Source organism: Trachemys scripta, chromosome 3 (genome assembly GCF_013100865.1).
Source record: "Trachemys scripta elegans isolate TJP31775 chromosome 3, CAS_Tse_1.0, whole genome shotgun sequence".
Classification (NCBI taxonomy): domain Eukaryota; kingdom Metazoa; phylum Chordata; order Testudines; family Emydidae; genus Trachemys; species Trachemys scripta.
In genome coordinates this window covers 60,430,467-60,574,645 of record NC_048300.1, presented here as the reverse complement: position 1 = coordinate 60,574,645, position 144,179 = coordinate 60,430,467, and the positions used below count along the sequence as shown (strand labels likewise).

Below are 144,179 nucleotides of genomic sequence, written 5' to 3'. Positions count from 1 at the left end.
GCACTGGTTTTAAACAAGCAGATGCTCATTTATCATTTGTTGTGTCTGTGCACATGCTTGGGATCTTGCCTAATGCAGGTTTTCTGCAGTGGTAATCAACATATGACTGAGCGCTCAGAAATTAATTCAGTGTGTACTGCAAGCATGTTTCCCAAAACATGTGTGCTCTTAAGTTATTTACAGTGTTGAACAATTGGAACAGGATCAGCTGGTTATATAGGGAATTCCTGGAGCAGAGTGAGTCTTTGAACAATGCTTTTTATTTCAGGCCCTTCATTTTCAGTTTTTATTTTGTTTTAAAATTTCCTGGGAATTGATCAGTGTTTATTATGAAGGTTTTAAAACAGGTGAAAATCAACGCAAAAATTTAACTCTGCCATTTTTTGGGTAAATCTTGGGGTTGTAATAGGGCCAGCCACCTGCCTTGCACCCCCTCGGGGCCTATGAGCCTGCCTCAGCTTTGCTTCTTGGACTGTTCAAATAAAACTTCCCTTCAAGCTTTTGTTGGTCAAAAATACCCCAACTTGGGGATTAGGGTTATTAATATAAAATAGGGCTATGAAGCTATTAAAAAAATTAATCGTGATTAATCGTGCTGTTAAACAAGAATGAAATACCATTTATTTAAATATTTTTGGATGTTTTCTACATTTTCAAATATATTGATTTCAATTACCACGAAGAATACAAAGTGTACAGTGCTCACTTTATATTTATTTTTGATTACAAATATTTGCACTGTAAAAAACAAATAGAATTTTTCAGTTCACCTACTACAAGTACTATAGTGCAGTCTCTATCATGAAAGCTGAATTTACAAATGCAGAATAATGTACCAAAAAACTGCATTCAAAAATAAATTATGTAAAATTGTAGAGCCTACACATCCACTCAGTCCTACTTCAGCCAGTCATTCACACAAACAAGTTTGGTTATAATTTGCAGGAGATAATGCTCCCAGCTTCTTGTTTACAATGTCACCTGAAAGTGAGAACAGGCTTTTGCATGGCACTGTGGTAGTCGGCGTTGCAAGATATTTACGTGCCAGATGCGCTAAAGATTCATATGTCCCTTCATGCTTCAACCACCATTCCAGAAGGCATGCGTCCATGCTGATGATGAGTTCTGCTCGATAACGATCCAAAGCAGAGTGGACTGACCCATGGTCATTTTCATCATCTGAATCAGATGCCACAAGCAGAAGGTTGATTTTATTTATTGGTGGTTCAGGTTCTGTAGTTTCTGCATCTGAGTGTTACTCTTTTAAGACTTCTTAAAGTATGCTCTACACCTCTCAGATTTTGGACAGCACTTCAGATTCTTAAACCTTGACTCGCATGCTGTTACTGTTTTTAGAAATCTCATATTGGTATCTTCTTCCTGTTTTGTCAAATCTGCTATGAAAGTGTTCTTAAAACAAACATGTGCTGGGTCATCATCTGAGACTGCTATAACTTGAAATATATGGCAGAATGTGGGTAAAACAGAACAAAAGACACATAATTCTCTCCCAAGGAGTTCAGTCACAAATTTAATTAAGACATTTTTTTTAATGAGCGTCATCAACATGGAAGCATGTCCTCTGGAATGGTGGCTGAAGCATGAAGGGACATATGAACGTTTAGCATATCTGGCATGTAAATACCTTGCAAAACTGACTACAAAAGTGCCATGTGAATGCCTGTTCTCACTTTCAGGTGACATTGTAAATAAGAAGAAGGCAGCAGAATCTCCCGTCAATGTAAACAAATTTGTTTGTCTTAGTAATTGGCTGAACAAGAAGTAGGACTGAGTGGACTTGTAGGCTCTAAAGTTTTACATTGTTTTGTTTCTGAGTGCAGTTATGTATTTTTGTACGCAATTCTACATTTGTAAGTTACATTTTCACAATAAAGAAATTGCACTATGGTACTTATATGAGGTGAACTGAAAAATACTAATTTTTTTGTTTATCATTTTACAGTGCAAATATTTGTAATCAAAAATAATATAAAGTAAACACTGTACACTTTGTATTCTGTGTTGTAATAGAAATCAATATATTTGAAAATGTAGAAAAACATCCACAAATATTTAATAAATTTCAATTGGTATTCTATTGTTTAACAATGCGATTAATCGCGATTAATTTTTTAAATCACGATTACTTTTTTTGAGCTAATCGCTTGAATTAACTATGATTAATCGACAGCCCTAATATAAAACAAAATGCAAATGAAACTCAAAACAAAGTGCGTTCCTAAATCCACACAGCACAAGGTTTCTCTTCCTCCTTCCAGGCTTTCCTGCCTTAGGCCACTACAGTCGCGCCCAGGTCTCCCCTGCCTGCCTAGAGAGTTTTTCCCTCACTCTCTACAGCTCTGCAACAGCTTCCTGAACTCCTGGCCTAGCAACTTCCTGCTCCTTTTATACTGGAATCACCCGATTCCTCTCCGGAGGGGCTCATCATATAATCAGGGTTGGCTTAGCCCTAGGCTCTCCAGCCCATGGGGTAAGCTACCCACTTGCAGGGGTAAATATCACTCTCTTCTCCTGTTTGGGATCTGTTTGGTTTTTTTAACTTTAAAAAAAAAAAAAAACCCTCTTCTGTTCTGAAACATACTTGGATACAGTTTTTTGGTTTTGACCAATTTTAGCACGAAAAGCAGTTCATTAACTTTTACTTGCTTTGCATGTTGATACCTATCCATGCTGTCTGTCAAGCTGGTAGTGTGGTGGGTTTGGGATTGACAGCAGTACATGCACCAGCGCTCGAGTCATCCAGGTACTTCTGACCTGGCTTCCGCTCCGGAAGGGGAAATGGCAGCCTAAGAACCAACCCAGGTTACCGAGCCACCATCTCTCCTTCTGGAAGAGAGAGCCCAGTCTAGAGACTTCCAGCACTTCCAAAATGTGGATAAAAATCAGTACAAATCGAATAATGGCTTTTGTAAAGCCCAGGAATTTTTCTGTCAAATTTCAGAGTAGCAGCCGTGTTAGTCTGTATCTGCAAAAAGAAGAACAGGAGTACTTGTGGCACCTTAGAGACTAACAAATTTATTAGAGCATAAGCTTTCCTGGGCTACAACCCACTTCTTCGGATGCAAATTTGAAAACAAATGGGCGTGTTTATATTACATGTTGAGCTTTTGGTGCCTTATAAATGTATTTTTTTTTATCAGCACTGCTTCTTTTTTTCCCCCTAGACTTTCATATAAAAATGTCATTGTTTTGGCAATTATTTATAGAGCCCTGCGCAGATACAAAATGTATATCTATGAATATAAATCGGGATCCACGGAGCTGCAGGGCTCTACCAGGAACTGCAGCAGCAAAAGCAGCAGCCCGGTGGGCTGCTGCTTGCAGGAGCCAGCATCCCACACCAGCAGCTCCTTCAACGTGGCTGTACTGCTCCCAGCCCTGCCCACTGGGGCGGGCACCAGACTCACCGGCAGCTGTCCCTGGTCACGCTAGTGCAGTGGGCAGGGCTGGGGACAGTACAGACACACTGGCGGAGCTGCTGGCGCAGGACATGGGCTTCTGGGAGCAGCGGCCCACCGGGCTGCTGCAGTTCACGGTAGAGTCCTGCAGCTCTGCAGATACCGATTTAAATCCATGGATAACTGCATCCATGGAGATAAATTTTGTATCCACACCAGGCTCTGATTATTTATATTACAGTAGCACTGTAAGGGTCCGGACTCACCCCTGCAGCACCTCCTGCTGGTCATCCAGGGAATTAGCTCTCCAGCCTCTGGAGCGCCCTCTGCCGGCCGGTGATCCGACTTGTCATCCTCTGGCACCAGTGTCCCTCCCAGGACCCAGTGGCCCTATTACTGGGATGCTGCCCCCCTGGCAGTACCCCACAGATCTGGGTCTCCCCTCCCTGGGGAACCCCCACCCACTATCCCCACCTTGCCTCAGCACTAGGCCACTGCCAGTCACCAACTAGCCCCCACTCCCTAGGGCAGACTGAAGTATAATCCACTCATCACTGGCAAGGGGGGTTTGGACCTGCTGCCTTGGCCTAGCCCTAGGCTGCCCTCTGCAACCCCCAGCACCCGTTGGCCTAATACTAGGCTGCAGCCTGGGCCTATCCAGTCTGGAGCTTCCCAGCCTTTCTCCAGCCCTGCTCCACTACAGGTACCCTGTGTCTAGCTCCCTGCAGCCAGGCCCTTCTCTCCCTGAACGCAGAGAGAGACTCTTGGGCTCCTGGCTCCCAGCCTCTTTATACAGGCCATCTGGGCTCTGATTAGGGTGTGGCCCAGCTGCAGCCACTTCCCCCAATCAGCCAGGGTTTTACCTTGCCCAGCCCAAGCCCTCTGCAGGGCTTTTCCAACCCCTCAGGGCAGGAACGGGTATCACCCCGCTACAAGCACCTATGAGCCCAAATTGCAACTGGGCCCTGGTGTGGTAAGTGCTGTCTAAACACGCATTAAGGGACGTCCTGCCCCACAGAGTTTGCCATCTAAATAATACAAAATATGTTTCATCTGCCGTAATAAATGTGCTTTGTTCCTCTACTGCATATTCACAACAGGTCACCTCCTTTAGACCGTACTCAGTTCTTACTCAGGCAATGCTCCCGTTGTCGTCTTCTGTACTCTCTTACTACCACATACAGGGAGATGAGTAAGAGAAACTGCATGTTCCTGCTGTGTCCAAATGTTCCTAACGCGTGTGTACAATTACTCCAGTTCTTGGACTCCCACATGAGAAAGGACCGTTTCGATTTCTAACTGGTTGTTTGTGAGTTAAATTAATGCAGATGTCATTACAAAAATGTGGGCCCTGACATTTAAAAGGGTCATCCAGGTCATGCCCATGCTCGCGGAGATTTTAGTTGGTCGCAACCTCACATTAAATCAACTGGCACATGAGATTTTTGAAATGAAACCTGTAGTCATCCCACAAATCTCATTCAGGGCCACCATTAACGGACACTCACCTTGGTATCATCCAGCGTCGTTCTGCTTTGGAGTGCTGGAGCCAAGTCAGGCAGGAATAAGTGACCGTCCATGAAATAAAAATGACCTTGCATAAAGTGACTTCCCAGTTCCACCATTTTATTGAAATTTAAGCAAACCCCATCCTCCTACTCACACACTTTAAAAAAAAAAACTTTCACTTTTAAATAAGCGGAAGTACTTTCCTGCAATAGAGTACAGCCCTTGAGTAAACACAATGCTGTGGAAAAGTGACTTCCGATCTCACTGGAGACGGGCAGCGAGACACTGGTGTTTTGCCCAAGGGATGTTTGAGCCAGTGGGTGACTCAGCAGAAGCTAATTCCAGGCAGGAAGCTCTGTTGAGCAGCACAGAATCTTTACAAGCATAAAACTAAACAAGATAATTCTGTATAAGCAAAACATAGTGAAACGTAATTGTCTCCAGCCTGAGGAATCAACCCAGTCCTCAGGGACTGGGCAGGGAGCCCTGCCTTCTCGTAGGCATTGTCCCTTAACAAACATCACAATAATAATGTTCCTCTTCATTGACCTCTTATGTAAGATAACTGTCCACATTGTATAATGGACAGTGAGCTTCTCCATCTGCTGGTAGCTTCCCTATCACACTCCTTAGCTGGCCTGTTCCTTCCTTTGCACACACACAGCAACAAATGGCTCTCAGGCTCCATGAGACTACATGTATAACTAGCAAATTTAGCAGCCCCCAAAGCTGTACATGCAAGTAACAGCTGCAGCGCACCCTGACACTTGACAGTGGCTTCATAGTGCACTGTAAATCACTGTGACCGGCAGCCTTAGCACCTAGTAAAGCTGAATATGAAACTGAAGCATCTCGTAACTGTAGCAGCCCATCAAGCTGTATCCCTGTACTGTGTCATAGAATCGTACGACTGGAAGGGACCTCGAGAGGTCATCTAGTCCAATCCCCTGCACTCAAGGCAGGATTAAATATTATCTAGACCATCCCTGACAGGTGTTTGTCTAACTTGCTCTTAAAAATCTTCAATGATGGAGATTCCACAACCTCCCTAGGCAATTTATTCCTGTGCTTAACCACCCTGACAGTTAGGAAGTTTTTCCTAATGTCCAACCTAAACCTCCCTTTCTGCAATTTAAGCCCATTGCTTCTTGTCCTATCCTCAGAGGTTAAGGAGAACAATTTTTCTCCCTCCTCCTCGTAACAACCTTTTATGAACTTGAAAACTGTTATCATGTCCCCCCTTAGTCTTCTCTTCTCCAGACTAAACAAATCCAATTTTTTCAATCTTCCCTTACAGGTCATGTTTTCTAAATGTTTAATCATTTTTGTTGCTTTTCTCTGGACTTTCTCCAAATTGTTCAAATCTTTCCTGCAATGTGGCACCCAAAACCGGACACAATACTCCTGTTGAGGCCTAATCAGCGTGGAGTAGAGCGGAAGAATTACTTCTCATGTCTTGCTTACAACACTCCTGCTAATCCATCCCAGAATTATGTTTGCTTTTTTTGCAACAGCGTTGACTCATATTTAGCTTGTGATCCACTATGACCCCCAGATCCCTTTCCGCAGTGCTCCTTCCTAGGCAGTCATCTCCCATTTTGTACGGTCTATGCCAGTATCTAAATCATTGATGAAGATATCAAACAGAACTGGACTATCTACTGCAGTCAGCAACAGTGGTATTCCATAAGGCTGCAGATGCAGCTGTGTATGTAGGGCCCTATATCACTAGGTGCAAAACAACTGTTGCAGCTGTGGCCCCCCCCGATGGGCTATGTGCACCGTGAGCGGCTGTAGCACCCTGCAAAGCTGAATGATCTATACATATACCAAGCACCAGCATGGGAAACAACAACTCATCTCATATGGCTGGCTGAGGCAGATGGCTCAAATCATGGCAGCTGTGCAAAGGAACCAGGGTAACTCCTGCAACACTCCACCCCTCTTCCCAGCTAATTTTCTGAGGGGCAAACCCCAATTTTTGCAAATCTAAGTGTCTGAAATATTAACATGAATTGTTAAAACATCCCCGGAGAATCCGTAAACCAACCCGTCACTTCCCCTCTTACAGTCTCAAATTTGTAATGAAAGAAGTGTCCGGAGCTCAAGTAATTTTTTTTACTTTCAGAAGACGTGGCAAACCCAGATGTGCTGGGGCTATGAACTGCCAAGCCTAGAGGTGCCAGGGCTCAGCTCTGGAAGCCCTGGCACAAATTAAGCACTGCCCTCTTAGCTTTGCAAGGGCAATGCTGCCCCCTAAACAGTATCAAAAACTTGTCTGCCACAAGCCAGCTGTTCCATATTTCTCTAACTGAATTCATCAGACTTATTGGTCGATGTCCTCGGCGCATAAATTTATAATGTGACTGAGGGATTTTTTAATCTGAGTTTTAAATTTGATTACCGCTGTAATTTTGGAATGTAATTCACTTAGGTATTGCAGCATGTCACGTCTTGTGAAATAGCTTTTGAACGTCTATCTCCTTTAAAGAAACATGTCCGTGCTTTGTTGAATTAGCTGCAAATCACTTTCAGATGCCTGCTTTTTTATTTCTGGTGATTTCATGTTGCTATCAGAGCCTGGGAAAGGTTCGATGACTAGCAAGAATGGAAAGTGAAGTGTTTTGTCAAAACCACAGGCTGTGTTTAGTGCAGACAACTAGAATGAAAACTTTCCTAATGACTTCAGCGTTGTCTGGGGACCCTCCGCCTCCAGATCATAATAGTCCTTTATCCATTAGGTCACTCTGCTTCTTGGTCAGAAACTCCTGCTTTATTCTGCACGGCACAACCACTCACAGGAGGGGAAAACCCAGTATGATTATGGTGGTGTCAGTAGCAGCTCCACCACTAAGATAAAGTATATAAGGATTTGAATTAGAGATGGGTGTTTTCAGAATTGTTTGAACCTAATACATGGTTCTAGTTGGTAGGAGGCAGCTTAACTTTGCCTGAATAAGATAATAGTAAGATAATAATAGTCCTTGGCTAAAACAGAGTGGCTTGTGGAGTAGTAATAATACATCGCACTTGCATTGAAATTCACCCCTGTTCAGAGCACCAGCACAAAGCCTGTTCATCTCTTCAGTCCTATGTTGGCCCTGTATTGAGAACTCTCAAGGCCCTCTGCGCAGGGGTAAATTTCACCCTTATGTAGCAGTCTCCAGCCGTAGATCTCAAAGCACTCTGCAAAGGAGGGCAAGTATCATTATTGTCTTTTCAGACGTGCAGAACTGGCATACAGAGAAGTGCCTTGCCAGAGGTGTCTGAGAGCCAACAGTTGAGCTTGGAATAGGAGTCAGGTCTCCTGATTTCCGTTTGTTCGCCCTACACGCTGACTGGACTACCCGGGCTTCCCTAGTTCGTTTTGGAATCTTGGCAGGCTGCACTTTTGTAATGAAGACGATCAGCATTTGTTATTTGTATTACTGTAGCGCGTAGGAGCCCTCATCATGGGCCAGGACCCCATTGTGCTAGGTGTGTTACAAACAAGAATAAAAAGATGGTCCCTGCCCCAAGGAAGTACAGACTACGTATCAGACAAGAGACAGCAGATGGATACAGACAGACTGACGAGGGAATACAAGGAAACAGTGAGACAATGCTGGTCCATAGGAGAGGCAGTGGTCTTGTCACACCGTTAGTCTCACCGTTGTTACATTTTTTGTAGGTCTTGTGGCAAAGGAGGGTTTGGAAGGAGGATAATGAGGTGTCTTGGCAGATGTTTATGGGGAACTGCTCCCAAGAGAGAGGGGCAGCAAGGGAGAAAGCTTGTGTGAAAATGTAATAAGTGGGTGATGGAGGCTGGCAGCATGGGCCAATTGGAGCTGAGAAGTGACCTCTTGATAGTTAATTAGCAATGCCAGGTAGGGTGGGGATTGGTTGTGAAGATGGAGGGGACTGCAACTTGCTCCATTTCATGCAAATGAGATGAGACCCTTGGACACTGAGATGCCTTGGTGATAGGCAGGGTATAGTGATTCCAAAGGAATAGAACAGCAATAGAATTGGGCTCCTGGTGGTGTCCATGGCTTGACCATCCCCTGCCTGAACACAATGGAAATTTTCCCGGAGACATGTTCCCCCCTCTTCTTAAGATTTTTGTGCCTCTTTGGTTGGTTGAGTTTTACACTCCACTTCCTTTCAGGATGGTTGAGTCTTGTGACTTGTGGCTAATTGAAAGCTGCTTCGCAGGCAATAATGTAGGAGGACCACAAATTGGAACAATATGTTTTGCTCCCAGCGAATGCTCCTTCCACTCCACCCCCACCTCCGGCAGCATTTGCCCTAGAGTCTGGTGCTGCACACCAATTGGCCAAAGCCCCACTCTCATCAGCCAGCTGGGCCTTTGTGATGTCACAAACATACACCAACTCCCAGCATTGCACAGCTACAGCCTCATCACTGAAAAGGAGCCAAGCTTCTTTGCCCCTTAAATGGGAAAGAAGTAAATGAAATACAGAGCAGGATGTGATGCTCCATTTTCACTATCTCATCTGTGATCAGGTGGCAAGCCCACCCTGCTCCAAATAAACTCTCCATACACTATATAAGGTCACACATATCCCCTTCCTGTGATCTGGCCTTCCTGATTACTCAGATAATACAGGGAAACCCCGGTATAACACGCCCCGCGATAATGCGAATTCGGATGTAACACGGTCATAAGGTGGCTCCGGCTGCCCCAAGCAAAAAAAAAAAAAAAAAGGAGGGGGGGGGCGGAGCACCACGGAAGTGCAAAAAAGAAAAAGAAAAAAGAAAAAAGCGGCCAGAGCGCCGCCGAAGCGCCCAGGGGCAGTGGTCAACTGGGGGCCCTCCGCGCCTCCCTGACTGTGTCCCCAGCAGTAGGTGGGGAGGGGGCAGGGGAAGCCCCCAGCGCTCCAACCCATCCCCGGCAGAAGCGCAGGAGGTGGCGGGGGAAGCCCCAGCACTGGGACCCCCCTCCACTGGGGCCCCGGGAGGCAGCCTCACAGCTTGGGGGGGTTAGGGGGGCACTCACTCCCCACTGCGGCCCCAGGCTGTGACGGGGGGACAGGGCATCTCCGGTCTTGGGGCTGCTGTGGGGGGTCGGGAGGATATAAAGTAGCAGTGGGGGTGTGTGGAATGGGGGGACCCTGAGTGGCACCCCAGGGAAGGAGCAGAAAGGGGTGGAACTGTGGGCAGGGGCTGCAGGCAGACTGGAGGGCAGGCTAGCAGGTGGAAGGGGCGGGGGGGGCACTTGCTTTGTCCCAGGGCCCCAGAAAACCTTAATCTGCCTCTGGCCCTGAAGTGTTGCACCAAATCGCCCCAAACGTTGAGAGGCTCAGGGCCAAATCGCCAGCTTGACAGCCCCTATTAGCCTCGCTGTCCAAGTAACACCTGAGGGCTCTACAAATCTAACCACGCTGCCCTTGCTGAGATGCAGGACACCCCTACCAGCATCAGTGACTCAGGCACAAACTCACCCCCCCACACACACACACAGCGCAAAACAGAAAAAAAAGTGGCCGGAGCTTCACGGAAGCACAAAAAAGAAAAAAAGACAAAAAAAGGGGCTGCAGCGCCGCTGAAGGAAAAAAAAACAAAAACAAAAAATGGAATGTGCCTTCCCCACTGCCTCTTCCCCTACCCCCACTTCTCCTTTTGGCGAGAAGAGCCGTTCTCCTCCCCACCTGCTCCTCGCTCTTCCTCTGCCCCTTGCACGTCTCCCCTGCTCTCCCCAAGTGTTTCCCTCTCGCTGCATGGCTGAGAGCCCCCGCTGCTGGAGCTGCACCCTTTCAGTTACTGTTATGGGCAGTTCGCAAAGGCAAGTCCTTTTCTGCCCAAGAGAAATTGACCGGCTTGAAACGGTAAACCTCGCTATACCGCAACCCCGCATTTAGCGCGATCAAATTTTTTGGAGCCCAATCATCGCGTTATAGCAGGGTTTCATGGTAACAGAACACACACATCAGCCTCAGCTTTCTCCCCAATGCTGCTAGTTCCTAGGCTTTCATACATGAACCTCCCATCTCTGCCCCTAGTTCTATTAACCCGAGGGTCTCATCATGACTTGCTCAGCAGCCCTGAGCAGGGATCTAACTGCTGCTAACTGGCACAAGAGCCCTGCATCCTGCCACCCTTTTACGCCGTCTCATTTAACATAAGAACAGTCATCCTGGTCAGACCAAAGGTCCATCTAGCCCAGTGTCCTGTCTTCTGACAGTGGCCAGTGCCAGGTGCCCCAGAGGGAATGAACAGAACAGGTCATCGTCAAGTGATCCATCCCCTGTTGCCCATTCCCAGCTTCTGGCAAACAGAGGCTAGGGGCACCATCCCTGCCCATCCTGGTTAATAGCAATTCATTGACATATCCTCCATGAACTTACCTAGTTCTTTTTTGAACCCTGTTATAGTCTTGGCCTTCTCAACATCCTCTGGCAAAGAGTTCCACAGGTTGACTGTGTGTTGTGTGAAAAAATACTTCTTTTGTTTGTTTTAAACCTGCTGCCTATTAATCGCATTTGGTGACCACATGTTCTTGTGTTATGAGAAGGAGTAAATAACACTTCCTTATTTACTTTCTCCATGCCAGTCATGATTTTATAGACCTCTATCATATCCCCTCTTAGTCATCTCTTTTCCAAGATGAAAAGTCCCAGTCTTATTAATCTCTCCTCATATGGCAGCTATTCCATACCTCTAATCATTTTTGTTGCCCTTTTCTGAACCTTTTCCAAGTCCAATATATCTTTTTTGAGATGGGATGACCACATCTGCTTGCAGTATTCAAGATGTGGGTGTACCATGGATTTATATAGAGGCAAGATGATATTTCCTGTCTTATTATCTGTCCCTTTCCTAATGATTCCCAACATTCTGTTTTCTTTTTTGACTGCTGCTGCACATTGAGTGGATGTTTTCAGAGAACTATCCACAATGATTCCAAGATCTTTCTTGAGTGGTAACAGCTAATTTAGACCCCATCATTGTATATGTATATTGGGATTATGTTTTCCAATGTGCATGACTTTGCATTTATCTACATTGAATTTATCCTTCCTTTCCATGGCCACTTTACTGAATGGGCCTGAGGGTTTTCTCTTCAAAAGTGTTGCAGGGCAAAGTCTGGAGTCTCCCCCTTCTCTTCTTGTGGCAGCCCCATTCCATACCGCTTTATTTCCTTATCTGTGTCATCCCCTCAAAAATCCTTAAGAAACTGAATTGGGTGCATTAAACCAAGTCTCCACTTGTGTGTCTAAAATCAGCTCAAAAGCTGCTCCGAAATCTATGGAAAACAGTGTCTGAGCCAGGAAGGGAAGCCGCTTATTCCCGTTGAAATCCCACAGCCAGTATTGCTCTTGCAGTGGGAAACTGCTGCTTCCCCAACGCTACCAGAGGGGTCTGAGCAGTGCCTAAGCTGAATTTCAGAGACTTGAACTGGGCCCTGGTTTAAGGCTCACAGATCCACTTCTTAAGGCTCAAGGAGAGTGGTTGAGAGTACTGGTACATTGGGGAAAGTGGAGGGGCAGGGGCAATGTCAGTTTCAAACTGCCCCCTCCTCCTTCCCCCAGGAACTCAGCTGGCCTTTCAGAAGTTTCTGCCCCAATATCCACTTTTGACTCATTTTCCATTTCTAAAACTATGAAGAGCCCTGTTCCTTCCAATAATAAGTGAGAATGTGTTCGTGCCTCACAACCCCCACGGCATCCACCAATCGTCTAGTGTGGCTTTTTACCATTGCATATGGAAGCCTATATGCATCCATAGACTAACTCCTAATTTTATAGTAGTAGACTGGGTTAGTGGTTGACTTTTTGTTGATTATTGGAAGGAGGTTCCACCCCCGCAGGATATTAATATCCTGAAAAAATCAACTGTGGTAAAAAATGCATCTTGTACACTTTGGCTGAGGTTTCACAAGACCGCAGTCATTTTGCTTAGCTTGGAGACAGATGATGAGCTCCCTGTTAACAAAGAGCAGCTGTCACTCATTGAAGCGCAGAAATCAGAAGTCAGGAAAAAAATTATTAGGGCATCTACTGTCTCCACCAGCCAATGTAGGATTGTCCCGAACACAAGATGGAAGCCTGAGCATTAGAGCAGAGGACTTGTAGCCAGGACACATGGCTTTTACTCCCAATTCTGCCACTGACTCACTGTGTGATTTAAAGCAAGTCATTTAATCTCTCCAGGCCTCAGTTTCTCTGTGTGTTAAATGGGAATAATAATACAATACACTGCCTCGGGATATCTTGCTTAATTTAGTGATCTTTGTACATCACTTTGAGAGCCTGAGTTGAAAGCACTAGACATGAACAAATTATTATTACATTTGCCAGTGCTTTTATTAGCCTCCTTTTAGAAGTCCTAAGGAATTAGAAATATTTATATTTAATCACACCTTTTCTTTGCTGTGCATCCCCTAGTGTAGGAGAGTCCAACCTAGTCTCGGGGGGCCCATACAATATGCTTTTAATGGTCTGGCAGTGTTTTCCTCTGATTACCCCCCACTTCGTTAGCAAGTGTCAATCATGCTGAGAAAGGGTGAATTGTGTTTGGCTGATTCACTAAAGCTACCCCACCTGGACACAAGAGAGGTGGGAGTGTGGTTGTCCGGAGAGAGGGGTTCATGGATTTGAAGGCCTGAAAGGACCACAATGCCCTCCTGCTCCATGACACAGGCCAGAGAATTTCACCAGTAATCCCTGCGTCAAGCCTTATAATTTATGATTGAACTGACTGAAGGCATTTAAATGATGGAAATTGACCAATCCCTTGGTAATCTATTCCAGTGGTCAATTACCCTCATGGTTAAAACCTTGTATCTTATTCCTACTTTGAATTTTGTTGAACTTCAGCTCCCAGGTCTTGGATCTTGTTGGGCTTTTGTCTTCTAGATTAAAGAGCCCTCTGGCATGAGATACTTCTCATGTAGATACCTATAAGCCATGATCAGGTTGTCTCCTCACCTTCTCTTTGATAGGCCAGATACATGGGATTCCTCGAAGTTCTTCTTGTGAGATGTGATTTTTTCAGACCCTGAGTCATTCTGATAGGATGTGAGCTGAACAGACCTGAGGGAGGATCTCCAGGAGTAGCTTTGTCTTGGGGAAAGTCTTTGTTATCTTAGCATTAATTTCATTGTTAATAAAGAGTTGGCTACATCGCTGCAAAATCTGTAGTTTTATCGTGTCGCAAAGATGCATGCAGCCCTTTTTTCCAAGTATTTCTTCCTGTGAAAAGATTACAACAAACATGAAAATTTGCTGCATTTACCATGCGCAAAATTGCTGTTGTTCACTGAGAGTATGTCTACACTGCAATTAGACAACCATGGCTGGCCTGTGCCAGCTGACTTCGGTTTGCAGGGCTTGGGATACAGGACAGTTTAATTGCAATGCAGACATGTGGGCTTGAGCTCTGACATACTCCCATCTCACAAGATCCTAGAGGCCGGTCTCCAGCCTGAGCCTGAATGTCTTAACCGCTATGAAACAGCCCCTTAGCCCGAGTCCTGCAAGCTTGAGTGAGCTGGAATGAGCCACTTTTTAATTGCAGTGTAGACATACTCTGAAAGGCGAGTGAACTGTAACATACTACTGCACCTACCATGGGCGAGGTAATGATCTCATAATGTAAAGTTCATTGGGATACATTATTGCTGGAGCATGCCATGTAAGGACAAGGCAGCAGCCAGTAATGGATATAGTCCCACAACAATGGCACATGGGCATATGTTGCTATCCATTAGTCTCGTCACCACTCATACCACAGAAAGGTCAATGATAGAGAGGTAAGAGCATGAAGGCTGATTTATATCCCCTTCACCATGATAACAAATGCTTTTATGTAGATTGGGCCCAGGCTGTAAACGGCTCCAGTTTTTCTAGTCTAGTGGTGTTAAGGTCATAAAATGTCTTGAGATTCATGTGAACTTCATGCCAGTTTGGCTCCAACCCAAGTGCATCCATTTAAGAATCTCCTGAGAACAGCTGGGTAAAACGATGGCAGCAGGTGGCCTTCTAAGCTGGAAATTGAAAAGATTTGATAGGAAATACACTGAGCCTGTCCCAGCTTTCGGTCCCTCTCTCTCTGGGAACAAAAACACTGAAAAGGGGAAAAAAATATTTTGACATCTCAGGTCATTGATTCTAAGTCAATTACTGACAAATTTTAACACCTAGAGTATTTTCAGCATGTATGATCTTAGAGCTGAAGGATTGAAAATCCATCTCCACTGTAAATATCTCTCTCTCTCTGGATGGAGTTACAGTGGATAGAATTTGGCCTAAACATTTACTTTCCTGAATCCACAGTTCGCTTAATAATCCATATGAAATGGTTTACAGTAGATGGTCTTAGCTCTCCTTGAGGGAAAACAGCACCTGTTGGTCAGGAAGATGGTAGTTTCTCATTTTCTCTCACTTCATCCCATATAATAAGCAGCATGGAAGGTAATCAACCAACCTGCCATCTTGACTGATTAAAGACATGGTGACGTACTTGCATTTCTATGGCGCTCTCAAACCTGTCAGTACTTCCCTGATTATCAGATCCCGCCCCCTGCTGTTTGCCAAATCAGAGGAAAGCCCTGCCCTTTGGCATACAAGGGGTGAGAAGAGGGTATAAAGGGCCTCTTCCCCTCACTGCCCACCCTGCAAGCGAACAGCTCTCTTCAGAACAGGCCCCAAGCAACATTTCATTGGACACATGTGGCCTTCAGGCCAGGCCTCTCCCTTGGACTGGGCCCCCATAAAGCATACTCATTCACCCCCCCTTTACTAGGGGCTTGTTCATGAAAGACAGACAGCTAATTCTGCTCCCCTCACAGTACATGGGCTGCAGGTTCGGAGGTATGCCATGTGTAGCACTTCCTTCCCCAGGAGTCTACCCTGCATTCTTCTGTCCAGAGCAGTGGTTTTCCACCTTTTTTCATTTGCAGACCCTGAAAAAATTTCAGATGGAGGTACGGACCTCTTTGGAACTCTTAGACATAGTCTGTGGACCCACAGGTTGAAAACCACTGGTCTAAAGCAAATGCTAACTAGGGCAGATATTACTCCTGCTCACATGTCCTCTTGGGCCACAATGAGGACTCCTGTCCTGGCCAATGGGATTCCTGTAAATGAGGCTACACCAAGCAGCATCTTTGCTCCCCTTCACTGCACTGTCCAGGATATTATGTGAAAAATTGGACAGATAGAGAGGGAATATGCTTCTCCCCAAACACTTCCGTCCACATCTGAGTTTGTATCTACAGTATCCTAAAATGCAAGCAACTCTTTAGTTCTAAGATCAATTGACAAACATTTGTCTGATTTTTTGTTCTGACCTTTAAGCTGCCTTCGTATTTCCCACAACCTGAGGCCTGGTCCCCACTAAGTCCCCACTTCAGACTAAGGTACGCAAATTCAGCTACGTTAATAACGTAGCTGAATTCGAAGTACCTTAGTCCGAACTTACCGCGGTCCAGATGCGGCAGGAAGGCTCCCCCGTCGATGCCGCGTACTCCTCTCGGTGAGCTGGAGTACCGGCGCCAACTGCGAGCACTTCCGGGATCGATCCCAGAACATCGATTGCCTGCCGCCGGACCCTCCGGTAAGTGAAGACAAGGCCTGAGGCTGGCCTGGGGCTGGTACAGAGTTCACACAAGTTAGAGCAGCTTCAGGGCTACTCTAACTTGCATCTGGCTGCCCGAAACCCCAAGGGCCTTTCTGGCAGCCCCGAATGGCCAGAGTACAGCAGTGTTCTAGCCAGGCCCCATTTGTTTGGCCACATCTTCTAAAAAGGAAGTTATAAGGGCGGTAGTGCAGAGCTATTACACTGGTTCCCTGACCCCATAGGAATTCATCACTGGTCAGTGTCACAGGCTGACTGGCCCTTCAAGGGGGAGTCAAGTTCATCCTTGCTGTGATGCAGCAGTTAGCCCTAAGCTGATCCTGATATGGATTCAATTAGGATTAGTGTTCCAGCCCTAGAAGGGTCAGGGAGAACTATCGAGAGAGGGAGGAGAATTCAGTTGGGGAGGAGAAGACCCAGGAGAGAGGAGCAAGGGGAGGGGATTCTCTATTTTCAGACCTGGTGAAGGCCTGCTGGAGAGAACCACAAGGAGCAGATTAGGTTCCTGTGGGCGGCTCTGCCATAGCGGCTGTAAGAAGCAGGGACATCCCCGGGGGAAGCTGCCAGAGTCCCTGGGAAGGGGAAACCTGCTAGGAAGAAGCAATGTAGAAGAACAATGAGAGTCTGGGAGCAGAGGGGCAATGAGTGGAGGACTTTAATGTAGCCCAAGAGGGACAGAAAGTGTTTTGCTTTGGATATTTATTTGGGTCTTCAGTTGGTCTTTTGTTACCCTGCATGGGAACTGAACTGGGAAAGCGACCGGGCCAGAGGGCTAGGCCACAGAAGATATAGCTGGAGATAGGCCATGGAAGTGGTCAGAGGGGGTGCTGGAGATGAAGATCCCTGCAATGCCATGCTCTGATGCCAGGGAGCACTCTAGCCCTGAGTGCAGCTGCTTGTAGCCAGTGATGTAAAGGTCTGTAATACAATGAAGAATTGGGCCCCAGCAGTTTGCCTGGCTTTGCTATCAGATCTTTAGAGACAAATCCTTTAAATTACATGGCACAAACTCAGGAGAATCCTGCTAAACAAAAAAATCCTTGTTGCAGTGAAATGGTCTTTGAATAGCTTCACTCCCCTAACAGGTTTGTCTCTGTTTCAGCCTGTTTTCAGAAGAACATTTAGATTTTTTTAAACACAAATCATGTCTTTGTTAAGCTGATCTGTTCTTTAATCAGGTCAAGTAGGCACTTAGACTTTACAGTGATTGGGGCCATATAAGTACCTACACAGGTAGCATTTTCTCTCCTGATGCCCTAAGAAATTTATTACTTTATGGGGAATTTTCCTTCCTCAAGGATTGATTGAAGAGGGCTTCATTGTATTTCAATATTCTCCAAAACCCCAAAGAAAAAATATTTTAAGAGGTATAGTCCTTTTTTAAAAAGAAAAGTTTGATATCAGTGTTATTGTTTAACATTTTAGTAACCTTTAATTACATGCTAACTACATATGATGATTATACCGAAATGGCCAAATCTTGCTGACGGACTCCTGCAATGCATCCTCAGAGGGTAAAATTCAACACTGTGCAATGAGCCAGGAGTGCACAAGGCCAATACATCTCTGAAGGCTCACTTAAGCCACAGGTTCTACCCACAGAAGTTGCCTGGCCTTATGGTGATGCTATATGGACATTTCAGGCACTGTGTATGTTTTCTGGGCTGAATTGTCATGGAAGATATCCCACTGTCTTTCTGCAGAAATATAACTGAACTTTCACATACTTGTATTTTCAGTTGCCGGGATGGACAAAATTAATGCAGAAGCAGATGAGGCTAATTTCTGCCTAGGCTGCCTTGGAATGGTAGCCACCCAGGGTGTCACAGACTAAACAATGCCCTTGGTGTTTTAGGTGACTATGTCGCCCCAATTGCTTATTTTTTAGGTTGTACCACATTAAGATCTGCACAAAGAATGTAGCTTTGATACAAAGGTAGTAGGTACCTTAGACAGAGTGCCACTGAACAAAGATCAATACTGATTCCACATCACTTTATGAATGGAAGAACGAGGGATGTTGTACCTGGAAAACATGTAAGAGAGAGAGGACACCAGCTAAGGGAAATGTGATAGAGCATACAACATATTCCCGGACAATAATGTGCCTTCTTACAGCCACTTCTGCAACAACTGAAAAGCAGAGACAAAACACTCAGGATAATCAGTAAAATCTGGTGCTGAGAATGTGCAGAGGAGTTTTTTTGTGGAGTCTTTTATTCACAAGTGCAGGCTTTATCAAAGGATCAGAGAAGGGGAAAGCACAATATTTTTTGCCCTGTGCCTCCCTGGGAGTAATGACTTGCTCTAGGTTTCTTTTACTGATATGCTGCCAAAAGTTCTGATGTATTGGCAACCAACTTAATTTATTCCCTTGGATGTTCTCCAGGAATAGAAACGGTTAAGGTGTCTTGAAGTTCTTGCATCCTAGCTGAGGAGGGCACAGATGAAGGGTAACAAAGTGCCTTGGGTGTTGCTTTAATTAATTAGTTCAGCCATTATCCTCACCATTTTGTCCAGCTTAGACTAAAGAAAAGGTCGGTTTTGTTTCAGCTGCTGGTTGCTGCTAATGGATACAAAGCCCCACCCTTTTATATTAATGGGTCAGTGCCCAAAACGTACCCAGTACTAGCCAGTTTCACATAGTTCAGACAGGTGCTCTTTCTAACATATGAGAAATATGATCTGACTTTTTAGAGTCAAGTTGTCCTGCCTGGAGTTTAGGAGCGGGTCTCACTTTCACAAATACTCTCAATGGCTGTGAATTTGAGTTATGCATAATACAAGAGCTGGGATTTGGGAGACTGACATTCCCCAGGGTACAATCTTGACTGATGGACAGCTGTGTCCCCTCAATTCTCCAACCTGGGTGCCGCTTACACTGTTCCGTTGTGAGAGCAACCACTCCTAGGCAGTTCATACACAGCCTCCCTCATATAAATCACTCCCAGCTATACTGTATGAATGCTGTGGCCAACACCAGCAAACTCCCAGTCCCAGATTTTCATCCAGAAATGTGCGTCTTGTACTGCCCAGCACCCTCCTGGACAATACAAGCTCATATAAAGTCCATCATTTCATTCATAGAAAATGATGCTCGCAAATCCTGTTATCTCAAAAGAAGTTTCCCAAATACTTCAATCCAAACAGACACTGATTTAGATAAAATAAGTTTATTAACTACAGAAAGGTAGTTTTTAAGTGATTACAAGTGTGACATTACACCCCATATTCTTTATGGAAATATGCTTATGATATAGATATGGCATAACGAGATATATTTTATGCAAGATGAGTCTTGTAAGGTTTCATCGGAAAGGTTATAATTTACTGAATGTGATTATCCAATTTGTATGCATGCACCATTTCTGTATAGAAAGTTAGGAATATTAACTATGTAACAATTACAACTGAGTATGTACTTGGGAAACACCCATCAGACAACAGGCCATCAGCCTTGATGGACCATTAGGAAGAAACAATAAGACTTTGAAGATACTAATCTCTCTCCTTCCTGAAAGGCATCCTGGGATGTTACTGTGACTCTACTACGTCATGTGGTCATGTCACCTGGTACTAAACACCATCTTGGACATTGCTGGTACTTTTCCACTGGAAACAAAGGCTTCCTGACTTATGTAAATTCTATTTAAGACTGCGGAATAAGGCAAACAGGACTCTTTTCCATTGCCTTCCTGCCCAGGAAGAAAGACTGCGGAAAGTACCTGCAGAGACAAAGGAACTGAACAGTGGGAAAGGCAAAGGCTGAGTCCAGACTAAGGGCATGGCTACACTTGAAGATGTAGAGCGTTGTGAGTTAAATCAGCCCACGGAGACCGCAGCAAGAAAAGTGCTGCCATGTGTTTACACTATCAGCTGCAAGCACACTGGCATTGCCACATTTGTGACACTTGCAGCGGCATTGGGAGCGGTGCATTATGGGCAGCTATCCCACAGAGCACCTCTTCCCATTCTGGCGCTGTGGCTTGTTGGAAGGGGAAGGGGGGTGCGGGACATCCTGGGTCCTGTCACAATGCCCTGCCGGTGGAGAAGCACGTGGCTATTGCAATCTGGAAGCTGGCAACTCCAGACAGCTACCGATCAGTCGCTAACCAGTTTGGAGTGGGAAAGTCGACTGTTGGAATCGTGTTAATGCAAGTTTGCAGGACCATTAATCGCATCCTGCTCAGAAGAACCGTGACTCTGGGCAACGTGCAGGACATTGTGGCTGGCTTTGCACAAATGGGTTTCCCTAACTGCAGAAGGGTGATAGATGGGACGTATATTCCAATTCTGGCACCAGACCACCTAGCCTCCGAGTACATAAATCGGAAGGAGTATTTCTCTATAGTTCTCCAGGCGCTTGTGGATCACCATGGGCGTTTCATGGATATTATCGAAAGGCTGGTCCGGAAAAGTGCAGTGGTTCCAATGCTAGTAGGCATCTGTGTTTGCTACGTATGATGCACTGATTTGCATTTCCAGTTGCTTTCCTGGGCTACGCTATCTTTTACTTAATGCAATAAAGAATGTTTGCAAAGCCAAAAAAATCATTTATTGAAAAGAAACACAACTGCTAAGGAAACACACATGGCATGATACAACTGTGCTGTGTGGTAGTATGGAAGGGGGTGGGATTGGGAATGGGACAATCACCGATTTGTGTATGTCCTGTTATCATATTCAGCCTTCCTATCTGGAGTGCCGTGCAATGAGTGCTGCACTTCAAGCTGGCTAAAATGCATGGTGATGGGGGTTGAGTGCAGTGGGCAAGGGTCGTAGTTTGCAGGGCTGGGTGGTGAAGCTACAGGTGTTGGAGGCAGCTGGTGACGATAAGAAACCGGACGTTGGGGAAAGTGGGTTGGCGGTGACATGGGGCACAAGGGAAAAAGTTTTGGGACAAGGGCTGCAGGGATGGGTGGGCATGGATCTGCTCCATCTGGAGTGCTATGAGCACCTGCATCGAGTCCGCTTGGCACTCCATAATGCTTAGGAGCCGCTCCATGCTTTGGTGCCAGCAATCTGCATTCTGCTGGCGGAGCCTCCTTTCGTTCTCCCGCCATTTCTGTACTTTTTGATTTTCAGTAAGGTCCTCCGTGGTTCTTCGTGGACGCTTCCTGATACTTTTCAGCCTTTCGGCCATTGATAACAAGGACGGCTGGAATCTCAAGGCTGCATCTGTAAAGCCAAAATGGAAACACTTAACAGAGGCAGCATTGTTCACACTAGACAGAGCAATGATTTGGCCAAACTTAAAGACAAGCACAGTGCACGCAATAGTAGAAAGTGTCCATCCCAAAGCGAGCGCACATAACCTACAAGAGCCCTGAAATCGTGAGTAAGCACAGGGGCAAGGGAGACTGATTGTTTCAGGGCCATACAGTCCTCTGGCGTTCTGTGCCTTGGGGAGAGCCAACAGCTGCAGGGGGCCCCTATACTGAACACTGTCCCCACATTTTCCACAGGATGATTTCGTCCTGGAAGATATCTCACTTTTGAGGGTGACCTGGGAAGCAAGGGAAGGTCTTCTACTACAATGCAGCTTCTGCCCTGGCCCTTATGCAGGTTGCCTGTGTGCAGCAATGGTCCCCCTGCCCCTCACGGCACAGTGGCGCGGACATGTTAGCATGACTGGGACAAGGAGCACAGTAGCTCTGCCAAGGAACCTGCGCAGGCAGGATTGCCCAGCTTCTGCATGAGACCTTCAATGAGATCACTGAGGCCTATTACCATGATGTGAGAGAGCACATCAATGCCCTATTCCTCATCTAGGCATGCATGCAGCCCTAACCCTTCTTTCTGCAACCCTCCTCGCCCCAAGAGCTCTCACCGAACAACAACCTTCCCAAAATAAAGCTGCTTATTGGGCACCTCTGCTGCTGTTTGTTCTTCCACAAGCACCGTCCACTGCGACTGGCTACCTTGCTCCTGGCTTGAAAACAGCTCCTGGCTGTATGCATCTCGGGATGCCAGGCCGTCCTCTGGCTCTGGGCCGCACTCCTCCTCAGCACCCTTGTTCCCGCTTTCCTCCTCCTGCCTTGTTGAACTCTGGGCTGCTACGGCCTCTGAAGCGTCCATGGTGCTCTTTGAGGTGGAGGTGGGGTCGCCCTCAAGTATCTCGTCCAGCTCTTTGTAGAAACGGCAGGTCGTGGGCACAGAACCGGAGCAGCAGTTTGCGTCCCACGCTTTGTGATAGGCATTCCACAGCTCCTTCACTTTAACCCTGCACTGCAGTGTGTCCCGGTCATGGCCCCTTTCCATCATGGCCCTTGCTATCTGCCCAAAGGTATCATAATTCCTACGGCTGGAGCACAGCTGGGACTGGACAGCTTCCTCTCCCAAAACACTAATGAGGTCCAGCACCTCGCCATTGCTCCATACTGGGGCTTGCCTGGCACGTGGAGGCATGGTCACCTGGAAAGATTTGCTGAGAGCACTCCACGCCTTGCTGAGCAAACAGGAAGGGGAATTTCAAAATTCCCAGAGAATTTAAAGGGCGGGTCTGACAGTTGGTCACCTGAGGGCAGGGCAGTAGAGTTCAAAGTGATGACCAGAGTGGCTAGAACAGGCATTGTGGGACACTTCATGGAGGCCGATCAGAGCACATTAATAGACCAGGGCTTCCACACTGGCACCACAGTGCTACAGCCAGGGTGCAGCAAGCTTTATGTTTCTCGTGGAGGTGGATTACCAGGGGCACTCCAGCCATGGAGTCCGGGCACTCTATGTGCCTTGCCAGTGTGGACACCTCAGGAGTTAGGGTGCCCAGGGCTGATTTAATGCACTTCAACTCGTAAGTGTAGCCAAGGCCTTAGACAGGAGTCTAGTCTGTAAAGAGAAATAACTTGAACTCTAAGCTACAGAAACTCTGCAACTTGCCTAAAACAACATTTAGGGTGAGAAATTATTTCTTGAAACCAGTCTCTTTAAGATCTTAAGCTTAGTAAGCGTGTTTTGTTTTATTTGCTTGGTAATCGGCTTTGTTCTGTTTGCTAACCCTTATAATCACTTACAATCTGACTTTTATAGTTAAGAAACTTGTTTTGGTTATTATTAAACCCAGTTTGTGCAATTTCTAACGGGGGGGAAGAAGTTGTGCATATCTTCCTCCACATTGAGGGATGGGGCAGATTCATGAGCTTACATTGTATAGATTTCTCTACAGTGCAAGACAATATTATTTTGGGTGTACTTTCCAGTACCCTTGAGTGCTGGGCAATTTCCTAGCTGAGTCTTCTCATAAGGAGTTATTTCAGACTCTGCGTGATTCTACAGCAGGTGCGTCCCTACCTGTGTATGTGTGAAGAGGCCAGAGAGCCTAATTCAGCAACACAGGGACACGGAGCCCAGGCTAGTGGAGTTGGCAGGCTCAGTGAAATCCCAATACATCAGTTGGCATCCCAGTTGCATCCAGTTTTGGAGGCCCCCACTACAGAAAGGATGTGGACAAATTGGAGAGAGTCCAGTGGAGGGCAACAAAAATGCTCAGGGGGCTGGGGCACATGACTTATAAGAAGAGGCTGAGGGAACTGGGGTTATTTAGTCTGTAGAAGAGAAGAGTGAGGGGGGATTTGATAGCAGACTTCGACTATCTGAAGGGGGGTTCCAAAGAGGATGGAGCAAGGCTATCCTCAGTGGTGGCAGACGACAGAACAAGGAGCAATGGTCTCAAGTTGCAGTGGGGGAGGTCTAGGTTGGATACTAGGAAAAACTATTTCACTAGGAGGGTGGTGAAGCACTGGAATGGGTTACCTAGGGAGGTGGTGGAATCTCCATCCTTAGTTGTTTTTAAGGTCCAGCTTGACAAAGCCCTGGCTGGGATGATTTAGTTGGGGTTGGTCCTGCTTCGAGCAGGGGGTTGGACTAGATGACCTCCTGAGGTCTCTTCCAACCCTAATCTTCTATGATTCTATAACCCATCACAAGAAGTAATGAGGCATGAGAGTCAGAATTGGTTACAAGAAAACAAAAGGTAAAATGCAGTTAATATCTAACTTAACAGGCTAAATTAATTCAAAGCAAAGGTTTCTCTCACCACATGCTTCAGCAGTCTTACTGACTGTATTCCCAGCCAGGGCCCCTTCCCAGTTCAATGTTAATTTCCTTGTCCTTCAAGAGTTGTTGATGCTATGGGCAGAGAAAAAGGGAGGAGTCTTTTGGAGCATCTGTTCCCCTTTCTTATAGTTCTCTTTTTCTTTGAAAACCATCTCCATCTGAGGTTCAGAAGAGAGAGAATGTAGAGATGTTTTTTTGCCAAAATGTAGATTTCTCACTCATACCCTTTTTCCTGCTGAAGAATGGCTGCTTAACCAGGTGATAGTCCATTTGATTTTGTTGACACCTGGTTGAGGCATCAGTTTGCCTTTTGTCTTTGAGGAACTGGTTAGTGCCTGCTTTTCTAAACTTGGAACATGTCTCAGTAATGTTATACAGTAGAATCTTATAACTTTACATACAATGTTGCCACACATATTTTACCAGAACAATAATGATCAGCAGATTATGAGTTTTCAAATGATACCTCACAAGGAACACTTTGTACAAAATCCATTATAGTTTTGGAAAAATGGTGAACACAGAGCTATAGATTGCCACAGAGACAGCCCCTGGATGCCTCCAAAACAGCTGCTTTGGGACCCATAAAATCCTAGATGGTTTAGAGCTACCTGAATTTAGAGAAGAAAGTGGTGCAGGCAGAATTCTTATTGCAAGGTGCTGTGTTGCATGATGCAATGGAGTTCTGATTTCATATGTGGTTTAGGTTATAAGTGGAATGAGTTTGGTGATCTTGGGAACCCAGCATCTGGTGGATATGTGGAAATAATACAAGATTGCCCCGTGGAGAAGAAGGATGGTCTTGTTGGTAAGGCACTAGACTGGATCTCAGGAGATGTAAGTCACCATAAGCAGGCCATTTAATCTCTGTGGCTCAGTTCTATGTCTGTAAAAGGAGGACAATAATCTTTCACTTTGTCTGCTTAGACCATAAGCCCTTCAAGGGAGGGACTCTCTTTTATTCTGGGTTTCTACAGTGCACAGCACAATGGGGCCTTGATCTCGGTTGGAGTCCCCAAGTGCCATTGTAATACAAATAATAAATAATATTAATAGGGACAATCCCCAGCTGTCCTGAGGACTTCCCATGTGACCTCCGTGTTAGAAAATAACAATATTAATGCTTTCCCTGTCAGTTGTGTGCAGGTGAACAAATGAAACTTTGCTTTAAATGTATTTGCTAGACATTCATTCATTTATAATGAGGATTATGATGTACAACATTCCGCCCCAATTAGTGGTGGCATACATCCAGGCCTAGAACCTGGGCTTGCCTGTGGAAAGTCAGCCACTCGGCAGAGGAGGTAGCATAACCATTCACAGACACACTTTGGCCTAGGAACCTATAGGCATCAAGGCAGCTCCAAAAAGAGGGCGGTGCTGGCCAGGAAGGCAATGTAGTAGGGCAGGTGGGGGAATGTGCTAGTTCATCACTTCCCCAAAGCAGCCTCTCTACCAGTGGGGCTCCTATAGAATCCTGGCTATTGCTTAAGGCTACTGAGCCACGCAGAAGTCCCCAACAGAGGGAAGGGGGGTTCATCTCTTGCTGTGATGCAAAGGATCAGGCAGGCACAGGGAGGTATGTGAATGTGGTCCAATTAGCAGAACTCATTCACTTTTAAGAATTTATTTGCAATTAACGAGGGATGGGCAGCTCCACTGGTATAGTGTGATTGCTGGTCTCTACTCAGAAGAGGCCTAGGAGTGGAATAGGAGGAAGTTTCATGGGTCAGGACAGACAGGCAATGGAAATTCTGGGTGGGGCTCAGGACTGGAGTCAGAGTGGGGAAGCCGGCAGGTCAGAACAGAGGTGCTGGACTAGCATGGCTAAGGGTCATGCCAGTGCTGGAGGGGCAAGGTCTACAGTTTGGGATTGAGGTGTATCAGCAGAGTTGTGCATTGGAAAGTTTCCAAAATCTGCATGCAGCATACCTGGTCTAATCCATTGTTTGCCCTTCACTTCCCTAAACACTGAAGCAGATATTAAGATTTAAAAGCCCATTCTTTTTCCAAATCATTACCCCTTGCTACCTCATCGCTGAGGCAATGTAACATGCCACAGAGCTGTGTATATGCTGACACATACTGGTAGAGGAAAAATAAAAGAGGATGGGTATCCTTTTCTACTGGTTACAACAAAGGACTAGTTGTCAGGTGGATCCTGGGTACTAATCATGATTTACTGACTGTGTGACCTTTGAGTAAATTACCTAATTACTCTGTCCCTGTGGTCAACTGAGCTAGTAAAGAACAGGTGTTTCAATGAAAACCAGAATATCTGAGCCAAACTTTCCTTGGGAAATAGTGGTGGAATAAACATGTTCAGCCTTTTTAAAAGGTAGTGCTAATACTGCTAAGAAAAAGTACACCAATTAGGTAAAAAGAACCTACAGTGCTTTTGGCATGTGCAGGGGAGTTAATCATAATGTTCTGGTCAAATTACAATTCATTTAATTCCATTCTGCTGACCTAAATTTCCCCCAGCTAGATACAAGTGTCTTCTTCATTTCTGGACAACATGGTTATAGAGCACTATTGTTGCATGCTGTTTAAACTGTCGCCTTGTTTCCCATCAGAGGTGGCTGCATTTCAGTAGGGGCTGATGTTGTTTCTCTGTATAACTGACATCTCACTGTCAAATTTGGAAGGCACTTTGAGATCCTTCAGGATAAAGTGCAGGCTCAAAATACAGGATGATAATATGGACCCCCTCCCTCCCAAATTCCAATTGCTGTCCCCTTTCAAGATTTTCCCCTTCATTTTCATGTTTCTCCTGCTTCCCATCTGACTGACTCTGTCTTAGAAGACAGCATATGTATTCCTCACCCCTTTCCTTAAGATATGGCAGCTTGTAAATATATACCATTCTTCTCCTTCTCAAGCATTTCTTCACTGGATATGTTCTTTTTACTGATGTGAAATGATGAGAGAGAAATTTCTTCCTCCACTTTTCAACCACTCTCTGTTACAAGATAATTCCCTAAGCTGGGAAACAAATGTTACAGCCCAGGCAAAGCTATTCATTGAGTTAAACTTAGTTCTCAGTCAAAGAAAACCATGCACATCTCTCTGTCATGGATTTAAAACAGCCTCCTTCCTTGTGCCGTTGTCGCTTATTTTACTGATTCTGTCTTTCCCTTGTTAGAAGAGAAGGGTTTTCAGGGAGATGCTTTGCAAAAGTCTAATCCACAATCAAACAACTTCTACTCTGAACAGATTTAGTGACTGGATGTCATATGGTGCTTAGGTCCATTGTTGGGGAATGTGTTTGTATATTAAAGGCCACCTCACAAAAAACCGTTGACTAGGGAATTGCATTTACAGAGAGAGAAACTGAAATAGGGTCTTAGTTCTGATCAATACCTCCTGAAACAAGATTATTAGAACCAGATTCCGATACCCTCACGTTGAGTAGCACCTTACTCTGTGAATGGCCAAAATGAAACCAATAGGACTAATGCAAACTAAGGTGCTACTCACGGTGAGTACAGAGCATCAGCACCTGGGCCTTAGCAGTTAGATTTTTGAGATTTAAATTGAAAAAAATACTGGATCAGATCCCTGGTTGGTGTAAATTAGTGCCGTTCCATTGACACCAATGGGCCAGATCCTCAGCTGGTGCAAATGGGTGTTGCTACTTTGAGGTGTAGTTCCACTGCAGTTAATGGAGCAACATCAGCTGGGGACCTGGCCCATTGTGTGCATGTTTTTGAAGGGTTGGAGGGTCAGGATTCAGGCATGGTGAAGTCCATGGAAGATGGTATTTCCTCCCCTCAGAAAGTTGACAATGAGATCAGCAAATGGACTGCTCCCCCTTTGTTCTATAGAAGAGAGATGCTCCGGCAAGGTCCACTTAGCAAACACCTTCCACCTCTGAAACAGACAGTCTGTGAGCTAGAAACTTGCCCACAGAATCAATGAGCCACTGAGGCCCCCACTAGATTGATCCTTTCCTGGGGCATACAACCAAACATTTTTTTTTTGCATCCCACGACAACAGGACAGCGGCGTCCGTTCCAAAACAATCTCAAAGCACACCCCAGATTAGACTGTTGCACTGTGCTCTACATGGGGCTGCATCTTAATTCTATCCAGAAGGATGTAGAATTCAGCAGCACATTGGTTAGAGGATCTACCTGGCTGGGAGCCCATGACACTAGTGCTATTCGCTCTGGCTGCCTGTTAGGTTCCAGATAGAATTAATAAGGTGTTGATTTTGACCTATGAATCTCTACATGCCCTGGGAACTATTTATCTGAGAGCCTGCCTTGCTCTCCATTTCATCCTGCCACAGTTGTGATGCAGAGACACCTACACTGAGCCCCACTGATAGAAGAGTGAGGGGACGGTTGGCAGGGCATTCTCTGGGACGGCCCCTCAACTTTGGAAGTTACTGCTCCCCTCCCCTTGGTCTGTCACAACCTGAGTTCATTGACCTTCATTTGTTTCCTTAGCTGTGAGGGAACAAGAAGCCTCTCGTGGGAGATTTTGATGCCAGACCATTGTTAGCTGCTGGGAATTGTTGTCTAATGGATGAAGGGATTAAGTGGAGTTGTCTATTATGTAATTCACTATATCAGACATCGTCAGGAGAGCCTAGAGCAAGAGACAGAAACTCCTTTTAGGGCAGAAATCAAAATAAATAAATGCTAAGGGCCAGATCCTCAACCAATGTAAGACAGTGTAGCAGCCTAATGGAATGGTGCCCGTTTTCCTCACCTGAGGAGCCAGCCCTTCATTCCAGACATTGCCGGTGGGGATGACCCTTTGTCCAGGATGCTCCGAGTAAAGTTTAGCAGCAAAAGTCCGTCTGACCTCCTAAAACCATAAACCACAGATGGAACAGGTTAGATTTAGGGGGTTTTCTTTATGTAACCCAACAAAAGGGGGGGAATCACACACACAGACACACACACACACACACACACACACACACACAAAACAATCCCTCTTTCTTTTGATTCAAGGGGAAGCAAGTCCCAGCATTGTAACGTCAAAGATTAAATAACGAGAAAACGCCAGGGCATGCTGCCGTGCATACATTAGACCTGTGTAAAAAATGTGAAGTGCACACCTGCAGGGATGTAAACATTGTAGGGCATGCAGGAGTCACATTGAGGATTTCATTAATTCTTCCTTGCAGCCCAGTATTCTTGCACGCATACACACAGAGGTCTGTTTAGAATCCACCAGCCAGGACTTTGCTCATCCCCACTTGCCCACTCCATGGTGCTAAGGAACCCTGAGTACTGAAAGTCCCTTGTTTTGTGCTGGCCAGCAGTAGCCCTGTGCTAGTGACATAGATGAGAGAGAGAAGGTCATCTTTTATCCTGTTGGTGAAAGAGACAAGGTTTCGAGTGCCACAGAGCTCTTCTTCAGATCTGTGGAACTCAAAAGAGTGGCTCTTTCACCAGCAGAAGTTGATCCAAGAAAGTACTTCATCTACACTGTCTCTCTCATATCCTGCGACCAACATGGCTACAGCCGCACTGCAAACAACTAGTGATATATATGAGATCTCTGAACATGGAGGTATCTGCTTACATGCACAGAGAGGATAAGGATTGCCATCTGACTATCTCCGGCCTGCTACTCGCATTGATTTAGTGCCCAGATACCATTGTGACCGGAGACTTCATAAATACCTTGCTGCACAGATCTAGTTGTACAGTGGGCAACAGTGACAGTGCCTTCCAAGCCAATGTTTTTCTGCAGAGTAGAGAGGCCAAATTACTCTCTGCAAATAATTTAGCTGATTAATTTAGCTCTTTGTTCTGCTCACAAATAACTGTTGATTTTTGCAAGAAGTATTCACGATTCTATGACCAGATAATGCTGGGTTTACAAATTTCAGTGGTATTTAAGCTATTACCTCCCTTAGGCTCTGTTGAAAATCCCTGCCTGTGTGAACACATTTCAGGCTCTGGGTTGGTTTATGACCTGTTTGCTTTGACTGTGTGTTATTGATCACTCATGGTGTGTGACAGTGACCCGAGTGGCATGATATTGTGAGATCTTTGGGCAGGGACTGTGTCTGTAGACAGCATCTGGTGCATTGTGGGAGCTACCATTACATAAATAGTCCAGTTATTCTTCCTGTCTCCTCTTCATTGCTCCTGTATAATGGAGCCAGTGCAGAATGGCTGCTGCCATCTAGCCCAAGGCAGAGGTTGTTGAGTTCAGCTTCACCCTCTGAACAACATAAACTGCTTGTAAAAATGCTGTGAGATACCTCTGGAGGGAAGGTTCTTTATGAAGATAAGGTATTCAGCCTTTTACAAAACCACCACTTGCTTATTTGCTTTGGGTTCTTGTGACATTGCACTCCATATGCTTTATGGAAATATGCTTATGAATATGACATAACTGGAATATGCTTTATGCTAAATACCTCTTGTATGGTGTCATTAGAAAGCCTGTAATCTGCTAAGTGTGTTCATCCTATTTGTTGGCATGTATTATTTCTATATCTGGAGTTAGGAGAATAAGATATAAACTTGTATCACCGATGTAAACATATTAAGTGGAGGTCATTAAGGGTGCTCCAGAAACAATCAATTGTAAAAGTCTAAAGTCCTTAGTTACTTGAAAGCCTTCCAGTGTACATGTGGGCCAGCCCATGGGGAATGGAGACTAGGGGTTTTACAGTGACATGTGACCATGTCATCTGATAATGAAATCCATCTTAAATCTGGTACTTTTCCATTTAGAAGGAGGGGTGGGGACCCAGAGAGAAAAAAGATTCCCGCCTTGTGCCAAAGCTATAAAAGGGGGTGGAGCAGGACAAAAGGCACAGCCAGTCATGAGAAAACCCCTGCTTACCGCCTGAGATGTCTGCTGGATCTAACAAAGACTGTACCAGGGGAAAGGAGGAGCCTAGTCTGTGAGAGAAGCTCATTGGAACATCTCTGAGGGTGAGATATTACCTGTATTCAGTTTCTTAATGTATTAGGTTTAGACTTGTGTGTTTTGTTTTATTTTGCTTTGTGACTTGCTTTGTTCTGGCTGTTATTACTTGAAACCATTTAAATCCTACTTTTTTATACTAAATAAAATCACTTTTGTTTATTAATAAACCCAGAGTAAGTGATTAATACCTGGTGGAGCAAACAGCTGTGCATATCTCTCTATCAGTGATATAGAGGGTGAACAATTTACAAATTTACCCTGTATAAGCGTTATTCAGAGTAAAACGCATTTATTTGGGGTTCGGATCCCACTGGGAGCTGGATGTCTGGGTGCTGGAGACAGGTAACCTGCTGAGCTGTTTTTAGGTAAAGTCTGCAGCATTGGGGGAGTGGTTCAGACCCTGGGGCTGTGTTGCAGCCAGCTAGCCTGTCTGGCTCAACAAGGCAGGGTTCTGGAGTTCCAAGCTGGCAGGGAAAACGGGCTCAGAGGTAATTTCAGCACATCAGGTGACAGTCCCAAGCGGGTCTCTGTGACCAAACCCATCGCAGTTGGGTTCTAAACACCCAAACCAAATTACTGAAGCAGGTAATCTCTCAAAGCCTGTTGCCACATGTACCATAAATGGAGACATTTTGCTGCCTGTGCTTCTCCATCAAAAAACCAGCTGAAGATTTTAGCTTCTTCCTACCACTTCAGATGTCAGGCAGAGGGAGCCCTTCTTGTCTCGCATGACTTTGTCCGGATAATGCCCTTCCCCTGGAGAAAGTCACAGGATAATTCCAAACTCTTTCCCTCCCTGATGCTTGAAGGAACTCTGGATTCAATCCCTCAATCCCCACTTGGGCAAAACACCATTTAAAATCACTGAGGGTATGTCTACACTGCAATAAAACACTCACTGCTGGCCCTTGTCAGCTGACTTGGGCTTGGGCTGTGGGGCTATAAAATTGCAGTGTAGATATTCGGGCTTGGATTGGAGCCCAAGCTCTGGGACCCGCCCCCCCCTCACAGCATTAATGATCTGGATGATGGGATGAATTGCATTCTCAGCAAGTTTGCAGATGACACTAAACTGGGAGGAGTGGTAGATACGCTGGAGGGTAAGGATAGGATACAGAGGGACCTAGACAAATTAGAGGATTGGGCCAAAAAAACCTGATGAGGTTCAACAAGGACAAGTGCAGAGTCCTGCGCTTAGGACGGAAGAATCCCATGCACTGCTACAGACTAGGGACCGAATGGCTAGGCAGCAGTTCTGCAGAAAAGGACCTGGGGTTACAGTGGACGAGAAGCTGGATATGAGGCAACAGTGTGCCCTTGTTGCCAAGAAGGCTAACGGCATTTGGGGCTCTATAAGTAGGGGCATTGCCAGCAGGTCAAGGGACGTAATCATTCCCCTCTATTCAACATTGGTGAGGCCTCATCTGGAGTACTGTGTCCAGTTTTGGGCCCCACACTACAAGGAGGATGTGGAAAAATTGGAAAGAGTCCAGCAGAAGGCAACAAAAATGATTAGGGGGCTGGAACACATGACATATGAGGAGAGGCTGAGGGAACTGGGATTTTTTAGTCTGCAGAAGAGAAGAATGAGGGGGGATTTGATAGCTGCTGTCAACTACCTGAAAGGAGGTTCCAAAGAGGATGGATCTAGACTGTTCTTAGTGGTACCAGATGCCAGAACAAGGAGAAATGGTCTCAAGTTGGGGGAGGTTTAGATTGGATATTAGGAAAAACTTTTTCACTAGGAAGGTGGTGAAGCACTGGAATGGGTTACCTAGGGAGGTGGTGGAATCTCCTTCCTTAGAGGTTTTTAAGGTCAGCTTGACAAAACCCTGGCTGGGATGATTTAGTTGGGAATTGGTCCTGCTTTGAGCAGTGGGTTGGACTAGATGACCTCCTGAAGTCCCTTCCAATCCTGATATCCTATGATTCTATGATCTCTGAACATCTACACTGCAGTTTTACAGCCCTCCAGCCCAAGTCCGCTGAGCCTAGGCCAGTCCCAGGTGTTTTATTGCATTGTAGATATACCCTGAGGAATTCTGCCTGAGTAAAGGACACCAGATCTGGCCCCTCTGTCAAGATCATTGTTCTCCAAGAAGATTGTGGGCTGGGGTTCTGAACACACTGCCACCAACACATGTACGTGTCAGGGGCTGGGACATACCCAAACAATGGAGAAACATATTCAACCTGCATCCAGCAAAGAACTTCTTATCGTAACTGTCAAGATACTGGTAGCTGGGGTATTTCCTGTATAAGGGGGGAGGGAGGTATTCTTGCTTGACTGAAGAAAAACAGAGCCAGAGAAACCAGTGCTTGGCTTAGACTCAGATGTCTCACTACCTCCATTCATGCAACAGCTGTATTTTCAAAAAACTCCTCAAATGGACCATGATGAAACTGGGGGGGGATGAAGGAGAGGGGAGTTTGATCATTGCAGTTCAGATCCCAGCAAACCAACATCAAATGTGCCATACGGTGGTGTTGGAGTCCTGTTACCCAGGCTATGTGACTGAGGAGCTCCTCGAATATTCTGGTGACATTGTCATGCTAAGTCAAATAGAAGTCAGAATCTGCCATCTGCCTGCAGTGGCGCTGGAACATTTTTTACAGTGAGGGTGCTGAAAGCCAGTGGTCCCCACCCAAAACTTTTTACCTCACTCCCCCCTTACTCCTGTCCATGCCCACCCCACCCCCCCCACAGCTGGGGTTAGGAACGGGACCCCACATGCAGGGACAGAGAAGAGCCCCGGTGCAGGGCCAGCAGCAACCGGGACCCTGTGTGTGGACTCCACGTGTGGGGCCATGAACAGAGCCCCTGGGTGCGGGGCCAGCAGCAGCTGGGACCCTGCATGCAGTGTAGTAGGCGGGAGCCCGCACAAAAACTTGAGGGTGCTGCAGCACCCCTGCCCCCATAGTTCCTACGCCTATATCTGCCTGGAAAATATTTCAAGGCCAAGAATTTGGGGGGCAGTGTGGTCTAGTGTAATGTTTGTCAATCTTTTTGATACCATGGACCGGCTTGCTGCCTTCCTAAACTGCATCAGGGAGATCTCAGGGACCAGCGTCGGTCCACAGACCAGTCGTTGAGAAACACTGGTCTAGTGGATAGGGCCCTATACTGGGAGTCAGACTTTGGTTCTATTTCTGGCTCTACCCCGACCAGCTGTGTGACCTTTGGCAAGTCACTCCAATTTATGTGTCTCAGTTTCCCCATTCACCCTTCCTCTCTCTTGTTTATTTTTTATTATAAACTCTTCAGGGCAGGGACTGTTGCTATGATGCCAGGAGGCGCCCCTCTTCCCTCTGCTCTCCCCATTTTGCTACTAGTTAGTAAGATGACTTGAGTGGAAAGTCTCTGTCTGCTGGCGATCAATACCCCTGAAAGGAGACCATACCCCTCAAAGGGAGAGGCAGCCATTTCCCAAGGTGGCAGCCATCTTAACTGGAAGAGAAGCAGCATTGCTGCCAGACACTGTTTCAGATGAGCACAAAAATCTTCTCTGGTATTTGTTCTCCCTGTGACTGTCCCAGGGCAGCTGCAGTTAGATAGCTGGCTGCGAGTGCAATCTGATCTCTTATGCCACCTTTCCTGATACCCAAGATTAGGATGCCTTGAAGCTGGAAGGAGTGTCAGCGGGGGAAGAGTGGGGCCAGGGATCTCTGCCTGCAGCTATGCTCAGCTGATGAACAAGCCTTTGAGGGCCATTGCCAGCTGGCGTACGTTAGTGTAGTCTGCCCTGGGGCTGTGCAGAGTAGCCATATTTGCTTCTCTAATGGCTCCCCCTCTGCCTCTCTACATGTAAACTCAGCCAAGCCGAGATCTAGCCCTGTGTCTTCCTACTCTCCATGGAACAGCCCAATCTCCGGGAATCATTGCAGCCCATTGCAAGAAGGAACAGGGTCAAACCAATTGAATAGTGGCTAAAGAGGAACTCAGGGAGGGAATGTTTCCATTAGAACAGTTCATCTCTCTTTTCACAGTTCATCAAAAGCAGGCCTACTTCATACACAGATAGGCCTTACTGGTGATGGATACTGTACGTGTGTGATGATTAGAACAACCCTCCACTCGTAGCAATGATCAAAGGCAAGTAAAACAATCAGCCAGACCTTCACTAAGATGTAATATTAACTCCCCAAACACCTCATTTAATTATGTAATTTGGATCAAAATCCCAAGGCCAGGTTGTTGTGTTTTAAATTATGTACTCTGAGGCCTTCCCCTAGATAGCAGAAAAAGACTTCTGGAAAGAAAAGTAGTATTAAAAGCACATTTACCAAAAATAGCCATTTAATCTTGGCTAGTAATTGTGCAAATCCTCCTGTTGCTCTTGAAAAATCGATGTCTGACTCACACCACTCAACTCTCACCACACTGCTGCTGCCTCACGTGGAGGACGCTGCAGAAAAAGTCCTGGTTTTGTGATGCCAGCTTCTCATTGATGCAATAGCTTTGATGTCACCAATTCTACCCTATGATTTCACTGCAAGGCTCAAGGACCTGCTCCAAAGCCCATTAAAGCCATGGAGTCTCTCCATTGAATTCAGTGGGTTTGGGACAGATGCCAAATAAGGAAAAGATGGGATGTGAAGGACAAAGGCAAGGGTGTGAGGGGCAAGGGACAAGACTTTAAAAAGAGAGTACTGATTTTTGGATTCCTCGATGTTTGGGCATCTAATATGAGATAACTTGAAGGCAATTGATTTTCAGAAGGGGTATGCTGAGCACTTCTTGAAAATCAGACCCTTTAAAATCTCTGTAGTTGGGGAATCAAAAAATCAAGACACCCAAAATCACTAGCCACTAATCCTGGCCTAAACTTTGATGTGCAAGAGCTTCACTTATTAGCAAAGAGGACAACAGGAGGGGAACTGAAAATGACATAAAAGGCGAATGAACTTACATTTGATATGACTTTTTTTTTTAAATTTTGTCCAAGTATGAACGTTCCCGCTCATTAAAACAAATAAACGCCAGCCATTCTCCTTAGCACTGGTATTTTACAGCAAATAGGCATCATTTCCTACAGAGCAATGGGATGGCATTCAGTACAAATTCAATCTTCCAGAACACAAGTAATCCCACTTCAGAGGAATTGTCTGAGATCCTACAGAACAGAAAACTGCTGGTGTTTTGACCATGTCTGGTCCAAACTCTGCAAAACCATTGTTTAAAGAGCTGATGCAGAGGCAATGAAAAGCATAAATTTGCTGGTCTTGGACTCATCTGTTCACATAACAGGTACAAGGCTGGTGCCTCACCAATGTCCGTGAGCCTTGGCCACCAGTAGGACTCAGAATGCCCATTCAATCCTGACCTTCTCTAATGAGACTGCTAAGAAGGCTGTTAGTACCGTGTTGCATGGTAGTTTTTGAGATATGGATGCCTACTCCCCAGAAACTGGACTGAGCCCATCGACTCATTTCACATGGGTCACCAAACATTCCTCATGCATTCGACGTCCATAGTTGTCCCACAATAACCACCTTCATCCTCTGATAAGAGTAACTAGATAACACAGGGGAAACGATAAAACAAAAAAAACCTGGAGAGTCACTCCTCTCCCCGGGCCTGATATCAACATGTTCTGGAGATGGGGCCCAGAAAGCAAAGATCAGTGCTGCTTAGACTCTTCATTGACTTTGATAATTTTGGTAAGGATTTCAGAAGCCAGCCTGACAAACATGGCATAAATTCCTAAACAAAAGGAGAGACATTTGCTTACTAACAGTCTAGGTCATGTGTGATCAAGTGACCTAGCAGCGAAACCCTCCATATCTCACTACCAATTTCCTGAGGCTACGTCTTCACTATGGGGCGGGGATCGATTTAAGATACGCAAATTCAGTTACGCGAATAGCGTAGCTGAATTCGACGTATCCGAGCCAACTTACCCCGCTGTGAGGACGGCGGCAAATCGACCTCTGTGGCTCCCCTGTCAACGGCGCTTACTCCTACCTGCGCTGGTGGAGTACAAGCATCGATTCGGGGATCGATTGTCGCGCCCTGACGAGAAGCGATAATTCAATCCCCAAGAGATCAATTTCTACCCGCCGATTCAGGCAGGTAGTGACGACGTAGCCTGAGTCATTCAACCAATAGTAATTTCCCTTTTTCCCCCTCTTCTTTTTACTTTTAGAAAGAACCCACAACATGAATCTTGCCATGGTGTATTATCCACCTATTCTGTGCGTGCAAAGCCTCCACTGAAATCATCAGACATCTGAATGAAACCTGCCCCAGTGCTGCCTGGCATGAACAGCCCACTTCAGCATTTCTCTACCCAGACATCAGACACAATAAAAAGGGCAGAGGATTTCAGGGAAAGGAGCACTAGGAATTACTAGGCCAGAGGTTCAACTAGTGTAATTGGGTAGCTCCACTGATATCAATGGAGCCATGTCCTTTTATGCTAGCTAAGGATTTGGTCTATTTTTTAAAGTGCATTTGGCAAGCAAGTTAAATCCACGACTATGCATGCTACTGACATAGGATGTTAGGAAACTGCATGTGGAGACTCTCTTTCATTCTTTCTTTATCCAAGAGGTAGATTTGACTTCAAAAAGATGAACCCCAGAGGCCTCCTTGCAAAATCTAGATGCATTTTTCATGCACCCGTGTGCAAAATAAGGAGGGGGAAGGGAGTGAGACAACAAACCAAACCTGCATTTATGTTTTACTGAGTAAAATAATTATAGTTTAGTTTTCCCGGTGCTGAGTTCCAAATTGCTTGCAGCATGTCGGTAAAAATAGCTCTGTGATCTAAATAATGGGTGGTTAAAAATAAACCACCTATGTTGTTTGCCCAGGTGACTTACCTGCTTTCAGAGGTTTATGTAATTAGGTCATTTCTAAGAATATATATTTTTAAGCCACCATACAGCAATATTTGGTTGTTTTCTAGTTACTACACTGAGAACACATCAGCTGCCTCTAGCACTTAAAGATTGGGATCTGTAGCGAGGCACAGCTGGGCCCCTCTTGCTTCTGCCCCCTCGCAAAACCAATCCGGGATGCCTCCGGTCAATGCAATCACCCATGTATTTTATTTATAGCTCTTTCACACCACCTGCTTACTATCTACATATAGGATATTACAGCCAGACTTCACCAGCAACAGACCAGAGCCACCAGTCCCTCTCAGCCTCTGGCCTTTCTCTACCCCTTCTGGCTGCCTTCCTCCCTTCCAGCCTTATAGCCCCTGGTTAATTGGGCTGGCAGCTGTTTCTAGTTGCCAAGCAGGAAGGGCTATTCAGCCAGCCCCAATCCATTCCCCTTGCTTGGGGCTGGGGTGGCAGGGGGCTGATTAAGCACTTTGTGCCCAACACCCTGTCACAGGGTCAGAGTCTGCATATCAGATCTGTGTATTCTGGGTTTTTCTAAAGTAAATATTACCATGGCATCTACCCACTCTGCATGCTTACTAACGTGAGTATTCAAACCCTGCTCACCCCGTGCCCTGGGGGTGAAATTCACCTTCATGCAGAGGGCTAGCATGAGTCCCAAGCACCATTTAAGCCCAACTACACAGGGAAGAATTTCACCCATGAGTAGTCCCCACTGAAGTCAATGAAAACCTTACTTACATAAGTAAAATAAGTAGGCTTTAGTCCTTAATCTGTTAGTTTGTAATTCTAGGTGGGAATAGGGTAAATTTCTGAGTCTAGGAACTCCCATGCTAGGATTCTATGCCCATCTATAGTTTCCTTCCACTGATCAAGCAAAACTGGATAATGATGATGAATGATGGTGACATTTGTGGACAGATATTGCCTCCTTCCTACTAATGACACCCATGGAAGCCCACTCCATGGATTGGTGCATTCTCGTGGGTATTGTGAGGCTGGATAAATAGACAGCAAATTAGGCATGGATTTGCAATGCAACATATATAACTAAATAAACGCAATGCAATTTTGGGGCTGTATATGCCAAGATAACAGGATGCAAGCATATCAACAAACATCATACCTGGAGAATCTGACCAGTTCTGCATTGGCCTCTAAGGTAGTGATGAACAAATGGATATACAGTGTCCATTAGGAAGTTTAGGCTTGCAATTAGACACAAGTTTCTAGCTACCAGAGGAGTGAAGTCCTGGAACAGCCTCCCAAGGGGAATAGTGGGAGCAAAAAACCTAACTTGTTTCAAGACTGAGCCCAGGTCTACACTAGCAGGGGGGGGTTGACCTAAGATATGCAACTTCAGCTACGCAAATAGCGTAGTGAAGTCAGCATATCTTAGGTCGACTTACCTGGCAGTGAGGACAGCGGCGAGTCAACCGCTGCCGCTCCCCCGTCGACTCCGCTTCCGCCTCTCGTGAGCTGGAGTTCCGGAGTCGACGAGGAGCGCGATCGGGGATCGATTTTATCGCGTCTACACTAGATGTGATAAATCGACCCCCGATAGATCGATCACTACCCGCCGATCCGGCAGGTAGTGAAGACCTGCCCTGAGCTTAATAAATTTATAGAAGGGATGGTATGATGAGGTTGCCTACAATGACATATGGTCCATCCACATCTACTAATATTTAATAGTATTTCCAAATATTTCCAATGGCCGGAGATGGGCCACAACCTGGGGAGGGCTCTGAGTTACTAGAGAGAATTCTTTTCCAGGTGTCCGGCTGGTGGGTCTGGCCTGCATGTTCAGGGTCTAACTCAGGGGTTCTCAAACTCTCAGGGGGTCGTGAGGTTATTACATGGGGGGTCACAAGCTGTCAGCCTCCACCCCAAACTCTGCTTTGCCTCCAGCATTTATAATGGTGTTAAATATGTTAAAAAGTGTTTTTAATTTATAAGCGGGGTCGCACTCTGAGTCTTGCTATGTGAAAGGGATCACCAGTACAAAAGTTTGAGAACCACTGCTCTAACTGATCACCATACTCGGGGTCAGGAAGGAATTTCCCACCAGGTCAGATTGCCAGAGACCATGGAGGGTTTTCGCCTTCCTCTGCAGTGTGGTGCATGGGTCATTTGCTGGTTTGATCTAGAATAAATGGTGGATTCTCAGTAATGTGAAGTTTTTAAATCAAGATTGGAGGACGTCAGTAACTCAGCCAGTGGTTAGGGGCCTGTCACAGGGATGGGTGAGCGAGGTTCTGTGGCCTGCGATGTGCAGGAGCTCAGACTGGATGATCACGATGGTCTTTTCTGGCTTAAAGTCTCTGAATCTATGGCTGACTATTATAGGTCTTTTCTCTCTTTTTCATTTAATTCAGGGGGGAGTTGGCAAGGACCAGACCCTTGTTGCCTGGTAGGGGTGAAGTCCTAAATTTTCAAAAGTGATTAGTGAATTGAGTGCCTCAGTTTTTCACTGCCCAACTTGAGACACTTTAAAAAGACCTGATTTGCGGAAAGCAGGTACTCAACACTTCCTGGAAATCAGGCCCATTTAGTGTGTCTCAAAAGCTAGGCACCCAAAATCATTGAACCTCTTTTGAAAATGTAGGCCAGAGAATGGGTGACTCTGTGTAATCTGTCTAGATTCATATAATGGGAATAATGACTCCTGTTGAACCCGATGCTCCCTGTGGAAATGGCTAAACGAGAGCTATACCAGGAAGGGACGCATTCAGCTCCTCTCCCCCTCTGGCCTAGCCTCTGGCAGGATCATTCATTTCTATTTATTCGTCGTCGTATTGTCCATCTTGTCTCATTTGCGTGATGGATGAGTATGAAAAGACCTGAACTCAATTCCAAGCCCTCAATAAAAATATGATTAACATCATTCACCTTCCACAGCACAGCTCCAGCTGCTCCTCTGTGTGAGACACTCACATGAATAATAATATTCACAGTTACACTAGCTAGATTTAATATTTATAAGGGATATTAACCCTACTGCTTCAGGGCACAAGCCACTGCCAACTGCCTGGCATTAGAAAGAAGATTCCCTTATGAGCAGGTTACTCCATAATTACCCAGTATGGAGGGTTCTTGCAACATCCTCAGAAGCATCCGGTTTACCCCCTCCCCCTCTGTTGCTTTTGCCTCTTTCCTCCCTCTTGTATTCTTTTCCAATCAACTTTCATCTCTCTGTGCTGCAGACCCTTGTCTAGACCATTCTTCCCTTTCTCAAGCTGACTTCCCTTCCCAGTGTCCTGCCTGCTGTCTCCCTCCTCCAGGTTATCCTGTTCCATCTCCTGTCACTTTTTGTCCTCCTCTGCCACCCTTTCCTATATGCAGTGTTGTTGTAGCTGTGTCAGTCCCCTGGGATATTAGAGAGACAAGGTGGGTGAGGTGATATCTTTTATTGGACCAAGTTCTGTTGGTGAGAGAGACAAGCCTGCGAGCGTACCTGGAGCTCTCCTTCAGGTCTTGTCCTTTTGCCTCTATGGGACATCTCCCACCCAGTCCCTTCTCTCTCTCCCTGCCTGTCTTCGTTCCCTGTCCCCTGGGTTCCATTTCTCCCCTAACCAAAGTGAAATCTGCTTTTCGAATGCCAGGCACTAGGGAAATGATGGAAATCATGCCCTGGTTCCGTGACAGGAATTGCACATGTAGTCAGAGCTAAACTTCATGGAGTTGTGCCCCCTGGCCAATTACATTTTGGGCACCCGCAACCCATAGCCAAACCATATGATCCTTCACTGCACGTAAAGGACTGTGGCAGGTGGCCTGAGTAGCAGATTATGCCTCAGCCTTCCCTATATACATGTAATTTGGCAGACACACTAGTACTCCTCCCTCATCATAGGTTAACTCAATGAGTAGATTGAACTCCACAGTGGCAACCTCCCCATCCTCGACTTGTCATATGCCCTCTTAAAATGCCAGCTTTCCTGGCCTTCATCCATGTGGTCAGGTCTACCCCCTCAGTAACAGCTGTTTTAAAGAATTTAGTTACCACTTTGACCCCCTGAACTAAAAAGATTAATCACCTGATAGTCCTGCCACACTACTTTTCCTTCTCTTTCTGCCCACCACCTCCAAAACACTACTAGTGCCTCTTTTCTATAGAAGTCAGTTGTGGCCACTGTCAGAGACAGACAGGATACGAAACCAGATGTTCCTCAGGGCTGATCCAGTCTGGATCCCTTAGTTATTTTAAATGTGTCAACCCTAGTTTAGACGAGACAAATCAGACTGTATTTCACTATTTGGATCTGGGTCCAGAGCTGGATTTTGAGTGCAAGGTTTTTGGATCCGCGGTTTCGGTTCAATCCATTGTAAAGCCTGGAGCCAGCTGCAAATTCAGATCCCAGTTCAGATTCTGCAACATGCCCCAGCCTCCCAAAACATTCAGGCTTGTTGGGATTGGGAGTTTTGACTGCAGCCGATTGCTACTTTTCAAGTGTGCGAAGGGTGACGAGGGTCTTCCCCCTCAGCTGCACAGTTAGTTCCGAGGTGCTCAGATACAAGGGGCATGGGTAGGAAAGGGGCGGGAGAGAGAATGACTGGAACAGGAGGAAAGGATCCATTGGCCAGTGCTCCAAGTTAACCCAGTCCTGTGATGCTAGAGTGTTCTAATGCTAGAGACGGAGGACACAACACTCCTCATTCCCTGGTGCACTGTAGGAGGCACAGAGAGATCTGGGTGATCTGCTGAGAAATACTGTAGCCAGAAGTTACACAACAGTATTTCATTTGGGCATGTATAGTCCAGAGGCCCTGAGACTAGGCCGCCTCTCAGGACGCGACGTTCCCATTTCAAGGCAGGGGACATGATAATGAATATTAAACAAAGAAAACGTGTCCATGTCCAGTGCATCAGAACACATACAATATTTCTAAAACCATAAAGCCTGTGGCTTCTGTCAAGATTGGCCTCTATCTGCTCCTATCTTGCCCGTTTTCCTTCTCCTTAATCTTTCCCTTGCCACAAGCAGGAGAATGTAACAAAGCAGACAGGGCACTTATGTCAGGGCCCATGTATTTTAACTATCTCATTTTTGCTTCTTTTTTCCCCCCACACCCGCCCATAACAATGATTAGCTATAGCCACAAAATGAAATAGCTGCTGGTCCAAGTGGCAGCCTTCTGTATATTTGCGATGTGCAATGAGGTCTTGTAGTAAGCCTGGTAGATTATATGATCATATACCACAGTGATGGGTGCTCTGTAATGACCTGTTCCAAAGCCCTTTAATGGCAATAAAATCTTTCCATTAGCTTTGAGGGGCTTTGGATCAGGCAATAAATTACAAAACTTAGCAAGGTATGTAGATTGAAACAATCAATATCTACAGTGTCTATGATAGGTAGATAAGATGGAGACCCACCATCTAAACCTGGCCACCATCTCATCTGACTGAACCAGGATTAATGGTTAGTGGCAGAAGTTAGGGGCAGGAATGACCGTGAAGCATTTTATATCACTGCCCATCTGCTTCCGCTGAGCAAAAGTTCCAGAGATCCTTCAACATGCACTTCCACTGCCCTGCAATAACTTATCATTTAGTTCTACGGGAAGATTGAGAGCACATATGTAAAGTAACACACATAAGCTAATGATGCTTTTCTGCAGCAAGCCCTCCTGATTCATTTAAACATAATCCCTGAAATCTCAGGAGGTTGTAGTTTGAAATCCTCCCTTGACTAGTTCTCTGTATCTGTAGCCAACAACCCCAGCAGCAACTACCGCCAGTGCTGGGGTTTATTTGTGTGACTCAATGTAGATGAACTTAGTATCCAAGATTACGTGTGTGATCCAAGCTCAGTTCATATCATTGGTACCCAAGGTTACCAGTTCTGACAACATCAGACTAAGGTTACCTGTGTGGCATAACCTGTTCATATTCACAACTGTGAGTGAGAACCTGACTTTCATCCATAAAAACATGTCTCCATCTGAAGAGAACACAGTGTGCAGACACTATCCAGAGAATGAATTTGTCAGACAAAGGTGTTTTAACTTCTGATGTAGCACATGTGCATAGTTTCACATTAAACAAGGATTGCCAGCAACCATCACCAATGCCTTATAAATATTCATGTGTGGTGCAGGCTGGAGCAGAGAGCACAGACTGGCCCGTGCAATTTGCAAGAGTGTTAAATGTTTTAGCATGAATAAGTAGGAAGAAACACAGGCACTCTGCATTAGAGCTGGGAGGGTGCCGTGAAAATATTTGCAATACAGCAGAACCTCAGTTTTATGAACACCAGTCTTACAAACGACCAGTTATACAAAACCATTTTTTCTAACAAATAAAAAAAAAATCACGTAACGAAAGTGATGTCAATGAAGAACAAATCAATGTCCCATCACAACCTTGTGCCTTCAGTGCAATGGAAATCGCTTTGCAGTGGTTTGAAGGACAGGAAGAAAGCTATGCCATGCGCAATACTGCAACTTATGCACTGGGACCCTACTGGAATGATGAGATGTTCAGTTTGATTAACTTTTTGATTTTATGAACTCCTCAGTCCCCAATTAGTTTGTAAAACAGAGGCTGTACTCTATTGAAAAACTTTCCCTGGCCACATTGGGATTCTTTCAAAATGTTTCACAAAAAAAAACCAGAAGAGAGCCGCACCCCACCCCACAATAGTTAATAGCCCAGTGATTAGGGCACTCACCTGGGATGTAAGAGATTCAGATTCATATCCATTCTCTGAATTGAAAAAGTCTCCTCAGCACTGCTTCCGTGCAGGTGGAGAGATACCTAAAGTATTAAAGACAAATGCTTTTCAGCACACAAACTACCATGAGTGGCATAAACCTACAGTTTCATTTGCATATAGCAGCAGAGGTGTGGTTAGTACTGTGAATAAGCCACACTATTGACAAAAAATTGTCTTGACAAATTTTCAGCCGTGGCAATCAGTTCATGTGTTGAAGGCTATTTTCACAATGCAAAAAGCTAGAAAAACTGACTTTTAGAAAAATTAAAAGTTTGAAATTTAGCATCCTTCTCAGAACTCAGGGGCGCCATGAACACCAAAGCTCAGCCTTTGTGGAAACACAACTGTGTGATTTTCCACCATTATGTATAAAAAACAAGCAACATCTGTGGGATGTATAAGAGGATCTTCTATCTTTGCAAAATTGGCTGAAATCTATAAGATTGAGCCATTGCAGAACAAACCAATCTAACATCCACCCAGCTTCTTCCATTCTCCAGGCAGATGGTATTTTCTCTGATCACCAAGAAAAAGCAACAGCCAAAATGAGGTCCCAGAGATCGACGCTCTCACTCTAGGGTCCGAAGCAGATGTGCATCATCTTTATTATAATTGTGGCCCCAATTCAGCAAAGCTCATGCTTAAGTTCCAATCCCTTCATCGGGACCTAAGCACATACTTAAGTGCTTTGTTGAAAGTCCTGAACAAGGCAGCAAGTAATTCCTTGGGGACTGTAGCAAGGGAGGAGAGTCTGTGCTGAAGTTACCTGTTGCAACTACAGTCCTGTGCCTCACTGAACCTGTTGGTAGTATGCCCAAATATGGGAGTTTGATGACTTGAGTGGTCTCTGATATTTTCTTTTATGGGTGGTGTAAGAGTGGGGTTTTTGTTTGTTTTATCCTTGCTCCTTTGAAGTTTTCCGGTCATTGCCTTGCTTGTGATTTCCTGTTTATGTAGTGATATAATCAACCTTTAATAATAAGACATCCATTGTGCTACAACTCTGAGATCCTCTCCAAATGATGCTAGACTGGTTGCAAACAAGCTCAGTCATGACCCGGTAGAAGGCAGGCTACTACTGTACATCTTTAAGAGCTTTTAGATGTTGGGAGCAGCCTGGGGACCAGAACCAGTCACAAAATGGTTTTTGTTTCAGCAAAAAATTTGACACCGTTTTCGTTTGCTTTGAAATTTGACTTCAAACGTTTTCAGGTTTTTGTTGAAAAAATGAAAATCCACAAAACGAAAAATGTTGGCTGAAAATCTATGGCGGGGGGGGGGGGTTGGAATTTTTCAGTTGTCAGTTCCTAAAAACTGACTTTTGTTTCATTTTCTGCAACTGGAAACCAAAAGACTTTTGTTCTTCAACTACCACCTCCCCCAAATAAAAAATTGCGAAAAATTTGTATTTCCTGGAGAAATTTTAGTTTGGTCTAAAAAGCCATTTTTTTTGGTCTAATAAAGGGGGTTAAATGAAAATTTTCAGCCATCTCTATACTCACAACTTCTTTGTGTGCCCTTCTGTGGGGGAGGCTATTTGTTCCTTTTGCTGGCTTTCATGGAAGCTTAATTTGGCAGATGACTTCTGTGCTTCTATGTGATTATGGATCACGTAGCAGCTCACTTTCACCTTGGAGACCTGTGATCTGGCCTATTTAAAACATGAAATGAGATATGGGGGCTCTCATCCTCGCTCATGGTGGTTGGGAGTTACCCACATTTACAAAAAACGTCTTAGTGAATGACTTATTGTGCATGTTCATGCTCTGTATACTTTTAGAACCGGCAATGCTGCCATGCTGGGTGCACTTTAATTGCGAAACCAATGGCACTGATTCATTGAGGGGGAAAGGGTAATTGATAACAAGTATGTTGCACAACACATGTGTATCTGGCTTATGTATTGATGACATAATATCAGACTGGAAAATGAATGTACATGGTGATCTGTACCTCCTACGGTACATAAAATTGGTGATAGGTTTTTTTGTACTTGTTTGTATTATTTGTATTTATGCATTTTCTGTTGACAGTTGGCAGGGGTACAGTGAGCTGAGTCTGTATGCAGTTTTGAACCAGCATGGGACTTATTTGCAAAGGAGGTTGTGAGAGATTTCAGCTTGTGATGACTCGATGCTACGGGGTCCATTAAAACATGTTTGGATGCTTCCAAATAAGGGTTGCATAGGGTCTGAGCTTTCTGAATCCGGTGGAATAGTCTTTAGCCTGAGTGGTGTGCATTTATCGGACTACAGATCACTTTTACTCTCTCATGCACTTTCCAGAAAAATTCCCAACAAGAAAAGCTATGGCACAAATAGTGAAAACTTACAGTGCGTTGACCTAAAATGGCAGCCGTGTCTATCTCATTCCACAGAACATTTGATTATACAGTGCTTGTAAAGCGCTCTGTGATCCCAGGATAACGAGTGCGGCACAAAGCAATGTCTAGTCTCGGTGGGTGAAATTCACCTTTGTGCAGATAGGCAGCACAATGCCTAGCTACCACTTAAGTTCCACTNTACACTGTCACACCACTCAAAAGCCAGGGATGCATTTCACCCTATGTTCTTTTTTTTTTTTTTTTTTTTTTGGCAATGCATTTAGAAAACTGATCCAAAGCAATGTCCCGTGACACTCTTCTGGTACTGAAACTAAGTCAACATCGGCCTCATTACCTCCATAACACTCCACCGATTATGCTACCCAGATTGCTTTGCAAGGAGATTTAAATTATAGACAAAGAACAATAGATTCACCAAATATAAAAGTTTTAAAAGGAGACCTTTGAAGACTCCATCTCTTTATCAGGGCATGGGAAAACAAAGCAGCACAGAGGTTGGAGATATAGGCCATAATATACTGGTTAAGACAGTGTAATTAAATTCAGTGCTACAGATGTCAGTGAGGGAAGCTGTAACAATAAAGTCAGGTCCAGGTGTGGATGAGCTCAAGCAATAAGAATAATAGCAATAATCTTAATTACAAAGGAAGGGGGAAATAAAACAAAGAATTACTGTACACAAGAGAGGAAGCCAGCAGGATAGTTTCTGGACAGAAACCAGTATCTTGTACTGTGTTGTGTTAGGAAATCAATAGCTCTATTAAGCCTGGTTCTTTCGCAATAATAATAAAGTGGATCCTTTTGAGTTCAAATGTCCATCATTTCAGGGTAGGTTTAAAATTCCCTTTCTAAAACTGAAATGATCCAAACGAAAATAGGCTGCTTATTCTGTGAGGCTAAATAAAAGGCATCAGTCCAAATTAATCTCTGGGATGAACCCAGTGAAACTAGTTACACTATAATACTCTTGCAACAATTCCGGGCAAGTTCCTATAATCTGTGTTGGTTGTAGTTTTCCATTCCTCAGCTTCTACCCTAACACAATAACCACAATTCTATGACCTTCTGAACTCATATTTGCTTAAGGTTACTTTAATCTCACTAAACACCACATCAAGCAATACTTAGCACCAAAGGAAGTCATTCCACCTGATGGTTTTTTTCTCTCGGTACTAACTATCCCTGGGGAAAATAGTGTGTTTATGTCATAAATCGTGGGGGCCTGCAATAAATCTCATCATTGCTGAAAGCCGGGCTGAAAGCTACTACTAATTATTACTATTACTAATATTACTATTATTATAACTTTCTATTTATTATTTTCACTCTCCCATCTTTAGCACTCTCTCTGAATCTCAGAAACACCAGGCTAAATCTTGAAGTCTTTAGTCCAAAGTCTCATTGAAGGTAATGGGAGTTGCCTCGGTAGTAGTTGAGTAAAGAAAAAGAAGGACGTTGGGACATGGCCCACCATTTCTGCCTGTTTCCATTTGGCAATCATTGGTCTTTTTCTCCCTGCATTTCCAGGGGAGTTTAAATCAATAGGGGTGTTTCAGGTTACTACCTTGTCTGTGGCCCATTGCTACTGCTGCTGCACTGATGGCATGCAGCTCTGGGAACAGGGTTTGCTATTAGCATGTCTAACATCTGTAATACATGGACTGTATATCCACAGTCCATGATAGTGAGGTAAAATGGGATCCTGAGACACTCATCCTTTTCAGATCCCATGCAGCTGATACTCACTGTCCTCTGAAGCCCCATGCCAGCATCAGGAACAGCGTCCATGGCTCCACCGTCTGGTTCCCCTTTGTGATTTGAGGAGATGTTCCCTGGTGTTCATACAGGTCTGTGGGGCTGGAGAGACTGGATGAGCCGAGTGGCTGGAAGAGAGTTCTCTTGACTAATGGAGCTGATGGCAAGGCAGCCCACAGGGTCAAAGACCCTTCCCCAACTTTCAGGGAAGAGGAGCTCGGGAAAGAGAAATCCCCCAGCTTTATGCGCTGTCCATCACAAACTTTAGTGTGGTCAGCACAGAAGGTCTTACAGCACAGTTGAGGAGAAGTCCTGCTTTCATATGCTACCCTACTCTTAAACAGATACCTTCAAGTGTTCTTCTGGCTCTTGAGAGACATCCTCCTCCGAGCTCTGCTGCACAGGGAAGTGGGCCTGCCTGTCTAATATTTGAGGGCCCTCTTATGTTATACCTGAGCCAGGAAAAGCTGTTTGCCAGGCTGACAAGCTACCCTGTCATGCTAGGACAGAAGAGAACACCCCTTGTTAATTCTGCCTCTTCCATTGCTATCACTTGCAGCAGGTTTTGTTTGCAAGGTGAAACCAAGATTAACCCATACAAGTTCTTGCTACTGTTCTGTGTTTTTTGTTTCTTTTCTTCTTGTTTGTTTGTTTGTTTGTTTGTTTGTTTCTTTGTTTGTTGGGGAAATGATTTTGCAATGTTGTGTTTGGCTGTCAGCTAATTGTTCTTCAGAAAAAACAACACTTTCTATTTTTAATTGGTTAGTCTCTAAGGTGCCACAAGTACTCCTGTTCTTTTTACTTTCTATGTAAGTGTTCTGAGAAATCCTCCCCCCAAATTATAATGTTCTAAGAAAGTCAACTGTCCCAAAGAAAACCCCTTCTCATGGAAATATCCTCAGAAACCCACTCATAGAGTTTGTCATAAGAAATTCCTCTATGGAACATCCCTCTGTTCAGCTGATCTGAGAATCCAGAACAAAAGAATTGACATAAAAGAAAAGATCAATTGTCCATCTGAGCAGATATCCTATCTATGTCCTACAGTGGAAATACGAGATGAAGTTTCTAAGTCCTTCATAATTCACCTAAATATGCAATACTATAGCACAAGGGGAAATTTCTTCCTCTCCTTCAATGTTTGAGCAGCTCATGACCAGAAGCATGGGGTAGCTAGCCCTTGTGAGTCATCCTGTGCTTTGAAGATGTAAGTGCTACATAGTATTTGTGTTAGTGTAGCTGCCGATGCTATTCTTATTCATATAGTAATAAGGGCAGAATCCATTGCTGGAGTTCTACCAAGGATTAATTTGATCCCCCACATCTAATCATTCTTTCAATCTAAACTATTTGCCTCAATAACGTTCTGCAACATTGAGCACTCTACCAGTGTATTATGAACTGCCAGAAAAAGTATTTCCTTCTAGCCTTCTAAAATCTGTTCTCTGTTAACAGTGACTCTCCCCTTCTCCTTGTTTTATGGGAAAGGGAAAATAGACAGTCCTATCTGTGCAGTCCTGTCTACTTCTGTCTCCTCTTCTCTCTTCTAAACTTAAATTGTCCTAGTCATTTTAATTGTTCCTTATATTGACCCCTTCTCCCACTCAAACCTCCAAGCATTTTCATTGCTCGTTAGTAGACATTTCCTGTGTCTGCTCACGCTGTGCCTTTTTAGAGACACTAGTGCTGAGTGCAGGGCATCCCATATGTGGGCATATGATCACTTTACTTATGCGACCCCATGAGGCCTCTCCTTAATGTACACTAACTTGCCGGCTTTCCTGTTGCCTCATTCCCACCACCACTACCTGTTTGTCTCACCCAGACGTTGTAGCTTGTCACAGTCTAGTTTGGGAACCCTTCGGGGCAGGGGATGTCTTTCTACTGTGTATCTGTACAGCACTTAGTACAATAGAGCCCTGGTCCTTGGTTGGTGCCCTTAGACACTACTGCCACACAGTATAATATCGCTATTAATCATCTTAAAAATTGAAATAGCAATAATATTGGCATCAATATAAACATGTTCATTATGCCTTAGCCACTTCTTCATACATCTTCTCTTTCTTGGCTGCTGTACATTGAGCGGACATCTCCTTCATCTGGTCAACTCTTACTTGTGGCAACTTGTATAATTCACAGTCAGTCTGTTTGGAAAGAGAGAGACTGAGGTGAACCCTCCCCGAGATACAAGGAACAAACTCTGCATTGCACATTCGTGCACCCCTTCCAAATCACATCCCAAGATGAGCCAATGGGTTCCTCAGAGATGTCTACTGGAGCCGGGCTAGAGAGCTCTCAGAGCTGCACTGCCTGGCTCAGTGCGGGAGAGGGAGCAATGCTGAGGTCGGTACAATGGGGACAAACCTGGAATTCTGCTAAGTCATGACATCTAAGGCTTCTCCCATAGATGGCTATGATGGGGCAGACAGAATCACAGGGACTGGAGCTCCGAATGGAACTATTCAAGTCAATGCAAGTGGCTAGATTGTGCCAGGAGGCACAAATTCGGGAAGGACACAGGCCACTGAATAACACCAGTCTCTCTGCTCCCGTCCTTCCAATTCCTGGGGCACCAGGCACCTGAAAAGCTGCACAGGTGTACCTGATTCAAACTTAATAAACACTTCTCTTGATGATGTCTGGGAAGGAATAAAATCCAACTCGCTCTGCAGAGCTAACTGGAGAAAAAAACAGCCACAACTTTTGGTTGGCAGATGTAACTCACACAGCCAGATCTGTGAAGTAAAAAAGGGGCCATTTTGACTTTTCAGAGTGAAATCACCCTTCAAAGAAGAGGAGGAAAGGCTGTGAAAACGATCAACTGAATTGGAGGTGACTCATTTTTAAATTAAAGTGCAGCTGATATAACTAGCTAATATTATTTCCCGCTGCTTTGACCAATGCCCCTGCTGCGGGACATCAGAGCAGGGCACATAGACTGCAAAATTCAAGATGTTCCCATGACAGGAACAGCGTGGCCATTCCAACAACAAATGTCCTGATTATATTCACAAACTGGCTAATAAAGGAACCAGCCCATAGAGGAAGCCTGGCCCTGAATGCTTGGAACCACTTTGGGGAAGGCTGGCCTGGCTCATTCTGACGGGCGTCAGTGGAATTCTGGCTTTGATTTCACATCAACGTTCTCTTGCGAAATTTCAGAAGAAGACGTTAACGTCCTTGATAGTAGTGCATATGCTTCTTCCATAGGATCTTCTGCCAGTCTTGTCTAAAGCTGGCACAGATGGGGACCAAACAGTGAGGTCCACGTGGATCCCCTGCCAGGTGAATGTTAGTGGAACCCTGATCCTATCCATCATGCCGAAGGGCTTGGAAGGAAGCTTGTTGCACTTACATGGCACAGTGGGATTATCTCCTCCTTGACCTCCCAACCCTGTAGTTAAATCTATCAGTTATTTTTATCCCCAACTGACATTGCCCAGAGGTTCTTGTCAGATGTGTTGCTGTTGATCAGGAGTCTGTAGGATGGATTCTCCATGCTCAGTCTACTTCTAAATGACTCAAACAATGAGGCTTCCAAATCAGATAATGGAGCTTTTGGTATTAGAGGCAGAGTAAGAGGGTGTCAGTGAATCCACCGCCCTGGCTGGGTTTGACGTTCAACATAAATATGGGCATCGGTGCAAAGAACAGCCAGTTCTTCAAACCTTCATATAAACAACAGCCTATTCTAGCTAATAATAAGGATACAAGCACGAGCAAATGGAACAGTCCAGGATTGAAATGGATGTTCACAAACACTACTTTTCCTGTACTCAACCCAGCTCTGGGATCTACCATTACTGCCTCCATTGCAGAGGGCAGCCAGTCAGCCCAGCTATACACAGAGGTTTGACCATGCTCAAGCTACTGGTTTGACTTTGAGAAGCTGTCCTGAAGCTCCCATTAATATAGCATTGAGACTGCATTAGTCTGTGTGATTACTGATATCAAGCTACGTCCACTGTAGAAAAAAGGTATTTTTAACACGAGTTAGAATTCTAGTGTAGACAAGGCAAGTTCTAGTTTTAATGTGTTAGGTGGTCAACATAAACCCTAAGGGTAACTTTCCTGTTATTTAGTAAGTGCTGTTTTATTCTTTATATTTAATACTGATCATTATTGATGTGTACCTGAGGGACAATCTCCTGCCCTAGATCCCATCACAGCAACAGAGATGCCTGCCCATTCCCATATCCCATTTCTGAAATACCCTCCTGCAGGACAGATGGCAGAGAACACCTGTGCCAGCATTCAGGACAATCCATAGACTATTCTGTTTTCTCTATTCTTTGTGAGTGCCACATCATGTTAGTTATTGCATCTGTGTGGAGGTGGTTCCTTTTACTCCCTCTTTTGGATTATTTGGGCATGCTGCCTTTTCTAATTGTAAATTATTGTATATTTTAGTTATGTTTTCTTATGGTACCCAGAGGACTTTGGCCATGGGATCCCTTAAAAATAACCATGATGATTCATAACACTTCCTGGTGAATTCCAATGAAGTCATTTCTTAATCTGTAACAAAAGTACAGGGATTCCTCATTTATTTAAGGTGAATTTCGTGCTAGATAGACAGCCCTGGAGACCTAAGTCCTGTTATCTGCACAACTGTGACAGCATGAGGAGCGGCAGCACTACATTGATCTGGCAAGTTGCCTCAACCTCAGCTCAACAGGGTCACTTCTAGGAACAGGGAGATAACTCAGCCTCTGTGACCCTGTTCGGTTCTCAACCTCTCCCTTGAGCTGTGCTTCATCAACAATCAGCAGCTAAGTGGGCACAGTAAGCTAAGTCCCTGGAATGGGAGACCTCCAAGGCAAACTGAGTTGCGGCAGGAGGTGGCTTCTGTGATTCAGCTAGAGACATTCTTCCCCAAGTTGATACTGAACTAACGCTGGCATGGTGTTGTTTTGCATGAACTATAAAAGTGAGGCCCAGACCATTTATGGTCATGAAAGGTCCCATGGATTATTTTGCAGGAAGACAGTGTTAGCCAAATTCTAACCTGGGTAACTAGATTCTTCTTCCCTGAATCTCCTCTGCAGTATCAGTTGGATATGGTATTGTTCCCATCTTGTCCGCTCTTCTTATATAATGTTGTTCACTGAGTACAATATTCCACTTTTCTTAAACCCCTGTTTTCCTTTTCACCTATCCAGAATTTTAAGGCACAAGTTGCACCTTATTCTTTATATCATTTGGCTAACAGATTCCCGGAGGCTGTGTGAGTATTTTTTTATTCAATATTTAATTTGCCAGCAGGTCTAAATGATGATCCTCAGGAGTGTTTGATTGATTAATTAATGTTCTAAGAAAGGTTCTCTATCAATACAGCACATCTTATCAGAGGAGCCTTGGGAGTTATTTATTCCACAAAGTGGAAACTTTCCCCTCCCCAGTTCCCCATCCTGCCAAGGTTACAGCATTTATGTCAGCTTCTACTGATTTTACGGTGAGAGTACTCACCCTTTTAGAGCCCCTGGGCTTTCTCCATGTAGAACTATGTGTGGACTATACTCTTGAGACGTGTAATAAATAGTTATTGTGTCTTACTGCACTTTATATAGACAAGACTCGTACTCTGTGTGTGTAAGTGTGCAAAGCTATCAGTTTTCTCTTTCTCTATCATAGCCATTAGGTATCAGAGCAGCCTTAAATTTATCACTGTTTTGTGTGGCAAGTTGGGGCTAAAGGGGACATTTTTATGTCAGCTCTTTGATCACATCGATCTTTGGTCCCAGAACATTTCCCCATGCAACGAAAGAAAGAAGATAAGAGGAAAGACATATTTAATGCACAGCTTGGTGCAAGGATGGATGGGACACACTTTGGGCCTCTCTGATCCAGGAGTTGCATGGCCTGGTTTGACTCCAAGTGCTGGTTAGTGCAGATCTGAGGGCTGCCCTAGTTTTCAGCCCAGCTTCCATGACCCCACAGGCCTCATGGCAGCCAGAGGTTCCAGGAGAGGGGGAAGGGAAATCCATGTTGGCAGTTTACCCTGGTGGGGGCAAGGTTGTGCAGGCAGGGGCTCTATTGCTTATTAGCAGTTGCCAAGTGGGCAAAGTTCAGGGATGAATTTATCTTAGTATGTTCAGATGGTGGAAGAAACAGTACATTGCAGGACTGGTAATTCTGTGGTATTATTTTGCCTCTTCTCTTCAGCTTAATATCTCACAAAGACTCCCCCTAATCCTAGGGTGATTACTTGGATTAGTCAAGTATCAAGGGGTAGCCGTGTTAGTCTGGATCTGTAAAAAGCAACAAGGAGTCCTGTGGCACCTTAAAGACTAACAGATGTATTGGAGCATAAGCTTTCATGGGTGAATGCCCACTTCGTCAGACGCATGCGTCCAATACATCTGCTTGTTGGATTAGTCCTGGATCAACTTTTTCAGTCGTAATATCTGGGAGACACACAAGGTTTCATTTGGGGTCCATTTCCTCTTTTATTTAGTCAGTCCATGAGGTCCATTAGTCAGATGATCACTCCGTATAGGCTCTCCTGTTGCTGTTACACTAATGATCTCCAAATGTCATTTGAATTTCAGAGTTGCCAACAGCTGTTGAAAAATTCTCGAAGCATTTTTTGAACTGCAAAAATCAATTGTGTCCGAGCTTATTGTTTCCTTTAAATCAAAAGGAAACTATGTATGACAACTTTCTTTTTCCACCCTCGTTTTGTGGATAGGGCGAGGTGGGGGGAGGGAAGGCGGGGGAATCGGCCGCCCTCATTGCTGATTAAATGGGTGGTCGGAAAAATCTTATTTTTGATGGGGTTTTGATAATGCAGAGCATTTTTTTGCCCTCACCTCATATATCACATGACAAGGAAAGTCAGTTTTCACAGATGGAAAACTAATTTCTCAGTAGCAAGTTGTTTGCACTGTGCAATAATGGTGACATTTCTTTGTGAAAAATGGCCAAATTCTGCCTGCAGCAATTCCAAGACCATGTATGATTTTGCCCGAGAGGTGAAATTTTCCCATTTTATTTTCCCATGAAACTGGTAGCAGCATTCACAGAAACTTGTAAGAATCCACAAATATTGTAGTTTTCAAAGGCAAATATCGTCAAGGCAAGAAGTAATACTACAGTGTCAAACCCTCCTCTGGGAAATGTTCCTGTGTGCTTAGATACAACTGAAATTTACATCCAGGCACTCATCCATAATCATGGCTTTCCTATCAGTCTGGCTCTACTATCTTTACTTCTCAGGTTTCACATTATTTTTGTTATAGCACCTAAAGGTCCCAGCTCCGATTGGGGCCTTATTGTGCTAGCCACGGTACAAATATGGTTAAAGTAACGTTTTATCAACTTCTGCACACTGCTCCTATTCACTTCTCCTTGGACTATGACCCCCTGTATGTTGTAGTCCATGTTTAGTTTTCATTCTGACTTTGTTCCAATTCACCAGTTTGTGAGCTGCAAAGAAACTTATATGCCAAAACTGCAGTATTGGCAACCTCAAGTGTTCAAAGATCATGAGTCAGCCCGCCCAAAAAATCATGAGATTTGGCTTAAGAATCATGAGGAGTTTTAAAAAAAATTGGGTTTTCTTTTTTATTTGCCTTCTTGTGTTTGAGCCTTTAGAGTTCACGTTCTCTGGCTTCCCTCTGCAACCATTTAGAGCTAGAACCTACATTTGTAAGTAATTGTGATTGTAATTGTAGGTAACTCTGAACTGGTCACACAAAGATCTGCATTGAACTTGTTAGTTCACACTAGAAAGTTTCAGCCTATTGACTTTCTATGAGATCTTTAAACTCCCATGGGCTTTCATTGTAACATCACAAGTGAACAGCTTCAAATTTCACTTTCAGCCAGCTCAAAAGCAAGATCTGGGCCCGGCAGTAGCAATCATGTTACCAGGAGCTGTTCCACTTCTTTGGAAGAGTTAATAAAATGATGGATCAAAGAACCAACGAATAGGCTCTCAAAGGGCTTGTGACAAAGTCCCTCACAAAAGGATTTTAAAGAAATTTTGCAACCACAGGGTGAGAAGGCATAGGCCTGTCATGTATTAAAATCAGTGTAAGAGCCAAGAAAGAAAGAAGAGGGAAAGCCAATGTCAGCACAGCAGAAACAACCCCAAGTGGTAAATCACAGAACTAGCTCAAAGAGCAAAGGCAAAAGGGCTTTTTGCAGCCAAAATTCAAAAAATCAAGAGCCTCATCAACAACTTTTGCCTTTCTCTTAGTCTCATTCTCAAGTCTCGTCAAATTCTGGTCCAGGCTGTGTCCACAACTTTGCCTTTTTAGTTCCCGGTGTCCTTATCTAATGGAGCAATTAGCTTCAGCTGAGTCCAGCCACATTTTCCTCCATTTCATGCTTTCTGCCAGTCCTTGCAATGTAGACTCTCTGCTCGGGGAGAGCTCAGTCTCAGGTGTGCATCCCTATTCCAGACAGCCGAATGGAACGGCTGACTCAGCAAATCCAGTGAGTTAGGACTGGGGCCGGCCCAGGGCGATGAGAGAAGGAGTTACATGCTCTTCTCCCTTACTAGATGCCCAGAGAGAACAGGCTGTTGTGGGAGGAGGAAGGGAAGGGACCACATTGGCTCCCCACCCCTCCTAACAGGGCCGGCTCCAGGCTTTAAAGCTAATGGCACCCCGTCAGGTATGGGGGAAGGCATTTGACAGTAAGGCCTGCCCTCCCCCAAGGTCGGTCCCCCTCCCTATGGTGCAGCTGGTGGGTACATTTTCCCATCGGGGTGAATTGAGAGCTTTGTCTGTAACCAGTTATGAACAAAACACAGTAAACAGCAACACCTTTAATATGGGTAAAAGAAAATGTGTCTTTCTGCATTTCTGGAGGGTTCCCTCCTGCAGTACTGGGGCTATTAGCTTACCAATCCTCATGCTTCAGGCAAAAACTGCTCATCTGGTGGGGTCAGGAAGAAATCCCTCCCCTTTTCGTACCTCCACCCATCCCCAGCATAGGATTGCAGAGTTGGCCAGCTGCAAAGTTTGTGTGTTGTGGGGGAAGGGGATTCGTATGCTTTGTGAAGTTTCTGACCTAGCCATCCTCAGACACAAGATGCCAGCCTATGAGTAGATGGACCACTGATTTCATCCAATCCGGCAAGTCCTATCTTCCAAATAGGGCCAGAGGTCAAAGACCCTCCAATAACTCTGTTATGAAAGACAGAAATCTGTGACCTCCCCATTCAAACAGGCTAGAGGCACGTCCGTCCTCCTGTGATATGCACATTTCAGATTGTCTGACCTTCTCCAGCCTGGTTGTTTTGGCTGTGGAGCCTTGGTTTATATTTGGTCTGGGCTGGCTTTTGTTTTACAAATCAGGTGGGAGGGTTTAACATTTTGTTTCTGGGGATCTCAGGATTCCGTCTCTCCCTTTCTCTTTCTCGATGCTTTCATTGGCTGGGTCAGGCTGATCCGTGTGGGATCCTGGCACTGCACCAGGAGGTAGCATAAGCAGTTTTTGTAAAACTGATTGTCTTGTACTATCTGTCTTCAGACTGCTTGGCAATCAGAGCTCCAGAGCAGGAAGGCATGGCTTGGGGAAACCATTTACAAAAGAGCATATCCTGCTCTGCCAAGAACTGCCGCTTTTTTACAGCAGGTGGAATGACTCCAAAGTGGGTGCCTTTGCCATTTCATAGGAGAGGCTACAGGTCCATCCCATTGAGAAAATACATTTCCCACATATGGTATATGTCCAAATATATTCTAGCCCTGACTCACTTGAGAAGGATACATACTGTCCTTACATACTTGGGACTCGCTACGGGTATTAGACTATATTGCAGCTCTCTGTAAAATAGTCCATATTACGTGACCTATACAACAGGAACCTGTTTCCAGTCGAACAAAAATATATTAAATGCTAAACCATAGCTGAACTTTGCAAGGCTGGATTCCCTCATGCTGATACAGGAAGGTGCAAATGAAATTGACAGAGGGTGTCTAGCCATCTGCAGCCATTTTCCCAAGCATCTGCACCCATTCTGCTTTGCCAGGGTATGGCCATTGTCTAGGTCTACACTTCCCACCAGCACTGCCCCCACAGCTGTTTCTACACTAGAGAATTGAGCAGTTCACGTAACTGAGCCGGTGGGACAGCACTGGGTCAAGTATCAGTGGTGTGAGATGTCCACATTAGCTGCGAACTGTTTCTTTGCTCTGTGTCCAGGCTTGCATTACTACCCGTTGCTATTGCATTGTCTCTGATTTCCTGTCACATGATTCCCAGCATAGCTCCCTGAAGCAGGGACATCCAAAGGACTTCCATGAGAAAAAGGGAATTGCGGGAGAAGAGGTTAATCTCCCATGATGCTTTGGGGAACTGTGACAATTTGGGGTTCAACCAAGACCAGGAAGGGGTTGTGTTGCCACCTGTCTTTCAGCTCTGGGTTCCTTAAAAGCTATGCTGGTGTGGCTCACAGTGCTGACACCAACAGTCAGCAGACAAGCATGCAGGTCACATCGTGGCTTCTACCGCCCAGTTACTTTTTTGCAGAGTGATCCCAACACCCTACTTGTCCCGAATTCCCCCAAAGTTGTCTGCCAATGTGACGATCTGTTGGGGTTCCCAGAATTGGGAGTTACTGCGTTGCCCCTCTGAACCTCAGCAAATGAGAGTTTTGCTGCTGCTAAGCTGTATGACAACTCCATGACACACCAGCTCGTCTGCCTTGCCAGCAAACTCTACGGGACTCTGCCAGGCCAAACCTTGCCGTGCACATAACAAACAATGAGGCCCAACTCCTGAGTTCCCCAAAGATACCTCCCTGAATCATCCAATCCTCTCCTGGAACACTCACAGAAGTTATTAAGTGCATTGCTCCTTTATAGAGCCAATACACCGCAGCTCATTAATTGAACTGGATTTTGACAAACGCTCTTATTTCAATCGAAGCACTGAATTGGTTTAGAGTAAAAGTAAGCCCAGACAAAGCTTCTCTCTCCTGCTGGGGTGTAGGTGCCAGGCTTTCATTGACCATCCTTCAAGAGGCAGGAAGGCTTTCTGCTGTTCTTCCCTTCTTGTTGACTTCCCATCTCCATACTGAGTCATATGTAAATAGGGGTTCCATTGTTTTGATTCCATAGTGCTTAATTTACACGGGAGACAGGTAAATAGCTGCCTTCCCTCCTGTCCAAGACAGAACCTGCTTCTCCCTGTGCTTGGTCACAGACTTTAAAGCATAATATCTCTAAGTATCCATAATTCCTCACATAGTGTTAATACACACATTCCATGAAGATATTAATCACCAGTGTGTCAGAGGTTTGCATAAAAGACTTTACTCGATACACTTGTATAATACAGTAACATTGTATACAGTCAGCTGATTCAATTGCTTATCATTTGAGATTCAGACCCCCTGTCTTGATAGTTCAGGGGGCCGACTTGGTATGTTGATGGCTTTTGTTCACCTTTTCTGAAAATGTGTCTTCATTGTCTCTGCCTGACAACCAGGGTGGTCAGACAAACAAATACTCATTCCTTTGTCTAGGGCAGACTGGGCTTATGCATTGCTTGCCAAGCGCAATATAAGAACATAATTCTAGCACATATTTATAACTCTTTGCATACCTCCCTTACATACATCACACCAGTATATTAATGATCAATGAGTTATTAGTTTTCCGATGATATATTACATGCCACCTTTTAGGTATTGATTATGACAACAGTGTGTTAGGTGTAGTGAGTGTGTCAGGCCTGACAAGTGTTGCGGACACAGAGTAGTGACCCACCAATGGGACTCTGTGTCACAGGAACTCACTTAAGTCCCGGGGGAAACTCCCATAAGCCTTTGGACACCAGGGTCATTTCCTACTCTTCTTCTCAAAATGGAGGCCAGAATGAATGCTCAGCTCTGTGCTCAACCAGACAGACCGCTGCTGAAGTTGTCGCAACGTAGTTGTGAGGTGTTAGTGGCAGCAGTGATGAGGTAGTGAAGCATATTAAAACTGTCCTTGCAGAGAACCCAGAGACGACAATTAGCTCTTGATCTCAGTGCTATCTCGTAGCAGATGTCCACGGTTTAATTATCCTTTGTGTCAGGTATGGATAGATACTGACATGTCTTGAGAGGTTAAAATTGGCCAATTTCCCTAGGGTTAAGCTGGCACAGGACAGAGCCTAGCAGGGCAACAGTGCATCCAAATGGCCAGGTTCTAATTCCATGTGTTTTATAAAGCACAGTGCACTCTGGGGAATGCAGCCCCAAATCATAGAAGGCATGAACTGAATGTAAGACCTTCCTCCACTCCCTCGCACAAGCAGTTGGGACGGATCTCCACCTACACTAGTGCTCAAGAACTAGCTAGGAAGGAGACAGAGCTGTAATGCTGGCGGGCACCCCATGGCCCCTGTAGGGAGCACTCTGCCAGCTAGGAAGCAGTGTATCGAGCGCCCAGCTGGCTACAGAGTATGCTGCAGCCAGTAGCATGTACTAGCCAAGGATATGCATGGATCCATTTCAGAAAGGAAGCAAACTGTCTGGCAGCTGCCCACCCTGAGCCAGGCTCTCTGGGCCATTTCATCCATGCTTACTAATGTATGGTTCTTTTGGGGAAGGACAAGATTTATCCCTAAATCTGCTATCTTAAGGTTTCATATATTGAATATCTGCTTTCAGGAAGTGGTTGCGCTACAGATAATTGCAGGGGGCCAGCAACACAGGGGGACCAGCATGGATATATCAGACCAGCTGGATCTTCAATTTTAAGGCAATAAGCAACCTGTGCCTCTGATGCTGTGACAGGCTTAGAGCACTTCCAGTTTAAAAACAAACTATCTAGACTGGGCTGTTCTTCCCTGTTGTTCTGATACCCAAACCATCTAGGCTCCAGGGCAGCCTCATGAAATGTTTCCCAGGGCATGAGGCTAATAATTTAATCAGGTGAATTTCACACAGATTCCTCTTGCAGCTCAGATTGCATTAGCACAACTGGCTTGCCAGAGTCTCTGTGGGAGGATGTGTCTCAGAAGTCAAGCGGGATTTTCCAGGATGGCCATTAAAGAAAAAAGTTTGCCTCAGTTTTGTGCTCAGTCCAACGCTCTGAAGTTTCACCAGGGGAGGAGCACTGACTTCTTCCCATTTATAAACTGTGATGTGGATTTGAAAATAAAGTGGGTTGCTTTTATTACATAAAGCCCTTTTGCACAGTGGCTGCCTTGCTAAAAAAAGCAAAGCAACATCCAAGCATCACAGTGCTTCAGCCTTAGGGACTGCAGACAGGTTTCCCTCTGGCTTTCGTGCTGATTTAACAATCAGGAAGAGCATATCTGGTTTAGCAGCCTGACTGGCTGAACCTAGCAAAGTGCTTTATAATGTATAACAGAATAGACAACAAAGAAGTAGAAGAAAATTGCATGTGTGGGTTTGGGTGACAAATGGCTCAGTTCCATAATCAGGTGGATTACAAGGTCTCGAAAGCCCGTCATTGGATTATATCTTTGTATCACACAGTCACTTACGTAGTATTCTTTCCGTATTTGCTTTGTGTCTACATGAAACTCACTGTATTAACAGCCTGCCAGTACATGATACTCACCCTGTAACTGAAATGATCATTAAAGCATGTGATTAGAGAGGAAACAATACACGTGACCTTTAGTGTACTGAAATATTACAGCACTTCAAGAAAATGTGTGTTCCAGGGCTGGAGTGAGCCTGGTTCCTTAAACAAATTAGCATCAGACAATGAATCAAATATACAGAGATACAGTCATGGGGCTCGGTGTTCTGAACAGCACCTTCTGTTCCCCTCCCCCTCCTTCATAATTACCTCAGTGATTCCATGCAGGTCATGTTGAATTATAGAAACCAGCAGCTATTATTAATGGGTCAATCGCTAGGTGGCAACCCGGGAATCACATTTAGGTTCTTGTTATTTTAAGTTTCTGGCATTTGTGTCTCATTATGGTACCCTCCCGAAAATGTCAACACCAAAATAGCACAGAAGCACAAGGTTACCTGCTTAACATAGAAGGAAACAAGGAAGATGCCCTCTCTTACTTCCTCTCTTTCTTGCCTTTCTCTTTTCCTAAAAGGTGGCACTTGTGTGGCTTTGTTAAACACACATGCTGAGATTGTCATCGTTGCCTAAGATATTTGGATGCCCGGTTCTCGCTAAGTTTAATGGTGTTCAGCTCCCTTACCCAGCTTTGAAAATCTCAGCCTAAATACACAGCAGGAGATGCATACCTCAGATGTTGTGGGTAGACCATGCAGTAGCTATGGAGATTGGTTCCTGATGAGCCAACCTAGGAAACAGTCCTCTCCTGTAGCTGACAGCCCCACAGTGCAGGAGGGTGGGGATCCATGAGGACCTGATTCTGTGGGCCGGTCTGTGCAGCCCCTGACCCTGGAGCAGTGCTGGCAGAGGTCTGGGGATGAATCTGGTCCCAGGTGATGTGAGGGGGTTTTATGCTCCTATGCCTCCGTTGTTGTGAAATCTAAGGGTAGGTCTACACTGCAACTGGGAATGAGCCTCACAGCCCATGCAGACAGACTTGTGCTCAGGCCTGGATTAACCAATGTGCACTTGATGCACTCGCACAGAGCCCCCATCTCAAGGGGACCCCTACCACCAGGGTTGGGTGGGTGGAGTTGTGACGGGCTATACCTCAGTGGTTCCATGACCAGGCGCTGGGTCTCAATGCCACTCGCTCCAATTCCTCCCAGCCTCCCGCCCACGTACTCACCATAACGGGGGCAGCGGGGGCAAAATTTGACAGTGAGGAGGGCAATTTTCATAGTGTACATGGCCCCCAAATTCTTTATTGTGGCTCTGCTCATGCTAGCAGGGCTCGAGCGAGACCATTAAAAATAATCGTAGGGACGTTATGATTCAGGTGGCAGCTCAGGCTCTCAAGCCCACCCGGCCTCCTCGGGGTGAGTTTGTATGTCTAGGCTGTCTCTTTGCCCGAGCTGCAATGTCCACACCGCTATTGTTAGCGCACTAGCCCGAGACCTGCTAGCATGAGTCTGCCTACCTGTGCTGGGAGGATGGCTCCCCGCTGAGGTATAGACATACACCCTGAAACCCTTGTCCTCTGCCATAGCATCTTGCTATGTGAGCACAAGTTAACAAATAAACTCTCCTCCTAGAACCATGCAGATACCAACCGCGACGCAGCTACACATACCAGGAAGTGGAGTGATTGTCTATATTCCAGTGGTCTCCAAACTTTTTTGATCACGCATCCCTATCAGTAAAAAAATTTTCAGCACCCCCTCCAATATATGTATATTTATTTATGTATAAATTATATGCATGTACTACTATACTAATATATTATGTACATTATAAAACATACCAAAAATAGAAATTTAAAAAGGATGAGATAAATATGAAATAAACAATATTTTTAAAATAATTTTATTGTATTTTATATAATGGTACAAAAAACCTTTTTGCTCTCACAAAAAAAAATTATTAATAATAATAATATTTTTAGTGAGAGCAATGTGATTGAATATGCTTCATTATTTCTGAAAATCTTGGTTTAACACTTTGTGATACAGCGATTCGAAGGTCTGGATTAGGGTTTGGGTGAGGGAGGGGGCTCAGGGTGGGGTGCGGGGTCTGGGAGGGAGTTAGGATGCAGGAGGGTGCTCAGGGCGGGGGTGCGGGAGGAGGCTCAGGGCTGGGGCAGGCAGGAAGCGCAGAGCACTTACCTGGGGCATCTCCTGTTTGGTGCAGGTGGTGTTCAGGTGGCTCTGCGCAGCGCGGCACCGCCCCCATGGCCACGATTCTGGGAGCTACCCTCCCACCCACCCCCCGGCAGGGCCACCTGGAATGCAAGGGCTTTAGGGGCTGCAGGGCCCTGGGCTAAGGGAGGAAAAAAACTACCAGCAGTTCTGCCGGCCACCCCGTTCTTTCACTTCTGGGTTACAAGAGGAAATATTATGACTCAGTTAAAGAAACTCTGCCCTCATGGTCTGTGTGGGAAAGAGCTATTCAAAGATGAGGGACTGATCGTGCATGAGACTGTTTGTTTATCCATGGGGAGGGACAGTGCAAGGTACTGGTGAAAGGTGAGAGGCCGAGAGCACATGGGACTGGAGCTGTCTGTTTGCTCAGAGGGCAGGGACAGTGCCTGGGGCCTGGTGAAAGGTGAGATGGAAAATAAAATCAGGGATTGTAACTCCAGACCCTTTCTCTTCCTGTACTGCAGTAAAGAGACTGTAGGAAAGTAATGAGACCAAATCTTCCTATCAGTTTGTACAGCGCCTGGTCTAATGGATCTGTGATCCGGATTGGAGCCTATAGAATGCTGGTTGCACTAGGAGAGCTCTCCTTATTTCTTATGCAGGAGACCTATGGAATTTAATAGTGATCAGATCTATAGGGTTCTGCAGAAATTACACTATAAACCCAAAGAATGGATTGAGAGCCTTTCTATAGATTTCTTTAAACAACCTATAGATTTCTATTGCAGGGATATAAAGCTCTATTAGATTACATAGGCTCATCATTAATTTTTGTATTATGGTATCACCTAGAGGCCCCTGTCAGGGATCAGGTCCCCATTGTGTCAGGCATACTGAAAGCATGTCTGCTCCAAAATGCTTACAATTTAAGTATCGAACTAGAGGCAACAGGTGGATATAATAAACAAATGGGTAAACCACAAGGAAACAATGAGATTATTAGGATTCGCTCAGTAAGCGGCAGGTACAGCACATATCCTGAGTGGTTAAAAAAAATGCAGAAAGGCTTATTCTTGTCTATGAAATTTAATAGGACCTTTCTATAAAGGGGTGAATCTGTGTGGATCTCAAAAGCACAGACCAACTGATTCACAAGCCTGCATTTGTGTCTGTAATTTTGCAGGAGAAACACAGATTGCAGAGGAGCCACTACAAAACACAATATAATATGCCTTATCCCAAAGTGCTGCCTGGAGACACAGTCTTAGGCAAAGGTCTGGGATGAGGTTGGAAAGTGAGCTGGGCGGTGACTCATTGGTTGGAAGGGAGGAGGTGAGAATTTCAGATAGAGGGAGAATAGGAGGCTGTGAACTCAAAAATGCAAGTCTCCCTTTCTGCAGCTGCAATTTATTAAATTTATTTGATAGAGCTCTCTATGGCACTCATCCCCACAGCATCCTAATACTTCATTATTGAAATGGATACCTCATGACACCTCTGTGAGATCGGGACATGTCATTATAGCCCTGTTTCACAGCCAGAGAAACTGAGCTACAGAAAGAGACAGGCTGCAGCTTAGCCAAGAGAGAGATGAGAATTAAATCCAGATCTCCTGAAACCCAGCCCAGTGTCTTAACTATAAAGGCCAACTTCCCTCTCATTGTGCCTGGAGTTGGAGGCACAAGTACCAGGACATGTGCCCTCAACTCAACAGAGGACATAACATAAGTGGGTGCAAACTGGGCCTGTAAGAAGGATACTGCCCTTGTGAAAATTTGACCCGTAGTTTGGAGATTGAATGAGGTGAATCAAATGGGTATGAGGGAAGAGGAGTCAGTGGAGAAAGTCCAAGATAATGTTTAAAAGCCATGAAGGTGCTCTTGAATTGGTTCTGAGAGAAACAGAAAGCCAGTGAACCTGACTGGGGCAGGGCATGGACACAAAGCCAATAAAAGGGATAGAGGATGAGAATATGGATAGAAAACCAGTGAAAGAGGCAGATGATGGTGGGAACGGACTTTGAGTTGCAACTTTTATGGTTGTTCTACAGAACTTAAAAGTCACTTTATAACATTACCAAATCACAACATTGTGATTGGGACCAAAATAAGGGACCCTCCGATAGTTCTATCTACCTAATCTACATCTCTCTCTCTCTGTGTGTCTCTCTTACCATTGCCTTAGTAAGCTAGCTTGCAAGACATTGGATTGTTTCTTCAACACCGGGATTGCCTTGCAAACATCAGAAGCCTGATTTTGTCCTACTGCTTGAAGAGAGAACAGTCCTGCCATAGTGTTTTTGTTCCCTCTGGCATCTGGAGGTTAGGGATGTTAGGAAGACCATAGAAAAGAAAATTATTGTACTAGTGGAGATTCCAAAGGTTGTGTTACCCCAGAGAGTTGTTCTTGGTCCTCAGCTAAAAATAGTCTGAAACCTGATTCAGATTGTGCTCAGTAATGAAAAAAATTGTACCTGCTCTGCTCCTTTCAGAGAGGACTAGACCTACTGGAACCATTTTAACACAGGCCATTACCTGATTGTTTTCCTAGTTTGGACACATCTTCAGTTGCTACAGACATTGGCCTGTAGCATCTATTTCCAGTCCTTTTCTCCCCAGACATTACTTCTTCCTCTCCCAGGGGAATCTCAGAGCTCAAACTCACACCCACAGCTGTTGAATATGCCTGCACCAAGCTGGTGGAGTTTCAGCCAGGAGAAACTTTGTGAGGCTTTCACCACAGTATACAACAGTGAGGGATGTGTTTATGAAGGTCAGAAAGAGCTGTCTCAAAGCCCAAGATATTCTTCAGAGGGATATAAGCCATCTGCTGTGTCTTAAGGAAGCAACCTCAATCCCAGATCCCAGTTTATGCCAAATTCAATAGCAACCACTAAAAAGCACTATATAACACTGGCCAGTTGTATAGCATTCATATCCCTGAAGCACAGTACATATTCCAATTAATTAATCCTCATCATAAAAGCTGGTTGGGACATTGTTTTTTTCCCACGTGAAAAATTTTGAGGAATATGACTTTTTTTTTTTGGTTGTGTGGAATTTTTTTAAATTTTCCATTTTTGTCCAGCACCCCCCATCCAAATGCCTGACAATCAAAATACTTTTATTTTCAGTTGCCAAAAAATGTGTTTCCATTTTTTAAGAGAAACTCAAAATATTTTGACAAAAAATGGCAATTTTTCACAAAAATTTCTGTGTGGTCAAAAAAAAGATATTGTCTGTCCAAAAAAACACCCATCCACATATGAACATTTTTTCAACCAGTTCTACTGACAACTCTTCTCTCAATTATCCCCGTTTGAAAGATGGGGAAACTGAGGCATGGAGCAATTAAGGGCTACATGTTCAAAAATGTCAGGGCCTGCTTTCCTGTAAATCTCTGTGGAGAGGCAATAAGATCTAGCAGTTAGAGCCAGGACACTGCAAGTTAGATGTCCCAAGTTCTAGTCCTGCCCTTGTCAGTGACTCACTGTTATGAGAGGAGGCAACTGTTACCTAATGACTCTAAAGTTAGCCCTCTAAATCCACATTTAGACATCTCCCTAAAAGTGAGTTGACTTCTACTGGTGCTGAACACCTGAAGCTCCCATTTTTATTTAGGTGTTTAAACAGGCCTAACTTGAGGTATTCACCTTTGAAAATTGTGGCCTTTAGGTTTCTAGATGTTAAAGCCAGAAGGGACCATTCTGACCAGGTAGTGTGATTTACAGGCCACAAAATTTCACCTTTCATGTTCTCTGTCCCTCAGTTGCTCCATTCACAAGACAGAAACAACATTATTTACCTACCTTACAGGGCCAAAACTTATTCCTATTTGTAAAGTACTTTGCTCTTCTGTGTCACTTTTTCAGTGACTCTCAAAGTAGTGGTGGGGTTCATCATAATAATTAATGAAAAGAAAGGGAAAAGAAGCCCCCAAAATCTGTAAGAAGGGTTAGTTCCGAGCAGGATATTATAAAGCGTTCCCTCTCAGGCATCTGCTTCTGTTCCACATTTTAACTCAGTGGTCAACAAATTATATCATGTAGGAAGCAGATATTGTACGAACAATCTATTGTGTATGTCTCCCGCGTGGGATGAAAACCACAGCATGGAAAAAGCAGCCTCAGCTCCCGAAACAGGGTAAACAGAAAGGCACAGAGAGGGAAATCCTCTCCGACTTTGTTAGAGCAATGTGATCCAGTTTGACGTTTTAATTGTGACTCTCCTCCTTATGATCTGGCACATGTTCATGGTGCCCAAGATGTTGTTTAATGAATCCAGCTGCCTCCTCTGCTCCGTTTGAAGTCCAGTGACGCCGCGTGAGAGGGGAGTGTGAGAGTCAATGTGATTTGTGTATGAGGAAACATAAATATGTCACAGGAGTTTAGTCTTATAGGGTTGCAGAGTTTATACTCTCCAAATCTGTTGTGCCCTTGTTTACACACCCGGATCCAAAGACCTGACACACCCTTTCTGCCGATTGAGACCTTCATCTTTGCAGAGTTGCTTCTAATGAGGACATTGCAAAGCATGTGGATGATGTTTGACCGCAGCTTAATGTGCACAGGCAAATGTGCTTTCAAATGTTAGAGGAGCTTTAGTCAGATCTACCCTTCCCTGCTAGCAGGCCGGAGCACACTCCAGGGTACAGTGCCACATGTACAAACACACAGGCACACGCAGTCTTACGCACAAATAGATACACACATGCAGGAAAATGGGGAGGCAAACTATACATGCCTTCACACAAACATATATGAATACAGATGCATGAATATAGAAGCAGTTATGCATACATGCTCACCAACACATGCACAACCCTTTCCCAGCTACCCATTTCTATCAACTGCAATGAAAAACAGACATAAAATGGTGGCATTTTACATGCATCTCAAAGTTTTCATTTAGGTCAGATAACATTTATGCCAGGATTTGTTAGAAATACCTGTCAGTTAACGAAAAATGGGAGGCAGTGTGGTCTAACATGTGAGAACAAGGGCCTGAGAGTCTGGCCTTCCCGGATATGACCAGTGGTAGGAGGGGAGTGTGCACTAGTGGTTAGAAGCAGGGGACTGGAAGTAAAGACACAAGTTTTATTTCCAGCTTTGAAACAGACCTTGGGTGAGTCGCTTGAACAGGTTGCACCATGTGCCCATCTGTAAAATGAGCATAACAATACTTACCCACCCCCAAAGAGTCCTGTGCAATCCTTGGAGGAAAGTTATTGCATCAGGACAAAGATTTATCCTAAACCCTCACTGGAGCTTTAGCAATATCTGACAGTGCTGGTCATACTCAACTCTGACCACGTCCATACACCTCGAGGCACTACCAATATTGATCCTTCTACAGATTTTGTGTGAAACAAAGACCTCACTCGAGAGGCTCAGAATCTGCAAGGTGACTGGGCTGGGAAGGGAATTGGCAGGACATGCTTTGAAAGTCTGGATGGTTTTTCAGGCCTGCGTTGCTGGGGTTGTCTGGCCAGAATTCAGGCCAGAGCAGAAAATTTGCACTGGCCCCGGCTCTAGTTAAGCCTTAGAGGCAAATACATTATAATTCTTAGCTGGGGCTTGATGCTATCAATCGTTACTCACATGACTAGTCCCTACTCACTCGTGCAGTGCCACTGAAGTCAATGAGAAGTAAAGATTATGTAGGTAAGGGGCTGCAGAGTGAGAGTCTCCTAATAACACACAGTTCACAGTACCATGCATTCAGATGTGAACCTTTGGATGCGATAAGACAATTATTGTATATTAGCTGTCAGCTGATTACCAAGCATATTTCTGAAGCTTTGCCTTCTCTCACACCGTGAGATGTGCTATCTCATAGCTATTGAACAGCCTTGATTATTTCAACCATCTGTGCTTATTAAGGGGAGATATCAACAGCACAAGTTGGGGCTTGGCATTCAAGTTCCACTAACTTCCAATGGGAATTGGGCATCTGCTCTTTGGGCCTTTACAGTTATCCCCCTACATATATACAATAACTGCATCCTGAGCATAGTAATTAAATGCCTAGTTGTGTTTAGAGCACCAATTTGAACCACCATCAGAAAGGGCATGTTTAATCTCTGGGATTGTGAGTGTGTGTTTGAGTACGTACACACCACTGCTCTTTCCATTAATTCTTAACATGAATTAACTGCCAAATAACACATGCCTTGTAGTACAAATACAAGTAGGGACCCTAGCAGATTACTGTAACAAAGCTCAGAGTGCCTGTGCGCACACCTACAAGTCACAATCAGCTGAGCATGACATCATAGTTGTCTCCATGTAAATCAACAGTGATGTCAAAAAAAGAAGGCTGTGGCAAAAGGTGGGGAATAAGCAGCAGGCTCTGAGGAACTGACTCTTTAGAAACATCTTGGATGGCCACGCAGGGTTTTATTCCTTCAGAGTGCACCTCGGTAGCCCAGATGATGAGACATACCAACCACATGGCCCTGCTTGCCTACATTGTTCCAAGCTCATGGTCAGAACATGACCAGGAGGATGGTCATTGCTGTGATGTCAATGCCAAGGGGAAGCCAGTGAATTTAGTGACAACAGAACGTAGAGCTGACCTATTTTTGTCTTCTGCACATGAGACTAATACTGCAGCCAGGCTGTTCCAGAGGTTTCGTCTCTCTTGCACTGAATGACCAAATCATGCGAGAGCAAACAGACTGTGAGGCCACTGGGGCATTCATTATAAAGTGACAGCTGCGTGGGGGACGTGTTGTCCCTTTCATTTTCAAAAAGGTGCATTCTGATAGGCCCAGAGAATGAACTCACTTTGTGCTTCAGCCAGTTAGAAGCCAGATAGTTTACAAATGCATCATTTGTGGCAAATGACATCACTGAATTTTTTTTGTCCTATGCCCAAGCTCACCGAGTCGTTAGATCAGAGGGACAGAATTCATGCCTGATATAGGTGGGAACAACCCCAAGGACTGTAATGAATTCACACCTGTTTATACGAGAAGAAGATGTAGCTCAAAATATCCCATGGTACCTAGATACAAGTTTTAGGTGAAATGGACTGTGTGCCTATTTGTTAAAGTTCATTAGCTGTATTGATCATGTGTGCTCCATTTGCCAAATCTTAGAGTTGTTTTAAGTGGCTGGATTATTTAGTCAGTTTCACTGTCTAGGTTATTTAGTTAATGTCAATGGCTAGATTATTTACTTTAATTGATTTCTTTGGCAGCAATATTTATCTGATTTCTGAGGCCTGATTACTCTGTATTTCGAATTGACTTGTGACCGTGTCTTGGGAATCCTAAAGCAGAAATGTGATTGTGCAGCAAACCACCTCCTTAGAATATAATTTCAGTTTTTGGATCCCACATTTAACAATTGCTTTACCTGCTAATCCCTTCCTACCATTATTACTTTCTCTGACTCTCTCCCCTTCCCTCTTGTCTGACCACCAACCCCCATCTTTTAAAAGGATCAGCGCTATATTTAGCCCTTTCAAGTCCGCGTGGTCACTCCCGTGGGCTCCTGCACTGACAGAGAGGCCTATGATTTTCCACTGCTGTTGCAGAGAGGTGCACTTTCTAAATCGGTGACACCAGATCTCAGCAAAGTGACCTAAACTAGGAGGCAGGAGCCTGTGAAATGTTCTTAATATAGTCACAGCAAATAGTTCTCATCTTGTGTTACCGAAGTCCCTCAGTCATATGACCCAGTAGTCTCGTACCTCCGTAAAGCAGCAGGCCTATCGGGTGAGGTCAGCACTGCAGCCTTGCTTCCTTGATATTGCTGGGTGACTACCTGATTTAGGTGTGGGAAGTCTCATGGCAGGAGAAGGGCAAACTCTGGCTTTAGGCATTTTCTTCTGCTTCCAAATGAGCCAAGCATATTCTCATAGGTTATAAAAGGTCGTTTTTTTCTCCCTATCCCTTGGAGGCCAAGATAGGAGTTGTATTGACGGCTGCTTGTATTCTGAACTGGATCACCCATTCCCCTTACATTAATAGAGTCTGAAGAGCCCTCTACAGGTGATAGGAGCAAAGGCTCCACACTGGTTCATTCTTCTCCTCCTGGGGGAAGGAAGGCGGCATTGCTGCCCATAGCGCATGGATTTCTCCTCTGCTTTACACCTCCTACACCGATTCATATTCTTCAGGGGCTCTCTGCTCCCTGAAGATGTGTCTGCACCATGCCATTCATGTTTCTCCAGTGACTCCAATGGGGGCAAGGCCAGAGAAAGGAGGCCGGGGGCTCCCTCGCTCCCCAGAGAGTCCTTTCCCAGCTCAGTTCTAGCTAAGCCTGGGGCATACTGTTCAAATATCAGGTGGCTGATACATGGGTCTTGCTACAATGGCCCATGTAAGCGTCTTGCTAAGGCCCAGAAAGAGTCAGTAATCAATGGACTGCAGGAGTAACAGCCATTCATATTGATGGGGCAGGAAGCACTGCCCTCATGCACAGGTGAGTCAGGAGGAGTAGCCTGCCTCAGAGGAGGCCCTTCTTGCATTGAGAAGAGCAGGTTTGGATGCTGGGCTGAGGGGACACTTTGAGGTCCAAAAGCTAAGGGGTAATGACAGAATTTTTACTGACAATGGACACTCTTCTAGACTGAACGACTGGCCTTATGGATAAGGCATGGTCATAAGAGTCCAGAGACCGGGGTTCAATTCCAGCTTTCTCTGCCCTCGACTCCCTGTGGGATTTTGGGCAAGTCACTGAACTGCTGCCTGCCTCAGTTTCCCCATCTATACAATGAAGATAAGTGTACCTCCATTCCTGTTTTGTCTATGAAGACTGTAAGCTCTTTGGGGCAGAGATTGTCTCCGGATGTATGCGTGTGTACAGTGCCTAGAATTGTAGCCGCCCCTGGGCACTTATGTAAAACAGACAATAAAAATAACAATGATGACGCGGTTTGGTTTTCTGTCAACTTCCTCCTTCCCTCTCCTCTGTGGTTTCCTGCACTCCCTCTTTCCCTTTGCTCTCCTTTCCCCTCCTCTCCCTTCTCCCCCATTTCTTTCTCACCGGTCACCTCTATGACAGCACTAACTTGTTAGTGGGGGCAGTCCCCCTTCCCCCGCAGCCTGACTGACACATGACATGCTTTCAAGGAGAACTGGGCTTCGCCTAGCCAAGGTGAAAGTTCAGCTCTCAACATGTGTGAGCTGTGCAGCATAACTGGAAGTATGTTTTTTAATTAAAACTAGATTTTCTGGGCCTCTGCTGCTGGCTGCTTTGCTGAGAGGTGACATCACTGGAGATACCAGCAGCCCCCCAGAATACAGCGCAAACTCGTTCCTATGTGGCTACAATCCTGGCTAACATCAGCACACACACTTTGTGTAGAGAGAAACAGCCTATATCGCTATTAAATAGTCAAGTCATCCTAATGTTGCTGCCAACGCAGGAGAGAGATGAGTTTATGGCCCTGAGCACTGGGCTCTATGGCATGGCACGGCTCACAAGTCGTGACACTTTTGCAAGGGACCTCTGAAAACGGCTATTTTAAATTAAACCAAATTCTGGCTCTATTTGAGTTTATCCGAATTTTCAGCCGTGTAACTGACACTGGGACCAACCGAGACTGGCTAGGTAGCTGGGAGCAGGGCCATCCGATGTTTATCTTGTTTTATTTGGTGTATGGAAACACGTTCTTATTAATGTTAACTTCATCATGCCTCCCTTGTTCCTTTCAGCTGCTGGCTTCACTCACTTATTGCATCTTGTCTTAATTACACTGTGTACTCTTCAGGGCAGGGACTGTCTTTTGCTTTGTGTTTTCCAGCAACTAACAAAATGGGGCCCCAGTCCTGACTGAGGCTTCTAGGTATTCCTGTGACACAATGAATTCATATAATAAGACAGGAAGGTGGGACCAATGGTTAGGACACCAGCCTGAGACTCAGGAGACCCAGGGTCACTCCATGTTCTACTATAGACTTCCTGTGAGATGCTAAGCAAGTCTCTTGTGCCTCGGTTTCCCATATGTAAAATCTCTTATATAATGCTTCTTATCAGTAGATCTCAAAGCACTTTACAAAGAATGTCAGTATCATTATCCCCATTTGACAGATGGGGAAACTGAGGCTCAGAGATCACCCAGTAGACCAGTAACTGGGTCCATCCTATCCCTGGCTCTGGTCTCCTGAGTGTCAGTCCAGTATTCTATCCATGAGGCCACCCTGCCTCCCCTAGTTCATCCCTTCCTCACAGAGATGTTCTGAGAATGCATGAATTAAAGGTTGTGAGAGGTGCTTAGACACCACAGTAATGATAATAGGTGCCTGAGATAGATCAGATAAAAATAGAATCAGGCCCTTTATGATTAACTCCTTGGCAATGGAAGCAATGCTGCCCACTGATCACCTGACCATTATGCACCAACACAAGTTGAAATAAAAGTCAAGACCCCAACTAGTCTTATTTGGTGCTCATATTCTAAATTCTCTCATTCAAATGAAATAATAGATTCAGACTAAGACATATGAGCAGTTTTTGTTTCCCACTGTCCCACTTAAACTAGGCTACAGTTTTGTTTTTATGATACGACTCAAAAGAGTTTTGGTCAGAATCCTGAAAGTGAAGTTATAGAAAATGTTACGGGGGCTACAGAAATCAAGCTGATGTCCTTTTATTTATTATGATGATTATGTAACATTGATTTTGCAAGGTCTCTAATCAGGATTGGAGCACCACTATGCTAGGAGCTGTACATAGTTCTTCCCCCCAAAAAGCTTGCAGTGTCACTTCTTGGAGACCTTCTGGACTCTGGCAAACGTAGATTGGGAACCATTTGTCTGATTTACTTCAGATTTGGTGGAAATCTAAGGCTCTGATCCTGCAACTCACTCCCTGGGAGTGGACCCTGGCACCTGTGCAGAGCCCCCCGGCTTCAATGGGACACCATGCAGACATGAGAGTCCATGCACATGGATTAGATCAGATTGCGGGATCATGACCTAGGCATGTATTTTACAGTTTAGCTGTAGGCTGAAAACTTTTGTTTAAAAAAAAGGCACCTTTTTACTTAACAGGGCCACTCTCAGCATGAAATTACAGAGCTAGCAACCTCTCTCTGCAGCTTATTTTCTACTGTGATGCTCAGTTTTGCCCTCTTCCCTCACCGCACCCCCCAAAACCATCGGCAAACAGAAGAATATCTCCTTCAAAATTGGTGTATGAAATCTGCAGGCAAGGGAGAAATTTCCCACCAAATCTGAAGTAAATCAGACAAGTGATTCCCAATTTATGTTTGCAAGAGTCCAGGAGGTCTTTTAGCATTTACACTATAGCAAAAGAGAAAACAGCACTGGCAAGGAAGAGAGACAAACAAGTGTAGCTTACTGGTCTCAGCTGGCTGAGAGCTAACGCCCAACACCACCGTTACATTGATAAGACTCTAACTGTACATGTTTTATAGCGTGTAATGTCTCAGTGGGTCCTGGGGAGCTGCTCAGTCAATTTGGGTTCATGGCCTGATCCAGACACAGGGCTGGGAAACAGAACCTCGGAAGGAGGAGTGGGATGCCCCCACCTTGTCCCCAGTTTCTCCTGTCTCCCCAGATCACATACACCTCCCAAGTGCCGCAGAGCGGGAGTCAGCACTGCATACGTTAGGAGGAGATGCAGCAGGCTGGAGAGAGAAGAATTCCTTCGATCCTCGTGGACCCCTGAGGTCTGCAGGAGGAGACACCCTCCAGCAAGCTTTGGGGCACTTGTTGTCCACCCTCTGCTCACCCCGTGTCTGAGGCTCTTCTGGAGCTCTGACACTACCCTGCAGTCCTGTTATGCTAGTGAGTTTCAGACTAGCCTAGTCCAGCTCCTCCAGAGGGGCTGAAGAGCATAAGTAAGGTCACCGGGGGCTGAAGACACTGCCTAGGTTTGCTGGGCGTTCACAAGATTCCTAAGGCTTTGGAGATCTAGGAAATGCCAACATGCTAGAGGAGGCACCAATGAGCCCCCTAAGGGTCAGGATGGGGGTGCAGATCGGGAGGCTGCCAAGTAGCCCCCAAAAGTTTTTGAGTGGAGACCCCTATGAGCTTCCTAAGGCTCTCGGGGAGAGGGGGGCTGACAAGCCTTCTGCGGATCACAAACGTGCTGATGCACTTACCCAGGAGAAAACCCACTGCTACCCCTCATTAGGCCTATTGGAGCAGGATCGCCCTCCAGAGAGCTACATGAATGGGAAAGGTCTGACCACCTTGTTGTGCCCCTTCCTCTTCCAATCCGTCATGCAGTAAAGGACCTTGGGAGTTAGACTTGTAGACTTTAAGGCCAGAAGAAACCACCGTGATCATCTAGCCCAATCTCCTGCATACCACAGGCCACAGAACCTCACCCACCCACTCCTGTGCAAGTGCATTCCCCTCCTGAAGTCAGTGGGAACCAGGTGGGAATGAATCACTCTTCTCTTCCTCCTGAGAATCCTATTCTTCCCAGCCCTGTGTTTAAGTCTCTTTCAAAATTAAAACAAAAACAAAACAAAAAATAAACCCAACCACCACTAGGGGAATTTCCAAACCAAAACTTAGTTAAGGTGCAGTTACAGCTGGGAGTAGATAGCAGCTAAAAACCCTTACAAAAATGGTGTGATTAGCAGGACTCACAATCACTCAAAACATCCAGACATGGAGAGGTAAAGTTAAGCGGACAAGAATCCAAACAGCTGAAAGTGTGGGAATTCAGTTATGGTAACCAAACTACCTTAACTTTGCCCTCCGAGCGGTGCCCTATGCAAATCGGACTCTCAGACTGCCTTATCCAACCGCAACAAACAATTTAATCTTATCAGCGACTAAAAAACCTAGAATTCCTCACTGTTAATTGTACAGTGTTTGTGCCAACTCTGCCCTTCTTTATGGCCATGCAAAGTCAACAGGAAAAAGAAGCTATTTCATTCCTAATGAGTCTAATGAGCCTAAAGGCTGAATTCCTCACTCAGAGATTGATCCTGTGAAGTTGCTCAGATCCTCACAGGATTAGGGACTATGAGTCCATGAGCCAGCCAATAACCCAGGTGTCATTGAATCCGGGCCTGACCTGCACACAGCTTTTGCACCAGTATAACTATGTCAGTTATGGGTGGATACAGGTACACTGGTAGAAGCCTTAGTGTAGATGCAGTTATACTAGCATAAAGGTGCCTTATGCCAAGATAATCTATTCTTCTTCCTGTTCCGGAATAGCTTTATCAGTATAAAGCACCTGTGTATTGGTATATCTATGCCTGCACTAAGGGGATTGTACCACCTTAACTATGCCGGCATCACCCTTGTGTGTAGATGAAGCAGGGAGTAGCTTGTCTACATATAAAACCAATCATGACTTTTTTAGCAGAGACATAAGAAATGGTTCGTGCGTCGACAAGACATTGAACTTAGCATCAGTGTCATGCATGTAGGACAACAGTTACAAATCCACCATGCTATGGAACAGCCCCTCCCACAAAGAAGGGAAAACGGGCATCTCTACAGGGGCAGAGGGAAGGTGTTGGGTTATCTTAATTATGGACTTCCATACTTTCAAATTGTTGACTTTAACCTTAACACAGAATTTGATGGCTTTATAATGTTCGGGTTTTTCCCTTCTAACAGCAACATTCTTCTCAGGCTGTTTACCCTTAAGGTTCTGATTTGCTCTCATCCCTACCTTCACCAAGTTTTTCAACAGCTACAACTTTGTATTTCTATGTGCCAGTCATTACTTGTGCATAGTTGTTGTATCCAGCTAGATGCTCAACCGGTGTAAATGGGCATAACGCCATTGAGTTCAATGGGCCAGATCCTCAGCTGATGTGAATGGGTGTCACTCCATTGAAGTCAATTCTGTTCTGAGAAAAACACTCTCTTAGAAATACCTCTATGCAAAGAAGTCTAATTCCATGTGGGTTCTGTGAACCACACCAAAGAGTGTAATGGGCCACGGGAAGTTAAGCACTAAACAGTAGGTAGGTACAGTACTGAAATATAAACCCTGTGGGGAGTTGCATCCTTAGGCCTTGGTGGACTATTTAATGCTGTCATTACTGATCTATGCGACCCATTCCCATCATTCCTCTCTGCCTCTTAACACCCTACATCCAGCATTCTCTTCCTTCTCCCCTGTCCCTCACATGCACACAGCTTTCTTGTCTGCTCTGTGTCTCCCATCCCTCCACCTTCTCCAGAGAACCCATCTCTCATAGCTAATAGCCTCCCTTGTCCCCATTCTCAGCCCCTCGCTCTCCTTCCTCCTTAACCTTTCAGTCTTTTCTGGGCTGTTTCCCTCAAAATACACTCATGACCTGGTCTTCCCATCCTCAGCCTGTTTCTTTCTGGATGTCTCACTGGCAATTTAACCTTAACAAGACCAAAACAAAACTCCTGATCTTGTCTCTGAATCCCTCCCCACATGCTCTGTCACTGCTGAACGTACAAGCTTTCCTGCCATTCTGGACTGTAACCTGAGGTTCATCTTTGACTGCAGCCGCTCCCTCACCCCACGCATCTTGTCCAAATCCTGCCACTGATCCTCCTCCACATTGGGACCCAGTCTTTTCCCTCTCAGTATAGTTCTTGTCTAGGTCTTCATGGCCTCTTTGATTCATGTAACCCCCTCCTCTCTGATCTCCCTTACACCTACATCACCAAGCCCCTGCCCCCCCTCAATACACATACTCGGGCCATACAACAACCACTGCTAAAATCATCTTCCTCATCCACCATTCAAAGACATCGTCCCCTTTTGGAATCCTTCCACTGCCTCCCCCACTTCCACCATCTCAAGTTTAAGCTTTTTACCCTCCCTTCGAGGCCCTCCATGGCTCTTCCCCTTCCTGCTTGTCTGATCTTGTCTCTTGTTGCATTGCTCCCGCCTCCTCCACACCATCCACTCTACCAGCTTTGTCTACCCCTTTGTAAGCTATTCACCCAACCACCTCTGTGCTTTCTTTCCCACGCCCTTTAAAGCCTTGGAAGCTCTCTCTGAACTGATCTGGAAGGCCAATACCCTCTACTCCCTCCAATCTCTACCATGATGCTAATAGGAAATCAGCCAGTTTAGTGAAGGACAGATGGTAATGCTTGGCACATACTTTACCTATTGATAATCATTAATACATAGTTGCACATACAAGCTGCATCTTTTTCTCTATTTTAGATTTTTTTTGTAGTGCCCATCACCAGGGTAGCTAAACCTTTGTGTGTGTAGGATTAGCTCTCCCACCCCACACTCTGTATATCATTCATTGTCATTGTGAGGAGGGGGGGGCGGTCTAGGCTAACCTACCCAATCAGCTTGAATCCAGCAAGCGTGGGTAACAAGAGCAGTGAAGACAGCCCAGCATAGACTTCAGAGTAGGCCTGCAAGCCAAATATCTACTCATGGGCCATGCCGGGGTTCTACAAAAGCCCTTTTTGAAGCCCACGCTGCACTGTCTTCACTGCTCTTGTTACCCACACTAGCTGGATTCATTTGGGTAAGCTAGCCCACGCACATCTTGTGCTGTGTAGAGGTAGCCTTTGATTGGGAGCTGATTGGCGCAGGGACTACCCTTTCATGTGTGTTTTATACAGCAACTGGCACTACGGTGCCCAGATCCTGATTGAGACCTCTGGGAACTATTGGAATAGAACCATTCATCATAATAATGCAGACGCTTACCTTACCACCAGCCACTCCATTCAGAACTATGGCATAGCCTGCTGCGGAAGGTATAAACGTGTGACTATTCCACCAGGCAATGGAGACCAGCCGCTCCACAACAGGATGTGTTAGACCGCCACCCTCAGCATGGGCTAACGAGGCGACGCGTCTGCAGAGAACAAGTTTTATTTATTAGCCAGATTAGGAGGCATTAATTGGTCGCTCTCCTGGTTTCTGCTCAGAAAGGTACAGTAATCCCAGGAACATTTTTGGCATTGCTGACATAGCTTTCCAGCCCTCCTGCTGAGAAACAGGGACTCTTGCATACTTCAAAAAGGCTTAAAGGCTCGAGTTGTGCCACCACAGTAGTAGTGCTGGTCTAAGACTGGGGTGGGGGGAATTTGTATTAGAAGGATTAAATAGCAGGGCTGTGTGGAATTTTAAACGGAGGTTTTTCCGGCTGACCACAGGCCCAGAGCCCGTGTGTGGTATGTTAGAGCCTCCAAAGTGCTCTTGATCCTCTGATCTTTTAGTGCGTAACATTTTTCCCCTTTGGATGTCTTTTCTTTTTCGGTTTGGCTGCTGTGCAGACACACACTAGCAAAAGGGAAACACGAATTAGCTGGAGTGCTGCTCGGCTGATGGCACTCGGGGCTGACTGAAGCTCAGGAAGGACCTCTCCCAGCTGCTTTGTTGGACACAATGAATTTCTGCAGCGCTCTTGCATCGCTGTGCTGCAGAGTAATGCGTAAGGTGACAGGAACTTTGCCTGGCTGGCCTGCACGCTGCCACAGTACACTGCAAACAGTTGGGGATGCTCCTCCATCATGTGGAGACATCGTGTAGACATGTCCAAATGAATCTCCTGCATACAAAACAGTCCCATTTTTCATATCATACAACATATATAATGGGAACCTAAATGGCACCGTTGCAGCTGCGTCGCCATAGTTAATGTCTCAGCCAAACCATGCATTTTTCAAGATGTTATTAACGACTTTATGCTGGGCATTGACATAAGGCTCTTGGCTAAACATTGGCTTAGCCAGTTTCCTGTGATACTGCCTGGTCATCCCAGTAAAAGAACACATTGCTTGCTAGTGAAGACAGTATAGGGGGGTTTTGCACAGAGATAACTCTACGGCAACTCTGCTTTCAAGCTTCCATCTTGTCATGCACGCTCTATAGAAGGAGGCACTACGCTTGGCTTGGCTTGGCTTGGAAGATGTTACAAGATTATGGAACTTTCAACGGGCCAATCTGGGACCCTCAGATTGGGATGCGGCCTGATTGGCTGGGCTGTTCAGTATCTCTGCAGGGGCAGCGAGGGAAGGGGTGGGGTGGGAGAGGAGCTACTCAAGGACCACTGCTGGTGCCTCCATGCCACAATCAGTGAGCTCCCCCTTCACAGGTGCCAGTAACCAGTGGTTCCGCATAGTCACTGATGTGCCGTCCTCCCCCAGCTCATCCCTGCGTCCCTACAAGAACAGAGCTCTATGATTTGCAGGGAATGTGGACCCTCTTGTGAGCAGAATCACAGCAGAGCCACTCAAATTCTACGCTCTGAGCCCTCCATGGCTGCGGAGACAGGGGCAGGATTTGGTGCTGAGTGATTTAAGCAGGTGCCGGTGTGCAGTGTTCCCTGGTGCAGCAATCCCTGGGTGATATCATTCTGGCTGGTGATTCTGGTTGGTCTTTACAGCTGGGAGAGGACCTTTCCTGGAGATCTTCCTTGGTCTGCTACAGCAAGGTTGTATGCCATGACCACTAAAGATCTTGGATTGGTTACTCGTGCCAAGGACTGCTGTCAACACCCTAACCCTGCTCCAGGACTCTGTGTTTCAGCTCCTCACCATCTGTGCTTTGCCAAAAACTAATGGTATAAAATACCCAGCCAATGCTCTAGCAGATCTGTCAGTGTAGCCCAGGAGGGTTCTGCCATGGGGAGCTGCCAAGGAAGAGGCAGTAGCTAGAGGCTGTAAAAAGCAGGTGTGTGCTTGTCCTACCACAGGTGATGATTATTAACAATTTATACAGCACAGGAGTTGTGCTGGATACTACACAGACATCAGGCTTCCTTCCCCAAGGAAATTGCTATCCAGATTAGACTGATAACAGCCCCTGGTGCAGGACCAAGAATGAGCGAAGGCCCAGGCTGTGCCAGGGAGGAAAGCAGTGCTGAACGGTGAAACCAAAGGAGTGAGCTGTGTAGAGGATTGGAGGGAGGCGCTGGGGAAAAGGGAGAGTCCCCAAGCATGGAAGAGTGGCATGGAACCAGACAGGGAGGAGGAAGAGAAGAAGGAGGCAGAAAAGGCAGTGTTAAGGAGTAAGGACTAGGCATCGCTGGTTGGGTTTTAAAAGTTAAGCAGTGATGGGCTGGTTAGCACTCAGAAGAGGGGCAGTGCCTATTCTGGCTGCTGACCCAGCCCTTACGTATCACTCTGGTGGCACAAAGGGCTGCCACAGGCTGGAGGAGAATTAAATGGAGGAACACAGGGCTATCATCAAGGGCTTTGGGCGGCCTCTGCTACATGTGGGGGCTAGAGTAAGATGGGGTGGGGGTGATCCTGGCTGCACAGCTGCACATAGGTGGCTGTAAGGAAGTGGGGCTGCTCTGTCTTACACATGGGGGCTGTTTTGGCCCCCTGGAGCATCCCACAATCCAAGCACTACTACAGCCACCATTGCACCTCCTCCCGCTGGGCTGCATCTCTCAGCAGAGGCACACATAGCTATAGTGCAACAGGTAGTTGTGTGCAGAGTTTAAATAGAACAGCTGCTGGCAGCAGGAGCAGCTATTCCCTTGTTTCCCATGCTGCTGGAAGGAGGAGAAATCGCCATTTGAGGGGGTGCTTAGTTGGATGCTTTCTGGAATTCTGCACTAACCACATCACACATAGCAGGGCTTTCTTCTCCTTTTATTCTAAGCCCTTCATTCCATTGGCTCACTGACCCTTCTGAAACCTCTTCCGGGTTGAAATTTCCCATGCTTGGTCTCAGGCGAGAGACGAAGGTCTGAAGACAATCTGCATCGCTGTTTATGATGACGGGCCGTTCAGATCAACAAAGGGGCGATTGTGGACCAGACGCACTGGAGCCCTCTTTACAGAGAAGCGTCACACTAAGCAGAGAGGCGATAACCTGACTACAATCTGCCCAATGGGAGACACTGAAACAATGTCATCTCCTCACTTCACTCGTTGCCCGCTCCGTATTCTCCTTTCACCTCTGCACTGCCTGCCGGGCAGTTGTCTATGCCTGGAACTCCCTCCCTGACCCAATCCACAAGGTCTCTAGCCTCTCCTTTCAATCCTTCCATAGGCCTATCAGTCTTTCCCCCCCCCCCCCCCCCACCCCCCCCAAGAAGTGTTAGCAAAATAGACAATATTATTCATTAAAAACCAAACCAAACCAAAAACCTGGGCTTAGCAAGCTAACTCGCCACACAGGCCTGCTGCTCTTTATGGCATTTCTTTCATTCGTAGGCACAATGTGATTCTGCAACCCTACCCCTACCTCTGCCCTCTCCCACAAAGTAGAACTTACTCTTGTGTCCCATCGGAGTCAAGGGGTCTCTTGCTACTCCGTATGGGTTCCAGAACTGGGCTCATTGACTGTAAAAGATACAGGCCTGCTAACCCCAGCAGGCATCGCCTGAGTCCAGGGAAATCAGCCATCTCTGTGTACTTCTATACAGACCTGCCACTCTCCCATATTCCTCATTGTTAGGGATCCGCTGTGTCTAACGTTTATCTCCTTTTAAAATCCCCGCGCCTGGAAATGCCAGGAGACACCCTCCAACAGTGCCTCTCGCCCATGCGACTAAGCCCCTGGCAATGTGACCCCTGAGTGGTACCCCATCACTGCACAGTCCCTCTGGTAGTTCAAGGTGAGTCAAGGGGGATATCTGAGCTCTCAGCCCACCTCACATGATCCCTATCTCCCCTGAACCTATTGGCAAGTGCCATGCTGGAGAGCTCAGGGAACGTGAACACCAGCCAGGTGAGTACGTCTCATCTCATTTCCATGGGGTTGGGTTTTTAACCTCTAAGGCAGCTGCATCCCTGGAGACCCCAGCTCAGCAGACACACCCCCAATGAGTGTTTCTGGGGGGCTGGGTGAGGAGATAAGCAGCCCCAAGACTCTTGAAGGTCAGGAAACAAGGCGAAGGCAACAGAGCGCAGTATTGGCCATGCTGGCTTTTCAAAGGTCACTCTATTCTTAACTTTGAAGCAAAAGGAGTCCTAACCCACCAGCTTGGCGGAGGGGGGAGGGGAGGAAACTCTGTCCTGCTCAGCCGTTGGAGGGCGCCCAGCTCGATTAAGGATAAACGTCTCCGGTGTCGATTTGGGGCAGCTTGCAAGTTTGTTTGCTGTTTATAGAAGCCCTTGTGGCCCTGTGAGACATTAGCGGAAGAGGTGAGTCGGGGCGGGTGGGGGGGGGCGAGGACGGTGAAGTCAATAGTCATTTAATACACACCACTGACATTTTTAGTCTGGCAGTGAAATGGACATTTAAATCATAACCCTCCTCCCTCCACCCCGCAAACAAAAAATAAAAAGCAGTCCCAGTTTTGGCCTGCCAAGAATTCCGAGCATGTTATGTGCTTCCCAGGCTGCGACAGAGGCTCTGTCCGCTGAGAGTCTTTCCTTGACATTGCAGATGCTGTCACTGGCTTTTCATTTTTGGAGGGGTGCTGAGGACCAGGTGTCAGAGAGGAGGAACTCGAGGGTTGGTCAGGAGGAGGTCATGTGCTCCCAGGTTGCTGTGCAACTGGCGACAGAAGGCACAGAGCTGCAGTGGGTACGTGAGGTTCTCCCCAGGCTGCAGCAGCCACCTCATGCCAGTGTTACTGAGCCCTGGTGCTCTGTGTGTGCTCAGAGATAGGGCTGCAATTACTGTCGCTTGGCAGGGAGAGCGGGACCGACAGAGACAGAGACAAGAGGGTCCTTCCCATCTCGAATGATGGCACTAAAACACTATTGAGCTCTGATCGAGGGCTGGAAGGGGCCTCAGTCTCCCATCTTTCTTCAGTCAAATGCTGTTTCCAAAAGAAATCGATGCCTGGAAACTGGGCCTGTGACCTAAAAACTCTGCCTAAACTCCTGTGGCCTGCCTGCTGTCCTTAAGGTTAGGTCACACCCCTCATTTTTGATCCCCCTCTCCTGCGGGGACAGTTTCTGTCTATTGACTCACTTTGATGCCTTTGAGAAATGTGCAAACCTCAAACCTCGTGGCAGAATCATCTCCTTCCCAGGGGAATCAGCCAAACCCGCTGCCCAACAAACACTCATCTTTCCTGCAAATTTAGATTCTTCAGACCTAGGATCAGCTTTGGTGCCCTCCTCTGCCCCCTTCTCCAGGGCGGCAACCTCCCTCCTTGTGGGAAGAGCCCAGCCCTGAACACAGCAACCCAGGCAGAGGCTCACCCTGGAGCCTCATCCAGCCCCTGTTTTCACCTCTTTGGTTTCTGGTCTCACCCTCTGCCCAGAGACCTGGATTCAAAACCCACTGAAGTCAATGGAAAGACTCCCATTGACTTAGGAAGCTTTGGATCAGGCCCATAATGGTTAGTGTCTCATTTGCCTTTATTCTTGCAACTGAATCCTGGGAAGGTGGATTCCCCGCAATAATCCCAAATCCTTCGCCTCCATGCATGTAACTAAGTCCCTTGTGTTCAACATCCTTATCCAACTAATTTCTCTGAAGCTGCTGCTGGCCAGACCCCCCAGTACTGAGATAGCTGTCCAATGGCACCATGAAGAGTGACATTTTGGAGTGTGTATTTTAGCTTGGAAGAGCATGTTTGAAATATTGTAGCAAAGAGCTTTAAAATGGAGGTTGATTCCCATTGCTGCTGCCGCAGAGCGACCTCCAAGTCGGTAGCAGACTGGTGGTACTAATGAATTTCACCCCAGTGCAGAGGGCCAGCGACAGGGCCTGTGCACCACTGATGGGTAAAAGTGGGACTGGAGCCAGTGCGCAGGGGTGAATTTCACCCTCCAACGATGGGGCTCCTTGTCCGAAAGGTACAAATGAGAGGAGCAGAGATCTAGGCTTACCCAACATTGAAATAAAGGGATTAGCCAAAAAATCCCTCCACATCACCTGCATTGGGAGCAGCAGCACAGCAGCTTGGGTGCTGGCGAACACATGGCAGCTCAAGCAAGCATTTCAGGTGAGATTCTGCTCCGACCGGGGTCTGGAAAGGGACCTCCTGCCTGCTGTGTATCAGAGCCACTCCTGAGCGTTTTCATTGCAAAGATAGGTGTTTGCTGCTCTACAGCCCGGTGGAACCTGCACAGCTAAGGGAGCGCGAGCTGGATTCTGTTCCTCCCTGTACGTCGCCAAGACAATTGTTTAGTAAGGCCAAGCTTTCCAAACCTCGGAGCCTAAAAAAAAAGTACTGAGCATCCCTCAGCTCCCATTGGAATTCATGGGGCTGCATGTGCTCAGTACCTTTTGAAAATCGGGCCAAACTTCAGGTACTTAAATATGGGTCTAGGAGCCAAACTTTAGGCAGCTAGGTTTGAGACGTTTAGGCTCAGCTGTAATCGGGTACTCCAGCTCATGCCCACTGAAGGCAATGGAGTTGCACAGATGTCACCCAGGGCACAATCAGAAACCAGTGAGGTTGCACACAGGTGTCACTGAGTGCACACTCTGAAAACAGTAGGGAGCTCCGCTATCTGGCCTGTCATCTGCTCTCCCTGGAAAACTGGTCTGCAAGCAGATCTCCACACCCTTCCTTTGTAAACATGCAAACTATGCTCTGCAATGCTCTAATGCCTCTGGTTTCTTTTCCTGCATAAGTTCCCACTATTATTTCTGAGTCATCTAATGGTTTCTTTTGCTGTAACTCCGAGGAGCTTTCTTTCTCAAAGGACCTATAGCCTCACTTGCGTCCCAATGAGCTCAGTGAGGTATTTAAGCACGTGCTTAAGTACCTTGCAACATCAGGGCCTAGCAGAACAGTAGGATGCTGGGACTTCACTTCAGTCTTTCCAGAAACAAAGGTTTAATTGAGATGATGCTGATAAGCGCACAAAGCAAGGGCTTTTCTCACAGCCACCACCTAGGAATCAAGAAGTCTTTTTGCTTTCATTCATCTATTTTATCCTTTACTCTGTGTTGGCCTTCAGATACAATCGTCCTCTATATTGTGCTCCATTGTCCAATATGTAGGCCTCTACATTCAGATAATGGCAGCTAAACAGATGGCAATATAGACAGCCAAAGAAAGAACATCAGAAAACAGAGCTGGGTTTGTGGCATTACATAGTAGTGGCAGGGAGAACTGAACATTGATCGTTTGTTATTTATTTGTATTATGGTAAAGCCTAGCATCCCCAATCAGGATCAGGGCCCCATTTTGATGAGCACTGCACAGACATGCAGACAGACGGGGTCCCTGCCCCAAAGAACTCACAATCTAATTTAAAAGAATACGCCACAAGTGAGTAAGAAACATTCGGGGTGTGGGCAGCAGGGGAATAGCGATAAATTCACCTGAGGCTGGCTCCTCAGTCACCACCCCCAGGAACCTAAATACCTTTGAGGCTCTGGGCCCTGGTTACTTACTTTGACAATGTGCACATCTTGATGGGTTTGAATTGTTTAACAGCTGTAGAATGTTTTAGAGAGAGTGCCGCATGGCTGGAGGGAAAACAGCAACCAGATATGTCCTAGAACACTCTTTTGAAAGCACGAAGACAGGACCCCCATCTTCTACAGCCACTTAGCTATTTATATAACCCCCATCGCTTGAGCAGCCCTCACAAATGTTAAATAATTTAGCTTCACAATTGCCCTCTGAAGCAGGGAGATAAAGTAACAACTCATGGCAGAGCCAGGAACTGAACTGAGCTCTTAGCAGGCCAAGCCCAGGGCTTTAATCACAAGACCTTCTGTCCCCACCATGGAAACTCAGCTGCAGATTTTACTGTCTTCTTCGCAATCTGTGGGCCCATTTCTATCCGCCAGTGTGCACCTCTGGCTCTCATTGCCTTCAGTGGTGCTCTGCCAAGGTGAGAATTTGCCCCTCAGCTTAATATTTAAGCAGGTTTCCTTTTTGCCCAGGGCCTTGACCCTTGTCATGGACACTCTGCTGCATGGGCAAGGCCCTTTGCAGCCCAGCAGAATGAACCAATGGCACCAAGACAAGGAACAGTTTGATTCAACGGAGCGTTGACTTCAAACTGAATGTGCAGTGACAGTGTATTCAGCAAGGGGGAAAATTCACCCCGTGCAGAGGCCCAGCATAAGGTCCATGCCTCACTTAAATCCTAGGGTTTACGTGGGACATACGGAGTATACAGGACTTGTACGGGACCTCAGTATTTGGGTGAATTTCACCCCAGCTGCGGATAGATTCTATCCTGGTGATTCTAGCTGGCAGAGCAGGATGTGAATTTCACAGCACTGGGAATGCAGCTTTCCCATTTAGTTTCTGCAAGAACAATCCAGAAAATCCCCAACTCTCTGCTGGTTCTTTCCCCCACTTCCCAAGCACTGATCCATCCCAAACACCTCCTTACCCTGGCAGCATCCTGGATAAGGGGGTTCTGTGGTCAGCAAGAAAGCAAATTGGCAATAGCTAGCTCCGTCCACAATTTCTTCTTTGATTCACCTTGAAATTAAGATGCTGGAAAGACCAAGAGGCAGAACATCTGGGAACCATGCATTTGGCCCCATTTTTGTTGCTGGCGGGATTCCATCGTCTCTGATTGCTCATAATGCCCGGTGGGTGGGTCACAGAGTCGGCACTGTCAAGAACTGCCTGGCTGCTGCCAGCAGCTCCATCTCACGCGCATTCCAATTTTACCTCCTTCGACTGAATTAGGCAACCCTGGTAGCTGTGCAATGAGTCACTATTGTACTGCAACTTCTCTGGCTAGGACTAAAAGATCTATTAGTTCTGGGAGACTCCTTGTACCTCTCTCACTAATGATTCACGTTGCTAGCCAATGCTAGCGCAACTCGTTGTGCACAGACAGCTGTAGCCAGTGCTGGCAGGGAGCAGGAATTGAATCCCAGCAGAGGAAACCCAGTGCTTGGAGGGAGGAGGAACTCCCAGGAGCCCAGCACAGTGTGCAAAGGAAGCAGGAACTCCCAGGAGCCCAGCACAGTGTGCAAAGGAAGCAGGAACTCCCAGGATCCAGTCCCACTGACGAGGCACTCAGAGGAACCAGGCATGCCTGGGACTAGCTAGTCACCCACTCTGTGTTTTCCTAAAAACAGAGGTATAAATCAGATGTAACATGAGAGTCTAAATTCAGCCCAGGATCTAGGCCAGCAGATCTCAGTGAGGTACATTGGTGGCCTAATGTCCACCAGCCAGGCATGCAGGTCGTGGCACAAAGTGGCCGCCCGCTCCCCTTGGCCAGCAGGACTGCAGGGGGCAAGCATAGCCCTAAAAGTGGGTGATAGTGGCTGGGGAGGAGGGAAGCCTGGGCAGTTGAGGAGGCATTAATACAGCTTATCTGCTCAGTATCCTCTGCTGGAGAGGCTGCTAGGGAACCCCTGGTGGATTTTAAAGCAGTGGAAGCTCAGAGGAAAAGAGTGGCCATCCCATCGGCCCCTGTGCAGGGTGAAGCCCTGCTCCAAATCCCTTATACCTCCCTGCACCAGAGAATCTAGCCCTAGGATTCTGACAGAATTTGCACTGGGATTCACTGTAGCAGGGTTCCCTCGGTTGGTTCTTTGCAGTGAAATGTGGCATCTGGCATACACAAGATGACAGAAGTCTCCAGCATCTCCACTCCTTGGTCCCTAATTCCTCTGGATCTCATCTATTTAATTGCCTGACAGATAAAGATATTTGTAGCTCTCCTGCACTAGGCCTCCTGCATGCAGGGATTAGACTTCTCGAGAGTGCAGGACCCTCGTTGGCTTTCAAGGCTGTATTGAAATGGATGTTGCTATTTTCTGGGTTCCTCACGTGCCAGGATGTTCCCTGTGGGGCAGCGAGACAAGTTCAGTTGTGCAGATCAATACTGCGATGGATGCATTTCCAGTCGGACGGGAGGTCAGCCGTGACTGGGGTTTGTACAAAGTCTGGAGATAGCGAGGGGATCCAAATGGTCTGTATCTGAGCAGCTTTGAAATCAGAGGTCAGCAGAATTGTCTCTATACGCTCATCACTGGCGCAAAACAAATAATAATTAATAATTAACAATGGCAGACAGCATTAGCCTGGTGTCGCGCTGGGTCCATCCTAGCTTCTCCAGATACTTTCAGACAAAGGCAGAGTATTTGGAATCCTATTGCATTGCTTCATACCCTGGGTGCAGTTGAATTGATTAGATTATCAACTCTCATGGGCCTTTCACAGCCCTTATTCTTCTCCTTAAAGTTCTCAAATCGCGGCTATGTTCCGGCCAGGAGAGGTGACTCTCTTCCACTCACGCTCTTCAGTGGCCATCCCACATTGATGGGAAGGGTATGAGGCACTGCAGGGCGATGCAACATATTCTTTTCTTTATCCAAGGGCTGAATGCACTTCCAATCCAGTGTTTCCCTCCCTCCCGCCAGGAAGAAAAGAGAAAACAAGGTGCATTGTGTATTCTTCTAATGATAAACCCTCTTGGTTCTTTTACCTACTTCCTCCTCCAGGATAACACTGCAGCACAAACTCAAGGATTCTCTTTGCTTTGGTACTGCTAGGTTAGGATACTTGTTATCTTTCATGGTCCTGCTGCATGGTGACAGGCAGTCAGGGCTCTACCAGGGCAGCGATATAGCCTTGGGAGAATTCAGTCCCACATCCATTTCCTCTGGCAGCTCTGCCCAGTTTCAGGAAAGGTTTGAGGCTGATGGAGTGATTTTTTGTCCAGATGTGCTGCTAGTGTCTCACAGGTTGGCATCACCCCCCAGAGCTGAAAGAAGGAGGTAGTGGCCTTGCCACGTCTATCGCAGTAGGGATCCTCCTTGCCTCCTCCCAAAACATCAGCGTTTGCCAGCTGAAATCTGAGAGAACGATGCCCCGCCACTTTTGGATTCTGAGAGGATTGGCCTTGCCCCAAGGCCAGGGGAAGAGGTGAGGGACCCGATGGGATTACACACTCTGATGTCTGAGTCAAGCGGCAGCTCTGTCGAACTCCTACAGTCGGCGAGAGCCAGACTCAGGGAGAGGCCAGCTCCATTTTCATTCGCTGGCCTTCTGTTCCCCCAGTCAATAATCTCATTCATTATACAACAGCAGGATTAGGCAAGTGCCTGCTGGTTGGCACACGCTGTTGGGCATTAATACGCGCTGGCATGCAAGCAAGCACGTGCCAAGGCTTCTCCGTGTGAATGAAAAGGCACCATTTTCACCACCATGTCAGCACGTGCTGCCGTTCGCTGAGGGCCAGCATTGAGCTTTGTATTCAGGAGAACATGTGGCTCGGCCGGGCCACCTTCAGCACTGCCTCATGCCTTGATGAAACCTTCTCCTGAGGGTCATCGGGGTTCAACACTCAGCGTTTCACACCGAGCCACTGAACAGAGAGTCACCACAGCATTCAGGGCCAGGCGTGACCTCTGCTGAGTCGAGACAGGTCACGCTAGAACTGGGCCGAGCACTGCTAAGGCACTGGTGAGCAGCAGTAATGAAACAGATAGAAAGGGGACTCATTCAGTCAACTCCAGTGCAGCCTCTGCTGCTGAATTCTGCTCCTCCCAGACACACCTAGCCTGGGGAATTCATCTCCCTGACAAACCCCAGCACAGACCCTGATAATGAATGGGGTTTCCCCCAGAAGGGGATAAACCCAAGGGCCAGGAGAAATATACACAAAATGATGAATGGTCTAGAGAAGGGAGATCAGGAGCTTCTCTCCCTCCCAGTCCTATAACACAAGAACAAGGGGATGTTCGGTGACGTTGAAAGGTGACAAATTCAAAAAAGAAAAAAATAACTTTCCCTTGCCCTGGAGCCTGTAGAACGCGCTGCCACAAGACATGACTGAAGCCAAGAGCGAAGCAGGATTCCAAAAAGGAGCAGGCGTTTACATGGAGATCAAGAATGTCCTCTTGTAATAGTAAATATTTAAAATATAAAAGCTGGAATATAAACCTTCTTGCTTCCAGGCATTAACCAGTTTCTGACTGCTGGGGATTAGGAGGGAACATTCCCTGGGGATAGGTTATCCCAGAACATTCCACTCCACTGGTAGGGTGACCAGATAGCAACTGTGAAAAATCAGGACAGGAGATGGGGGGTAGTAGGAGCCTATATAAGAAAAAGTTCCCAATTACAGTTCCTATAAAAACGGGACATCTGGTCACCCTACCAGGGTTTCTTGCACAGGTTGAAGGGTTCTTCCGAAGCAGCTGACTGGCAACTATAAGAGACAGGCTATCAGGCTAGTGGACCTGGACCTCTGGGCTGAGCGAATCTGGCCATTGCTAAGACCTTAAACAAATAAAGGGAGCTGATCACTCTCTTTGCTAATAGTGTGCACTCAGATAAGATGGTGATGGGGAGCAGTAGAAAACCCTAAGATAGGGCTGAGTATGCACATGCAGTTCATGATTGGAGTGAATGGCTAATAAATGCAAGGCACAAACTAGAGTCTCTGGAGGTAGGATTAATTTCATGCACTTGGCAGACACATGCAAAGTAGTTTGTGTTGTATAATACATGGGTGACTATCGAGCAACTCTCTAAACCTCCCAGCCAGAGTCCTGGCACTCATGTAGTTTAATGAGCCAGACAGTGGTCCAATTGCAACCTTCACAACTAGGGCCATGTGCACACACTGTATTGTTTCCATTCTCTGGTAGTCTGAGTGCACAAGCTTTTTCAATGTGAATCCTCATACAGGGGAACTTAAATTCAGGTTCTGCATACATGCACGCATGCAGCTTTGAATTCACTTCCCGAAAACAATTGCTTGGTGGATGAGCAGGGGCGGCTCCAGGCACCAGCGCACCAAGCATGTGCCTGGGGCGGCAAGCACGGGGGGCGGTCTGCCCATCGCTGTCAGGGCGGCAATCAGGCTGCCTTTGGCGGCATGCCTGCAGGAGGTCCGCTGGTCCCACGGTTTCGGCGGCAATTTGGCGGAAGGTACGCCGAAGGCGCGGAACCAGCAGACCTCCCGCAGGCATGCTGCCAAATCCGCATGGCCAGCGGACTGCCCGCAGGCGCGCCGCCGAAGACTGCCTGACTGCCGTGCTTGGGGCGGCAAAATACATAGAGCCGCCCCTGTGGATGAGGGATAGTGGTCACTGCAATTAAAACCCCACAGCTGGCCAGTGCAAGCTGACTCGGGCTTGCAGGGCTCAGGCTCAGGGGCTCTTTAATTGTGGCATAGATGTTCAGCCTGCAAAGTGGGAGGGTGCCAGAGCTCAGGTTGCAGCCCTGGAACAGCAGGAGGGGCTGTGGGTCAGGGCTAAGGGGCATTGATAGAGCTGTGTGGGGGAGGAGCCCAGGCACAGCAGAGAGGGCTGCTGGAGGTCAGAACTAAGGGGCATTGACAGAGCTGTGTAAGGCCCAGGGCTGGAATAGCAGGGGATTCCGGCTCAAGAGTAAGGGACATCGGCAAAGTTGCATGTGAGGAGTTCAGGAACAGAATAGCACCAGATGTTGCAAGGCGTGAATTCAGTAGGCCTGGGTCTAGGCACTGCTGTAATAAGTTTCTCACCATCTTTAGCAACTAATGAAACCAATATTTAAAAGAAAGCAAGGCACATGGGCAGACAGACCAAGATTACCAACCAGAACCAAATACGTGCAGAGAAACTGGATACCTCGGTCTTTAAGGAGACAAGATGCTAAGGTGGGCCCTCTGCACCCAATCTGCATGCAATGTGGCTATCTTCTAGCAATGCACCCATGACAGGTTTGAAATATCCCAAACAGCTCCACCCTCCATCATATCTGTTGAAGTGATGTCAAGGAAGGGGGCTAACTTGCCAGCTGATGAAGGATCCTTGAGATAGATTTAACTGCAAGACCTGGGTAGAGTGGTGTTGGTGCATTTCACCTCCACCGTGTTCAGTATCATCAAACATGCTAGGTAGATCCTGTCCTGATTCTTCTTGTAATTGGCACACAATTAACTGGCAGGAAAGAGCTGTGGTATTTCTTATCACCCACAACCAATCCAAGACAATGCGCATGACAAAGAGCAGCCTAAATCAAGTGTTGCCTTAGTGGGCCTTCAGGTGGGTGGGTCTTTCTAAACGTTAACTTTCTCACTCATCTTGGTGAATCAGTATAACTCATCATATTTACAATAGTAAGGGCACTGGGGCAGGTGGTGAGAGGAAAAGAAAGGGAAGGTGGGAGGAAGGAAAAGTCAATTCAATTTTAAAATATCACAAGACAACCTATAACAGTGGCTTTCAAACTGCAGTCTGCAGACCCCCGGGGATCCACAGATTATGTCTAAGATTTCAAAAGGGGACCGCAGGTCCATTTGAAATTTGTTAGAGGTCCACAAATGATAAAAGGTTGAAAACCAGTGGCCTATAAAAATTGTGGACCCAACAAGGCTTGTGCCAGTCAGTCATCTGCATGTATGTTTGCATCCCTTTTCCATCCTTCATATGCTTTTGTCTATTTAGACCCTGATCCTGCAATGAGCTCTGCATAGACAAACCCCTAAGCCAATGTGGACATCACTGCAGGACTGGGGCCTTAGAATGTAAGCTCTTTGGGAAAGGGGACTGTTCCCTTTGTAGGGATTTTTGACGTATCTACAGAACTTTTGGACCCTTGGGCCAAGATTCTGAGTGCCTCAGTTATGGGATCCCAGCATGTGGCCCCTTCTGGAGGCCTGATTTCTTTAGAAGGTGGGTGCTCAGCAGTTTCTGAAAATCCTGTCCCTTTAAGGTGTCCCTAGCTGAGCACCCAAAATCAACAACGTTGATATTGACCATTTTAAACTGCTGTGTTTATCAGGAGTGGCAGAGGAGGAGAATGCTGACAATTATCTTAATTACCCCCAAATAATGGGTGACCCCAAGGATTAAGAACAAAACATGGGGACTCCTGTTTCAGGCCAATGAAGAAATCAATTTGTGGTTTCAGCTCCACATCTCACACACACAAACTCCATCACAACTGCCAATTAAGTCCCACTTCACCTAAGTTCAGAGGCCCTGTACTGGCCCTCTTCACGGGGGGGAACATCAGCCCTAGTGATTCCATAGTCAATCAGCCCAAACCATAAACTGATGTGTTGCTGAGGTCAGGAGAGGTAAAGACTTAACATGAATATACAGGAAACATAAACCAAACAAACAAAAAAAATCCCCTGCAAGAAGGAACAAGCCAAACTCAACAAGTAATTCCATTGCCCATAAATAAAGAGAAGGCAATCAGAACATGCTGACGTGCGGGCAGCCAAAAACAATCTCAGGCCTCTTGTGTCTCTGGAAGAGTGAAGGCTCAGGGACTTTCCAGCACAGGCTCTCCGAGTGTCATTTGTCACACTCCCAATGGTGAGCCACCCCTGAAGGCTGCTCTGGGCTTGTATGCGGGTGTGTACGTGTGTGCAACGTGCAGGATTTTAGATAAGCAGTGTAAGAGGATTGTCATCCCAGTGCAGCTAAAGATTTAGGATTCCGCATAATGGGTTAGAGGAGCTTAAGGCAGCAATCTGACAGCTCTGCCATACAAACTCTGAACAGCAGCCGGTCTGTACCTCTCCCCTCTTTCCATCTGCCAGCCAGCTGTGGAGGAGAAGGTTGGGTCTGAGAGTGTTTAAGGAGGCAGGTGAGGAGGCGGAGAGAAAGCAGTAGTTCCGATCATGCAAAAATCCTGTTGTGGGAACTTACTTTTGTCATAATTATGTGTGTGTGGCGGGGGGGGGGGTGTCATGCAGGGCACCAAATGGGATGTTCTTCCAGGCACGCAGAATCCAAGTTCTTGGGAAAGGTTGGAGACCTGGGTTGAGTCTTATTAGAAAGGAGGAGATTTTGAGGTGAGATCATTGAGGTTTTCACCATTCTGAAAAGGGCCTATAGGGCCAAGGGAGAGAAATTTCACCCTGGCAATGGGGAAATAATCTAAACCTGAGGAAACAGAGAGTAAATGGAAGACTCTGGCAGAATTACCTGCAAAGAGGTTGCCAACTGTGGAGTAAGTTACTGGAACTAAAGTAATACAAGCATGGAGTGTAAATGAAATCAAGAGACACCTTGACTTGCTGCTAGAGAAGAAAGGCTGAAGACAGTGAAGATAAAACAGACAGGCAGGATGCTGATAAACCAGCCAAAGGTTTCTTCCTCTTCCTGACATTTAGGAACCAGGAATGTTTGGTTACTGGCAGGTAATTTGGAGGTCATCAAGAGACCCTACCCACGTCATTTAGTCTTTCTATGCCTCAGTACCCCACTCGTAAAATGAGGATATTGCTGTGACCTTTCTCCTACCCTTTGTCTATCTTGTCTGTTTAGATTATAACCTTTGAGGCCAGGGACAGTCTTTTAGTATGCCTATGTACAGTGCCTCCCATGAGGGGAATCTGATCTCAGTAGGAGCCTTTAAATAGACTGTAATCTAAATAAAATAATAATCCAAGTTAGGTATTTCGGAAAGTTGGACCATTGACTTAGAACCACATGGCATTCTGATTAAAATATGAGTACTATACTACATCAAAAAGCAGAGAGACATGTATTAAAACCTGGCTAACTGACCGCTCTCAAAAAGCAAGCATTAATGGGAAATCATCAACATGTGGGGGTGTTTCTAGAGGGGTCCCCTAGAGATGGGTTCTTGGGCTTCTTGGTATTTTTATCAATGACCTGGAAGAAAATCATGGAATTATTTGCAGGATTGGTGGGGCAGTAAATAACAATGTGAACATGCCATTGCTACAGAGGGATCAGGGTTGCTTGGTAATCTGGACACAATCAAATATGTGTTTTTATACAGACATTTATAAGGTGATATATTTGGAAGCAAAGAATGTAGGCTCTGTTTATGGGCTGGGAGACTGTATCCTGGAAAGCAATGACTCTGAAAAGGACTTACGGGTCATGGTGGATAACCAACTGAACATCAGCTTCCAAGGTTGCAAAAGGGGCTAAGATGTTCCTCAAATGCATAAACAGAGAAATATTGAGTCCAAGTTGGGAGGTGACATTTTGCTCTATGTACGGCGTTCCTCAAGCCCCCACTGGAACATTGTGTTCCAGTTCTGGTGTCCACACTTTAAAAAGAAAGTTGAAGAATTGGAAAGGGTTCAGGAAAGAGCTAGATGAATGATCTGAAACCTGGAAAGCATGCTTTAAATAAGAGATTTAAGAGCTCAATCTATGCAGTTTTTCAAAGAGAAAGTTAAGGTATCTACACAGGGGAAATCTATCTGATACTAGAAGGCTCTTTAATCTAGCAAACAAAAGGGTAACATGATCCAATGCCTGGAAGATGAAGCTAGTAAGAGTCAAATAGGAAACAAGATGAAACTTTTTAACATTGAAGGTCATTAAGCATTGGAACAGCTTACTGAGGGAAGTGGTAAATTCATCATCAGTAGGAGTCTTTAAATGCAAGACTGGATGATTTTCTAAAAGCTATGATCTAGTTAGCCACAATGTATTGAATGTGATGAGTAGCAGGGGAGAATAATTCTCTCTCTTGCAGAAGTTACCATGTGAAGGCCTATGGGCCTATGTTATGCAGGAGGTCAGACTAGAGCATCTGAGCAGTCCTCGTCTGACCTCATAGTCTTTTAAATCTATGAATTTATGAACTGCTCATCTCTGCTTACTAAAATTCACTGCCTTAAAAATCCACAGGCCTAGAAGAGGACTAACTCAGTCGGGTTGAGTTTGTGCACAATAAATATCCCAATTCGTGCTTGATCAGGGGCCAAAGCTCAGGCCCGGCACGGAACCTCCTAATGGCCAAGCTCCAGCGGAGTTGCAGATGATGAGAAATGGGCTTTTGTGGCATGGATATGCTGATGCTTCTCTACCAGGTCCAACTGACATAGTACTTGGCAACTGGGAGCACGATAAACCTAAGTATCAGAGGGGTAGCCGTGTTAGTCTGGAGCTGTAAAAGCAGCAAAGAGTCCTGTGGCACCTTATAGGCTAAAAGACGTATTGGAGCATGAGCTTTCGTGGGTGAATACCCACGAAAGCTCATGCTCCAATACGTCTGTCTACAAGGTGCCACAGGACTCTTTGCTGGATAAACCTAAGAAAGACAGAAGACCTGCTATTTGGAATCTCTGGGGAAGGTGGTGACGGGTGACCCACCCATCACCCTACGCTTTGTGGAGGCCAGCATGATATGCTGAAATGAGCTGTAAAAATAGAGATGATGACTACATTTAAGGTGGATCAAGAGGTCACCCATGGCGGAGTCTATTCCAGTTTGTAAACTCCAAGAAGGCAGGATGGGCTTGTGGTTAAGCCACTGGAAGGGGATGCAAGAGATTTGGGCTCACTTCCTGACTCTGCCATAGATTCTCTGTATAAGTTTCTGCAAGTCACTCTCTGTGCCTCAGTTCCCCATCGGTAAAAATGTGGAGAATGATGCTTCCTTTCTCCCACTCTTTGTCTGCATAGACTGTAAGCTCTTTGGGGTAGGGACTGTCCCTCAGTATGTGTTTGTACAGCGCCTAGCACAACAAGGCCCCAGTTTTGGTTGGGGCTTGTAGACACCACCATACCATTCCATAACTCATCTGCCCATTGAGTGTATCCATGTTTAGAAACCATAGTTTGACACATCAGGAGACTGGTGGCAGCTGAGAGAGTAGAGTGATGGCCTGTGAGCTATTGACATGTCCTTCTACAGTAAATCATAGACAACGGAAGTGGAAAAGGCATCCCATATTAGATACCATTTAGCGCATCCTGCAAGGAAAAGGCAGGATTGTTCCTTGTAGTTCATTTTCCAGCCCTTTGTCCCATCCCATTTTAAATGTCCCACAAAATGGAGTTTTCAACATATTTGTGGCAACTTCATTCTCTTCCTTTCTCCCCCTTCCCTCTCTCCATTTCCACAAACCTCCCCTGTTGCTAAGGGTATGTCTACACTGCACACTGGCCCCAAGCTCTGACTCAGGATTGAGCCCAAGTCGCCCTTCCATCCACACACAAGTCCGTCTGAGTTGAGTCAGCAAGAACTCAGGACCTTGGTCCTAGGATCCTGCTGTGGGGGTGGATCAGAACCCACATCCCGCTCTGACTTGGGTCCAGACCCTGTCATTCTGCAGTGTGGACACAGCTCAAGCCACAGACCAAAGTCAGAAGGTCTGTATAGTGCAGTATGGACATGTTAGCACAGTTGTGAGACGTGGGTCCAAAAATTGTAAACCCAGGTTAACTATGGATTATAAGGTGGATAGAAAGCTTGCTAGATTGTCGGGCTCAATGAGTAGTGATCAATGGCTTGATGTCTATTTGGCAGCCGGTATCAAGCGGAGTGCCCTAAGGTCGGTCCTGGGGCTGGTTTTGTTCAACATCTTCATTAATGATCTGGATGATGGGATAGATTGCACCCTCAGCAAGTTCGCAGATGACACTAAGCTGGGGGGAGAGGTAGATATGCTGGAGGGTGGGGATAGGTCCAGAGTGACCTAGACAAATTGGAGGATTGGGCCAAAAGAAATCTGATGAGGTTCAACAAGGACAAGTGCAGAGTCCTGCACTTAGGACGGAAGAATCCCTGCACCGCTACAGGCTGGGGACCGACTGGCTAAGCAGCAGTTCTGCAGAAAAGGACCTGGGGATTATAGTGGATGAGAAGCTGGATATGAATCAACAGAGTGCCCTTGTGGCCAAGAAGGCTAACGGCATATTGGGCTGCATTAGTAGGAGCATTGCCAGCAGATCGAGGGAAGTGATTATTCCCCTCTATTTGGCACTGGTGAGGCCGCATCTGGAGTACTGCATCCAGTTTTGGGCCCCCCACTACAGAAAGGATGTGGACAAATTGGAGGGAATCCATCGGAGAGCAACAAAAATGATTAGGGGGCTGGGGCACATGACTTATGAGGAGAGGCTGAGGAAACTGGCCTTGTTTAGTCTGCAGAAGAGAAGAGTGAGGGGGGATTTGATAGCAGCCTTCAACTACCTGAAGGGGGGTTCCAAAAAGGATGGAGCTCGGCTGTTCTCAGTGGTGGCAGACGACAGAACAAGGAACAATGGTTTCAAGTTGCAGTGGGGGAGGTCTAGGCTGGATATTAGGAAACACAATTTTACTAGGAGGGTGGTGAAGCACTGGAATGGGTTACCTAGGGAGGTGGTGGAATCTCCATCCATAGAGGTTTTTAAGGTCAGGCTTGACAAAGCCCTGGTTGGGATGATTTAGTTGATGTTGGTCCTGCTTTGAGCAGGGGTTGGACTAGATGACTTCCTGAGGTCTCCTCCAACCCTAACCTTCTATGATTCTTCTATGCAGTGTGCACACTCAAGCATGGGCTTGGAAACACCGCGTCTACAAGCTCAGGTCCCACTGTGCAGTGTAGACATACCCTAAATTAGTCCCTTAGTCCCTAACTGTCCCCACAATCTCTGCTTGTGCTATTCTGGCACAGCTCCATGAATTGCTGCTGTTACCTGAGTTCTCATAAATGCCCCTTTTTGTTTGGGTTTGATTTTAATATCTGCATGCTCAGCTCACGCCTGCTCCAAAGGCTACTGGAGTCACTGGGAGTCTTTCCGTTGGTTTCAGTGAGCTCTTGCATCAAGCCAGCGTTAGTTTTCAGTTGTCTGTCTTATCTCTGATGCAGGTTGCTGCTGACCTATTGCTGGTGCATGTTGAGACTAGACTGTAGGTTCATTAATTAGGGGCTATACATTCAAACACATTTTTTAAAAAACTGGCTCTAGAAGCATCAAAACAAAGTAGGAAAGGAGAGAAATTCCAGTGTCTGAAATCCTCTTTTGTCCAACGCTAATGAAAGGGCAGTTCATAGGGACTTTTATAGGCTCAGGGAGTTTGGAATGCTTCGAATGGTGTTCTATGGCTTGTAAGCACAGTGTCCTGAAATGTATACGGAGAAGAGATTCAGGAAGGGCACAGGAAGATCCTTTGGGTGAAGTGAGATTCCTTGGGAATCTCGGCCCAGAGCCACTGCTCGTTAACGAGACCTTTTAAGAAAAAGCAAAGTGAGGGGAATTTTTCTTTTAGAAAAGGCTTTACAAGCACTGAAAGATCTACCGAATGTTTAAAGCAGTTGGTGAAACCCTGTGTTTTACATACCACGAAAATGGTAAGAGGGTTCCAATTCCAGTCGTTCTATTCTGCTTAATGCAAGCAGGGAGTAAGGCACCATCTGCACCCAAAGCACGAATGGGCACCAAATACTGCAATTTTCCTCTTTGGATGTTGATGGAGTGGGACGGGGCAAGCACAGAGAGTGAACGAAAAGTTGCTGGAGAAGCTGGATGGAGGTCATGGTCAAGCTGACCTTCAGGCTGGGCCTGAGTTGGAAAGTTTTGCAGGGTGAAATTCACCCCTAGTAGAAGGCCTAGACTCTACTTACAACACATTTAAGCTCCTAGAACTAGAGGGGATTGTTGGGCTCTTTTAGTCTTTGGAGAGTGCAAGAGAGGTCAGGAGCAAGGAAGAAAAGCGCCTGAGAACAAAGTGAGAGAGAGAGAGAGAGAGAGAGATGACGCAGGAACGAGCGGAGTGAAGAACCTGAGAGAAGCCAAAGAGCACAGAGTAAAGGCCTGCAGGCAGATTGAGAGAGAGGCCTAGGAGCAGATAGAAGAGTTCCCAGTGGAGCATGAGAAAGATGCCCTGGACCACAGTGAGAGAGACAAACCCAGTGGCAAAAGGCCTAGGTGCAGATAAAGAGAGGGAGCATCATCCCTTGAGTTCTGGAGTGCCTTTGTAGAACCCAGTAAGTTGCACAAGTATCACCTTTATAAACCACTGAGCATCTGAGGGTCTTCCAAGCAGCTTAGTATGTTTAGGAAAATCACAGAGGTCCCCAAGCAACCCAGAAAGGTTTCTCTCAAAACATCCTACTCAGTTACAGAGGTCCTCAAACATCTCACTGAGTCGCAGGGTTCCCCAAACATCCTGTTGAGTTATATGAGGTGGATCCCACAAGATATCTCAATATTTCTTAGTGGGGGAGAGTCCTTCCCATATCTAAATGCCACAGCTCCGCTGGGAGAGTCAACAGCTGCTTCCAAGAGGATAGATAGACAGAGAACTAAAATCCTAGATCTGAACACCCCTACCTTTGGGATCCAGACTCTTTGTTGCACAAGATTTAGCTGAGTTTTATCAGCATATCCCAACACAGTTGCTGACTTTGACTCAGCATGGTTGGCCTCCAGACCAAGAGGGAATGTTCATCCATCTCAGAACCAGAGCTGAATAGAAAAATAGAAATAACCAAATAAAAATCTCGGGAAACAGAGATGGTGACAACAAAAAGGAGAGTAACTCGGTTATTCCTCATGTTATTACCTTTTGAAAGGAAACAGTGTAATTGAATATTTCTCTCCAACAGGGTCATTCATCTTCATTGTCCTAACTTGATATCAATAGCTGTCAGGTGGTGCAAGCGCCCGGGACATCCAAATAAGATTATATCATCATACTCTTCCAATCATCGTCAATAGCAGGCTCATGAGTGGTGGAGAGGAAATCTAGTTATCCAGGAACATGTTACATTATTAAAAGTTTGAGGAAAGTACAATGAACCTGTTTAATGGGATTAGAGTTTGAATTGTGTTCTCAAGGTTGTCATAATCCTGCTGGAGTTGCTTTGTGCTTGGGTTTAGAGAGCCCAATTTTGCTCCTGTCAAGTGCTGAGTACACCACATAGTGCAGGTGGAGAAGAACAATGAAGAGAAGAGGACTGGCCTTTGTGGGGAATTGTGACATTTGTGGGGATTATTTTTATCCAGATATAAATGACTGGGGCAAAGCCTAAAAGATGCACACACAGGAGATAAAAGGATCCAAATGGTTTCATTAGTCAAAGTGATGCAACAACCAGGCAGAGTTGTAAGAACCAGCTCTATTAGACAAGAGGCCCGCCTGGCACACCAAGGCTCTGCTATTTCTCTCTCAGCAGCCAGTCCCAGGCCTGCATTCCTGAACCTTGGGTCCCTCACCATCTAGGGCCCTCCTGAAAACTGATTTTTTTCCCTCCAGTTCCACTTATCACATACACAAATCATTGTCAAACTCAGTAAGAAAACAAGTGGCCTGAAAGTCTATTCCCAGCTGGAGGTCTCAGTCAAGTTCCTAATGGACAGGAATCTACATCACAGTAGATACCACCGGGCACCCTTTACTTGCAGAGTCAAAAGAAAGGCCAAGGACTGAAAAGGACACAGATTGAGGCATGTTAGTGGAGCAGACTCCATTGTCCATCTGCCTTCTGCGCTATCCATGTTCTGTAGATAAACAGAGGACTTCATTCTCCGGAGTTATCAACCCAGCACTTTTCTCTAGTACCAACCTTGTTTAAATACACTGGTAGAATCATAGAATCATAGAATATCAGAGTTGGAAGGGACCTCAAGAGGTCATCTAGTCCAACCCCCTGCTCAAAGCAGGACCAATTCCCAGCTAAATCATCCCAGCCAGGGCTTTGTCAAGCCGGGCCTTAAAAACCTCCAAGGAAGGAGACTCCACCACCTCCCTAGGTAACGCATTCCAGTGTTTCACCACCCTCCTAGTGAAATAGTTTTTCCTGATATCCAACCTGGACCTCCCCCACTGCAACTTGAGACCATTGCTCCTTGTTCTGTCATCTGCCACCACTGAGAACAGCCGAGCTCCATCCTCTTTGGAACCCCCCTTCAGGTAGTTGAAGGCTGCTATCAAGTCCCCCCTCATTCTTCTCTTCTGCAGACTAAACAATCCCAGTTTCCTCAGCCTCTCCTCATAAGTCATGTGCCCCAGCCCCCTAATCATTTTTGTTGCTCTCCGATGGATTCCCTCCAATTTGTCCACATCCTTTCTGTAGTGGGGGGCCCAAAACTGGATGCAGTACTCCAGATGCGGCCTCACCAGTGCCAAATAGAGGGGAATAATCACTTCCCTCGATCTGCTGGCAATGCTCCTACTAATGCAGCCCAATATGCCGTTAGCCTTCTTGGCAACAAGAGCACACTGTTGACTCATATCCAGCTTCTCGTCCACTGTGACCCCTAGGTCCTTTTCTGCAGAACTGCTACCTAGCCATTCGGTCCCTAGTCTGTAGCAGTGCATGGGATTCTTCCGTCCTAAGTGCAGGACTCTGCACTTGTCCTTGTTGAACCTCATCAGGTTTTTTTCGGCCCAATCCTCTAATTTGTCTAGGTCCCTCTGTATCCGATCCCTACCCTCTAGTGTATCTACCACGCCTCCTAGTTTAGTGTCATCTGCAAAGTTGCTGAGAGTGCAGTCCACACCATCCTCCAGATCATTAATAAAGATATTAAACAAAACCGGCCCCAGGACCAACCCTTGGGGCACTCCACTTGAAACCGGTTGCCAACTAGACATGGAGCCATTGATCACTACCCGTTGAGCCCGACGATCTAGCCAGCTTTCTATCCACCTTATAGTCCATTCATCCAGCCCATACTTCTTTAACTTGGCGGCAAGAATACTGTGGGAGACCGTATCAAAAGCTTTGCTAAAGTCAAGGAATAACACATCCACTGCTTTCCCCTCATCCACAGAGCCAGTTATCTCATCATAGAAGGCAATTAGGTTAGTCAGGCACGACTTCCCCTTCGTGAATCCATGCTGACTGTTCCTGATCACTTTCCTCTCCTCTAAATGTTTCATAATTGATTCCTTGAGGACTTGCTCCATGATTTTTCCAGGGACTGAGGTGAGGCTGACTGGCCTGTAGTTTCCTGGATCCTCCTTCTTCCCTTTTTTAAAGATGAGCACTACATTAGCCTTTTTCCAGTCATCCGGGACCTCCCCCGATCGCCATGAGTTTTCAAAAATAATGGCTAATGGCTCTGCAATCTCACCCGCCAACTCCTTTAGCACCCTCAGATGCAGCGCATCCGGCCCCATGGACTTGTGCACGTCCAGTTTTTCTAAATAGTCCCGAACCACTTCTTTCTCCACAGAGGGCTGGTCACCTTCTCCCCATGCTGTACTGCCCAGTGCAGCAATCTGGGAGCTGACCTTGTGCGTGAAGACAGAGGCAAAAAAATCATTGAGTACATTAGCTTTTTCCACATCCTCAGTCACTAGGTTGCCTCCCTCATTCAGTAAGGGGCCCACACTTTCCTTGATTTTCTTCTTCTTGCTAACATACCTGTAGAAACCCTTCTTGTTACTCTTAACATCTCTTGCTAACTTCAACTCCAAGTGTGATTTGGCCTTCCTGATTTCACTCCTGCATGCCTGAGCAATATTTTTATATTCCTCTCTGGTCATTTGTCCAATCTTCCACTTCTTGTAACCTTCTTTTTTGCGTTTAAGATCAGCAAGGATTTCACTGTTTAGCCAAGCTGGTTGCCTGCCATATTTACTATTCTTTCTACACATCGGGATGGTTTGTTCCTGCAACCGCAATAAGGATTCTTTAAAATACAGCCAGCTCTCCTGGACCCCTTTGCCCTTCATGTTATTCTCCCAGAGGATCCTGCCCATCTGTTCCCTGAGGGAGTCAAAGTCTGCTTTTCTGAAGTCCAGGGTCCGTATTCTGCTGCTCTCCTTTCTTCCTTGTGTCAGGATCCTGAACTCGACCATCTCATGGTCACTGCCTCCCAGGTTCCCATCCACTTTTGCTTCCCCTACTAATTCTTCCCTGTTTGTGAGCAGCAGGTCAAGAAAAGCTCTGCCCCTAGTTGGTTCCTCCAGCACTTGCACCAGGAAATTGTCCCCTACACTTTCCAAAAATTTCCTGGATTGTCTGTGCACCGCTGTATTGCTCTCCCAGCAGATATCAGGGTGGTATAATAGTAAGTTTCTCAGCCCAGGATTTACTAGTAGTTCAGCCTTTCTGATTGTGACTGAACTATTACTAGTGATATTTAATCAATTCTCTTATTTTAGCTCACTCTTTGAAGATACTGGCCCAGATGTTCAAAAGTTCTCAGCAGTCTAAAGCTCCTGTTAGGCACCTAAATGAATGGCCAGGTTTTCAAAATTGCTTATTCCATTTATGTCAGTGGGAGCTGCTGGAGCACTGCTGAAAATATGTCCCCCAGTGTTTTAAACCTGGGGCATTTGTATTTTGAGATGCCACCGACCTTTAAATGCTAACCCGTTACCCCTTAATACTAGCATAGTGTAGAATAGTATCCCTTAATACACAGAATCGTGCGTGGCTGTTGCACTAGAGAAGGCATTTCCAGCAACATGGAAGCCACCTCTTTTTCTCTCATCCTCTTGATGTGTCTAGAACATCCGTGACTGCCTACCTGTATTCACATCATAGGGGCACCTAAACTTTGTCAAACTGAGGACTATGATGACAACTTGCCAGGAGCCTGCATTTACACCTACTTTTCATAAAATGGAGCCGATGGTTTTAATATAACTTAGTGGTCGTTGCAGACTACAGAGCCCAGCATTCAATGATCCAAGATGTATTCCAGAGGCAGTGGCGTGTATATCTGGACCTCTTGAATCAAGATAAGGCCCTGCACGCTGGACCTTTTAGTCTCATCCCTGTATTAATGATGAGCAGCATTTGTTGAACTTTGCAGGCTGATTCAGCCCAGCAGTGTGCATTCTGCCTGTGCCCTGTTGTGTGTGGAACACCTCTGCGCAAAAAAAAAAATTCTCACCACTTGCCAAAAAGAATTATGCTTTCATACATGACTGCTCATCAAGCAAATCCTGGCTCTTCTGCAGCATTCTAGTGGAGAACACGGGCATGTCTCACTCTGTTCATTGATTAACTAAATACGTATAATGGAGTTCTTTTAACCCTCACATTTTATGACAAACATACAGAAGCACCTTGCAAAGTTTATTGTTGTAAGATATTGTTCCACTTCTACAGCTGCTCCTGAACTGAACCACGCTCCTAATGTGTCTCTTTAAACTTCTGTTGTACCTGGGATTAACTGGGGGAAAGCAGTTACACATCCTAAATCCCCAGCTGTCATAAACCCTTTTTATACATTCCCTCCCTGCATTGTTCTGCAAACCCATCATGTGCTCGGGGATAAGTCCCTTGGCACATAGGTTTCACTTTCTTTTAATACATTTTGTAATCAATTTTGTCAGCACTTTTGCTTGAGAAATGTAAATTTTAGATCTCAATACGCTGGGACCAGTCAGGACCGCAGAGTGTGGGAGACAATGGGCTGGTGAAGGAATAGGATTGAGCTATTACTGTGGGGTTGGAGTGCAGAACAGGACTTACAAAATATTGCCACTAAGAGCTGGTCCACATGCAGTCTTTGCATTGATTTAACTGTCTCCATTTATTCAATATAGTTAAATGGATGCAAAAACCTGTGTGTGGACCAACCCTAAACACAAGTATTCACGTGGACCTGATGACTTTGGGTGTTAGAAATGGGACAAGAAAGCCTCTCTCCCCTAGGCTATGGTGGGCATAAATCCAGCCCAGGTCCATGTTCCCATGTGAGAGCTGTTTGGTGGGCTGTGTGATATTAGTTGGGGGAGGTGTGTGCTCTCACTCCAGTTCTTATGTGGTGAAATGTACTCCTGCATAGAGGGCCCACAGAAGTGGGTCTCAGATGATGGATAGGGCTTGTGCTGGTCTTCTGGACAGGGATGAATTTACCCATTGTGAATAAGTATCCACAGCACAAAACACTGTGGGTGAAATCATGGCCCTGTTGAAATAAATGACAAAACTCCCATGACATCAGCAGAGCCAGGATTTCACCTGTGGTCACACTGGCTCTCATTGGCAGCCTCAGAAGACAGGATAATTAAAGACTGAACACCCCCTAAAGGCAGTCTCTCCAGGCCAGAATTGAGGTACGTTGGAAGATTGAAAAAAATAGGTTTGTTTTGTCTGGAGAAGACAAGACTGAGAGACATGATAACAGTTTTCAAGTACATAAAAGGTTGTTACAAGGAGGAGGAAGAAAAATTGTTCTTCTTAACCTCTGAGTCTGGGACAAGAAGCAGTGGGTTTAAATTGCAGCAAGGGTGGTTTAGGTTGGACATGGGAAAAACGTCCTAACTGTCAGGGTGGTTAAGCACAGGAATAAATTGCCTAGGGAGGTTGTGGAATATCCATCATTGGAGGTTTTTAGGAGCAGGTTAGTCAAACACCTGCCAGGGATGGTCTAGATCCGGGGTGACCAATCTGAGCCTGAGAAGGAACCAGAATTTACCAATGTACATTGCCAAAGAGCCACAGTAATATGTCAGCAGCCCCCCGTCAGCTTCCCCCCACCCCGCTCCCAGTGCCTCCTGCCCACCAGCAGCCCCACCGATCAGTGCCCCCCTCCCTCCCCGCACCTCCCAATCAGCTGTTTCGTGGCATGCAGGAGGCTCGGAGGGGGAAGAGGGAGGGCACGGCAGGCTCAGGGAAGGGGTGGAGTGGGGACAGGGCCTGTGGCAGAGCCAGGGGTTGAGCAGTGAGCACCCTCCAGCACACTGGAAAATTGGCGCCTGTAGCTCCGGCCCCGGTGTCAGTGCCCATACAAGGAGCTGCATATTAACTTCTGAAGAGTCGTGTGTGGCTCCGTAGCCACAGGTTGGCCACCCCTGGTCTAGATAATACTTAGTCCTGCCATGAGTGCAGGGGACTGGACTAGATGACCTCTCGAGGTCCCTTCCAGTCCTATGATTCTATATGATTCTATGATTGGTGGGGGAAGCTTGCAGTGTTGCTGCATCTATCCTATATCTAGAAGCTGTCAGTCTCTAGAGCAGTCTCAAGCCCCTTCCTCCAGAATCAAATTCACTCTAAAAGAAAAAAAGTCTAGATACCAATTACATGAAAATCTGCTGCAGGTGGCACACTACTTCAACAGAATCTTTTCACTGAAGCGGGTCCATTTGAGCAGTTCAGCAGAAGTTCCATTCAAATGAATGCCCCATCAGGAGGAACGTGACCGCCTAGGATAGGCACATTTTCCAGATACACCTGGAATGCCACAGGCAAGATGAGACGGATGAAGAGACCCAGCTGGGATAACAGACTAAAACACACACATAGGCACAGGTCCCAAAAATAAGCATCTCAGGAAAGATCTGAATTGATTGATAGACAGATTATTATTACATTCCGGAGTAATCATTTGACAACAATCACATGGCCCATTGCCAGCTGGCACCATGAAGCCATCACTGCTATTCCTTCATTGCCCAGTAAACACTGCACCCAGAATACAGCCCTTGTTGGGCTGAGATAACCTAAGAATGGAAGCACAGAAGCCAAAACCATCTCCTTGAACAATGAGAACCGAGGTAAGCAAAGCTGCACTGACAAAATACATATTTCAACAATTTCGGTCTTTGTTTTTGCTGGGGCGGAGTGGGATGGTTGTTTTCATTTGGACATATTTCTGCTATGTCAAGCAGGCCGGTGGCAGCTGTGAGGAGCTCACGTGATGGCCTCATTTTGTAGAGGAAGATAACAACTGCAAAGACAAAGGTTTGGAGATTGATGCCAACATACCAGACTGGGTAAACGTGCCCAGGGCACTCTAGACAGGGTGAGAACTTTTGCTCAGCTTTTGATAAGGGGTTGTCTCCCAAGAGCTCCTAGCAGTCTAGTGTAATTCCAGCAGGCCACTTTCTTATCAAAGGTCATGGAGAAAAATTGGGGGGGAAATACAAAACAAATGCCAATGTTGTGAAGGTTTATTTATTTTTGTTAATGTTCCTGACATTGTACCTCGTGCTGGCAGAACGGCTGAGTGGAAGCAGTTCGGTGGCAGCAATGGAAATTCCTCAGTTTATCAGCAGCATAGCTCAGGTCAGCTTGTGGAGTAGCTTTGCACTGACGTTTGAGCAAGGCACTGGCACAAAAGGATTGGGGGAGATGGGGTTCAGAAATAACCAGGGTCGTTTAGGGAGATTAGAATGTGAACCAGCTCCTTCCCACAGCATATTCGAACGAGGTTTTCACCACAGCACAGTCAATTAGGTTGATCCAAATGGGGATCGCTGGCCTTTCACCCAACACGTCCTTCTGAGATGTTGAGTTTGGCAGGGGAGAGAATGACTTTTCTTAGGCAAAATTAGCATTGACTTGAATGAACGAGTCAGGGTTGGAAGAGTTGGCCCATTGAGTCACTTCTGGTTTTAGTAGATGAGACAGTTGCTCGCTTCTTGTTCTAGCTTGCCATTGTAGGCCACGTGACTCTGTAATGTGAATTAATTCTCAGTAGTCAATAGCCATCAGCCAGAGTAGAACCGAAGTCTTGAGCTTCCTTTGCAGAACCACACCCTCCAGAAACAACTAACCATAATGTCTCACTCACACATTTTGAATGCAGGCAAGGGACTCATCACTAGAGTCTTCCTAAGCTGGCATGGCTCCCACTCAGGCCATGAGGAGCAGGATGGTTTTGTGGGTAAGGTACGGTACTAGCACTCAGGATCCAAGGCTGGTCCTAGCACAGATTTCCTGTCTGACTTTGGACAGTTCTCTTACTCGCCTTGTGCCTGAAGCCTTGTGTCCCTCTTTGGAAAATGGTGACAGTGATTCTTCCCTGTCTCGCCAGATTGTTATGAAGATCAATTCACTATTGTGTGTTAGGCTTTCAGATACATCAGAGATAGGAGCCATATAAATACAGACTCATGGAGTTTAAGGCCAGACATGACCATCAGATCATCTGACCTCCTGTGTCTCACAGGCCACCAACACCACCCAGCACCCTCACACTACACCTAACAACTGAAATGAGACCAAAGTATTACAGCCCTCAGGAGACTAGACTGTCATGTGCCACAGGCAGAGGATACGAGGGACTGAGGTGCACCAGTGCCCGAGTTCCCCTGCAATGGCAGGGAAATGATTAAGTGCAATATAGCCAGATAATCCTGCAAGTGACCCACACCCACACACTGCAGAGGAAGGTGATAAAACCCCAAGGTCACTGCCAATCTGTCCTGGGGGATAATTTCTTCCCAACCCCACATACAGCGCTCAAGTAGGCCCTGGGCATGTGAGCAAGAACCAGCCTAGACAGACAAACTGCAGGATATACTGATAAATAGGAAACCTATCCCAAAAGCTAGGATTTAGAGAGGGATCTTCAAGGGATCAGAGGCAACTCTCACAGAGCAGTCTGAGTAAGTTTCTGCCCAGGTCCTTACTTCACAGTTGGTGGTGCTGAATGGTCCATGACATGCCTCAGGACTGGGAATGACATCTCAGCATCAAAGAATGCTAGCTGGCTACTGCAACAACCTCCTGCCCTGGAGTGTTCCTTCCCACAGTAGTACCAAGTATCACTGGCTGAAAACCTCTGGAGTGTAAGTGGAGGTCAGGGCATGATCACAAGTAAAGTCCATATGCTACTGACTCCGCTCCAATGTAGGTAGGACAAACTACCCTAAGATAGCCAAAGACTAAAAAGGATAGTGTAATGGGGGCACCTGCCATGTGATATGTGCAAGATACCTACAAGCCTGAGAGGTGTATGATTTCACTCCTTTATTCTAGGGTTGAAAATACCTCCAATTTTCCTTCCTTCCATACACCCCTCCCTGGTCTCTCTCCACCCTCTCTTTTGCTCTCTCCATTATGTCAATAATGCAGAATGGCTGAAAGATTATCCAGCACTTGAGGAACATGCAAACAATGGAGATAAAAGATAAAAACCATCAATGAAGATCTGAAGTAATTTGTCCCAGCACCTTGTGGTAATGCCCAAGACAGATTTCTTCCCTATCTCCATCCCAGTCCTTAATGTCTACTTAGAAATTAGCTTCAGTGGGAGTTGTGAGAGAAGAATCTGAGCCCAGGATCATGGCATTCCTATTACTCATGGGATGGGCAAATATAGAGAAAAGGGGTGTAGAAGCCACAATAGCTATTTTTCCCCAACAACTTTCTCTGTCATGTGGTTGAGAAAACACCACTGGCCAATAAATACAACAATAGCATCTTGGTCACTAGTCTCCAGCCCATGACCATGGTTGGGGTTATCTTGGATCATGTAGAGATTCGAGCAGCTGGAAGGTAGTTAGAATTTTCCTTCTAATGATGTTTTGGCTTCATTTCCTCCACCTCCTGCTGCTACCTTTATTTAATCTGGTAAATATGAGATTTCCTGAGTTATAGCTTTTGTATTTATTCATGGATCTGATTGCATTGGTGTTGCTATTAATGCCTTCCCTGGGGAAATGCCTGCCAGGGGTGGGAAAAATCATTTCCTTGTTTGTTCAGAGCAATCACATTAAATACAAACCCAGCTGAGCTAAACGTGTGACTGTTATCAAGATTAAAGTGATGGTTAGATCCTGAGGCTGAAAGATGGCCCAACAGCTGTGGAAACTGTCCAAAGACTGCACAAACTGAAGGTCTCTTTCAGGGTTCAGAGTGCATTATATTGTGCAATGTGTTACAATCAGATACACATATGTAAAGAGACAGGGTCACAGAGAAGCTACCAGTTTGCAAATACATTACTGTGGAACCATCCATTTGGAACAGGAATGGCTGGCATGAAGAGCTGGTTACCATGTGCAAAGCTCCAGTTTCAAAATCTCAAATCAAGCACATTACGTCCACTGGCTTTTTGCTTCAACCTTAATGAAGTGAGAGAAGCGAAGTGCTGGCTTTACTTACAACCAACACCGTCTGGGTATTTCTAGTGCTTGGAGTGGGGGAAAAGAGAAGGCGTAGTTAAGGGCAGCATGCACCATGGACGATACGTCCTCAGCCATAGGGATCCGCACTTATTCCTCCCCCATTCCTCACCCCTGCTCTGGGCAAATTGGGCCACTACCACCCATTTATGTTCTGTCTCCCACCTACATTGCAGCACCTTCTTCCTTGCAGGTCCCTGCCCCTGGAAGTCCCTTCCTGTGTCAAGCCTCCATCCTCATCTCCAAATGCATTTATTCCATGAAGCCTATAAATCCAAATCCTCCCAACAAAGGCACGCTATCCCTACTCCCCTCCTGGAACTGCACCATGTTACATCTCTGCTCTGGTCACCCAGTGCACTCACTGAATATTTTTGTTGCCCCTTAGACTGGAAGGTCCTTGGGGTCTTGTCTCCTCTTTGTTCTGTAAGTGCCACGCAAACTGTCGTAGCTCTACACATAATAATCAATACCAGTAATTAATAAAGAGTCTAGACCTGCCCACTTGGAAATGTTTTATCACATGTGCTACCTGGTTAACAGAAACCAGAAATATTTGACCCATGTGTTTTTTCACCTGCTGCAGTTTGTGCTATTGGCAGTCACTCTGCCCATAGCTGAGCTAAAGAATGTGTCGTTGCTAATGGATAACTATGGGGTGTGAAGCTGCATGTGAGAACAGCATACACAACTGGGGTGAGAACAGGAGGGAAGGATGGAAAGAGACTCTATTGTCTACAGTGCTGCTGCTGAGCACAGTTTAATGTGCCCTTCGTGAGAACGTATCTTGTGCCCAGGCAGAAAATGAAGCTAGCGGAGAACACAGCTGCCCACCTGTGACACAGAGCACATAACAGCTGTGCTTCGGAATCTGCACTGGCTGCCAGGCTGAGTTCCCAGGGGTTGTTTATAACCTGTAAAGCCCTAAGTGGCTTAGGACCTGGTTAGTCCAGAAACTGCCTGTCTCCCCATACCATAGTGCCGCAGCTTCAGTCAGTGGGGTTGCTTAACCAAGAGCTTCCTTCCTCCCAGTTTAAATAGGAAGGGGCTGGCAGCAGGGCATCAGAACTGGCTTCTCCTTGGCCTGCCACGGCCTGGCACTGTTAACATTCCAGATGTGCCATACAGCCCGCCTTTATTTCAGGCATTTCGGAAGGGTTGGGCTGAGCGATATGGGGAGGCAGATGGGGCTTCCGATGTGACTATTGTGGTGGGAGTATTCATTGGTGGTTTTTAACTATTGTATTTTGAAATTTTCGAATTCTAGCCGATGGGCGGAGGGGTTCTTTAACAACCTGAAAAAAAACAATAATTCACTCTGCATGAAACAGTGTGGGAATTGCTTGTAAACACAGCACCGATGCAAACAGCACATGCACGGCTGCACTTAGAATGTCCCAGACATTCTTCCCTCTTGCCCTGCTTTGGAAAAGAACAACCCTTTACCTCCCCGCATCTCATGCTGTTATTACATTCCCAACCTGCAGTGTTGGTCCATATCTTAGTGGATCCAGTGGTAATATACGGGCTAGCAGGGCCTGCAGGTCTCCAGTCAGAACTCCACTCAGATGTCTGTCTTTGGTTTAACTCAGCATTGTTTCATAATGCAAGACCTCTTTGGTGGTGTCACAAAAATCCCACCTCCACAGTAACAACCTGGAACTACAGCTGAAGGCTAGGGTAAGCTTGGTCTTTTCCTGGTATCTTGATAGTTTTGATGCAATGCAGCTAGGGCATTCTGTCAGGCCGTAACAGGTGGCATCAAGCTATTAATCTCTTTCTGAGCACAATATGACTGCTGTGTGAGTATCCTCGCTTTTGGGACTGCGTCATCTAATGAGAGGTGCTGCTGAACTGTCTATCGAGGCATTTATACCATACGCAGTACCATGGTCTCTGAGGACCTGCTATTAAAGTGATGTTTATCGCTGTCTAGCTACATCCACAGCATGACACAAAATGACACTACAGGAGATGAGCTAGACACACATGACATGAGCAACACAGGCAATAATGGAATACTATGTAATACACGGGCATGGTACAAGCGATCATGACCCCCTGTTAGCAGCTGGCCCCGGCAACGCAACAGCCTGTATTATGTTCCCAGTGACCACGCAGCCTATTACTGTCTCACAGCTTTAGGACTTCTCCTATAGCTTAAGCAGTGGGAAGCTGTGCTTTGTGGCGCTGAAGGACCTGGGTTTGTTTCCAGATGACGACTGCAGTGTGTTTGTCTGTATGCAACCACAGTTGATTACAATGGTGTGGCATGAGAGAGCTCCATATGATGATAATACGAACAAGCAATAAACCAAGGAGGAAGGATGGTTTTATGGGTGAGGCACTAAACTGAGACTCCAGTGACTTGGCTTCAGTTCCTGCCTCTGCCACAGCCTGGCTTTGTGACCTTGAGTAAGTCACTTTGTGCCTTAGTTCCCCCTTCTGCAATGTGGGAAGAACCATACTTCCCTGTGTCACAGGGGTGCTGTGAGGATAAATGCATCAATGTTTCTGAGGCTCAGATTCTATGGTCATGGGGGGGTGTATAGACAGCAGCTGCCACCTTGACCTGACACAATACAATGTGCAGTGACTCCAGATTACACCATGTGACACGACTGAGCATTTTTCCTTAGAGAGGGAAAATAGCAGAAACATTTGTAACTGTTCCACTTTCCTGCCAACATATTTTCTTTATGTAAAGAAAGACCCTGGCGGCCCTGAAGAGGCCAAGAGGTGCCCTCGCTCCTTCAGAAAAGAGAACCTATCAGGTAAGGATGCCAGCATACCAGGCTGGGTAAATTTGTACACACACTTCAAACAACAATAGGTGGCCCTGCTATCTGATAAAGGCGCCCTGCAGGAGTCTGGCTGCGGGACAGAGGGAATCAGAGGTCATGCCATGAATTTCAGTTATGTTGATAGGAAAGGAGCCAGATAGCATCTACAGTCCCAGAGAAAGGAAATAAAGAACAGAAAACGTAAACTGACGTAAAGGGTTGGCAAACAGCAGACTAGAAACAGCTTCAGGAATGACAAGAACAGGGAGTTTTCCAGCATTACGGGGCTGCCTCAGTTACAAACATCTATGTCTGCTCTTTGGCACAAGACTATGTATTTCCTCTGCCTAGTCTCCCCTTGGCTCAACACAGGCCTGTATCTGAGCATTACACTCACCAACTCAAACCAACAGACAAACACTGTAGACACATTTTAAATAAATCTATTAAATAGCTGCCATATTCCACACCAGAGGGAGCTGCATTTCAACATTAGAGAGCTGGTTCCCGTGTGTGTTTATAGATTAACAGATAGAGAGAGAGATTACACACATAAAGTGCATACTTCGTGCTTTGGGATCCTGCTGTATGAAAGGATCTAAAATTATGATTGTATTGTATTGTATTATAATTAAGCCAGAGATAGAAAAGTCCTAAGAGATCACTAGTACATCCCTTACATAAATAATGCAAGAATGCTCCCTAGAGTAAAACATTCAGAATTTTATCCAGTCTGTTTCCACCATTTTCCTAGGGAGTTTATGCTACTGTCTCCCTTTCGCCAAGAGGCCATCAAAGCCTTTGGTAGAACACTTAGCTGTAGAACAACGATGTGGAGCCTGAACTCTGAGCGGGAACCAAAGCAGAAGTGGCTTCAGATCTAATGGGTTCTAAACCAACCTTCTGAAAATACAAAATACACATCTGAAGTTTCAGTTTAAGGCTCATCTGTAGAGCCTGATCCAGGACCCATTGAAGTCACTGAGTTTTTCCATTGACTTCACTGGGCTTTGGACCAGGCCTTCAGTGATGTAAATTCATTACTGTTCGGTCGTCTGATTTGGTTCTTAGTCCAATTCCTAATGGGAAGCTTCCTTCCCTCCTTTCTCCTCACACAATCCACCATCACAAATAGCACTAATTAGCCCTCTTGTAGGGAGCCTCAGCAAAGGGACCAAGAAACGAGACACGCTGATGACAGCATGGGTTAGAAGCTTGCATTGTGCTTACCCATGCTGTTTCTCTCTCCGCACTTCATGACTACCATCAGCGCTTTTCATCAGCATGAAATTCACTTCTTCCAGGATGATGGGCTGACCCCCGGCATTGCTCCAGCCCCCAATGTTGGGTCTCTCCTCTATCCTCACTCTTCATCTCTCATGTGATTGTCCAGCTTCCCAACTTTAGCTCAAAGTACCCCAGGCCCTTAGCTTCTGTGACACCATCTTGGGGTGCCCAGGACTGTGAGTCATCTTGTTACCCCATGCCATAGCAAGAGAGATACTTGTTTGTACTTAATTGGGTGTCTGTTAGCAATCCAAACAATCTGCTCCAGGCCCTGCCAACCCTTACTTTGCCTTGAAAGTTAACAACAGATGTACCCAAGCCGCTCTGGAAATGTCTCACTGTACTATCCAGCCCCTGTCAATGGACACCCAAAGTAATTACCTGGTTGGCTGTTCCCAAAGGAACAGTGTACACACAGCTTGATTGGTACAACTCAGGATCAGGCCCTATATAACACTACAGCACTGAGATATATTTATAGTGAAACAATCATAAATTTGTGATCAAAGATTAAGATTTAAGAATATTGAGTAAAGCTAATGGAAACAGAAATGGTTAGATATTAAACAAAAAGTATAACACTCTACTTAGTCTGCACTAAATTTAACAGGCTAAAATCCTTGTTTAGTTTAGTTTCTCACATCACCACCCCATATGGCTGGGATTCACCATTCATGGATGCAAAAAGATGGCTAACAGATTTCCCTGTCCCCCAATTATAGTCCAGTAAACCTTTGAAGTGGACCTCTAGCCAAATCTCTCTTTCCTCTGCTGTTCTTCTCTTCTTGTTGATGTCCCATTACCCTGTTAACTCATGTAAATGGGGCTTCCATTTAATCTGTGTATGAACTAGGTTAACCAGTGAATATACATCCCTTTGTCTCGCAAAACTAGTTTTTCACCTCTGCAGGGGGTGGTAACAGCTTGATACAAACTATACGGGCACATTTTCAGTATATAGACATAACTTTTTAAATGTCATCTGTACATACATTCAACAGCTGTATTAATGACCAGCATGATCCCGGGTTTCATTTAAGAGCTCCACAACATTCTTTGTAGATAAATATTATGACAGCAAGACATTGGGCGCAGTGAGTTTGTCAAACCTCTCAGGGGCTACCGTTACAGAACCGTGAACCCTTTGCCAGTTGACATTAAGGGTTTCTTAGGGTCACAGCTTCTCAGTCACATGGTCCTGCTAGGACCTCTCTCTACATTTCCCCTTCTTGGTAAATGGTAAAAACAGCCCACCCCAAGAAAGCAGACAGCATCCTCATGGCAATTTCATGGCCAAGAAGGGCCAGGTTCAGAGACTTTATCCAATTGTCCAGAGGAAGAAAGTTTCTGTTGTCATAAGTTCCCACCCTTCTCTCTCAGAGGCTAGTGCTTCACCGGGATCTTCAAATGTTACCCCAGATGCTTATTTCGCTAGGATATGGTTACTGAGACCTTGCTAAAATCCAGAAGCTCATCCACGTCCCTTTTCCTATTACAGAACTTGAAGAACAGTCCGTTCTTATGTCAGAAGACGTCCATTACATCTGCTGAACAGCCCCTCAGTAAAATCCTAGGATTTTCCCACCACGCTTTTTGATGAAGGCATTGCCATCATGTCCCTGAAGCAACATCAGGCTTCTGCTCTGAAGGTAATGAGGGTGACCATTCGAAGTATCCCACTGGTTAACAGCCTCTGTCCAGATGCTTCTTTGGAGCCCTGGTTAGCTTTGCACCGCCTCTTAAAGAGATGGTCCCCACTAAGAGGTTGAAACTAGTTTTATAGGGGTTTTATAAGCTTCCTTTTGAGTCTATGAAGGAGGTTCTTCTGTTAAGGCTCCATTTCTAATATTGGTTGTCTTTGCTTTCGAGGGCCCACTCCAGGGAAGTACTTAAACATGTGCCTGACTTCACGCATGCGAATAGTCCCATTAAAGTGAGTAGGATTATGCATGTGCTTAAAGTTAAGCACATGCTTAAGTACCTTGCTGAATCAGGGCCTAGGCTTCTGAGATGAAAGCTCTAGCCTGTACAGACCTATTCCCCACCCATGGAGTTGCCATACATGCTGTACCATCCTTTGCGCACAAACAACACAGTGATTTTCACCAGAACGAGACAACTGTTCTATCTTCTTCCATTCTGCTCTGCTCTCTCCAGTGAAGCTGAACAACGTCGCCACAGCTTCCGGCAGATGTCGAGGGAGACATTCAATTCTATCTGACTAGAGCATCAGAATTTCACGCTTGTGAGACCGTGTCCATTTCCTCTGAGGAGCCAAAGGAAAGGCAAGAAGCTCATACGAATGTCCTGTCCAGTGAGATTAGAATGTATATTATTGAACTCTATGCCACTTGGGGACAGCCAAGGCAATTACTACTTGTTCCACATGAAGAAGCTCTGTCTCCTGGGTTGAAATGGGCGACCCACCCCAGGGATAGATCTGCAAAGCTTCTGTGCAGTCCTCCACACCCACCTTGGCTAGACATTTGGAGGAGGCATTGCTTGGTAAAACTGTTCTAGCTTCTGTTCTTCAGACGTAGTCCCACACTGCTCTTTAGAAGGAATGCAGTGTAGATCTCTCCTCATTAGAAACTGACTTTGGCCACTCAGAGTACAGACAACTTTTATTAGCTGTAAATAGTGTTTTTCCAATGGACGAAGTCCGTGCTATCTACACAAGGAAAATGGCCCGTGGTGCTCCTAACGTGCCTCCATTGAAGTTGAAGCAGTGTGGTTGCTAGTGTAGACAGGGCTAGCCCATTTTCAATGCCTGATGTAGAAAGTGCGCAGGATGTCTTATTCCTCCATGCATCTAGCTCACATTCTGCAATGCGTGCTGAAAAAAATTTGACCCTCATTTACACTAGTAGTGGCTAAACCACTTTCAACCATCACTGCTGGGTAGATGCCAGAGGCGGAGTTGTGGTTGACACCCATACCACAAGTCATTTTCCTAGGGCAGGGGTTCCAAGCCTAGGGAACCCCAGAGAATTGGGAACAGGTTTCAGAAGCATCATGACCACTCTCCCTTTTTCCTTTTCAGCCTTTACAGTTGTGAAGATAATCTGCAGAATATGAATAGAGCATAAACCTATGCAGCAATGCCTGCCTGAATCTGCAATCAACCTGAAACGATAGCTCAAGGATTCTTAACTACCATGTCCACCTCATCTCAGTAAATGAGAGGGAGATCCTGACTAGATCTCAGCTAGATGGGAAGACGGGTCCCTGTGGGATCACAGTATGGAAAACATTGAGAATCACTGTCGTAGTGTAAGCAGGGCCTTAGTCATTCGCTTTTATTGCCAGCTGGCAATAAATTAGCTTGCTACTGTCCTATTTCTGAGGCATCTCTAATAAGGACAGTGTCTGTTAGTGGTTTATACTTGGCATTTTCTAGATAAAAGTTTTTCCACTTTAACTAAGCTTGAGTGAGATGCCATTATTTCTCTTGCCAACTTCATTCCAACCAAGTGTCTCTCACCATCCCGCTTCTGCTTCTTTTTATAGTTAAGTGCCATAGGGGAAGCTAAGAGGAGACTTGAGCCAACCTGGGCCAGCTCAAAAGTTCTACGGTTTCTGCCTGTTCCAATGTTCACCCATCTACCTGGTCTGTGGGGAAATATCCGTTACAGGTAAGAAAAATTATCTAAGGGCCAGCTCCTCTGTTGCTGTAAATCACTGAAGACAATGGAGCTATGCTGAATTACACCATCTGAGGAACTGGCCCGTAAATCTTCAGGAAAGCAGGGAGCACCAGAAGGATTTTAGAAAAGGGAAAAGGAGTGACTTAAAAGATTATTTAAAACTGATATGTGTGCTGAATGCCTCCTGCAGCCTGGTTGTGTGGGGGGGAGCTTATCACATATGAATCTGGGATTAACTCAATATTCATGAGAGCTTTGCTGTTATCCTTTAACACTTTCCAGTTCAGTATTAAATCCAGCAAGGATATCACACCAACTTTCAAGGTTTCTCCCCAAGCTTTGTATGTTTTCCAGCATGAGAACTTATGGGGCACATACCATGAGTAGGACATAAATCTGTTCCATCACTGTGGATGCACTGCAGTGTGTGAGGAAGGAATCTTCAGATGGTCTATCTACCTACTCAGATGGTCCCCGTCTGATTTCATGGCTGTTTGACGAAGAGCACAGCACTGTGCTTGGAGAATGCCCATCTACAGTCATTCCAGTTGAGGCAAAAGCTCTAGACCATTAGAAACTTTCTGGTGGCTTCTTCTGGTACCAAGTTTTGTGGCCATTTCTTACAGTGGGAAAAGCATATCACTGAAGCTCCAAATCAACTCAATCAGAAAGGGCAGTGTTGAAAATCTCTGCCACCCACTTCTCTCAGTAATTAGGAAGCCAGAAACTCTTCTCCCAAAAGAACAACAAAGAATTATCCCCATAATTCGAGCTCCTATACTCACCTCTTAATTCATTTTTAATGCCTGCAAGGATTTTGCCTCTCAGCCCATCCTGGTTTTTGGCTTGGCAGACCCGATGAGAATGAACCATTAACCGAGTCTGATCAGCTGTTAAGGAGGAAGGAAACAGAAAGTTATCCTGGAAAAGGTACAGATCAAATCTCTGAACATAAAAGGAAATTTCAAGCTAAAGAATGAAAAGTGGAATGACATGTTTCATGCCTGGTGTTGATAAAATATTTTGCAACACTGGCAAACTTAACAGCTATTATTTTTAAGTATAATCTTTATGACCTCAAAGGGGTGATAAGGTAGTTAGAGAAAATGTTTGTGAAAGGTTGTGCATTTTCCTAGTGAACTAAGATTTTCCCTCTCCCCTCCCATCCAAGGCTAACATTCAAAATGGAAGCTTGGCACTTGCACCCTGTGTCGGAACTTGGAAGCTGTTTGTTTAGCTTTCCCCGAGATATTAGCTAGGCAGCCTTGCAAAGCAGGGCAAGAAAGGAAGCCCTGTGGAGTGGCACAGACGTCTGAGAAGCCGAGGGTGCATAACTCAAACTGCTCAAGTTTATTAAAACAAAATAGGTCAGTGGAGTTGCCCAGAGGGTTACGTAAGGCGGAAAGAAGCACGCCACAGGAGAGAAGGGAGCCTGTTTAAAAGGCAAAGCCACTCCAGTTTGTTTATGGCTGGAGATAACTGACTTGTGGTGTGTCTCTCTTCTCCAACGCTGACAGAGTAAATCACGCTATTTATCTACAGAGCTGATGAGGATTTGGACTGGGCTATTGTTTTGTGAGCTGTGAATTAAAGCAAATGAGGTTTTAATAATTATTGTTATTAACATTATTCTATTGTGTTATTATAATTGCATTTGGTCCCTGTGAAGGAAGTGTCATGGCTTGCAAATCGTTTACTTGCAGGGAATCTTAAGGATTATAAAAAAAATATCCCTGATTCCTCTGAAAAGGGTGTGTTGTGAAGGGTGGGTTTAAAAGGGTTTGTAAGCACTGGACACGGCAGTGTGTGCTTGGGAGCAAGGGTTCAGAATGTCGCGGTGTAACAAAAAGTCTGTTTCAGGCAGCTGGCATTCTCCCTCAGACCTGGAGATTAGAGGAGAGGAGAATAAGGTATTTGGGGAAGCAGGAAATGCCCATTTGGCCTTCGAACAGGCCTGTGCTGTGGTAATTTAGCCTTCTGGCTGCCTGCATCTCCTCCTCGCTTTCTGCAGCTCCAAAGACACAGCCTCCAATTTTGAACAGCGTCGACTCATTCTGGGTGCCCAAACTTTTGGGTGCCGGCCTCAGGCGGCCTGATTTTCAGAAGTGCCGAGCACCTGTGCCAACTCTTGACTTCCAGTGCAGCTGTAAGTGCCTCTTCCCCTCTGAAAATCGGACCGTAGGCATCCAAATGGGGGTACCCAAAAAAAAAAGAGGCACCCAAAATTAGAGGCCATGCTTGAAAATGTGGATCCCTCCCAGGCTCCCTTTTCATGTGGCCTCCCTGGTAGCCCTCTCCTGGCTCCTGAGATAAACTGGATCCCATATTCCTGCAATCTCAGCCCACAACACTGAGAGATCCCCAGGAATAAGACATAACCCCCATGTCGCAAAGGAGACCATGCGATCGGAGGGGATCTGATACTGTGGAAGGACACCTGACATTCTTTATACATTTAAGACCTGTGTGATACATCAACCCTCTTTGTTCCTATTCAAAAAGTGAACGGCTGGTCCAAAGACACTAGTTAAATCCAGCCTGGATGAATGGCTCCCCATCTATAGCAGATGAGCCAAACAGCCCATTTAGCATCTCACAGCACAGGTCCCTTTGCAGGAAATGCTTGGTGCGGTGATCGGGCCATTAACCCACTCGCCAGTTTGATGGAACTGTTTGCATTTTATACTGATACGAACTTGCCTTTGAAAGCTGCCAAGGGAGGCTTAATCCTCCCCGCTGGTTCTTCACCAGCCCCAAACCCCGCGCCCCAGCAGGCCTGCACAGCTAAATAGGCACAGGGACTGCTTGCTCCATCTTTCCCGCTCTAAAGGGGTGTGTCCCTGCAAAGGTGAAATTGGGCAGGGGAGGGAGGTGAGCTCTCTGCCCAACTGCCATGGTGAGGACCCTGCTTTCACTCTCCCTTTCATGGGCACTTTCCCTTTCAGGCTTTTCATGAGACAAGAAGGTGGAGCCAACAACCAGCAATAGCTATACTGACTTCAGTGGTCCTACACTGAATTACTCCAACTGAGAATCTGGCCTTACAGAGCACATCCAATAGTGTCCTAGTCAAGCATTCAGCTCTTTCTGAAAGAAACCCACAGAAATGCAGCAACCCATTGGAGGGTGGTCAACCGTCCAACAAACCCCCCTCTTTGCACCCAAACTCTCTTCTTTAGGGCCATTCCCCTCCCCTGACAGGCCTGCCCCTGTCTTGCAGGGCCTTGCTGCTGTATGAAATGTATTTCGCTTTGGCGCACAGACGCCTTTGCTCAGCTGGATCTGTTCTCTTATGGGGTCTTTCTTACTCTCGGGTGCCCCTGGAAATATGCCCTTTTTGCTGCTTTCTGCCAGGACTCATTAAAAGGGGCCAGTTGCATTTTGCTGTGCATGGAGGTAGCCATGTAAGGGGCTACAATGGAAAGGATTTTGCTGTTGCATGTGACCAGGAGCCTAAGCCCTGGGAGGGGAGAGGGCAGTTTGAGTGATATCCCCCACTGTGTTGAGCCTTTGAAACGCGGCATTTTCTAGCCCTTAAAGATTGCCAGATTCTCACAGGCTCCGAGAGGCAAAAAAATTAAAGCAGGTCTGTGCTCTAGAGAGTAACTGATGTAATTACGCCTACTTGTTACAAGGCACAGCTTTTCCCAGTGGGGGGAGGGGGTGGATTCTATCCAGGAGGTGTGTCCCTGATGACAAGCCATTTGGCCAATCACGGAGCGGAAAGATCATCACATTCATACCAAAAAGAAAAGAAACCGCCCTGGGGTATTTATACTGGGGATGGGGGTCAGAGAGGGAGAGTTGGCAAAGGGAGAGACTAGCAGCTTGCAACTTTGTTAACAAACTGCAGCTGAATCTAACAGGCCAGGTCCTTCCTGCTGCAAATCTTGCTTGCCTCTCCCACTTTCCTCACGCCATCGGAAACCTTTGTGAGCTGGAGTGAAAAGTTCAGCTGCTTTGACTGGCCCTTTCTGTCTCCCGCCTCCTAAGCGATCCCTACACCCCATACCCTGGGACCCTACCAAGGGCTGATCCAATCCACCCTTCGCCATCAGGGGCCTCCAGGAACCCAGAAGGGGAAACAGAGAGCCGGAGAGGCAGGCAGTCCCCCCCCACACACACACACACAGGGCAGTCACCTGTTCTGAATAAGAATTGTTTGACATTTCTGTGTTCCAGTGACAGGGGCTGCCTCAGTGCTGACTGGGAGCCCCGCTGATTAATAATTACCCATGCAGTGCGCTCCAGCTGTGCCTACCACGGTGGGATCCGGGTTTGCTCTATCTATGTTAAACAGCCAGAGAAAGAGAAGGCAGGTTTACTTTTAACCAGGGGGCAAATGGTCAGAATTTAGAAATGCTGAAGAACCAAAAAGATGCAGGTTGAACTTTTTGTTCTTTCCCTTAGAGGAGAGAAGCAGTGGGGTCCAAGAGAGAGGGCACCGAGTCGGCACTCAGGAGACCTGGGATCTGTCACTGGTCTGCTGGGTGAGCTTGGGAAAGGTTCAGCCTCTCTCTGAGCATCTGTATCTTTTCCTACCCTTAGTCTTGGCTGGTAAGCTCTTCAGCAGGACTGTCTCTTACCGTGTGTTTATATGGCGCAATGGAGCCCTGATTCCAGCAGGCGCTACTGTCACACAAAGAGTGCCTAATAATAAAAGTGCCCCTCACTGCACAAGGGGGACAAATAATAAGCCGGAGTCTTCTCTCAGTCAGGAGAAAACCCCTGGCGTCAGTGGACTTACACCAGTGTAAAGCCACAGGAACCGAGAGGGGAAACAGGACCAAGATGCCTAGCTCTATGGACCAATGTCAACTCCGGAAGATTCCCACTCCTCACCAAACTATAAGCCACCCCCCACACTAGAGCTCTGTCTGGGCAATTTTAGAAAAAACACCAGACGCCATCTGAGCCTTGTCAACACTAGGGCAGCTGCTAGTGCAGTGGAACTGGTGGGAAGGTGGGGAGGGGGGATAGTTTCCTAATGCACAAGCCAGCCTCAGAATGATAGGGGTTAGGAAGAAAAAAAACCCTGCATTCACTACTCCATACCTGCCTACTGTGGCGTTCGATACGCCTTCCTCTGAAGCACTTGGTGCTAGCCACCATCAGAGACAGGCTACGGAGCTAGATGGACCTCCGGGGTGATCCTATATGGTAGGAGTAGTCAATTATTTTTTGTCAAGGTCCAAATTTCTTGGTCAAAGTCCAGACTCCAGAGAAGAAAATAATAATAGAAAATAACAATAATGATAATAAGAAAAAAAAGATCTCCAGGTCTGTTCAAAAGCGTCTGGCGCTCCAGATTTGGCCCACGGTCTGCCTATTGACTACCCCTGCCATATGGCCATTCCTATGTTCCTAAAATTCCCTAGCATCGATATGGCCTGATGGAAAGGCCTGAGGTGTACATAGAGCCCTGGATCCCAGCAGACTCAAGCTATCGTGGGTTAAATTATTTCTTTTCATTTTATGCAGAACCAGAAGGGTCACAGCTGTAAGAAGAAAGAATCCCTCGGCAGCAGAGAGCTGATGACAGGTACCAGTAGGATTCCAAAGCTTCAGATGCACATGACTGAGAAGATATTTAGATCAGAAAGGGGCTGATTTGACATGCAGGTGCCCAAGACCCGCATTTGCTCAGAGGCCTTGGTCAGCTCAGCTAGGAGCAGGGAGGAGCAAACGGCACTGTTGGCTTTTTGCTTTGTTCCTGGGTGAAAGAGATGGATCCCACCCCCAGGGAAACCATCTGGCAAAGGATTCAAGGTGACATGATGAAAAATGATTTGCTTTCTGCCGTGAAGGTGGGAACTACTGGGGGTAAGAATCTTTCCTCTCTGTTGTGGTAGTGGGTGAACAGCAAGGACACACACACACGGCTCAGAGAGGGGTCGGGGCTCATCAGGAAACAGTCAGTTCAGCCTCTTGCTCTTCTAATGTGACGTTCACCCCTGTGCAGAGGGCCCACTCCAGGCCAATGCACCACTTAAGTTGGGATTTAAGTAGTGCAGGGGCCTTACACTGGTCCTTTGTATGGAGGTGAATTTCACCCCAGTGGGTTTATCCCACTCACTCATTTCTGTTCTCTGTAAGGACAGGAATGCCCCAGCCCAAAGGCACGAGCAGCCCCACCAGGGTGTAATGGGAGTTCCCACCCAGCAGTGTATTGCCAAGGCAGAGAGTGTGAGTCTGACCTAATGCTGGGCTAACTCCACTGCCTTCAACACAGTTTTACTACCTGGAGCGGGAGCAGGCTAGATGACTCATGCAATGACTGACAGAAAACGGACTGGCCCAGATCCTCCGCTGGTGTAAATCAGCAGAGCTTCACTGATGTCAGTGGAGCTATCTTGATTTACCCCAACTGAGGATGTGGCCCACCAACTTCAATGGAGCTGCGCCAACCTACATCAGCAGAGGCTCTGGCCCATAAGCTTTGCCCTGGATTGACCTATACATTCTGCCCCTGGTGCTGAGCCAGGCAGGAGTCACAGGGTAACGCCAACGGGGTTTTCTCCTTTCCAGGCTCAGCTACTTTTTCATGGCCCTTCTGCACAAAACTGTGCCTGGCTTTAACTTCAAGAGAGCAAAGGAAGTGGGTCCAAACCAAACCCCACCAAAAGGCCAGGCATGTGCTTTGATTTATTGTTTGTGGGGAGAGGGGCGTTTTATGTGCTTGTCTGTTTGGTTTGAATGAATCGCAGAGCAGGTGAAGGCTGTTGCATTTTTCCTGCTGGATGGCAGCTTTTCCTTGGTCATGGCCGGGTTACGTCTGGCCATGCAGCTCTGGGCCTCTGTGGAAGTGAGGGGGTGGGGGCCCTCACTCAAAGAGCTGCCCTGCCACCTGCTGGCAAGAGGGAGACAGCAGGCGACCTCAGTCAGGCTTAATTAAGAACTTCCTCTCTAGACACTCAAGAGATTTAACCCTTCTGAGGCTCTTTAGCCTTCTGGGACGTGCGTGTAGCAAGCACCTTCTTGTTCAAGGTGATGGGCGAGAACATTGGTGCTCTGCTCAGAAGACATCCAGAAGATACAGAAGGATGTGGCAGGCTTCTGCGATACCCCGCCCTGCAAAGCTTCCTATCCCACAGTACAACTTTGGGCCATGCAATGTCATCATGCACACACAAATCCTGAGTGAACAACACTTAAGGGAGAGATGTTTCCAGCTGAGCTGGGGCATGGGAGATTCAAGGAGGGTGTTCCAGGAGGCAGGCACTGCCGAGGGAACAGGGAACGGCTCTCGCTCTGACAGTGGTGCGATTGTGTGAAAGGAAACCAAAGAGAAAAGCGAGGAGGGAGCAGGGAGAGGAGGAGAGAGAGAGGTCTGGGAAGTCAGCTGGAACGCAGCCATGGAGGGGTTGAAGACCAAGAAGGGTGACTTTTAAATGGACAGTGGGGTGGAGACATCTGAGGATGGGGTGATGGGCAGGGCCGGCTCCAGGCACCAGCTTACCAAGCAGGTGCTGGGGGCGGCCACTTCGGAGAGGGGCAGCACGTCCAGCTGTTCGGCGGCAATTCGGCGGACGGTCCCGCACTACTTTCTCGGAGCGAAGGACCTCCCGCCGAATTGTCGCCGCAGATCGCGATCGCAGCTTTTTTTTGTTTGTTTGTTTGTTTGTTTGGCTGCTTGGGGCGGCCAAAACCCCTGGAGCCAGCCCTGGTGATGGGGTGAGTTGCAGCATTCAGCATGTGTTGCAGGCTGGAGAATGGAGACTTTGACTATTTCAACTCCTTATTCAATGGAGTCCCAATGCCCTAGATCAGTGTTTCCCAAACTTGGGACGCCGCTTGTTTAGGGAAAGCCCCTGGCGGGCCGGGCCGGTTTGTTTACCTGCTGTGTCCGCAGGTTCAATGCTCCAGGCCAATGGGAGCTGCTGGAAGCGGTGGTCAGCATGTCCCTCGGCCCGCGCCGCTTCCAGCAGCTCCCATTGGCCTGGAGCGGCAAACCACAGCCAATGGGATCCGCGATCGGCCGGACCTGCGGAGGCGGCAGGTAAACAAACCAGCCCGGCCCGCCAGGGGCTTTCCCTAAACGAGCGGAGTCCCAAGTTTGGGAAACACTGCCCTAGATGAGTATTCCAGCCATGGTGGAGCTCAGGCAGCCGCATATGCAGGCACTGACACACACCCCTACCCCCCATCATGGCCTCTGAGTGCCTGGTCAAAGTGGCAAGGGTGAGGTTTGCAATTAAGGAGATGTGTGGAGGAAGTTGAGGGTCAAAGATCACACCAGGTGTACAAACAATGGGCCTGATCCTGGTCTCACACCAGTGTAACTCCCTCAACTTCAGTGGAACCAGGAGGAGGGAGAGGGAAATTGGGCCCAGTGGCTGCAGACAGCAGATCTAAGTAGTGGGAAACAGAGAGGGAGATCTGTTGGGGATACACTACTTGCTCAAGAGAAGCGAGACATTTAACTGCAGGAAGCTGGGAGAAAATCGTACGTTAGAGGAAGGCAAGAGCGTAATGGAGAAGCCAGCAGGTGAAAGAGATGAAAAGCAGAGTATCATCCGCATAAAAGCAATAGCTAAGGTTACAGCAGAGATCAGTGACAATGAAAGGGAAAGCAGAGAAGAGAACTGAGGGATGAGAACTGAATTTTGTGGGGTTCCACTGAAGCGTGGAGGGTCTTGGACCAGAGAAGGCCTCACTGCCACGAGAGGGAGAGGGCGTTGTTACTGATGGGTAGATGAAACTCTCCCCTGTGCACGGTGCCAGCATGAGGCCTATATGTACCATTTTAAGCCCTCAGAGTTAAGAAGGGGATGGGCCTTGTGCTGTCCCCTGTGCACGGGGCTGATGTTCACCCTGTTAGAAGAGAACCCTGGAAACTCCCATCTGTTTTGCATGAAGCGAAGCATGGCGTCCTTTACTCCCACCCCTATCGGTCCATTTCATCACCCAGTGTTGGCTGCCCTTGCCAGCACTGATGGCATTCTAATTCTATGCATGGAAGGAGGCTGACTCAGAAGTACAACTGGCACTGGCCCTGCCCCATATTCCCTGAGACAGAATGTACCAGTTGCCCTGCACGCCTTAGCCTAGGGAGCAAGCGTCCAGAATTTCTTCCTAAACCCGAGGCTTACTCATATGCTGTCAAGACAGTAAGCTGTCCCTCCCCTTTTCAGATGGAGAGTTTGTCATTAACTGCCCAACTTGTTGGTCTGCACAGCCGCCTCCTTGGTCCCCAACTAAAGGATACCACCATAAGAAGAAGGGGCACATAGGGCTTCACAAATGACAGGAACAGAGTATAAGCTAGATCTACAGGTGGTATAAATCCACACGGTTCCCATGATATCAATGGGACAGACCCTCTGAGCAGCACCATTGACCAAAGTGGGTCATGTCCTCGGGATGGGGAGGGGGCAGTTTACTGCCCTACATTTCCCTGTGAGCACATATATGGCCAGCTCTTCAGCTGGTATAAATTGGTACAGCTCCATTGAAATTAATAGGCCAGATCCTCAGCTGGTGTAAATCAGCACAACTCCATTGATAACAATGGAGCCATAAGAACATAACAACATAAGAATGACCACACTGGATCAGACCAAAGGTCCATCTAGCCCAGTATCCTGTCTTCAGACAGTGGCCAATGCCAGGTACTTCAGAAGGAATGAACAGAACAGGTAATCATCAAGTGATTCATCTCCTGTCTCCCATTCCCAATTTCTGGCAAACTGAGGCTAGGGACACCATCCCAGCCCATTCTGACTAATAGCCATGGATGGACCTATCCTCCATGAATTTATCTAGTTGTTTTTTGAACCCTGTTATAGTCTTGGCCTTCACAACATCCTCTGGCAGAGTTCCACAGCTTGAATGTGCTTTGTGTGAAGAAATACTTCCTTTTGTTTGTTTTAAACCTGCTGCCTATTAATTTCATTTGGTGGCCCCTAGTTCTTGTGTTATGAGAAGGAGTAAATAACACTTCCTTATTTACTTTCTCCACATCAGTCATGATTTTATAGACCTCTCTCACATCCCCCTTTAGTCATCTCTTTTCCAAGATGAAAAGTCCCAGTCTTATTAATCTCTCCTCATATGGAAGCTGTTATATCTTTTTTGAGATGAGGCGACCAGATCTGCATGAAGTATTCAAGATATGGCTGTACTATGGATTTATATAGCGGCAATATGATATCTTCTGTCTTATTATCTATCCCTTTCCTAATGATTCCCAACATTCTGTTCGCATTTGTGACTGCTGCTGCACATTGAGTGGATGTTTTCAGAGAACTATCCACAATGACTCCAAGATCTCTTCCTTGAGTGGTAACAGCAAATTTAGACTCCATCATTTTATATGTATAGTTAGGATTATGTTTGCCAACGTGCCTTACTTTCTGTTTATCAACATTGAATTTCATCTGCCATTTTGTTGCCCAGTCACCCAGTTTTGTGAGATCCCTTTGTAACTCTTTGCAGTCTGCTTTGGACTTAACTAGCTTGAGCAGTTTTGTATCATCTGCAAATTTTGCCACCTCACTGTTTAACCCTTTTTCCAGATCATTTATGAATATGTTGAACAGTACTGGTCCCAGTACAGACCCGTGGGGGCACCACTATTTACCTCGCTCCATTCTGAAAACTGACCATTTATTCCTACCCTTCGTTTTCTATCTTTTAACCAGTCACTGATCCATGAGAGGACCTTCCCTCTTATCCCATGACAGCTTACTTTGCTTAAGAGCCTTCGGTGAGGGACCTTGTGAAAGGCTTTTTGAAAATCTAAGTACACTATACCCACTGGATCACCCTTGTCCACTCCCTCAAATAATTCTAGTAGATTGGTGAGGCATGATTTCCCTTTATAAAAACCCTGTTGACTCTTCCCCAACAAATCATGTTCATCTATGTGTCTGACAATTCTGTTCTTTACTATAGTTTCAACCAGTATACCTGTGCCAATTTATACCAGCTGAGGAGCTTGCCATATATGTGCTCATGGGGAAATGTAGGACAGCAAACTGCCCCCCTTTCCACAGCCAAACATAAGAAAGGTCATACTTGGTCAGACCAACGGTCCAGCTAGCCCAGTATAGAATCATAGAATATCTGGGTTGGAAGGGACCTCAGGAGATCATCTATAGTCTAACTCCTGCTCAAAGCAAGGCCAATCCCCAGACAGATTTTTGCTCTAGATCCCTAAGTGGCCCCCTCAAGGATTGAGCTCTCAACCCTGGGTTTAGCAGGTTAATGCTCAAACCACTGAGCTAGCCCTTCCCCCTGACATGCCTGCCAGGCCTCACTGTGGGGGTGAGGTACACTTAGGGTGGCCAAGTGCCTGGTTTTTGACCGGAAAATCCAGTTGAAAAGGAGACCTCACAGTGTCCAGTCAGATCTACTGACCAGACAGCAAAATTCTGGTTACCGTGGGCAGGGGAGGCAGGGAGGCATCAGGTCATCACCCATGCCAGCCCCTACTTAGTCAGGGCCGCCTCCTACCTGCGTCAGAGATCAAAGCAATCTAAAGGAAATGAACAGACAGGCCTCTCTCTCTCATACATACACAAACACACATACGTAGGTACCCGTTGGATACGTATGCACACGTGTGCACACAGGAAAGCCTATGTAGTTAGAGCAAAATATAAATAAATCCCTTGATGTGACTGCAACCTCCATGTGAACATTGAGCTTTCAGAAAATCCCCAGCCAAGCCCCTCTAAGTCAGAAAAAATTTTGCGCCCCGCTGAGAATGTTTCAGCACTGAGAAATTCAGGAAGAAGAGGATGGCAAACAAGTTGGAGGTGCACCCAGTAGGGACGAGATTACCCAGACCCTGAGAACAGGCAGAAGAGGGGAAAGTCTGCCAGGGCCTCTGATGGAAGCTGACTCTGCCCGCCCCTGCTCATCCCTTTCCCATGATTTTCTCTGGGAGGTGAGAAAAGTTGAAAATGCAGCGACTCCTGTGACAACCAGCAGAGTCAACTCCAAATCCAAACATAAGCCCTGCTTGCAAGTCAGAGCTCAGCCCTAAGTACTTCTCAGGTCTACCCAGCCTCCAGCCATTGTTCTTCCCCAGCCTGAGAAATCCAAACATTTACCACTTCTTCAGGCACATGGGGTTGCTCTGCTATAATCTCTGCTTAGTCTATTGGCATTTCTCTCGCACGCTTTTCATTTAATGCCATGCTTCCTAGAGATCTCACCAACATACATACACATGCACTTTACCAGCCCAGGTGCCAACATGTTGATAACTCACTCCTTGCCAACCTGCCTGCCTGTAGATCACAGTCTTGTCTCCTCTCCTCTGGCCACAAAAGCAGGCACCTTGGTCTTCCTCTCTCAGATCAAGCATCACCACCACCCTAGCCCTTGTCCGGCACATTAGAGAATGCTCTGGTAACATAGCCTATTTTTGTTCCATTCTTTCCCTTCTTCCTTCCTAATGACAGATGTGCCACAACCACATGATTCTCTTACAAATCCTCTGCCATTGTCTACCAGTCTGGGTTCCATTGTTTGACTCGCTGGACAGCATCAGAGCTGGCAGCTATTGCCCCAGGGCTGTGAGCTTTGCGTTGCTCAACTGTAGCTACCCACTTCTAGCCAGGGCACAGAGAGGCATCCAGAAATCCGGTTACTTTCTGCTCCTCCTCTTCCCCTGTATTTAACCATATTATCCCCAAGTCACGAGAGACACAAATTTCCCATCCTCTCTGCATGCCTCTGGGCCTCAGGCTGTATACCTGGGCCGGATCGTCAGCTGGTGTAAATCAACACAGATCCATTGACTTCAAAGGCGCTATCCCATTTTACACCAGCGAAGGATCTAGCCCCATCTGCCTTCTAGAGACTGGCAGTGCTTCACTGAACAAGGCAGGTCTCCTGGGCCACTAGACTCTGCGCCCTCCTTCGCCTTTTGATTAAATAAACTTGTGATGCTGGTAGGGGTGGGGGAAAGATGCCACTATAAACAAGTACGTACAGCTCACACGTTGACCTCTACGCTAAGCCAGCTTCAGCCCACAAAGGTGCCCTGCCAAACTTGAGTGCGCTGGCAAGACAGGTTGGCAGAGCTGTTTGCTGATTCCCAGGATGGCTGTGTGAAGTCTAAGCCACCATGTTATGTAATCACAGGCAGGAAAGACAGCTTTTTGCCAGCCAAAAATGAGAGCAACGTGAAAAGAATGTGTTCCGGAACAGTGCTATTGTGGAGAGTGTACATGATGATGATGTTCGTCCATCGTTATCGATGAAGCCCTCAACAACTCATTCTTTCGATGACCGGGCTCTGTGCATCCGAAGATGACTGATCAGTCCGATTCGGGCGTGGAACGTCCGGTCACACGTCGGGCAGACATGTAATGGCACTGCCGATGATGTACGAGCAGCTCTGGACTTGCGCAGCTCACGCTTTTTTTCAGCCTCAGCAATACGCCTCGCCTCAGAGGTATTACTGCATGTGAACAAGGCTGTGCCATGCTGAACGGTTCAATGCGTAGGTTTCCCATGTGGCAGTGTTGATCTCGAAGGACTTCAAAGAGGTCTTCAGCGTGTCCTTGAACTGCTTCTTTTGTCCTCCATGGGAGCGCTTTCCCTGAGTGAGTTCTCCGTAGAAGAGCTGTTTAGGAATGCGTTCATCTGACATTCTCACGACATGTCGAGCCCACCTGGTCTGGGCTCTCATCAGCAATGTGTGAACTGACGGCAGACTGGCTCTAGTAAGGACATCAGTATTGGGAACTTTGACCTGCCATCTGATTTTTAGAAGCTTTTGCAGACTTGAAATGTGGAAGTGATTGAGGCTTTGTGCATGACTCCGATAGACAGTCCACGTCTCGCAGGCGTACAGCAGAGTTGGAAACACCACTGCTCGGTAGACTTTCAGTTTCGTTGGTAGGCTGATCCCTCGACGTTCCCAAACGTTGAAGCGCAATCGGCCAAATGCAGAGCTGGCTTTAGCAATTCTGCAGTTTACTTCATCATCGATTGACACTGCTCGGGAAAGGGTACTGCCCAGGTACATGAAGTGGTCCACTGTCTGAAGTCTCTGTCCATTTACAGTGATGGACGGTTCTGAGTACGGAGCGTGGGGAGCTGGCTGGTGCATGACCTCAGTCTTCTTGATGTTAATGGTGAGACCGAAGTTGTTGCATGCAGTTGAAAACTTGTCCATACTGGCTTGCATTTCTGGCTCTGTACTAACATTCAGCGCACAATCATCGGCAAAGAGAAAGTCTCGAAGTACAGTTTCCTTCACCTTGGTGATGGCACACAGTCGCCTCAGATTGAATAGTTTCCCGTCAGTTCTATATTTCAGGCCTACTCCTTCAGTGCAGTGTTAAAAGGCATCAGTCAGAGTGGCAGAGAATATCATGCTGAACAAAGTGGGTGCTACAACACACCCTTGCTTGACGCTGTTGGTGACTGGGAAGGGCTCAGATGTTTCACCATCATCCAGGAGACGAGCCATCATACTGTGATGAAATTGACGTACTATTCATATAAATCTGTCTGGACAGCCAAATTTCGACATGATCCTCCACAGGCCCTGGCGACTGACAGAGTCAAATGCTTTCGTGAGGTCCACAAAAGTTGTGTAGAGTTCACGATTCTGCTCTTGACATTTCTCCTGTAGTTGATGCACAGCGAAGATCATGTCAATAGTCCCACGTCCCTTGCAGAAGCCACACTGTGATTCTGGCAGTAAGCCCTTCTCCAGGTGAGTGATCAATCGGTTCAACAGAACCCGTGCAAGAACTTTTCCCGCTGTAGAAAGCAGCGAGATTCCACGGTGATTGTCGCATACCTGGAGATTGCCCTTCCTCTTATAGAGGTGCAAGATGGACACGTCTCTAAATTTTTGTGGAATGGTTCCCTGCTTCCAGAAGGACTGAAACAGCTCAGTGAGTTTCCGTAGCAGCACGGGTCCACTGACTTTGTACACCTCTACTGGTATGGCATCTGACCCTGGGGCTTTGCCACTTGACGGCTGATCGATAGCTTTCTTCACTTCGTCCTCTTCTGGAGAAGCATCCATGGAGTCATTGATTGCAACCTGGGGCATCTTGTCAATGGCCTCATCATTGATGACTGAGGGGCGATTGAGAATTGCTTCAAAGTGTTCAGCCCATCTCTGGAGAATCTGTGTCTTCTCTGTAAGGAGCACAGTACCATCAGAGTTCAGGAGGGGAAAGTTCCCAGAGGACTGTGGACCATAGAGTGTGTTGAGGGCTTCATAAAACTGCTTATAGTCGTTCCTGTCCACGTATGCCTGTATTTCATCTGCTTTGGCGCTCAGCCACAAGTCGCACATTTTGTGCAGTCGGTTCTGTACTGTTCTGCGAGCGTTGATAAAGACGGTCTTCTTTGCCGCTGAGGATGGTTCGTTTTGATATGCACGATGCAGGCGTTGCTTCTCAGCAAGGAAGGCCTGGTTTTCTGCATCATTTTCATCAAACCAGTCTTGCCGCCTGCATGTGGAGGGCCCCAATACCTTCGATGCAGCTGTATGGACAGTGTTGCGGAATCGCTCCCAGTCTTTCTCAGCGTCATCCTCAATACGAAGATCAGCAAGCTCATTCTCTAGGTCTTCCGCTAGATTTTCAGTGATGCGGCTGTTCTTCAGCTTCGACACGTTGATCCTTTTGAGAGCCTTACAGCCTTGTGGTCGTCTCTTCGGCATGATACGGAGCTTCATTTTGGATACTATGAGCCTATGATCCGTCCAACAGTCAGCGCCACACATAGCTTTTGTAACCCTGACATCTTGTCTGTCCCTTCTCCTGATGATGACATAATCGATCAAATGCCAGTGCTTAGAACGGGGATGCATCCACGAAGTCCTGTTACGGGTAGGAAGGCGGAAGACTGTATTGCTGATCAGAAGGTCATGTGCTGCACAAGTTTTCAGCAGTAACAGGCCATTGCTGTTACACTTTCCCACTCCATTTTTCCCAATGACTCCTTCCCAGGCTGCGGCATCGCATCCGACTCTTGCGTTAAAATCGCCAAGCAGAATCAGCTTGTCTGTGTGGTGCACTGACGATAGCAGAGTATCTAATTCTTCGTAGAATTTATCCTTCACATCCTCTGGGTTGGTCATTGTAGGAGCATATGCGCTGATCAAAGTAGCTTGTTTTCCTTTTTGAAGCAAAAGCTGCATTGCCATGAGCCGGTCATTCATACCCTTGGGGGAACTGGCAAGTTTCCGAACAAGATGATTCTTGATGGTGAAGCCAACTCCAGATTCGCAACACTCATCACTGCTGCGGCCACTCCAGAAGAATGTATAGCCACCGCCTGACTCGGACAGCTGTCCTTCATTAGCCAGGCGAGTTTCGCTAAGGGCTGCAATGTCAATGTTGTAGCGTGCGAGCTTTCTAGCGACAAGTGCTGTTCTTCTCTCCGGTCTGTCTGTCGTGATGTTGTCCAGTAACATGCGCACATTCCATGTGCCAATAGTGATCGGTGTCACTCTAAGTTTTGTTTGTACATACAAGGACTCTGTATATATGGCTCAGGTGGTAGCTAGGGGATTTCTTATGATGGCTGCCCTTCTTTTCTGTTCCACCCACTTATATATCTTTTGCATAAGGTGGGAATCCTTTGTCCCTCTGGGTTCCCACCCCTCCTCCTCAATGGAAAAACACCAGGTTAAAGATGGATTCCAGTTCAGGTGACATGATTACATGTCAGTGTAAGACTTCATTACCCACTTGCCAGCACACACCTATACAGGAAGACTTACAGGTAAAACAGAGCCATCTATACTCGATAGTCCTGGTTAATGGAAGCCATCAAGATTCCAAACCACCATTAATGGCCCACACTGCATAATTACAATAGACCCTCAGAGTTATATTTCATATTTCTAGTTTCAGATACAAGAGTGATACATTTATACAAATAGGATGATCACACTCAGTAGATTATAAGCTTTGTAATGATACCTTACAAGAGACCTTTTGCATAAAGCATATTTTAGTTACATTATGATCACACTCATCAGCATACTTTCATAAAATCATATAGAGTGCAACGTCACACCCTTCTCCTGAACTTACTGCCAGAGACTTGGACACTGACCATAGCTAAGGCAGTATACCTAAAATTCGGTTTTGGGCTCCCCTTTGGGACATTCCTGTGTCCCCCAGTAGGGAAAGAGACCCTGATCCAGCTGTGGGCTCACAGCTACCAGCTATGACAGATCTTTCACTGGCCAGCAAAATCCCCACCCCCACCCCTTTCACTCAGGTTGGGCTTGCTTCCAGCTACATTGCTCTGCCACTCACCCAGCGCAGAACAGCCTGTGCAGAACAGCAGTATCTTAAGGTCAATAACTCAAAACCTCCTCATCTAACGGTGCCCGGTGTAAAGGGTCACTACCTACCCAGGAGCCACAGTCCCTTCTCCAGCTTTGCCTCCCATCTCCTGTGCATTCCCGGGACAGCCGGCAGCGTCCCCTCAAGGGGAAGGTTCGGATGGATCGCCACTTCCACACAGGTCATATACATGACCTTGTGCCAAAAATGACATTTATTGTCCTGTAAAATGTTAATTGGGCTCGCGATGGTCCTGGAGGCTGAAGGCTTGTCATTTCATGGCAGCGCTGAGATTTTAATGCCGGGGTGTGACACAGACGTAAGTGACAGGGCACGCATTCTCTCTCCTTCACGCTGATCAAATGGAAGGCTTTGTTCTAGAATAATAGCGAAAGAAGTGCAGGCTTCCAAAAACTGACCCTGCTGTCTCTTCCCATGCAGATGTATAACCTTAGAAGTCTGTGGGATGTACCCACACTAGCTAGACATGCCTGCATGTGCACCCGTACATAGATACCTGCACCCGCAGTCATCAGGGCTGTTCCTGGGCTCACACGTACAATCACACACATTTAATTTGCACATGTACTTGCACTTCTGCACGCCTGATGCCAGTGCCTCAGCTCACCCACATTGATGGCAGCTGAGGATCTGGCCAGCCTAGTCCCACTCCTCTGCTCCCACGGTGATGCCCCTCCCCCCACATGCTGACACACACGCTCCCCTAGACAACACTCTTCTGCACATTCACAGGGATGCTGGTTCCCTGTGCGACATCTGGAGGAACTGGCCTAGCGGGCTGAAGGTTGGCTGGTCCGATTAGGGGGATTTAGACTAGGAAATGAAGTGGGAGTGGAGAGTTTGCTTCATGGGGAAGATAATCCTAAAGGTCAAATTGTAACAGAGGAAAAGGAGATGGAGCGATTTGCCAGGAAGTAGCAAATAACCTCTTAGATGCTAGGAGATGGACTGAACTAGCCCTGCAGAGCCGTGGTGGGGTCAATCGCACAGCTGGAACATTAGGATGTAATCTATTTAAAAGTGACAGAGAAGGGGGAAAGCAAGGGGTAGCACTCTGCAGTGAAGCCTTTGCACACTGTGACCCATGGAGTGAAATAACCAGCAGACTCCGAAGGACAGGACAAAAAGCAAAGTTTAATGGCTAAAGTTAGACACACATCATAAGTGGGGGGGGGGGGAGCAGAATCAGAGTTAGCATCAGCTACAAAACGTGCACAGCAGAAAAAAAGCAATCAATAAATTCCTGCCTAATCACATACCATCAATGGCAAAGTCCCAGTACTTGGTAGTCATGGAGGATTTTAATTACAGTTCCCACGTGTCTGCTGGGAAACACACAAAACTGGCCAGCAGGGGATTTTCTCCAATGGGTTCAATACCATTTTCTGATTCAAAGAGACCAAGTGGGTTGCTGGCTCAGGGAACCAGTAATGAGATATGAGCCTTTCACCCTAAGGTCACTTTCTAGTGACCCACAGTTCTTACCACCAGATCGTTGTTCACGGCCTGTGTGAAATGACAGGGGAAACGTGGACCGGTTCCTAGTGGACCAGCGCCTGTCGCACAGAACATACGTCCACAACCGGCACTAATTGGCCCCCTCCTTGACAGCCTCAGCAGAACCGCCAAGGAGTGAACGGGCCACCGAGGCTGAACTCCCCTTGAGGTGGTCTCTGTAAGTCAGAATTGTGATACACCTGCCCTGCCCCTGCCTGTCTGAAGCTGTTTGGGGATCAACCATGGGGAGACATCAGCCCAGCAACTTGCACCACGGCTAAAATCATTTACAAACCCAGGCACTCTTGGGAAGGCTTTCGAAGGAGAGCAGTTCCTTCCATCCACAGCGAGAAAGAGGATTAGGAAGGACTGTCCCCTTTAAGAAAAGAAGAAAAACCCCATTCAGAAGGCTCTCCCAGCTGACACACAATGGAATTCCACCTCCTTGCCTTGCACAGAAATGATAATTAGAGGTTCAGCAAACAGGAGAGAAAGAAAACTGCTCCTTGCCCTCCCCTGGTCGCATGACTTGTGTCACACGAGGGGAGGTGGCGGATGTGCTGTGCAGGGCCCAATTAGCTCTTTTAACCCTTTCCTTTCCCTCCCAGGGCTGCTCTTGGGGAGGCCCTTCCCCCACACTGTGAGCAAGTTCAAGCTGTTTGCATTATTGGCTGGGCTGTCTCGCGTTGATGTTTCAATGTTGCACCTGTTTGTTCAAAGATCATATCTAGCCAGAGCTATTTGGATCCATCCCATCTACATTTCCCAGCAGTCGGCTTCTCTTATAACTTTCCCGGCCGCAGCCTGGAGGTTTATCAAAGGTGGTAGCCATGTGCACATGGCGTGCAGGTGAGGAAATACTGGGTGAAAACTGCTTCCTATGCAGCTGCTCTGTCCATTCTGCTTTACTGGATTTTTTCTCCTTCGGGGGCAATTCTTCTCTTCCCCACCTGCTTTTGCACACGCTGCCAAGTTCTCCCTGTAGACTGCAGAACAGACTTTACCAGGGACAGTTCATTTGCAAAGCCCAGTAGCATGGGGCCTTTCCAGTCCCAGAGCCCCACTGGTTATAGAAGGGATTGTGCAGCTTCATGTACCCACAATGCCTTGAGATCTTCACTTTGGTTTTCTTTTCCAGTGGAAGTAGGACCATTCAAAGCAAGAGCCACATGCTGTGGTCAGAGCTCTGCCTGAGCGTCTCAGCTGCTCTTCGCTACCAATTATTACACCTCTCTTGAATCCAGTGTTCCCTCTGACCCACAGGGAACCTGGCATGATGCCATTGCTTATAACCAAACACTATTGACATCAGAAATGCTGAATCCTGACACCAAGATTAGGGGAGATTTGGGGCATCTTAAATGAATTCCACAGCACTTCGCGCATTCTTTGGGACTGGGGAGTTGTGTGCATGTGGGGTTCGTTGTTGGCGTGTATTTTTCAAGCATTTTTTAAAAGCCAGGACTGTGCACTGGGTCCTCAGTAAGTAGGGAGCTGGGTGTGCTGTGCTAATGCACCTCGATGCTTTGTTTGTTGGTGACTTCCACACATCATTTCATGCACCATTCTGCACTGCAAATTCCATCTAGATTGGTACAGCTCTGCCAATGCCCCTCATCCCTGACCTGCACGCCCTCTGCTATCCCAGCCCTGCGCTCTCCACACACAGCTCTGCCCATGCCAGTCACCCCGACCTCTGTTACTTCAGTCAAATGCAAATTCAAACACTTTCCAAGCATGTCAAGTTTGCACAGTACACTGTACATATCTTCTGTGTCTTCTTCAGCAACAGGTCCGCTGTTGGCTCTCAACAAATACTAAGTACTGATGACATCAATCTCTGCCTAGGCAAGGTGTCACAGCAGTAGCAGCGCCCATTAGTGTAGGGCATTTTCACACACCTGGCCATTTAGCATTATTTTCCATTCGGGATTCCAAGGCAGGCTACCACGGTTGGAGATGCTATTTCTGAACCAGGATTCACCAGCGAGCCAAATTTCCTGGTGGCTTTTTGATTTGGTCACTAGAGGCAAAGACGAGCTAGCCCTGAGGCCAGGTGTCCATGTTTGCAAATCGAATAGTCCTTCTGCTTCCCCTCGCTCAGGCTTCCAATCTCAGCCACGCAGAGTTTGAGAAGGCAGAGCCCTTTGGTTCAGCTAGGAGAGTTCACAGATCAATGCCAGTGCAATTGTGATGTGAGCAACGCTGTAGGGGTTGGTTTTGTGCAGCCTTCCTCCTCCTCCCCCCCCCCCCCCCCCCCCCCTGCTCCGTGCTGTCCTTTTAACAGGGCTGATGATATTCCTGCTCTCAGAAAGGTGGTACCAGGACTGCTCCATATCCAAAAAAGACCTGTGGCTTTAAGAGTCTGATCCAAAACCCACTAAACTCAATGGGGACTCTTCCCATTGACTTCAATGGACATTGGTTCACGTAAGGCATGAGCCAGAGTCCAGTGTGTAAGGGAAACATGGAGTAGGATGTGTGTCTCCCTTCCCATCAACTGTCAATCAAGCACAGGGAGCGAAAGGCTGGCCATGCTGAGCAATGCTGCAAGGAGCGGCTCCAGCCACAGTTGAGTTTTAATCCATTTACACTCATGTCGGTGTCTTCAGGAGAACTCCAGGTTCCCCAGTCCAGGCTGTGCCGTGTTTCCAAGCTGGAGTCAGGATTGGCAGGTGTCACACTGGGAGAACGGGTCTAACAGTGGAATCCAACAGCACAGGGCTGCTGCTGACTATGGTCAGAATGGGAGCCAGGTCCTTAGCCTGGGGAGCTGTGTTTGTCAGACCCACCCAACACTGACACTGGGTCTGTAAGAAAGTACAGGTGCAAATCCTTTGAAGGCACACAGCTTGTACATGCTGAGCAGCTGTATGGCCTTGTTGTTGGCCTCTGGTGACAAGAGGACCCCAAGAGGTTGTCGTGTCAAAGGGCCAGCAGATTCTATGGGATTCGTGTCACTCAGTAAACCTTGGATTGACCAAATACACCCGATTTTAATGGTTTCTGACTCCCCCTTGTACATGTTTCACAGGACGGTTACATTTGTACTTTATCAAATACACCGGGTATAGGAAAGGAAGGGACCATTCTCCCCACCCCCGCTCCCCCAGGCTGCCATTAAGTCTGTTTGCCTGTGATTCCTTCCAGCTGACAGAGCCAGTCTGTTAGCAGTTAAGTTAAACAGAGCTTGTCCTGTAATAACCCCGTTGAGGCTGCTAATTGGTACCAGCACCTAGTCGATGCCTTGTCCTAGCCTCTGGCTGGCAGTTAGCTGTGCAGAGCTCCAGCACTGAAAGTTCAGCTGTAGCCCCCGCTCCAGTCACCTAGCAAAGGGGCCCTTACCTCACTGTTGCCACTTCTGAGCCTCCTCTCACGTTTTACTCTGGAATAGGGACTTTTACATCAAAGCAGGCATGGGGGGATAAAAAACATTATTACAGAAAGCAACTGACCTCGTCCGTGTTCCCCCACTGCTCGAGTTAAAGACAGAAGTGTTTCTTTCTGCCTGAACTGGCCACAAAGTCGTCATGAACCTCTCCTTATGACATCACAGTGCGTTGCCAAGTAAATGACGGTGACATCACAGCCTCACAGCAGCATATGGCTTCACTGCAGGGAGACACTACATTGCAGTTATACAGCATTGTACATACATTAGCCCAATAAGAAAGGCTGTGAAGAGGGCTGCCTCTGCTCAAACACTGAGAGGACTGGAACTTTGAAATACACATTGTTCACTAAGAATGCATAGCGCTCGTACAGCACTGGGCATTATGACTTGTTAGAGACAGGCAAATAACCAAAAATAGGTCCCGGGGATATTCATCCAGTCCATTTGGGACGTGTTCATGTATCACACTGGCAAAGTAGATGTTGCAGCCCATTCTACACCACAGGATAAAAACCTAGTACTCCTACTAGAGTTATTCCTGTACCTCAAGTAGCAGCACTGTCTCTTTTGATCCTGGGGTTCTGAGTTCAAACCTTGCTGATGACCCATCCGGGTGTGATTATATTTACCCTCTTTGCATTCATTTTCCAAAAGCATTTGAGAAATTGAATTTACTGGCATAAATGTTGGCAGGACTCAAATTTCAGAATGGCGTGTGCCAGCATTCACAGAAACTAATTTTTAAAAGTGCTCACACAACTATTCACTGCACAAGGGCTTGTTTGCTCACCCACTCAGGGAACAGAAACAAATACCACGGGACTTATATGACGAGTCACCGCAATAGCACATGTGGAATTTCAAATATTTGCCATCGGTCAAGTGAAAAAATTTCAAAAAAGGTATTTATCACATAAACGAAATCAACAAACAAATTCAGGGAGATCACACCTACCTGTGAATATTCTGCAGACTGACAAAAGGGGCAGAATCTGTCTGACAAATTATCCATTGTTAAATATTTGCTCAACTCCAGTTATTATTGGTCTTTTGTTGCACATTTCCTAAGCGATTAACTAATTAATCAGTGTCATTATCCGTGTTTTACAGGTGGGAGAATGGGCTGGTGTTCAGAGGTGCTGAATATTGCTGCTCCCAGGGATATTACTGGAGTTGTGAGTGCTTAGAACCTCCAAGAATCAGGTCCCTTTAGGGTCTCAAGTTGGGCACTGAAAGCACCTAAAATT

The 144,179-nt window shown here is 46.3% G+C and overlaps 2 long non-coding RNA genes across 2 annotated transcripts; one reads left to right on the top strand and one right to left on the bottom strand.

The window, feature by feature from the left end:
- Positions 1 to 29,282: 29,282 nt before the first annotated feature.
- LOC117874586 lies at positions 29,283 to 121,663 on the bottom strand. Its single transcript, XR_004645033.1, has 4 exons — positions 121,521 to 121,663; positions 80,396 to 80,546; positions 45,002 to 45,087; positions 29,283 to 29,381 (listed from the first exon to the last, which is right to left on the bottom strand). It is a non-coding gene; the product is annotated as an uncharacterized LOC117874586 (long non-coding RNA).
- Positions 120,515 to 126,345, top strand: LOC117874587. Its single transcript, XR_004645034.1, has 3 exons — positions 120,515 to 120,723; positions 121,549 to 121,665; positions 126,217 to 126,345. It is a non-coding gene; the product is annotated as an uncharacterized LOC117874587 (long non-coding RNA).
- Positions 126,346 to 144,179: the final 17,834 nt, after the last annotated feature.